Source organism: Tripterygium wilfordii, chromosome 19, assembly GCF_013401445.1.
Source record: "Tripterygium wilfordii isolate XIE 37 chromosome 19, ASM1340144v1, whole genome shotgun sequence".
NCBI lineage: Eukaryota > Viridiplantae > Streptophyta > Magnoliopsida > Celastrales > Celastraceae > Tripterygium > Tripterygium wilfordii.
In genome coordinates this window covers 14,156,611-14,294,981 of record NC_052250.1, presented here as the reverse complement: position 1 = coordinate 14,294,981, position 138,371 = coordinate 14,156,611, and the positions used below count along the sequence as shown (strand labels likewise).

General features: G+C 36.9%; 16 protein-coding genes, 2 long non-coding RNA genes and 1 other non-coding gene across 53 annotated transcripts in view; 10 read left to right on the top strand and 9 right to left on the bottom strand.

The window, feature by feature from the left end:
• LOC119985706 overlaps window positions 1–4,061 on the bottom strand; it is a 4,251-nt gene extending 190 nt beyond the window's left edge. The window contains exons 1-8 of one of the 10 annotated variants that reach the window (XR_005465125.1): window positions 3,627–4,061; window positions 3,293–3,417; window positions 2,694–2,842; window positions 1,731–2,265; window positions 1,470–1,641; window positions 599–705; window positions 359–465; window positions 1–16 (exon numbers count right to left, since the gene is read on the bottom strand). The exon at window positions 1–16 is cut by the window's left edge and continues 190 nt beyond it. Coding sequence is in view for 1 of the 10 variants with exons in the window: in XM_038830052.1 (XP_038685980.1) it covers window positions 1,727–2,362 (636 nt within the window). In the remaining 9 variants the exon portion in view is untranslated. The other 9 variants (XR_005465122.1, XR_005465127.1, XR_005465120.1 and 6 more) reach the window with 9 other exon arrangements.
• Window positions 4,062–4,717: 656 nt separating this feature from the next.
• LOC119985604 (GDSL esterase/lipase At4g10955-like) lies at window positions 4,718–7,134 on the bottom strand. Its single transcript, XM_038829893.1, has 5 exons — window positions 6,994–7,134; window positions 6,856–6,907; window positions 6,214–6,296; window positions 4,948–5,867; window positions 4,718–4,773 (listed from the first exon to the last, which is right to left on the bottom strand). The coding sequence occupies exons 3-5, from the start codon at window positions 6,276–6,278 to the stop codon at window positions 4,718–4,720; spliced, it is 1,041 nt and encodes a 346-aa protein (XP_038685821.1). The 5' UTR covers window positions 6,279–6,296; window positions 6,856–6,907; window positions 6,994–7,134.
• A 71-nt stretch (window positions 7,135–7,205) lies between these two features.
• Window positions 7,206–8,089, top strand: LOC119985708. Its single transcript, XM_038830053.1, has 2 exons — window positions 7,206–7,645; window positions 7,730–8,089. The coding sequence occupies exons 1-2, from the start codon at window positions 7,229–7,231 to the stop codon at window positions 7,847–7,849; spliced, it is 537 nt and encodes a 178-aa protein (XP_038685981.1). The 5' UTR covers window positions 7,206–7,228; the 3' UTR covers window positions 7,850–8,089.
• Window positions 8,090–18,189: 10,100 nt separating this feature from the next.
• Window positions 18,190–34,344, bottom strand: LOC119985704 (GDSL esterase/lipase At4g10955-like). 11 transcript variants are annotated; one of them, XM_038830050.1, is made up of 4 exons: window positions 34,032–34,344; window positions 33,244–33,317; window positions 32,512–33,113; window positions 32,196–32,399 (listed from the first exon to the last, which is right to left on the bottom strand). In XM_038830050.1, exons 2-4 carry the CDS (start codon window positions 33,306–33,308, stop codon window positions 32,338–32,340), a joined length of 729 nt encoding a protein of 242 aa, XP_038685978.1. In that variant the 5' UTR covers window positions 33,309–33,317; window positions 34,032–34,344; the 3' UTR covers window positions 32,196–32,337. The 11 variants fall into 11 exon arrangements, with proteins under 11 accessions (XP_038685970.1, XP_038685973.1, XP_038685977.1 ...); XM_038830042.1 differs by lacking the exons at window positions 32,196–32,399; window positions 32,512–33,113; window positions 33,244–33,317 and adding exons at window positions 18,190–19,324; window positions 19,453–19,526 and having other exon boundaries at window positions 34,032–34,340; XM_038830045.1 differs by lacking the exons at window positions 32,196–32,399; window positions 32,512–33,113; window positions 33,244–33,317 and adding exons at window positions 18,190–19,324; window positions 19,453–19,526 and having other exon boundaries at window positions 34,050–34,340.
• On the bottom strand, window positions 23,522–24,893 carry LOC119985710. Its single transcript, XR_005465130.1, has 3 exons — window positions 24,841–24,893; window positions 24,506–24,584; window positions 23,522–24,239 (listed from the first exon to the last, which is right to left on the bottom strand). It is a non-coding gene; the product is annotated as an uncharacterized LOC119985710 (long non-coding RNA).
• On the top strand, window positions 27,582–27,655 carry TRNAM-CAU. Its single transcript has one exon. It is a non-coding gene; the product is annotated as a tRNA-Met (tRNA).
• On the bottom strand, window positions 30,120–30,825 carry LOC119985709. Its single transcript, XR_005465129.1, has 2 exons — window positions 30,405–30,825; window positions 30,120–30,313 (listed from the first exon to the last, which is right to left on the bottom strand). It is a non-coding gene; the product is annotated as an uncharacterized LOC119985709 (long non-coding RNA).
• Window positions 34,345–40,020: 5,676 nt separating the features above from the next.
• LOC119985705 (protein BOBBER 1-like) lies at window positions 40,021–43,571 on the top strand. Its single transcript, XM_038830051.1, has 7 exons — window positions 40,021–40,519; window positions 41,616–41,788; window positions 41,956–42,004; window positions 42,276–42,442; window positions 42,820–42,903; window positions 43,239–43,280; window positions 43,312–43,571. The coding sequence occupies exons 1-6, from the start codon at window positions 40,135–40,137 to the stop codon at window positions 43,275–43,277; spliced, it is 897 nt and encodes a 298-aa protein (XP_038685979.1). The 5' UTR covers window positions 40,021–40,134; the 3' UTR covers window positions 43,278–43,280; window positions 43,312–43,571.
• A 5,861-nt stretch (window positions 43,572–49,432) lies between these two features.
• On the top strand, window positions 49,433–52,838 carry LOC119985747. The gene is made up of 4 exons (XM_038830124.1): window positions 49,433–49,655; window positions 51,028–51,534; window positions 52,121–52,267; window positions 52,401–52,838. Exons 1-4 carry the CDS (start codon window positions 49,551–49,553, stop codon window positions 52,494–52,496), a joined length of 855 nt encoding a protein of 284 aa, XP_038686052.1. The 5' UTR covers window positions 49,433–49,550; the 3' UTR covers window positions 52,497–52,838.
• A 1,907-nt stretch (window positions 52,839–54,745) lies between these two features.
• LOC119985343 (histone-lysine N-methyltransferase ATX4-like) lies at window positions 54,746–65,352 on the top strand. 2 transcript variants are annotated; one of them, XM_038829616.1, is made up of 23 exons: window positions 54,746–56,172; window positions 56,294–56,349; window positions 56,431–56,644; window positions 57,213–57,329; window positions 57,449–57,517; window positions 57,616–57,684; window positions 57,783–57,874; window positions 58,014–58,109; window positions 58,389–58,524; window positions 59,182–59,287; window positions 59,424–59,523; window positions 59,940–60,064; window positions 60,519–60,664; window positions 61,834–61,938; window positions 62,309–62,373; window positions 62,523–62,736; window positions 63,334–63,420; window positions 63,637–63,693; window positions 63,790–63,879; window positions 64,204–64,290; window positions 64,555–64,629; window positions 64,862–64,962; window positions 65,053–65,352. In XM_038829616.1, exons 1-23 carry the CDS (start codon window positions 55,213–55,215, stop codon window positions 65,141–65,143), a joined length of 3,258 nt encoding a protein of 1,085 aa, XP_038685544.1. In that variant the 5' UTR covers window positions 54,746–55,212; the 3' UTR covers window positions 65,144–65,352. The 2 variants fall into 2 exon arrangements, with proteins under 2 accessions (XP_038685544.1, XP_038685546.1); XM_038829618.1 differs by having other exon boundaries at window positions 54,747–56,172; window positions 58,017–58,109.
• Window positions 65,353–67,442: 2,090 nt separating this feature from the next.
• Window positions 67,443–78,037, top strand: LOC119985342 (histone-lysine N-methyltransferase ATX4-like). The gene is given in 25 exon segments (XM_038829615.1): window positions 67,443–68,880; window positions 68,989–69,044; window positions 69,126–69,339; window positions 69,941–70,057; window positions 70,178–70,217; window positions 70,220–70,245; window positions 70,344–70,412; window positions 70,511–70,602; window positions 70,741–70,833; window positions 71,161–71,296; window positions 72,010–72,115; window positions 72,251–72,350; window positions 72,620–72,744; window positions 73,114–73,259; window positions 74,464–74,568; window positions 74,830–74,894; window positions 75,045–75,258; window positions 75,347–75,433; window positions 75,666–75,722; window positions 75,811–75,900; window positions 76,226–76,312; window positions 76,631–76,705; window positions 76,907–77,007; window positions 77,124–77,277; window positions 77,418–78,037. Coding segments are annotated over 24 exon segments (3,261 nt in total). The 5' UTR covers window positions 67,443–67,911; the 3' UTR covers window positions 77,215–77,277; window positions 77,418–78,037.
• Window positions 78,038–79,367: 1,330 nt separating this feature from the next.
• On the top strand, window positions 79,368–82,055 carry LOC119985344 (metal-nicotianamine transporter YSL3-like). Its single transcript, XM_038829619.1, has 7 exons — window positions 79,368–79,740; window positions 79,851–80,023; window positions 80,164–80,261; window positions 80,362–80,496; window positions 80,603–80,792; window positions 80,919–81,039; window positions 81,127–82,055. Exons 1-7 carry the CDS (start codon window positions 79,368–79,370, stop codon window positions 82,053–82,055), a joined length of 2,019 nt encoding a protein of 672 aa, XP_038685547.1.
• An 848-nt stretch (window positions 82,056–82,903) lies between these two features.
• On the bottom strand, window positions 82,904–84,446 carry LOC119986249 (xyloglucan endotransglucosylase/hydrolase protein 2-like). The gene is made up of 4 exons (XM_038830824.1): window positions 84,237–84,446; window positions 83,851–83,951; window positions 83,543–83,733; window positions 82,904–83,399 (listed from the first exon to the last, which is right to left on the bottom strand). Exons 1-4 carry the CDS (start codon window positions 84,418–84,420, stop codon window positions 83,030–83,032), a joined length of 846 nt encoding a protein of 281 aa, XP_038686752.1. The 5' UTR covers window positions 84,421–84,446; the 3' UTR covers window positions 82,904–83,029.
• Window positions 84,447–85,942: 1,496 nt separating this feature from the next.
• LOC119985647 lies at window positions 85,943–93,470 on the bottom strand. Its single transcript, XM_038829936.1, has 5 exons — window positions 92,411–93,470; window positions 89,418–90,324; window positions 87,763–89,125; window positions 87,578–87,661; window positions 85,943–86,765 (listed from the first exon to the last, which is right to left on the bottom strand). The coding sequence occupies exons 1-5, from the start codon at window positions 92,967–92,969 to the stop codon at window positions 86,046–86,048; spliced, it is 3,633 nt and encodes a 1,210-aa protein (XP_038685864.1). The 5' UTR covers window positions 92,970–93,470; the 3' UTR covers window positions 85,943–86,045.
• A 7,018-nt stretch (window positions 93,471–100,488) lies between these two features.
• Window positions 100,489–102,752, top strand: LOC119985256 (protein phosphatase 2C 51-like). The gene is made up of 3 exons (XM_038829494.1): window positions 100,489–101,206; window positions 101,770–101,875; window positions 102,099–102,752. Exons 1-3 carry the CDS (start codon window positions 100,673–100,675, stop codon window positions 102,416–102,418), a joined length of 960 nt encoding a protein of 319 aa, XP_038685422.1. The 5' UTR covers window positions 100,489–100,672; the 3' UTR covers window positions 102,419–102,752.
• A 2,833-nt stretch (window positions 102,753–105,585) lies between these two features.
• Window positions 105,586–110,478, top strand: LOC119985900 (spermine synthase-like). Of its 7 annotated transcripts, none has more exons than XM_038830365.1 (12): window positions 105,586–105,723; window positions 105,989–106,033; window positions 106,568–106,782; window positions 106,887–106,931; window positions 107,266–107,342; window positions 107,447–107,569; window positions 108,077–108,181; window positions 108,278–108,350; window positions 108,457–108,528; window positions 108,854–109,049; window positions 109,361–109,490; window positions 110,135–110,478. In XM_038830365.1, the coding sequence occupies exons 3-12, from the start codon at window positions 106,599–106,601 to the stop codon at window positions 110,216–110,218; spliced, it is 1,089 nt and encodes a 362-aa protein (XP_038686293.1). In that variant the 5' UTR covers window positions 105,586–105,723; window positions 105,989–106,033; window positions 106,568–106,598; the 3' UTR covers window positions 110,219–110,478. The 7 variants fall into 7 exon arrangements, with proteins under 7 accessions (XP_038686293.1, XP_038686290.1, XP_038686291.1 ...); XM_038830362.1 differs by having other exon boundaries at window positions 105,989–106,464; XM_038830363.1 differs by having other exon boundaries at window positions 105,592–105,800.
• Window positions 110,479–110,541: 63 nt separating this feature from the next.
• Window positions 110,542–113,772, bottom strand: LOC119985899 (cyclic nucleotide-gated ion channel 1-like). Of its 3 annotated transcripts, none has more exons than XM_038830356.1 (7): window positions 113,619–113,772; window positions 112,981–113,425; window positions 112,652–112,849; window positions 112,288–112,568; window positions 111,935–112,046; window positions 111,589–111,825; window positions 110,542–111,378 (listed from the first exon to the last, which is right to left on the bottom strand). In XM_038830356.1, exons 1-7 carry the CDS (start codon window positions 113,624–113,626, stop codon window positions 110,677–110,679), a joined length of 1,983 nt encoding a protein of 660 aa, XP_038686284.1. In that variant the 5' UTR covers window positions 113,627–113,772; the 3' UTR covers window positions 110,542–110,676. The 3 variants fall into 3 exon arrangements, with proteins under 3 accessions (XP_038686284.1, XP_038686287.1, XP_038686285.1); XM_038830359.1 differs by having other exon boundaries at window positions 112,981–113,077; window positions 113,619–113,657; XM_038830357.1 differs by lacking the exon at window positions 113,619–113,772 and adding an exon at window positions 113,502–113,614.
• A 2,909-nt stretch (window positions 113,773–116,681) lies between these two features.
• On the bottom strand, window positions 116,682–124,491 carry LOC119984970. Of its 5 annotated transcripts, none has more exons than XM_038829103.1 (11): window positions 124,367–124,491; window positions 123,467–123,607; window positions 122,894–123,055; window positions 122,690–122,795; window positions 121,449–121,628; window positions 120,114–120,276; window positions 119,002–119,300; window positions 118,568–118,594; window positions 118,316–118,405; window positions 117,486–117,545; window positions 116,682–117,307 (listed from the first exon to the last, which is right to left on the bottom strand). In XM_038829103.1, exons 2-10 carry the CDS (start codon window positions 123,479–123,481, stop codon window positions 117,487–117,489), a joined length of 1,101 nt encoding a protein of 366 aa, XP_038685031.1. In that variant the 5' UTR covers window positions 123,482–123,607; window positions 124,367–124,491; the 3' UTR covers window positions 116,682–117,307; window position 117,486. The 5 variants fall into 5 exon arrangements, with proteins under 5 accessions (XP_038685031.1, XP_038685032.1, XP_038685033.1 ...); XM_038829104.1 differs by having other exon boundaries at window positions 124,324–124,468; XM_038829105.1 differs by lacking the exon at window positions 118,568–118,594.
• Window positions 124,492–126,413: 1,922 nt separating this feature from the next.
• On the top strand, window positions 126,414–132,266 carry LOC119985809. 3 transcript variants are annotated; one of them, XM_038830206.1, is made up of 3 exons: window positions 126,414–126,566; window positions 129,182–131,482; window positions 132,032–132,266. In XM_038830206.1, exon 2 carries the CDS (start codon window positions 129,286–129,288, stop codon window positions 131,464–131,466), a length of 2,181 nt encoding a protein of 726 aa, XP_038686134.1. In that variant the 5' UTR covers window positions 126,414–126,566; window positions 129,182–129,285; the 3' UTR covers window positions 131,467–131,482; window positions 132,032–132,266. The 3 variants fall into 3 exon arrangements, with proteins under 3 accessions (XP_038686134.1, XP_038686133.1, XP_038686136.1); XM_038830205.1 differs by lacking the exon at window positions 132,032–132,266 and having other exon boundaries at window positions 129,182–131,861; XM_038830208.1 differs by lacking the exon at window positions 132,032–132,266 and having other exon boundaries at window positions 126,422–126,566; window positions 129,144–131,861.
• Window positions 132,267–138,371: the final 6,105 nt, after the last annotated feature.

The following is a 138,371-nucleotide window of genomic DNA, read 5'->3' as shown; positions in this document are numbered from 1 at the left end:
ATCGTGGAAATTTTTCCTGCAATAAGACCTGTTAATCAAGACATGTACCACAAATAAATACTTCTAAGCCTTTTTTCATCACTGATTTTTAACTCTAGTTTTAGACACAGTCCAAATGCTTTTTCCTGCAACCATGATGCATCTTCTTTAACAGAAACAAAAATCTACGAAATGAATCGGTTCGCTTCCTAAACTTGTACAATTCTCAGATCACACCACCTTTACAAGAATCCGGTAAAAAAGTGAGCCTTTTGTTGGTTCTCGACCCTATTAGAGTACTTAATCAAAACTGCATTGTTTCAAAATTTTATAATTCATAATTCCTTGGATGCACAACAGCCTTGATTAAAGGTCTTACCAGTCGACTGATGTTAGGTGGAAAGGTCCTGCAAGGTTGAAGATTTCTCTCTCTGAGTCTGATCTGTGGCTTGATTACGTCCTCTTCCATTTATCCTCTGTTCAATTCTGTAACAATAATCAAACTGTTAAGATAAAAGGTAGATATGATAGATACCATGTGAGAATAATTTCAATATCCCTCAAGTTCTTCTGCTCCAACTTGAGAGAACAAATATCAAGAAAAGATTAAAAGACATACCATTTCCCACAAGAATCCTTAAAAACAATGTCTTCAAGTACTGCAGCTCCCAGTGTTTGATATAACTGAGTTATTGCTTCTTCCTCAATCTTTTCCTCTCCGAATTTCTTTCACAAAAGAAAACGAGACTAGAGACAGAAGCTTCACCAAACTTAATTGAAAAACATATAGCTTCTAGCAATACAAGCAAGCTCTTACCCCTTAATTTTTAGCAATCTACCTGTATGTTTAATAGTTAGAACTTTTTCTCACCATCGACAATTACAATTAAGTAGTCATAATCTATTGAAATCTATATACATGTTCGCTTTGCTTTGCATCTATGAAAAAGACAACTACCTTCAGGATGTTGACTTTGCAGAATGGTATGTATGTATGTATATAATATATGAATGAGTAGTTACAAAACTGAAAAATATGTAGAATAATTTTAGTTGTTCTTGATCAGAGAATGGAGCCATAGAGATGCAAAGCGAGCTCTCTACCATTTGAGCTACACCCCCATGGCCATGATGGTCAACTAAAAACTATAATAAAGCTCTCCCTAATCAACAATATGCAGCCTAGATATACACAAGAGAGCTTTACCTAATTATGACTAGGCATAGAGATCATAAGTAGTAATTTGCATTTCGCTTACAAATGAAGAATCTGTATTGAAATAAGCCTATCAATAAATAGAGAAATCAAGATCTAACTCGACTCTAGAGACGAAGGTGTCTACAAACAAACATTCAAAACAGTAGTCATGAAGCTGCCCAAATTTGGATCTGCAATATATACAGCAAAATAAATAAATGAGAGATTGTATATAAGCATAGAAGAGCAGAGCATGGGAGGAGATTGTATATAATCCAGATCTGAATTACACCTCCGTCCGACATTGCTGTAGTGTGGAAGAAACTTTGAGCGCAAAAAGACCATCTGCTTGTGCCGAATCCAAGAAGAGGGTCACCGTCGAGACTCGAGAGCGATTAGGAACTCCAATCAAAGAAGATTGTCACAACACAATGGCATCACAAGAGACAATTCTCGAATCTAATCTTGAACATCAAATAATTCAGAATTACATAAAATCGAGCTGAGATACAATAAATAGTAAATAGAGGACTCCCATCACAATTATGTTTACCAAGAAACTAAGTTGTTGGTGTGAACAACTGCAAAGGAACTCCAACCGAAGAAGTAGTTGTCAATGCACCTCAACTGTTGCGTCTTCAAACTGAATGCAAAATAGCGCTCTTCTACCCGAAGTATCAGTTCTTGACTATTGCCCAAGCAGCAAATGAATCTCATACATATGCAAGAAGGAAAACCAAATTCAGGTGGTAATGTAATTGCAAACTTGTGACTCAAAACCCATGTTCCCGAGTTCACATCTGTCAAAATGTGCATGTAATGCATGGAATTCTCATACCTTACACAAGATAGATCATTCCCCATGCTTATATAACCAGACCGATTATGATGTCCAAGTGGACTTCGAACCAGATGAATGCTTTCATTGTCCATGACCATAGCTATGAGCCTCATCGTCGTCAAGTTAGGTGTTTCGGTCCAGAAGATAAACTTTCCAACGGAAAATGGACCAACCTTCACTGCCGGTAACGTAGGACACTCACGTTTAAGGCTGTACTCAATGACTCTCCATGATTTATCAACGCCCACTGTATGTACAAAGAACTTAAACACATTAACACCATTATCATAATCCAAGCCAACACAAGCCAACTTGCATTTCCCTGTACGAGGAACACGTGCCATAACCCGACATCAAGGGATTGAATAAGGTTTAGAAGGCAAACTGGGAATTTCAACAGCTTTCTTTGTCACAAAGTTTGCAACATAACATCCGGAACCAGCAATATCACAAAGCAGAGACAGTCCCCCAGAACAATCCAAAACTAGTCCAGGATACTGACTGTTAGCCCACGTTTGACTTATTCTTATGACCCCATTGCTTTCCAACTCCAAGAAATGAGCACCATATGTAGATACAAATTTTTGAACCATCAGACCAAATTTTGACCGGCTTAGAAGTGTCTCAACAAAATGGGGATTATTGATTATAGATGCCCAGGAACTGCAAACATACCTCAATGAATCATAAAGGTATTGGGCAGGCAGCCATGTAAGAATGTTGAAGAAAATCGCCTCATGGAGAGTTGTTATAGTCATATTTTGCTTCATTTTCTGACAAGTAGTGATCTTAGTCACCTTCTTCTTCTTTTCCTTCCTCTTTAACTTCAGAAATAAATAAAGAGAATGGGTAAACAAACAATTGCGAACAAATGACAGAGATTTTATAAACGAAACAAGTAATATTGCTGTCAAAAAATTATATCTAAAACAAACCTTGGCAGATGTTGAGTTCCAATACACCACAGAAACGTCTAAGTAGAACCCCTTCCACCCCAATAGGATCTCCTTCACAATTAAATTCTACTATTATTCGCTCCTTTCTTTGTAAATTCAATACATCTTCAGGAGGTCTGGTCTCTTCGAAACTATTCCCCGATTCATCAGTTGAAGAAGTTTTTACAATGATGGTGTTTAACACTATGATCATAATATCAAAAGAACGCCAAAGGGATTTGAAAATCCAAAGAAAAAGTACATTTGTAAGCGATAAAATACTAAATCCGATTTCATTTTGTAAGTAGAAATATACAAGGCAATCAAAATTTCAGTTACCCACAATAGGAGGGTCCATTGATACATCTTCCCCAATGGCATTTCCACTGATACGGTCATATTGCTCAATTCCACTCTTGCGCAAACTTTTCAGCTTAATCATCATAAATTATATTGTCAGTTGTCTGTGTAAAAAATGTGTTGATGGTTAAGCATCAGTAACAATGAAAATGACATTAATATACATAGTCACCACGAAATAGAATAAATTCCCAACGCACAATCCAATATACAAAGATGAAAGAACAATCGAAAATAAGATTGCAAGATGACATGCAACAGAAACAAAGTCTCGAGGGGTTTCTGCAAAAAAAATAAATGCATTAAGGATTACCTTAAATAATAATTCCCCAAAAACTCTATGCCCAAGAGGAAGGGTTTAGCGAAATCTGCCACAAATTTCCAGAGTTCACTTAAGGGGGAGAAATGGAAGAGCCATCCAGATCAGTTAATAGATCGAACATATGGTAAATAGATTTGATCCCTCTTAAATTAATTGAAGGTGTCGCTACTGAAGCCCGATAGATCTCCTTCTAAACGAAAGGACTTGACCCGCAGTGTTGAGAGGGGTTCCCGTCCTTGTTAGCCCATCCGGTCTTCGACAAACGGATCTGTTTATAAAGTTTCTCCCTTTACCTAGCCTGCTTAGGGCTGCCTTAAGGGAGATCTCTTACTTCATACTTGAATGTCTGGCAGCTCCGAGAGCAGATAGCGAGGGGAAAAGCAGAAGGACGGAGGTAGAAATGATAATAGAGTGTTTGGATTGAGGGATTTTTGAGAGGAAAAATAGAAAGTGAAGGAAGGGAAAATATATTTATCTTAGAGTAATTGTAATGATATTATTTTGTTTGGATCAATAAATATGTATGGTGGAGTTTTGTGTTTTGTTGATGTGATTGTTTTGGTATATGTGTTTTACTGATGTGGTTGTATTGGAAGATTGTGTTTTGATATAGTTTTATTGTGGATAATATGAAGGAATGAGAATTTGTTGGCCTCTATATTGGGTGTATATGAAAAATGTATAAGAATTTGTGTTTTGTTGATGTGTTATACGACTATAAAAGGTATATACGAAGTAAAATATTATAATATTAGATTTTAGGATTTTTTAATGTTAAATTTAATCTTATAATATAACTTTCATTAAAATTAATTTTAAGTATAAATTATTAATTATTTTAAAGTATCAGGTGAAGCTGTTGCAAACCTCACAAAGTAGCTCATTGTATTGCATATTTTACACTTTCTTGTACTACCTTTTGTGTTTGGAGGTCACTTTTTGAGTCTTTGTTGCTCAAGGAAGCTGTAATGACAGACTCTGTGTCTGTTGGTTCTCAATAATTTACAGTTTTCCTTTCAAAAAAAAAAAAAGAAATTCCCCTCGTATGTGGGATTTTATTTCCAAAATAAAGACCTGGTCAATTACATAGATTGCAATCTGACATAGTGGGAGTCAGTTACCTCCTTGTAACTGATTCCTATTAAAAAGAAACAATTTAATTTAAAATAAAACATCAACATCCATTCACACGATTTCCAACAAACAAACAAAAAAAAAAAAAAACAGACTTCATGAACTAGTCCTATATCATGAACTAGTCCTATATCATATATTGAGACTATTTAGCTAAACTGGTGTAGGATTGACTGACCATGAAAGCTAGGATCCCACCACTGCTTAATTCCATGAGCACTTAGAGGATTTGGAAAATCTGCAAGATTAGTAGTCACAATTGCTGAAGGAATCAAATGCAGAGGTCCTCTGTCGTCGTTCCCAGTTGCACTTGAGAACAAACCCCTGATCGAATTCCGTGTTGCAAGTCTCCCAATTGTACGGGCTCCAATGTCATTCAATTTCTTTAGGACCTTGAAATGAGCAATATATGGACAGCAGATAAGATCGGCCCGATTCACGAATAAGTTAGGAGTCCATGAAGATAATCTAACAAAATCCTCATCTGGATTAGAAGTACCCTTCATTGCAATTGCAAGTCCAGCCTTGAGAAGACTGATTGTGAAATGAATCCCTTGCTTCAGCACATCGTTATTGATGATCCTTTCGATCCCAGCAGACAAGAAGGGTGGATTGAAGAGGTAAGTTCTAATAGGATGGCCAATTTTGACCATTTCTTTACCTGCAAGCAATGCAATAGCTGACCCCAGAGAATATCCAGTTAACCAAACATCAGTAGCTCCACCAGCTCTGGAAACTATGTTCTGGACGGCCCGCATTGCAAGCTCGAAGCGTGAGGTTTTGTGGAGATTGTTCAGCACGCAATTGAGGTCCAGCTTGAGATCACGCAACACAGTGCCCTTCTTGAGTAGTGTGCCACGAAAAGCAACTACATATTTCGGGGCATTGCAAGTGAGGGACTCAAGTTCATAAATAGCACCAAAGATGGAGTTGTCGTCTGTGTCGACTAGACTGTCAACAAGCTTGAAATTGAAGGTGGTCCACCAAGGAGAAGCTGGAAATTCATGAGGCTCAAGGCCCTTCTTGCGATTTCGCTGTTGGATTTTCACACCTTGTATAAAACTTGCAAGAATGGATCTTATATGGTCGGGATTTCCCCTGCAATAATATAACCTGTTAATCAAGGCATGTACCACAAATACTTCTAAGCCTTAATTTTTTCATCACTGATTTTTAAGGCTAGTTTTAGACACAGTCCAAATGCTTTTTTCCTGCAACCAAGATGCATCTTTTTTTTTAACAAAAATAACATCTACGAAATGATCGGCAATGCTGCCTAAATTTCTACAATTCTCAGATCACACGCAACCTTTACAAGATTCTGATGAAAAAAGTGAGACTTTCGTTGATTCTTGACCCTATTAGAGTGCTTAATAAAAACTGCATTATTTGTAATAAGTCACTGCTTTGATGCACAACAGACTTGTTTAAAGCTAGGTCTTACCAGTCGACTGATGTTAGGTGGAAAGGTCCTGAAAGGTTGAAGATTTCTCCCACGTCCTTTGCCATTTATACACTGAATCAGTTCTGCAAGTACCATAACCAAACTGTTAAGATAAACTTAGATATGATACCATGAGAGAATAATTACAATATTCCTCAAGTTCAGCTCCGACATGAGAGCACAAATATCAAGAAAAGATTAAAAGACATGCCATTTCTCGCAAGAATTCTTAAAAAAAAAATCTCTTAAAGTAATGCATAATGCAGCTCCCGGTGTTTGAAATAACCGACATATTGCTTCTTCCTCAATCTTTTCCTCTCTGAATTTCTCTCCCAAAAGAAAATGAGCCTAGAGACAGAAACTTCAACAATCACTTAATCTAAAAACATGTAGTTTCTCGCAGTCCAAGCAAACTCTTACCCCTTATTTTTTGAGCAATCTATCTTTATTTTTACTAGTTAGCATGATGGTCAACTAAAAACTATAATGAAGCTCTGATCAACTATATACAACCTGAATATATACACGAGAGCTTAAACCTTATTGAGCCTACAAAATGAAGAATCTGAATTGAAATAAGCCTATCGACAAATCAAGAAATCAAGATCTAACTCGACTTCAGAGTTCAGAGACGAAACAAACCTTATCAAAACAGTAATCGCGAAGTTCCCCAACTTTGTATCTGCACAATTTACTGCAAAAAATAAAAAACAAATCAGAGGTTGTATCATGAGCAATGAGCATAGAAGAGCAGAGCATGAGAGAAGAAGAGAGACTTACACTGATGTTCTTGTTCTGAGTGAAATTTTCTACACAGCTCGCTTGCGTTATATAGAGATGACATTATCTTGCTCACTGCGATTTGTGTATGACCATCGCCCGATTTGTGTATGACAATCACTCGATTTATAGACTCAACACATAATGCTCTCTCTCCCCGCACGCAGCCCCACGGCCAAACCTCACCTCTGTTCGTACGACATTTCATACCAGACGACTCCCTTGCCCACAATTGATGTTTTACGTGCGTTTGCCATTCGTTCTTGCTCGCTCTTTTTTGAGTTCTCGGGTTCTCCCCCGTCGTCATACTGGCATGATGGACCATGACTCCCTTTGCCCACAATTGATGTTTTTCGTGTGTTTGCCGTTCGTTCTTGCTTGCTCTTTTTTCAGTTCTCAGGTTCTCCCCGTTAGTCATACTGGTACGATGGACCATCCGGATCTCTGCAGTAGTCATACCGCCGCCCAAGGCCCAACCCAGAAACTAATTCGTTGGCTATCATTCAAATGGCTTAAAGCCCGTTTGGGCCTTTGGGGTTACTATGCAAAAGCCCCGTCCAATTCTCCAAACAATAATATGGGCCTTAATAGTGACAATTTTGAAACCTCTAAAACCCAACTTCATGTCAATACCCACGGCCCAGCCCAATATTTTGCTAAACAAAAACAAACCCATATATATAAATATTTAATTTAAATAATCCTAAAAACAATTTAAAGAAAAATAAAAGTATACCTGGTTAAACTATGGTCAACCGGGTATCCACATGTCCAAACGGGTCCAATACAGGTCGTGTACTGCCGATGGCTGTTACGGCCGGAGAACGGCTGGGAAAGGTGCTCCTCGGTCCGGTGATTCCATTGGTACCATCGGCGTGCCAAAACATGGAGGCGAGAAGCTGCGGTGGTCCGTGGCTTCCAGGGGATTTTCCGGTAGATCCCGTGGTTGTTGTCGGTCGGTGAGGGCTGATATGGGTCCCTGCTGATGTGGAGCTTCGTTTGGCATAGGTGGAGGTCGGCGACATGACCGGACGGAACAGGTCAGTTTCTGGTTTGGGCGGCATGGGTAGAGAAGAGAGGAGGGGAAGAGAGAAAAGAACATAGTTTTTTTTTTCTTTTTTTTCATTTTTACAGATTACAATGCAGAGAGAGCTAGTTTAATTGGAGAGAGAGAAATAAAATAGTTCTTTCTTTTGTTTTTTACGGATTCCAATGCAGAGATGGCTAGTTTAGTTTATATATATGTATATATATATATATATATAAATAAAATAATAATATTGTATAATAAGGTTTGACCTGATGATATGATTTTAATAATATGTGACCTTCGAAGAAGATGCATCAGCTCATTTGTTATTGAGCAATTCATTACATTGCTATTGTTGGGAAAATACAGGGAAATAGATGGTTTGAGACGTGACTTTCTTTTAGGTGATATTTGCTCCCACTACAATATTTTGTTGTTGGGTTGATAGTAAATCACCCTCAAGATATAACAAAACCTTGAAAATTTGTTATAAGCAAAACTGAAAGTTTTTCAAGGGAATTTTTTTTTATTGTGTTGTAGAGAAATAGAGATTGAAAGAAAGGCTAAAAAAAATTGTTTCTTAATATCAGTATTTATAAACAACCAAGAGACATGAAGATTCAACAGTTATAAAACTAAAAAACATGTCTCTTCATTCGAAACAATTGCTAGCAGTTATTTTGTCTGAATGAGAATTGCTAAACTGTAGTAATTTATTCAACAAACATATTTTTTGTCTTAAAGAATGGGAAAAAAAATAATTCCGAAAATTATAAAAAAATTGATATTAAATTTATGCACATGCACCAAGTGTTTGATATATATATATATTCAAATATTTGGTATTCCCTCCATTCTTTCACTTTAACATGTATTCAAGTACATAGTTGATTAAACTCCTTATAAAGTGTTTAAAATTCTCATCCATTTCCAATGTGAGACTTTGGTTTCTCTATTAATTTCAACTATCAACCATATCCAAAACAAACCTCAGCAGACACCACTGACTGGGATTAACATTCATCGGTACATTTCTTAGTAATTCGCTCTTTGACTTGCAATACACAATAACACCAAAAAACCTAAACAAATAATGATTTAAGGGTGATTTGGGGTAATTACAGCCCCTATCCCTACCGTGTCCACATATTATATCTATCTTGATGACATTTTCAAAAGAATCATAAACACGTAAAACCAAAAACAAGACTTTTGGAGGAGCTAGGGATTTTGCTTTTTGGGGGGAATTTTGTTACTTTTTGTTTAATGATTTAACCTGTTATATAAAATTATAACTTATTTTAATATATTATATTCTGATAATCTGATTACTGATTAGATTTGTGATATTATCACTTATCAGTGCATCTGTATATCATAATCATATATGATTATATTATATTATTATATGTGAAAAATTGAAAATTCCAAGTACGTATAAGGAAATTACTAAATAATTCAATATTGACAACAAGGAAATGTTTTTTACTTAGGTTTTTTTTAGTCATTTAACACATAAAACATGAACCTCTCATATAAAATCGACCGGCGACCGACTTTGTGTTTTAACGAAAAACAACAAGATTTGACCCTTTTCTTTTCGAGTCACTTACATAACTGATATTTTACATAACAATCGAGTAACTTACATAATTGATATTTCACATAACTGATATTTAGCATAGTGACTTACATAATTGATATTTTACATAACAGTCGAGTCACTTACATAATTGATAATTTACATAACTGATATTTAGCATAGCAACTTACATAACTGATATTTAACACACCGGTTTTACGGTTTGGATTACTGACACTGATCACGGCAGCCTCTTTCGTCCATCATACACTGTTTATATTGAGACTATCTAGTTAAAGTACTGGTGCAGGATTGATTGTTCTTTAAAGCTAGGATCCCACCATTGCTTAATTCCATGAGCTTTTAGAAGATTTGAGGAATCTGCAAGATTAGTAGTCAGACGTGCTGAAGGAATTAAATGTAGAGGTTCCGAGCCTTTCCCAAATGCACTTGATAACAAACCTCTCATGGAATTCTGTGTTGCAAGTCTCTCAATTCTGCCGGCTCCAATGTCATCCATTTCCAGTCTGTGCTCGAAATAAGCAATATAGGGACAGCAAATTTTATCTGCCGGATTCACATATAAGTGAGGAAACCAAGAAGATAATCTAACAAATTCCTCATCTGGACTAGCGGTACCCTTTATTGCAATTGCAAGTGCAGCTTTGAGAAAACTGCTTGTGTAGCGGAAAACTTTCTTCACCTTGTCGTTATTGATCCTTTCCATCGGGTCAGACAAGAAGGGTGGATTGAAGAGGTAAGTTTCAATAAGATAACCATTTCTGGCCATTACTTTACCTGCAAGCGATGCAATAGCTGACCCCAGAGAATATCCAGTTAACCAAACATCAGTAGCTCCACCAGCTGTGGAAACTACCTTCTGGACAGCCTTTATTGCATGCTTGAAGCATGAGGTGTTGTGGAGTCTGTTCCTGATGCACTGGATGTCCAGCTTGACATCACGAAGTACGGTTTTTGGCTTGGGTAGTGTTCCACGAAAGGCGACTACATATTTCGGGGCATTGTCAGTGGAGGATTTGAGTTCATAAATAGCACCAAAGATGGAGTTGTCGTCAATGTCGACTAGACTTTCAATAAGCTTGAAATCGAAGGAGTTCCACCAGGGAGGAGCTTGAGCTTGAGGCCCAAGGCGCTCCTTCTGGCGATCGCGTTCTAGGATTTTCACTCCTTGTACTAAGCTTGCAGCAATGGATCTTCTATGGTCGGAATTTTCCCTGCAATATATCCTGTTAATCAAGGCATTAATAAGCCTTTTTTTATCACTGCTTTTTAACTCTAGCTTTAGAAACAGTCCAAATGCTTTTTCTGCAACCATGATGGATTGGTAACGCTGCCTAAATTTCTACAACTCTCAGATCACGCAATCTTTACTATAATCTGTCGAAAAAATGATACTTTTGTTGGTTCTTGACCCTATTAGAGTACTTAATCAAAACTGCGTTATTTAGTAATCACTCACTCCTTGGATGCACAACAGCTTCTTCTTCTTGTTTTTCTTTGTTTTTTTTTTAACAAGGGTTTGGGGAGTCTTGTTTAAAAGGCTTACCAGTCGACTGATTTTATGTGGAAAGGTCCTGAACGGGTGAAGATTTCTTCCACGTCCTTTTCCATTTATCCGCTGAATCAGTTCTGCAACAATAATCATACTGTTAACAAAAACTTAGATATGATACAATGTGAAAATAATTACAATCAAGGGCGAAACTAGAGATAAGATGGAGGGGAGAAGGGTGTATCTGCTAATTTATAGGAGTGTCAAGGTCAGGGTCAACATCCTTGAAATTTTTTTTAAGACTATTTACTAAAAAGAGCCCGAGAGTTAGTTAGTATTTATATTGTCATTAAATTACATAAAAAATAAAACATAAGATGTTTAAGATAATTTTAAAAAATCAATTAAGTTGTGGTAGCGCCCCCCAATGCGTAGGCACTTTGGAATCCAAGAAAGGCTTGAGAACTCAATTCAATTGAATTGTTATTTTGGGCCTCCATGCCCAATCAACTAGGGCCCAATAACGAGAAATGTGTGATATGAGTCACCATATGGCCCGCGAATCAAAGTTCGGCCCGAGCTTAAGAGTGCGTTTGGATTGAGGGATTTGGGGGAAAGGGAAGAAAAGGGAAGGGAGAATATTTTTTCCTCTCCCATATTTAGATAGATAAAAAAAGGAATGAAATAAAATTTGTTTAATTTACTAATGTATCCTTATTTTTATATTAAAATATTATCCACAAGGGTAAAATAGGTATTTAACTTATAAATGGCTTAATTAGTAATCCATAATCCATTCCCTCCAAATGACTCCATTTTAGGGAGAAAGAATTTTAACAAAAATTTAATGAAATATTCCCTCCAATTCTCTTCAAATCCTTCCCCTTAATTTTTTACAAACTATCAAAACAAAAAAATTAGAATGAAAGTCTTTTTCTCTTCCCTTCCATTCCCTTCCTCCAAATCCCTTAATCCAAACCCATTATAAAAGGACGTCGGGCTTGGGCAATCCAGGAAGACTTACTATACGGGTTTGGGCCTGAGTTTTTTGGTCTGGCCTGGCACGAAACCCTAAGTAATTGTACAATACCTAAAATACATATTTACATGAATCTTTATCTTCTTATAAATTAAAATATTATATACTTTACTTAATTGCTTATCGGTGTTCCTATCTCCGCAAGTCTCTCACTAATACACACGAACAAGGCCCGTGGAGAGACAGATTGTGGTTTAAATGTTTCAATGTTTGCTAATGTTGTGTCGTTTGATCCCAGCAGTCATGGTAAATGAACTTAATAAGCTAGGTTATTCGAGCTTATAAGCTAAACTAATGTGAAAGTGTTTGACAGAGTTTATTTTGAAGCTTATAAGTGTCAAAATAAGTTCTAGCAGACAGGTAGATTAAAAGAAAAAAAAGGTTATATGTTACAAAAAAAAAAAAAAAAAAACTTGAAAAAAAGAAAAGATGATTCATCTGAGCATCGGTTTTGCCGGTTTTAACGCAGAGAGCGTATGCATGCAAAAGCTTACGGATCAACAGTGACTGGTTCTGGATTTGCGATTGCTCAACGACTGCACTGAATTACTGAAGAGAGAGATCAGAATGATGAACGAGAAGAGAAATAGAGAGAAGCTGAGGGGTGAATGGGAGTGGGTCAGGTATATATATAAAACAGCCTGTACTGATATAAATTTAAAAAACAAAAGAAAAGAAAAAGCTAATGTGGGTTGGCCAATTATTTTAATGCTATGACCTTTCCACCCACATCCCCGGTTGAATTTATCGGCCGCAAAATCTGTTGTCTGTGGAGTTGTCAATCTCTTTATCCATGTTTTCTTTACCCATAATGATTCATCATTCTTCATAAACAAATACATTCAAATAATAATAATAACAGCAAAAACAATATGGTCAATGTATTACCTGTACATCATTCACCATCTTTTCTTTGCAAGTCCAATGCATCATGACTTTGTAAAAAACACTATGATGCAAAAGATCACACTAGGGTATGTCAAGAATCCCCCAAATGTCAGAAATTTAATTTAATTTTATTCATTTTCTCTCATGCAAAAGATCACACTAGGTATATCGTGAAGCTTGACATCGATATTGTCGGCCGGGAAAGCTTCGACGGTCAAGTCAGTCAACGGTTGGATAATTTATAATGAGAGAAGTTAAAGGCTATTTCAGATATAGAGAGATATACCAAGTAGTTTAGAGAGTAGATGAGGAGGCAACCTCATGTATTTATAGTGCTTGGAGTCATGTGATCAACATGTGCAAACGGTACGGATTAGGCCTTGGGCTTTGATTGAGTCCAAGGTTTTGTAGAGGAGCTTCCTGGCATGGAATATCTCTGAGAACAAACCACATGGAGTTGGGAAGTTTTGAGTTCAATTCTCACTGAGAGCAATATCCTTATGACCACGCGTTGATTTTTGGTCCAATTTATTATGTTGTCATGTGAAAAATTTATGTGTGCACAAGCTTGACCTCTCGAATTTAGGCCTATATTGAATATCCAAATAACAAATTTGTATGATGTGTCTGCCAAAACAAAAAATGTATATATTATCCATATAATAGTGTAAAAAGGTGTAATATGTCGTTTGAAGACACACAATAATTAATTTAAAAAAGAAAAAAGAAAAAATTTGTTCCAAGGATTTTGTTTCATGCACTCATTGGAGAGAGATTTTTTTTAATAGTAAAAAAAAAAAAAGTCTCTCTCCAATTACTTAGTATGGAAGAATTAACTAATTAAGCGACCCAAAATTAAATTTAATATTCAGTTGAAAAATATAATTCTCATTCCATGACAAAATTAACATAGGAGCAGTCCCACTAAGAAATGGAAGAGCAATTTCTGTCACCAGCCGCCACGCAATATGCTGTCTTGCAGCAAAAAAAGATTCCAATCTCTGTATATCAATCTCACACTCAAATTCTAATTATGTAATACCCACTTTAAAAAAAAATTAGATTATAATCCAAGCCCCCACAACACAACCTAATAAGATTCCAAGCACAACACGAACGGACGAACCACACACGATCTTTGACTTCCTCTTTAACTTCAGAAATAAATAAAGAGAACGTGCATGTAGACAAACAATGATGGTGTTATATGATCGTAAAATCAAAAGAACGCCAAAGGGATTTGAATATTCTCTGACGTGATTGCAAGATGACATGTGGCAAGGGTGTGTGGATGAGATTACATAAATATTCACTGACGTGAGAATGACCAAGAACAAAGAAGGGGTTGATAGGGAAAGTAGAGACTTGAATAAACGGCCAAAAAAAACTCTTTTAACTTTCCTGAACAAACCAAATTCAGTGTTCAATGGTCACCATTTACCACTACTATAAATTATAGAAAGATATTTATTTACGCATTTTACGCCTATCAAAATGACACAGAAAATTATGAACATGCAACGCATATAACGAAAGTCTGGACTCTGGAGTGCTTCCACTAACAATAAGGCTGCCTTTACTTTCTTCGACACGGATCTGTTTTATAGACTTTCTTCCTAAATGTGAAATATTAAATATTTGACTTTAAGTGGGCCCTATGTAGGACAATTATTGGTACGATTACTGTTACCAAACACTGACTATCATTATCATATCGATCCTTTCAGTAACTAAAAAAATACTACCATTATCGTTACCAGAAGTGTCGGTATACCGATAGTCGGTAATGATAAGACGATAATTGAGAAATTTACCAATGAATATAACATGTTTTAGGAAAAATGTGCCAATTCTAAATACAATAAAACCTGTTTATCAATTCTATCAAATCCACATCCACTTAATTCCACATATATAATTATATATGATAATCCACATCCACATTACATATAATCCACTTTCAGATAAATATAAATAAAACATCACAATAAATAAATTGTTATAATGGATCTCAAAGTCTACGTAATGCTAAAGAAACTCAACAAAAGAAAGTAATCAACAATGCAGCACCGTGAGTCCATAACCACCACCAAGTCCTAGCTTGAGAATCTTCCAGTGAAGATTCTTCTTCTTTTGACTGCTTAAAGAGAAACAGAGAAGGCTTGTGCAGTGTCCACTACTCCCTGTAGCCACAATTGATAAGTCATAAGTTGTTGTATGGGACACTTACATGCATTTAATATTAGTGTATTAAATTAGATGTTAAATTAAATCTTTAAACTATCATGGTTGTTGAAAAGGTTTAGTTTGCAATGGCCAGTGATCATTAGCTGTAAATTTCTTCCCACTAAGTTAAAGCAGTTCAATCAGCATAATGACATTAACCTAGATCCAGTGATCATTACTCATTAGCTGTGAATTGAACTCAAAGAGGCATGCACTCACATATTGCTATCATAGGCCCAGTATGTGAATAAAAAGCAAATAAGAAGAGTTATAAATAGGGAAAAAGGTAGTTCAAAAGCAAAGTCTACACAAGGCATATAAAGTTATAAACAGTTCAAAATAGGCACTTATAAAGCTTGTGGATTTGATGGCTGTGAAGCCGAAATAGTTCGTTCGGAAGGTAGAGCTTGTGCATTCATACCTATGCAAACAAGTGAACAATGCAAATAAATATTAACAATTCACATAACTATTACATATTAACAATTCAACTAAAATAAAAGTGCAAGAGTTGCTTATTTTTTTCAAATTCTTCAAGTTCCTTGTACAAAGAAATTTCCTCGTCCGTTGGCTCTTTATAGAAATTAAATTCATTCGCTCTAAATCAATCACTAGTACACACCAATGCCTCTATCATCTTTGAGGTCAATGAAGCTCTAAAAGGATCCACAATCCTCCTACCCAAGCTAAAAGCATTTTCACTAGCCACTATTGAACTTGAGATTGAGAATATATCCTTGGCAACCTTTGAAAGAATAGGATATCATGATTGATTCAACTTCCACCAAGTCAAGAGATCGAAAGAGTCACCATCAAGCTTTTCACAAAGATATGAAATGTATTTATCCACTTCATTTGCAATCTCTGCAACTTCCATTTGCTCTCTTTTTATTTTTAGTTTCATCTCAACATGAGAAAACCCACTTGATTGGGAACTTGAATTTGTATTGACTCGAGTGGTGGTGCCCGTAGTGGTGGAAGATTGATCTTGACCACTAGCCCCTTTGTATACATCATATAATTGTAGCAAGCACTTTTTGATGTTATCAACACTCTTTTTATTGTAGCAATATCCTTCCCCCTGTCTTCAAAGGAAATTTGTATTAATTAAAGCTTATATCTAGGATTTAGAACATGGGTTACATATATCATCTTGTTAATACTCTCAAAATTTCCCCAATACTTATTCAATTTTACCTTCATTCACATCCCCCCACTTTGCAACACCGGATCACTATCATCATCAATTTTCATATTAATATCAATCAACAAGTCCGACACTATCACAAAGATTAAGTGAAAAGTGCAACATTTAGTTGCACTAAGTGACAATGTAGCATCATAAAACTTCTTCAAAAAATGAACGAAGGCCTTTGCCTTCTCCCAATCCTCCTTACATGGTGGCCCCACCCTCTTTGATCCATCCTTATCTTTCTCATTAAAATAACAAAAGAAATAAGCATTTTCTTCCACCATTCTAGCAAACACTTTCTTGTACTTCAAGACACTTTCTCTGAATTGAAATAAGCCTATCGATCAACAAACAAAGAAATCAAGATCTAAATCGACTTCAGAGAGGAGGGCGTCTACAACCAAATATTCAAAACAGTAATCATGGTGAAGCTGCCCAAATTTGGATCTGCAATATACACAGCAAAAAAAATAAAAATAAATGAGAGATTGAACATAAGCATAGAATAGCAGAGCATGGAAAAGAAGAGAGACTCAACACCGATGTTCTTGTTCTGAATCGCAGCTCCGTCCGCCATTGCTGCAGCGTGGAAGAAGCTTTGAGGGCAAAAAGACTGTCTGCTTGTGCCGAATCCGAAGAGAGAGGCATCCGAAGGGTCACCGTCGATAGCGATTAGGGGATTGAGCGATCAGAGGAAGTGATGCCGGGAAGGTCCGCCGACGAATGAATTAGCCCAGCCCATGAGATTACCAAATGGGCTGTAAGGGCCCAATGGATCACAAAGTCATCAAACTAATGGGCTCCCAAAATGGAGATTGTAAGACTCAAGTCATAGACCTATGAGTTAGATGACAAATTTTTTTTTTTTTTTGAGGAGCTCAAGGTGACTACATGAGAATTTTTTTATTATTATTATTATTTTTGTAGGAAGATCTCGATAGGTCTGATTGTTCATCAGAATGACCTTCCTTTAATATTTTTACAAAATTAATGAGACGAAATGTTATGGACACCCCTTGTGAATGTGGTCATTTCTACATGTATCACATCATTTTGAATTTGTAAGAATCGGACCCCTGTGCTTTGGTTTAGTATCATGATTGGTCCCTCCATCTATTAAATGTCATTTGACTAACCATGAATGATAAAACGATTTCGTTTAAAATTAATAAAATTGAAAAACCCAAATAAAACATTATTCACTCAAATCTCCTAAAATTGTATCTTCCTTCCATACAATGAGGTAAATAGATGCACCCTGTGGCTCTCTTTTTTTGTTATCTACGTTTTGGATTTGTCACTCATTTTTGCTTTGCGTTAGTTGCAGGGACAAGCAATTATGCGGGTGTACATTCTGGCTTTTTATTATTGATAGTATTTTTTTTTATACAAAACGACATCATTTCACTTTGGCTTTTGTTTTTAAAAAAATCTCAAAACGGAACCATTTTGGTGTCCGTTAGTCCATGACGGTCAGCTGAACAGAGGGACCAGTCCTAACATGAAATTGATGCACAGAGACCCACACACTATTGCAAATCTCGTTTGAAATACGTCAAAAGCACGCTCAACATCTTTTCGGCTCGATTCTTACAACGTTTTGAAATGTCTAGTCTTATTTCCATTTGCGTCCATGTCAAACACGGACGTCGAAGGGCTGTTGTAGTTAGCTATAGCAAGTTTGGGCGTCAATTTTTTAAAAGAAAACAAAAAAATTATTAGCGTGTAGTATTCACTTAACAATCAAAATATAAATATAGTCTTAACATATCATTGGATTCTTCAAAACCATCAATATACAAATACAGTTTTTTAAAATAAAAATAAATTTATCCAAGGCTGTGTAATAAAACTATATAGCGTGGGCAGCCCCCTTTCATCCATCAAACACCGTTTATATTGAGACTATCATCTAGGTAAACTGGTACCGGATTGACTGTCCTTTAAAGCTAGGATCCCACCATTGCTCAATTCCATGAGGTCTTTTAAAATTTGGGGAATTTTCAAGATTAGTAGTCACAATTGCTGAAGGAATCAAATGCAGATGTTCTCTATCGTCCTTCCCAAATGCAGTTGATAACAAAGCTGTCATGGAATTCTGTGTTGCAAGTCTCTCAAATCTGCCGGCTCCAATGCCATCCATTTTCATTCTGTGCTCGAAATAATCAATATAGGGACAACAAATATAATCGTCCGCATTCACGAATAAGTGAGGAAACCAAGAAGATAATCTAACAAATTCCTCATCTGGATTACAAGTACCCTTTATTGTAATTGCAAGTCCAGCCCTGAGAAAACTGCTTGTGTAGCGAATCACTTTCTTCAACTTGTCGTTATTGATCCTTTCCATCGGCTCAGACAAGAAGGGTGGACTGAAGAGGTAAGTTTCAATACGATGGCCATTTCTGGCCATTTCTTTACCTGCAAGCAATGCAATAGCTGACCCCAGAGAATATCCAGTTAACCAAACATCAGTAGCTGATCCACCAGCTTTCAAAATTATGTTGTGGACAGCCTGCATTGCAAGCTCGAAGCGTGAGGTGTTGTGCAGTCTGTTCTTGATGCACTTGGCGTCCAGCTTGAGATCACACCTTATGGTGTCCAGCTTGAGTAGTGTGCCACGAAACGCGACTACATATTGAGGGGCATTGTGAGTGAAGGACTTGAGTTCATAAATAGCACCACAGATGGAATTGTCTTCAATGTCGACTAGACGGTCAATAAGCTGGAAATTGAAGAAGTCCCACCAAGGAGGAGCTTCAGCTTGAGGCCCATCGCGCTTCTTCTGGCGATCGCGTTCTAGGACTTTCACTCCTTGTATTAAGCTTGCAGCAATGGATCTTCTATGGTCAGGATTATCCCTGCAATAATATAACATGTTAATCAAGCAATCTCTACAAGAATCTGGTGAAAAAAAAGAGACTTTTGTTGGTTCTCAACCCTATTAGAGGACATAACTTCAGCCTTGTCTAAAGCTAGATATTATTACCAGTCTGGCGATTTTAGGTGGAAAGGTCCTGAACGGCTGAAGATTTCTCTCACGTCCTTTTCCATTTATCAGCTCTGCAACAATAACCAAACAATTAAGGTAAACTTTGATATATCATGTGAGAATAATTACAATTAGTGGCGAAACCAAAGAGATAAAGATTTTGGGGGGCTTGGTTAGCTGTGAATCCTGATAATTTATAGGAGGGGCCAAAGATTATCTACTGAAAAGTGACCGGGATCGGGAGTAAATAAATATTTACATTAAATTAAATTACACATCAAAAATTAAAATAGAAAATGTTCATGATAAGGAAAAAATTCAATTAAGTTATGCTAGATAATTTTTAAATGATCTATCGTGTATGAGGGTAACTTCGCTTGCCCTTGCAGCCGATACTAGGATCGAATGAAGGAAGAGGGTTGTGGTAGGTTGATAACTAGCGTAAAACTTTGTCAAACACATTAACATGAGTCTAAATAAGAATATCATTGGAGTGGATTTCCAACGATGTTCTCATAGACTCGTGTAACCGACCCCAAACTTTTGAGATAAACGCTCAGATGATGATGATAATGAACGCGCATGAGGGTGTATCAATTAATAATTATAATTTCTATATTAATCATACATATTATATACTAGGTATTAGAAGATATAAATATTTTTGATAATATATGTGTAAAAGGAAATTTTCAAAAATTCAAGAAGCTAATAGCTAATGAGGAGGAATCCATGTATTTTTTAAAAAATATATATATAATTTATATCATATTATCCTAACCATGAGTGGGAGCGATACCAAAGGGATCTGGAAAACGAACACCAACCACCTTTTCTGTTGTATTCGCAGAGCTTTCTTTGTGGATTCCGGGGAGGTTGAGTGTCAAAAAGCACTCAACCCAACCAACGAACAGCAATTAGAACCGTTATCGCGACTAACGGCCTCTACCTCCCATCTTCGCCATCGTCAACTCCACCGTCCTCCACCGTTGAGAGATCGAAAGCGAGAGAACTTCACTTAATGAGAGAGAGAGAGCTACGAACGGAGAAAAAGAGGGAAGGAGGGGATTGTATATATGGAGAGAGGGAGGGAGAGTACAAGAAAAGAAGCCTGACCTAGTCAAGTAGTCAACATTGCGCGTATGAATTTTAATTTTCTTTATGTAAGAAAATCACTTGCAGTTGCAGTTGTAGTGTCAGGCCCACAAACAATTACCCCGTAGAAGACTTGGAGGCTGACATGGAGTTGATGGATGTGATCATATTTGTTAAATCAATTGCGTATCCAAGCGTCTCCCGTCATTTGTAAAAAGAAGTAAACTTTTTTTTTCTTCTTTTTTTTTGATTTTTGAAAAGGTCAGATGACCTAGATGAATTCATTAGCCCAAATCTGGGCAGCCGAACTGGAGGCCTAAACAAGGCATTCATGCCACCAACAGGTGGATTACAAATCAAAAATTAAGCAACTTATTCAAAGGTAAGCAAATTGCAATAAAGCAAACCAACAAAACCTTTAGTAACTAGAATTTCGCTAGTGATTAACGTCAGGCACACACCTCAACTTCTCTGCCATAACTATTGTCTGAACTTCATTTGGGGCTTCTTCAATCCATACTCTCAAATTGCAACAATTAATGCATTGAAACGACGACACTTTTCATGACCGGGTGTTGGGGTCATAAGTGGCGGCGCTGGAGTGGGACGACACAGTCGCCTAGGGTTTCAAATTTTTGAAAAAAATATTAATTTTTTATTAAATCAAACACAAAAAATAAATTAAAAACTAATAATTCTCTACATATTTTAACTAAAAAACCAATAAAAGAAAACTTTTTGATTTTAAAATAAATAAAAAGGAAAACACGACCCTTTTTTCTAGAACTCGTTCGGGACCCTGTAAACTCAGATACGTCACTAGGATCATTGAAAGTACTGGCAGAGAGATGGGAAAGAATAAAGTGGGTTTATATAATAAATAGGATGGGTGTTTTTAGAAAAACCCATTTTTTTTAATCCAAAGCAATTAATTTATATACTTCGCAAATTTTGTTTGGCTGAATCTATTTCTTTAATATTGTATACTCAGTTTAGTTTGTTTAGATTATTTGTTATAATAGTTGCTTTTTGTCTTGTCTCATTCTTTTATAGGTGCTACATGAAAAAACCCATATTAGTATTTATTTTGAGATTGATTGTAAGCCAATGACATACGTGGTTACTTCAAGAACATAGAATATATATATATATAAATTCTGAAGTGAGGATCCCTCACTTTATTTAAAATGAGTGATCCATTTAAATTGGATTATCAGCAATTTCCACAATTTGTTTTGAAAAATGAGTGTCATAGTGAAGAATTCTATGTTCTCGCATTAATTGAACGTGGGTCCAAGTAGTGTCTTTTCAAACACCTAGTTGACGGGTCTCTTGCGTCACCCAAGAATTAGAGTGGCTAATTATGTGAAATTGGAACGTCATGGAAAAGTTTATTTCAAAAAAAACGTTGGAAAACATGATTATGTGTTTTCCTTTTAGATTATGGTGTTGTTTGAGAGTGCTGTGAGGTGCGGTATGATGTTGTGAGTTATAAAACTGTGATGTTGTGAGGTGAGTTAGAACGCAAAAAGCTGTTTGACGCATCATTTTTAAAATTGCGGTGCTGTGAGATGCGTTTGGCGTATCTAAATTACGGTTATATTAGACGACTAATAATATTAATATAAAATCACTTAAGGTTTACATTGTACATTAATCTAAAATCAAATAATTGACCTAATTTGATTACGTAGGACAATTCAACATATATTATAAGTGTTTGGGAGTATGGTGAGGTGCTGTGAGGTAAAAAGTTGTGGTGCTGTGAGGTGAGTTAGAACGCAAAAGCTGTTTGACGTGTCACAAAAAACTGTGATGCAGTGAGGTTTGTTGCAACTGAACACAGTTGCAACACACTGCGAAACAACACCGTCATGGGTTTAATATTTTATTGTTTGGTTTGAATTAAAAAAAATGGAATGATTGGCAGAATAGACATCCCATAATGTTGGAGAAAAAAGAGATGCAGGAATTAGAAAAATAGTTTGTCACCAAAAAAGTTGGTCTTCCTTTCAAGATAACCAATTCGTGATTTGTGTTTTGTGTATTATTATGAAAGTAAGACCAAAAGCAACAAGCAATATAATAAATTTAGTTATGATAACTGGAACCAAAATTAGAAAAAGAAAACTGCAAACATGGATATATAAACAACAGCCTCGAATAACTCTCGGCTACCAAATTGAGCAAATTTATTTAATTTTCTTTAAATGCAATATATATAACAATATTATACATTATTTGTTGGTAATGTATATTTGTTTAACGATGTAATCTGTTATATAAAATTATTATATAATATTATATTATTATATGTGAAAATTGAAGTGTATATAATGAAGTTACAAAATAATTCAATATTTACGTACAACAGGTCAATATTTTTCACTTAGGTTTTTTTAGTCATTTAACCGATCCACAACTGTACATAAATTTGCACAGATAAAGGAAATGACAAGGATATATATACGTTGACTATATATATGTGTGTGTGTATGTATGTATGAAATTCCCCTCGTATGTGGGATTTTATTTCCAAAATAAAGACCTGGTCAATTACATATATTGCAATCTGACATAGTGGGAGTCAGTTACCTCCTTGTTACTGATTCCTATTAAAAAGAAACAATTTAATTTAAAATAAAACATCAACATCCATTCACACGATTTCCAACAAATAAAAAAAAAAAAAAAAAAAAAACAAACTTCATAAACTAGTCCTATATCATATATTGAGACTATTTAGCTAAACTGGTGCAGGATTGTCTGACCATGAAAGCTAGGATCCCACCACTGCTTAATTCCATGAGCTTTTATAGGATTTGGAAAATCTGCAAGATTAGTAGTCACAATTGCTGAAGGAATCAAATGCAGAGGTTCTCTATTGTCCTTCCCAGTTGCACTTGAGAACAAACCCCTGATCGAATTCTGTGTTGCAAAGTCTCCCAATTGTACGGGCTCCAAAGTCATTCAATTTCTTTAGGACCTCGAAATAAGCAATATATGAACAGCAGATAAGATCGGCCTGATTCACGAATAAGTTAGGAGTCCACGAAGATAATCTAACAAATTCCTCGTCTGGATTAGAAGTACCCTTCTTTGCAATTGCAAGTCCATCCTTGAGAAAACTGCTTGTGAAATGAATCCCTTGCTTCAGCATATCGTTATTGATGATCCTTTCGATCCCAGCAGACAAGAAGGGTGGATTGAAGAGGTAAGCTTCAATAGGATGGTCAATTTTGACCATTTCTTTACCTGCAAGCAATGCAATAGCTGACCCCAGAGAATATCCAGTTAACCAGACATTATTAGCTCCATGTTCAGAAACTGTGCTCTTGACGGTCTGCATTGCAAGCTCGAAGCGTGAGGTTTAGTGGAGATTGTTCAGCACGCACTTGAGGTCCAGCTCTAGATCACGCAACGCAGTGCCCTTCTTGAGTAGTGTGCCACGAAAAGCAACTACATATTTCGGGGCATTGCAAGTGAGGGACTGGAGTTCATAAATAGCACCAAAGATGGAGTTGTCGTCTGGGTCGACTAGACTGTCAACAAGCTTGAAATTGAAGGTGGTCCACCAAGGAGGAGCTTGAAATTGAGGCTCAAGGCGCTTCTTCTTGCGATCGCGTTGTTGGATTTTCACACCCTGTATTAAGCTTGCAAGAATGGATCTTATATGGTCGGGATTTCCCCTGCAATAATATAACCAAATGCTTCTTTCCTGCAACCATGATGCATCTTTCTTTTTTTTTAACAAAAATAACATCTACGAAATGATCGGCAATGCTGCCTAAATTTCTACAATTCTCAGATCACACGCAACCTTTACAAGATTCAGATGAAAAAAGTGAGACTTTCGTTGATTCTTGACCCTATTAGAGTGCTTAATAAAAACTGCATTTTTTGTAATAAGTCACTGCTTTGATGCACAACAGACTTGTCTAAAGCTAGGTCTTACCAGTCCACTGATTTTAGGTGCAAAGGTCCTGAACGGTTGAAGATCTCACGTCCTTTGCCATTTATACACTGAATCACTTCTGCAAGTACCATAACCAAACTGTTAAGATAAACTTAGATATGATACCATGTGAGAATAATTACAATATTCCTCAAGTTCAGCTCCGACATGAGAGCACAAAAATCAAGAAAAGAGAAACCAAGATATGATCATGGGAAATTTGATCAAGAAAAGATAAATCTCTTGGGGAATTTGATCGCAAGATATGAGAATGACCGAGAAGAGAAACCAAAGGAAGAAATATAAGGTTCTGAATCCAGAGGAGTTACACGTACCTACCGCGTTGAAAGGGAAATTAATGGGCTAATTCTTGGCTTTGTCAGTTCTCCGAGAAATCTCTGTTGGAAAAAATGATGGTCATATTAATTGAAAACTCAATAATATTTATTAAATTAAATTTATGGGTAATTAATCATTCTTATAAGGACAATAAATTGAATCAATTAATGTCACCAAGTCAATTTTTGGTTGAATGTAAAAAGACTCTAAAGTGACCATGATAAACATGGTGAACAAAGTGCAATAAGTTTGTGTGTGAATATCACATTGGAAAAATACAATGTGAATGTGGTGTTTATAAGCTCAAGCTTTGAAGTAAGACTTTGGGCCTAAGGGCATCCAAGCTTTTGTAAGTGGGAGAGGCTTCTCATTATGGGCTTTGATTAACACACACGCCGCCACCCGGTCGGTTAGGCTCGATTCCTTTCCGTCACGAGTGGTGGGCTTGTATTAGGCCCTAAACCATATCTTAAATTTTTTGCGCTTTGTTACAAGCTCAACCTGACGCAGTGCGAAAGCTAGAACACTTGAATTCGTTTACGACGAAATCAAGACACTTGGAATCCACCAAGAACAATTGAGAAAACCTCAAGTAATTTTTATTAATAAAACTGAATGTATTGAATTGTAACAATTACAAACGTTTATGAGACTATTTATAGACTGACAAAACAATCAAACTCTAATTGAACTCCTAATTAAACTAGAATTGGAAAATTGGAAACATAAAACGTATAAGAAACTTAATTAACTCTGTTGGACTCTAAAACGATGCCATTTCGATCTTCTTCTAATTCTAAACTTTAGGTCTTTAAAATCAGTCCTCGGAAACATATTATAATAAGGAAACACACAAGGGGATCAACAGTTACGGACGGTCAAAGTTGGAAACTGAAACTTTAAATTCCAAAAAACAGTAACTTCAATTCCGATTTCGATTTGGATTCCTTTGAACATGTTCCAACTTCTCAAGGAACTCTTCCGTAGACCGTTCTACGTCATTCCCCTCCACTTGGAAAGAACTCGACCCTGAGTTATAATTTGACTAAAAAGAGTTGTCTTCACCATGACACTCAAAGAGAGTTGACCTTTTGAAGTCTTCGTGTCCATTGGTTGAATTTGTATTCTTCCATCCCAAAGAAACAAGTATTTCGAATAATACAGTTTGTTTAATGTACTCATGAACTCAACAAATTCCATAAAATTTAGACGACCCAAATTCGTAGTTCTCAACATCAACTCCTTGACAATATCTAATATTGAGGAGCTAATAATGAAATTAGAATCCTCAACCCCAATAAAATCAACAAGTTGCATCTCACACTTTGTTGCCAAATTTATAGAATTTTGGGATTCGTGAATAATTTGGTCTTTAATTGAATCTGCATCTTCTATCACAATAATTTTGTCATTATGGTGCAAAAGTTCGTCTCTAACTTCTTCTTCGATCAAAACTTGACTTGTGAATTCTTCTTTTACTCTCGATAACCTCAACCTGCATTATATTCTTTGAACAATTTTCCAACTCTTTCTTTGTAAAATCACTAGAACATGTATGCTCCTCGGGCTCTTGTGAGATTTGATTAGTTTCAATTCGTTTGGCTAATTGAGAATTTTCTGAATTTTCCTCATACAATATCCCACTTTCATCCAACTTCAAATCATCATCACTAATTGGATAATGTTGTTGGTGTCTACGATAATTTTTCTCAATAAGCTTGCCTCGGCCATCAGGGAGATCTTGTGCCACATCACGAGCATCTACCCTTGCTGCCTGTTGATTATGGCCAGCGTTGACTCTCAATTCGTCAAGCATACGCAGAACTTCGACCATCTGTTCTGTCATATGTTGTCTATGCTCATCAAACGTAGTCTATAGATCATATATCCCTCGACCAGCATCGTTGGGATTTCGATTCCGTTCTGTGATAGACATATCCGACAGGAAAATAACCTGCTCCGATACCACCTGACACTGTGCGGAAGCTAGAACACTTGAATTCGTTCACGACGAAATCAAGACACTTGGAATCCACCAAGAACAATTGAGAAAACCTCAAGTAATTTTTATTAATAAAACTGAATGTATTGAATTGCATCAATTACAAACGTTTATGAGACTATTTATAGACTGACAAAACAATCAAACTCTAATTGAACTCCTAATTAAACTAGAATTGGAAAATTGGAAACATAAAACGTATAGGAAACTTAATTAACTCTGTTGGACTCTAAGACGATGCCATTTCGATCTTCTTCCAAATCTAAACTTTAGGTCTTCAAAATCAGTCCTCGGAAACATATGATAATAAGGAAACACACAAGGGAATCAAACGTTACGGACGGTCAAAGTTGGAAACTGAAACTTTAAATTCCAAAAAACAGCAACTTCAACTCCGATTTTGATTTGGATTCCTTTGAACATGTTCCAACTTCTCAAGGAACTCTTCCGTAGACCGTTCTACGTTACAAACCCATAGAAGAGCAAGCCCATTAACCCAAATAGAATGAACTGTACAGAAGACTTATTATGAAAGATCCCACTGAATTGAATTGGGTCCATGAATCTAAGAAATAGTGAGAATTCTTGATCTCTCTCAATATCTCTCTCAATTCGAAAATCCAGGATTGGAATTGATGTCCTTTCATTGATTCCTCCTAAATTGCATTGATTTATCTGCCGGATTTCATTTCAATTGGAATTTGGTTATTCACCATGTACGAGGATCCCCGCTAAGCATCCATGGCTGAATGGTTAAAGCGCCCAACTCATAATTGGCGAATTCGTAGGTTCAATTCCTACTGGATGCACGCCAATGGGACCCTCCAATAAGTCTCTTGGAATTGGCTCTGTATCAATGGAATCTCATCCATACATAACGAATTGGCGTGGTATATTCATATCATAACATATGAACAGTAAGAACTAGCATTCTTATTCAGACTAGAACTCATAGGGAAGAAAAGAGAAGACTTATTATACTCTTGAACTGGTCTATACAATTGCAACAACACTTGTTGATGGGATGTTATCATCTCAATTTGCTCAAAAATCAGTGATGAATCATATAAATCTTCTAACAATTTCCAAAGAGAATGTAAAGTCATATTAAGCTAAAAAAAAAAGCAAAGAAAAGACATTCATCAACAATCTGGCACACTTCCATCATCATCATCATCATCTATATCTTGCTCCATCGCTTTACTTTGTTCATTTGTTGAACTAATAGTTGTCCCATCTACACCTCTCCTCAGCCAATTTAAATCCTCTTATTCTGTATGGAGCGATTCATCCAATATAGAAAAAACATAAGACTCATTATTTGTATGCCCACCCAAGTCACCACTGGAGGACTCATCTCTCATATCAAAAAGTGGCTCTGGGTTTTATTGGCAAAGGAATAAACCACTCTAAGTCTCTAGGATCTTTGACAAAACCACTTGTTGAGCTTGAGATGCAAATATAAATGGTTCATCACTTAAACGTTCTCCTGTATGTATCATATGAGACAATTTAATCAATTTGAACCCTAATGAATCATTCTTCACTCCTCCACCTTAGGTCACATCAACCCAATCACATTGAAAGAGAATTACTCTAAACTTGTCATAGTAGTTAGTTCAACTATGTTAATCAATGAACCATAATATATAACATCACCCAGCACATGGCCTGAGTCACTAGTACTTGCATACCTTTGTGTTTTTGCCACAACCATAACTCCACTATTTTGGGTAGTCATATTCATCTCATACTCCTTAGTTCGAAATCTATAACCATTATTCATATCAACGGCTTTGAAACTCCTTGCAATATGATTTGGACCCCGACCAAGTGCATTAATATCACGAGAATAACTATCAGAATCCTTAACCTATGACATGAAAATCATAATTCAAGTTAAGATTGCATACTAATGAAAACAGGGGTTTAAAAATCTAAAAAAATAATCTTATCTTATCACTAAACTATTCATGAAAGCTTTCACTGTGTAACTTATCTATCTCATGTTGAGTTAGACGCCTTCGCCTATTAGTTCCCTTGATCATACTGATATGTTCTTTGAACACGCAAAATAATAGATAAATTCTGCTCCATTATTTTGTATAAAAATATGCATAGACACTGATATTGTTACTTACTTTCTGAAAGCTTCTACTTCTTGGCAATCACAGTTAAAAAGCACATAACGATGTGTTTGGATCCACATTTTTTCATCCATCAAGAAACCTTGGAAATTTGTCAGGAAAGAATCCAAAGTCAGGACGAAAGTTAAAATCTGTCTGATCGGGAAGAGTATACATTGAAGCACCGTATAAATCTTTGAAAGCAACTCTTGGCATATACCATTCCTAAAGAAAGATAGCTCACTTCCCGCATATAAGTCAGCCAATTACAATCATAAACCATTAATAATAAACGACTTATAGTTGTCCAATACAAAGTTTAGTAGGATTTTAATAACAGCCATTGCAATGCATAAGTACCTACTGTGATTTGGGTATATATGAATGTATATTTGTATGTATGTATGCATTATGATGGAGCACTTCAATAACATGTACACGTAACGCATGAAGAGGATGATGAAGTATGAACCTTTAGATGTCTTGTGACTTTAAAAATGGTGAGAACAATACATGTGCCGGAGAGCTTTAATTTATCGAACTTATGGTTCAAGATAAAGCTTACAGATATAGAAAGAATATAAGTACACTTCAGACAAATTGCCATGCAGAATTCCATACACTCATTTTCTTACTTCGATGGGGTCCATGAGGCTATCTATTTTCATTTGCAAGCAAGGTTTCTGTGCTAGTTGTGTGTGTGACCTTTTAACAGTCTCTGAGCAACAGAAAGGTACCACATTATTTCACGGCTCTTGAAAACTCCAAGGTCTCTGTAAAGAAAAATGAAGATAAGGATGAACCCACGTATGAACTTGTGATGGGTGAGTCTATGATTGGTGACTGATAGGCCATGAGCAACATAACTTGGAACGGACAGTCTCCAATAAGTTTCTCACCTGTGTCTTGGAGACCACTGTCGTCAGTGGCAAAAATGAGAATCAAGATCAACAACACAATCTGACTTTGCAGAATAGTATGTATATATATATATATAATTGTTCTTGATCAGAGAATGGAGCCATGGAGATGCAAAGCAAGCGCACTACCATTTGAGCTCCACCCCCATAGCCATGATGGTCAACTAAAAACTATAATAAAGCTCGCTCTAATCAACAATATACAGCCTAGATATATACAAGAGAGCTTTACCTAATTATAATTAGGCATAGAGATCATAAGTAGTAATGTGCATTTCGCTTACAAATGAAGAATCTGAATTGAAATAAGCCTATCGATCAACAAACAAAGAAATCAAGATCTAAATCGACTTCAGAGACGAGGGCGTCTACAACCAAATATTCAAAACAGTAGTCATGGTGAAGCTGCCCAAATTTGGATCTGCAATATACACAGCAAAAAAAATAAAAATAAATGAGAGATTGTACATAAGCATAGAATAGCAGAGCATGGAAAAGAAGAGAGACTCAACACCGATGTTCTTGTCCTGAATCGCAGCTCCGTCAGCCATTGCTGCAGCGTGGAAGAAGCTTTGAGGGCAAAAAGACTGTCTGCTTGTGCCGAATCCAAGAAAAGAGGCATCCGAAGGGTCACCGTCGATAGCGATTAGGGGATTGAGCAATCAGAGGAAGTGATGACGGGAAGGTCCGCCGACGAATGAATTAGCCCAGCCCATGAGATTACCAAATGGGCTGTAAGGGCCCAATGGATCACAAGGTCATCAAACTAATGGGCTCCCAAAATGGAGATTGTAAGACTCAAGTCATAGACCTATGAGTTAGATGACATTTTTTTTTTTTTTGAGGAGCTCAAGGCGACTACATGAGAATTTTATTATTATTATTATTATTCTTGTAGGAAGATCTCGATAGGTCTGATTGTTCATCAGAATGACCTTCCTTTAATATTTTTACAAAATTAATGAGGCGAAATGTTATGGACACCCCTTGTGAATGTGGTCATTTCTACATGTATCACATCATTTTGAATTTGTAAGAATCGGACCCCTGTGCTTTGGTTTAGTATCATGATTGGTCCCTCCATCTATTAAATGTCATTTGACTAACCGTGAATGATAAAACGATTTCGTTTAAAATTAATAAAATTGAAAAACCCATATAAAACATTATTCACTCAAATCTCCTAAAATTGTATCTTCCTTCCATACAATGAGGTAAATAGATGCACCCTGTGGCTCTCTTTTTTTGTTATCTACGTTTTGGATTTGTCACTCGTTTTTGCTTTGCATTAGTTGCAGGGACAACATTAGCGCAATTATGCGGGTGCACCTTCTGGCCTTTTATTATTGATAGTATTTTTTTTTACGCAAAACGACATCATTTCACTTTGGCTTTTGTTTTAAAAAAAATATCAAAACGAAGCCATTTTGGTGTCCATTAGTTAATAACGATCATCGGGAGTCGTAACATGAAATCGATGCACAGGGGCCCACACACTATTGCAAATCTCGCTTGAAACACGTCAAAAACACACTCAACATCTTTTTGGCCCGATTCTTACGTCGTTTTGAAATGTTTAGTCTTATTTGTCTGTGGCATAGGGATTGTCTTCCCTAAAAGTTGTCCACGACTGATGATGGTTACACCATCATCAGTTGCAATAACACCTGTTCATGGGATGATGGTTACACCATTAAGGGTCAGTTGCAACAGCCCAAGATATGGGTTGGTTGCAAGCCAGAAAAATCGGTGATGGTTACTGTTTTTTTTTTCGTGGTTGTTGGTTGCACATCCTCCTATATAAGAATGACTTGCAACAAGCTCAAACGCACGAAATTATTCGTCTGTGGCATAGGGATTGTCTTCACAAAAAGTTGTCCACGACTGATGAAAGTACTCTTAGGCATATCCCATTGGATTTCTTGTTGGGACTAACCAGTGTCATTAAATAGAGGCCCAACAATAGAGGAAAATTTCCATTTGCCTACATGTCAAATACGGACGTCGAAGGACTGTTGTAGTCGGCTGTAGCAAGTTTGGGCGTCAATTTTTTAAAAGGAAACAAAAAAAATTATTAGTGTGTAGTATTCACTTAGCGATCAAAATACAAATATAGTCTTAATATATCATTGAATTCTTAAAAACCATCAATATACAAATACAGTTTTTTAAAATTAAAAATAAATTTATTCAAGGCTGTGTAATAAAACTATATAGCGTGGGCAGCCCCCTTTCATCCATCAAACACCGTTTATATTGAGACTATCATCTAGGTAAACTGGTGCCGGATTGACTGTCCTTTAAAGTTAGGATCCCACCATTCCTCAATTCCATGAGGTCTTTTAAAATTTGGGGAATTTTCAAGATTTCTAGTCACATTTGCTGAAGGAATTAAATGCAGAGGTTTGGAGCCCTTCCCAAATGCACTTGATAACAAAAAACCTGTCACGGAATTCTGTGTTGCAAGTCTCTCAATTCTGCCGGCTCCAATGTCATCCATTTTCGTTCTGTGCTCGAAATAATCAATATAGGGACAACAGATAAGATCGGCCTGATTCACGAATAAGTGAGGAAACCAAGAAGATAATCTAACAAATTCCTCATATGGATTACAAGTACCCATTATTGTAATTGCAAGTCCAGCCTTGAGAAAACTTCTTGTGTAGCGAACCACTTTCTTCAGCTTGTCGTTAATATGGAAGATCCTGTCAATGATCGTAGCAGACAAGAAGGGTGGATTGAAGAGGTAAGTTTCAATAGGATGGCCAATTTTGACCATTTCTTTACCTGCAAGCAATGCAATTGCTGACCCCAGAGAATATCCAGTTAACCAGACATTATTAGCTCCATGTTTGAAAACCATGTCCTTGACAGCTTGCATCGCAACCTCGAAGCGTGAGGTGTTGTGCAGTCTGTTCTTGATGCACTTGGCATCCAGCTTGAGATCACACCTTATGGTGTCCAGCTTGAGTAGTGTGCCACGAAAGGCAACTACATATTGCGGGGCATTCTTAGTGAAGGACTTGAGTTCATAAACAGCACCAAAGATGGAATTGTCGTCAATGTCGACTAGACGGTCAATAAGCTTGAACTTGAAGAAGTTCCACCAAGGAGGAGCTTCAGCTTGAGGCCCATGGCGCTTCTTCTGGCGATCGCGTTCTAGGACTTTCACTCCTTGTACTAAGCTGGCAGCAATGGATCTTCTATGGTCAGGATCATCCCTGCAATAATATAACATGTTAATCAAGCAATCTTTACAAGAATCTGGTGAAAAAAAAAAAGAGAGACTTTTGTTGGTTCTCGACCCTATTAGAGTACTTAATTTCAGCCTTGTTTAAAGCTAGGTATTACCAGTCGACTGATGTTAGGTGGCAAGGTCCTGAACGGCTGAAGATTTCTCTCACTCCCTTTTCCATTTATCAGTTCTGCAACAATAACCAAACAATTAAGATAAACTTTGATATATCATGTGAGAATAATTGCAATTAATGGCGAAACCAAAGAGATAAGATTTTTGGGGCCTTGGTTAGCTGTGGATCCTGATAATTTATAGAAGCGGCCCAAGTTTGACAGGATGTTGCCCCTGAATTTTTTTAGTAAGTAAATATTTAGATTGTCATTAGATTATACATCAAAAATTAAAACATAAAATGCTCAAGATAAGAAAAAAAAATCAGTTAAGTTATGTTGGACAATTTTTAAATGATCTATCGTGTATGAGGGTAACTAAGCAGTCTCCGCCTGCACTTACAAACGGTACTAGGCCCGGATGAAGGAAGAGGGTTGTGATAGGTTGACAACTAGCATAAAACTTTGTCAAACATATTAACATGAGTCTAAATAAGAATATTGTTAGAGTGGATTTCCGATGATGTTCTCATAGACTCGTGTAACCGACTCCAAACTTTTGAGATAAAGACTCAGATGACAATGATAATGAACGTGTTTGAGGGGGTATCAATTAATAATCATAATTTCTATATTAATCATACATATTATATACTAGTTATTAGAAGATATAAATATTTTTGATAATATATATGTGTAAAAGGAAATTTTGAAAAATTCAAGAAGCTTGTAAGTAGAAATACATGTTTTTTTTAAAAAAATATATATAATTTATATCATATTTTCCTAACCATGAGTGGGAGTGATACCAAAGGGATCTGGAAAACGAACACCAACCGCCTTTTCTGTTGTATTCGCAGAGCTTTCTTTGTGGATTCCGGTGAGGTTGAGTGTCAGAAAACACTCAACCCAACCAACGAACAGTAATTAGAACCGTTATCGCGACAAACGGCCTCTACCTCCCATCTTCGCCATCGTCAACTCCACCGTCCTCCACCGTTGAGAGATCGAAAGCGAGAGAACTTCACTTAATGAGAGAGAGAGAGCTACGAAAGGAGAAAAAGAGAGAGGGAGGGGATTATATAGAGAGAGGGAGGGAGAGTACAAGAAAAGAAGGTTGCCCTAGTCAAGTAGTAATTTAATAATTTTACTTTCTTTATGTAAGAAAATCACTTGCAGTTGCAGTTGTAGTGTCAAGCCCACAAACAATTACCCGTAGAAGACTTGGAGGCTGACATGGATTGATGGATGTGATCACATTTGTTAAATCAATTGCGTATCCAAGCGTCTCTCTTCATTTGTTAAAAGAAAAAGTAGTTAACGTTGACTGCAATCATGAATGGATTGAAACGACAGCACTTTTTATGTCCGGGTGTTGGGTCATAAGTGGCGGCCCTGGGTGGGGCGACCAGGGTTTAATTTTTTGGGAAAAATATTAATTTAAACATAAAAAATAATTAAAAACTAGTATTTCTCTTCATAAAACACGGTCCCTTTTCTAGAGCTCGTTCGGGGTCCTTGTAGACTCAGCTATGTCACTGGGGTCATTGACAATACGAGCAGAGAGATAGAAAAGAATAAAGTGGGTTTATATAGTAAATAGGATGGGTGTTTTTAGAAAAACCTTTTTTTTAATCCAAAGCAATTAATTTATATACTTCTCGGATTTTGTTTGGCTGAATCTATATCTTTAATATTGTATACTCAGTTTAGTTTGTTTAGATTATTTGTTATAATAGTTGTTTTTTGTCTTGTCTCATTCTTTTATAGGGGCTACATGAAAAACCCATATTAGTATTTATTTTGATATTGATTGTAAGCCAATGACATACGTGGTTACTTCAAGAACATAGAATATATATATATATTATAAATAAAAGTTGGATTATCAGCAATTTCTACAATTTGCTTTGAAAAATGCGTGTCATAGCGAAGAATTCTATGTTCTCGCATTAATTGAACGTGGGTCCAAGTAGTGTCTTTTCAAACACCTAGGTCCTTTTTGGGAGTGTTGTCAACTATTGTGAGGTGTTGTGCGATGTTGGAACGCAAAAAACTGTTTGACGCATCACTTTTAAAACTGTGGTGCGATGCTGTGAGATGCGTTTGGCCTATCTAAATTACGGTTATAGTAGATGACTAATAATATTAATATAAAATCACTTAACGTTTACATTGTACATTAATCTAAAATGAAATAATTGACCTAATTTGATTACGTAGGACAATTCAACATATATTATAAGCCTTTGGGAGTGCTGTAGTGTGGTGAGGTGCTCTGAGGTAAAAAGCTGTGGTGTTGTGAGGTGAGTTGGAATGCAAAAGATGTTTGACGTGTCACAAAAAACTGTGGTGCTGTGAGGTGCGGTGCATCTGAACACAGTTGAAACACACTGCCAAACATATACCTAGTTGACAGGTCTATTGCGTCACCCAAGAATTAGAGTGGCTAATTATGTGAAATTGGACTTTAGTGACTAATTATGTGATATTAGGTGTCCGTTTGGGTGTGCTGTGAACTGCTGTGCGGTATTGTGAGGTCTAAAACTGTGGTGTTGTGAGGTCAAAACTGTTGTGCTGTGAGGTTAGTTCAAATGCGAAGTTGTTTGGCGCATCACTTTTAAAATTGTGGTGTGGTGATGTGAGGTGTGTTTGACGTATATAAATTAAGATTATATTAGATAACTAATAATATTAATATAAAATCACTTAACGTTTACATTGTACATTAATCTAAAATAAAATAATTGACCTAATTTGATTACGTGAGACAATTCAACATATATTGTACCCGTTTGGGAGTGCTGTGAAGTGAGGTGAGGTATTGCGAGGTAAAAAATTATGGTATTGTGAGGTGAGTTCTGCTGACAAAAAGTGTTTGGCGTGTCACAAAAAACTGTGGTGCTGTGAGGTGAGGTACACCTAAACGCAGTACAAACACACTGTCAAACATGTACTAGGATTTGCGTAATAGCGTGGCTATGTGATATCGTCACCCCAAGAATTAGAGTGGGTAATTATGTGAAAATGGACTAGAGTGGGTAATTATGTTGATATTAGGATTTGCGTGGTTATGTGATATCGGAGTGGCAAAGCATTGTCCAATCTGGATGAGCTAATTTGTTCGATCTAGATTGAACTAAGTTTGGACGTTATATGTCCGAAATCTGAGTCTAAATACAGAGTTTTTGTTCCATTTAAAACCTGGTCCGAATCCAAACATAGAAATCTTATCTTGTTTACTTGTCCGGATCCTAACTCAGATTGGATTATTTTTTGGTTTACTTGTCTGAATTTAAATCAATTTAGGTTTGGTCAATTAAGTATATCCAAAATCCAATTAGCGTTACGGGCCTGAACGGTTGAAGATTTCTCTCACGTCCTTTCCCATTTATCCGCTGAATCAGTTCTGCAACAATAACCAAACTGTTAAGATAAACTTAGATATGGTTGAGGAGTGGAAGAGGAAATGAAGTCGCATACAGAGAATGCATGCAAAAGCTTACAGAAACTGTGACAGAGCGAGAGAGCTTAAGTTAGTGTGAGAGAGAGACTTTGAACGGTGAAGTAGAGAGAAATAGAGAGAAGACTGTTGTAAATCCACACCCTCATACACACCAACAATATTCCACACCCCCATACACACCAATAATATTGTCCGCTTGTAAATCCACACCCTCATACACACCAACAATATTCCACACCCCCATACACACCAACAATATTGTCCGCTTTGGGTTGTCCGGTTCTCATGGATACATCGAGCCCACACGGCTTTGTTTCTCCTTAGTTCCAAGGAGGTGGGTTAGGCCCAACCCACCCAAGCCTAGGAAAAAGCCTTGTTAGTGATAAGAGGTGGGCTTAGCACTTATAAAGAGCATAGTCACCACATCTTTAACCGATGTGGGACTTTTACAAAGTCAAGAGCTGGATAGAGGAGGGGAACGTGAACTGGGCACTATTGGATCCAGTACTGGTACCCACACGAAATGAACAATAGTCATATGAGCCATTCGTTTCTTTAGGCAGCCATCCAAATTAATGCTACTGACGATCGATGCTTGACCCAATCACCTACGTTTTGCTTGACCAGAGCCAGCTGCAGCTACGTATTTAGCGACCCTAATCTCATAATCATGTTTAATTTCCAAGAAATTAAGTTGTTGTTGGTGGTGTGAACACCCACACCACATAGGACCACAATCCGAAGTAGTTGTTGTCGACTGTTGCGTCTTCAAAATCAAGGCAAAATAGGTATTTCCTGCACTAATACTTGGGGCCCAAAGTATTACTTCGTGACAATTGCCCAAGCAGCAAATGTATTAAAAGACGGTGACAATCCCATGTGGAATGATCAAAAACAATGTCTATCATGTGAGGTATTATTATGGAGAGATAAGGAGATGACTTGGAGGGATAAGGTGTTATTACCTCACATGATTAATTCAAGCGATCGTATGGAGAGATAAGGTGATTATCAGTTTGTTGAAATGTATTGAATAATGAGTTGGCTCAAGTAAGACTTGCTCAAAGAACAAGACTGGTCCCGTGCTATCATCATCAACTAATGAAGACTGGTAGACTTGTTCTTATCATGATCAACAAACACATGTGTTCATCCATGGGAAGATTATTACCACCGTAGGTTATGAACAAATATTATCACTGTTGATAAGAATAAAGTCTTGTAAAAGTACTAAGTGGTTGAGGCTCTTGTCGTATAAGTAAGCTTGTGTTTAACGTGTAAGACTTAACAAAAGAAGCATCAATAAAGTTCTCTTGGCATTATTTCATATCAGTGTTTGAATTTTATCTGTATTGACAATTCAAACGAAGCTAATTCTATGCTAAATGGAGAATCGAATTGGTTGTTTGTTTATCAACTAAAATGAAACATATATGAAATTAAACAATTAACTAAGCAATTAACAAGTGACCTAAGCAAACAATCAATCGGACAAATTCCAAATAATTAATTCAAGAGTTCAAAATCACCTATCCAATTCCACTCCTTTGATTCATTAATCTTAAAACCGTAACCTCCAAAAACGAGGCAAAAACCTAAATCCTACTCTTTTATACTCTCTAAGACCTCTATGCCGTTTTTCTAACAAGCTTTTGTCGTGAAAGTACACGTAACATAATGGGATTATCATAATACCATCTATTCATTAGGCCAAACAAAAATACATGTAAAAAGTAAAAACTTGATTCAATTAGGTTCATACAAGGTCAAAATGTATGAATTCAGGAGACTCTGAGCTCAATTCCCATTAAGAACAATATTCATGCTATCACGCGCTGAGTTTTTAACCTTATTTATCCTGTCGTCAAGTGTGAAACTTCTGTGCATGCCGACCTGATAAGAAAGAGAATAGTTTCATACTCCCAATCGGGAGCAATCAGATGCCCACTTTGGAGTTACCATATATGGACTATGGAGTAGAGTTAGATCAGCTTAAATGGATTGGGTTATTATTTGGGCTCTTTTAGGTTTGTAAATTGACAGGCCCATAAGCCCAAATGAATGAAAAGGTTTACTGTGGGACGTTGTTGGCCCATTAGAAGCAGATTGGTATTTGAAGGTCTAGAGAACCGACGCGACGCCTCCTGTAAAATTCGTTATCCAGCTGTCTCTCTCTGGGTTTCTCCTCTGTGTGTGGTGTTCTGTATCCGACTTCTCTTGTCTGGTGACTCGGAAGGAAAGAAAAAAAAGTAAAAAACCTGATGAGTATTTCCACTGAGTTGAATTGGTTGTGGATATTTGGCTGAATGAGCTCCCATCCATGCCTTTATTAGGTACTGTCTCCCCACTTTTCGCTTAAAGAACGATACTTGTTTGTGAAAATGCCTAGCTCTACTGTTGCATTGCTGAATTTGTGGTTCTTTGTTGCTTACACTTCATTTTGTTTGGGCAGATATTCAGCCTGCTTTGCATAAACATCTGGGTCTGCTCGGGAATCAATCTCTGATTCACGCTGGGGATGCCAAATTTTGAACCAAGAGACCAAATTTTGACTGGCGTAGAAGTGTCTCAACAAATTGGGGATTACTGATTATAGAACCCCAAGAACTGCAACAGATACCTCAATGAATCATAAAGGTATTGGGCAGGCAGCCTCGTAACATAAGAATGTTGAAGAAAATCGCCTCAGGGAGAGTTGGTATATTAGTGATCTTAGTCACCTTTATCTTCTTTTCGTAGCCAGCATTAATATTTGACTTCCTCTTTAACTTCAGAAATAAATAAAGACAATGCGTAAACAAATTAACAATTTATGATCAAATGACTGAGATTTTATAAACGAAACGAGTAATAGATCGAGATAGTTGCTGTCAAAAAATTAAATCCAAAACAAACTTTGGCAGATGTTGAGTTCCAATACTTGACAAGAGGACACCACTGACTGGGATTAAAATTCTTGGGTACATTCTATTTCTTAGTAATTCTCTGTTTGTTGCCTTCAATTTACTTTTCCACGCCCTCCAGATTTTTTTAGAACGAGTTGAGATGATTGATGTTTTCTTTAGATTATATTGATTTTTGTGACTATTTATTGCAGTTAAAAAAACTTACTGAAATATATATAGATAATAAGTGGATTCGATTTGGTGATTTAAATTTAATAGACTAAGAATGCCAATAGTTGATTGAAAATGATAACAATTCATCTAAATTATTAAAAATTTAAAAAGCTAACATGTAATTACATGACAACTCAGGGAGTTTTTAGTAAATCAAGGGACTGTTCGAGTCTATAGAAATAATAGAATACTCTATTGAGATGCTGCAGTTTCCACATACATCATACGAACCCTCGTTTTACTGAGCGAGCACCTTCAGACCGATCCAACTCACCGAGTCAACGACCCTCGTTGAGTTTAGTGTTTACTATGGCGATAATTTCCGATATCGAAGAAGAACAAAACGATCAAAGGCCGTCCGCCTCCTCCTCCTCTTCCTCGTCGTTGGAGCCGAAGGAGTTTAGCGCGACATTGGATCCTGCCAACCCTATAGGGTTCGTGGAGAAGGCTGTCGAGTTCCTAGCGAAAGAGAGTGACTTCCTGGGAAAGGATTCGTCGGAGAGGGAGATTGCCTCAGTCGTGAAGGCAGCCAAGGAGAAGGTAGCGAAGAGGAAGAAGGCGGAGGAAGAAACGAGGAAGGCGGCGGAGAAGAAGCTCAAGGAGGAGCAAGTTAAGGAAGAGAAGAAGGTGGAAATCAAGGGGAAACCAATGGAAGTGGACGAGGATAAGGCGGAAGAGAAGAGTGGCAAGAGAGGTAATTCAAATTTTTGTTCTTTTTGGTCTATTATTTGTTGATTATCGTTTTAGTTGAGTTGTTTGTTTGATTCTTTGTTTTCTTGCTTTGAAATCGAGGGAAAGAAATGGAATTAAATTTAGAGTTCTTGAACGAGGGAGTTCGTATTGTTTTGATCTGTTTAGTACTGGGAGCGTTTTAGGTTTATGTTACTGATTTTCCCGGTGCGAGAGAGATGGAATTCAAAAGGGGAATTTGATTCTTTTTGAGTATTAAAGTATGAGACAATCATGAAATGAAGAAGTTTTGTACAAGGTTACCTCCTTGATGCTCTTTCCTCCTTGATAATCATTTTGACGTGTGTTGATTTGGAATTAGATTACTGCTTCTAGAATTGTGTTCTAGAGTAACCGAAAGTCGTTAGAATGAGAGGATTGCAATTGTGAGAAAAATACTCTTTTTGGTTCATAGGTTTACTTATCCACCCAGCTGGATTGAATATTGTGTGCTATCTCCGTAGCTGAAAAATCGATTCATTTTCTTATGAAATAATTTGAAAGCCTTTGACACACTAGTTTCAATCGTATTTCTGTCTGTGTTCTTTGGTTTCTTTTGTCCTGCTTCCTATTTCTGTGCCATTTATGTTGTGATTTACTTTTCTGTTGCTGTATTTTTCAAGTTAGAAATAAAGTTTTATTATGGAGCTAAGACACATTTATAATTAAGAAAAATTCCAATTACCACCTGAAATCAGGGTTGTATGAGGAATTAGGCATTCTTGTTTTATAACTTCTTTTGCCCTTGTGATTAATTGGATGATGCGAGATATTTCATACAAGTCTGTCGGCAGCAGGGGAGCTATTTTCCATGTTCATTAATCCTAGAGATCTAATTATCTAAATCTTGCTTATATGGGTCCTATGTCTTGCATTTGATAGTAACGTGCCAAAGAGTTCACATGTTTCTATGTGACGGTTTAATGCTGTGTCGATTCTTTTGATTTCTCATGTCTTCTGTTTATTATGGTCAATTTTATTTGCAACCTTGCATCGGATTTGGTCGTTGTGATGAACCAACATTATAACCTTTGATTCCCTGCATGTGGTCACTTGGACAGTTCCAAACAAGGGCAATGGCCTTGATCTGGAGAAATATTCCTGGACACAGACCTTGCAAGAGGTTAATGTACAAGTACCAGTTCCCAGTGGAACTAAATCTAGGCTCGTTGTGTGTGATATGAAAAAGAATCATCTAAAAGTGGGTCTCAAGGGTCAGCCTCCAATAATTGATGTAAGTTTTTTTTTCCTCATATGCTTGTTCAATTTTGGAGTATAACTTATTTTGCAGTTTACATATTTGAATGTATACTTTACATTGCGATATATTGATTTCTCATTTCTATATTATAGCTATTTGAACCTTTTCTGACTCTTATATTGTGTGCCTCCAAATTACAGGGGCCACTTTTTGAGTCTATCAAGATTGATGATTCTTACTGGAGCCTAGGTATGTATTATGAGCACATCCACACTCGTGTTGGCATAATATACATGCAATTGTTTCTGTCTTGTCGAACAGACTTTCAATAATCCTGATAGGCTAAAACAGTTGGGAGGTTCATCCGCAATCCCTAAAAATAATGTTTTAAATCAAGTGATTAGAACAATGAACAATCATTTGAAGGCTTTAGGTCTATTCTCTCTGTTGTTAAGTGCGCTTAACCTAAATGATAGGTTGCTAATCATATCGTAATTGGTAAATCCATACTGTTTTGTAGAGGACCAGAATACAATCTCCGTCTACTTGACCAAGCACAACCAGATGGAATGGTGGAAATCTCTGGTTAAGGGAGATCCTGAGGTTGATACTCAGAAAGTTGAACCTGAGAACAGCAAGTTATCTGACTTGGATCCAGAGACGCGACAGACTGTTGAGAAGATGATGGTAATCTATTGGAACCTTTTTGTTTTATTAAAAAAGAAAGGAAAAGAGATTTCCTTTTTTGTAGTTTTTTTCAATAAAATGGGGTAGTCTTTCCCTAGCTTGTTTACCCTCTCTGTCTCAGACTCATGGCCATCGGGGTCTTTGGTTTCTGTATAGTATTTGTATATGTGATTTTGTTTCATGTTCATCCATGACAGCTTATTGTGGTTTTTATTCATGTAATCTCTACATTATATTTTCAAATTATTTTAATCTTGGGTATGTGGAAAATATTATTGGGAATGTGATTCTATTAGTGGTATTCTTAAAATCAGCAGAGATATCCCGATGCCATTAAAGTGTTAACTGAGACTATAATTCATTGATTTCTTATACAGTTTGATCAGAGGCAGAAGTCTATGGGACTCCCAACCAGTGAAGAGATGCAGAAACAGGATATTCTGAAGAAGTTTATGGCTGAGGTGAGTTGAATTCATATTCTTGAAGGATGCAATTTCAAAATAATTATGAGCCAGTTGTCTTAAGCGCTTCTATTACGTAATTTGAATCTGAACGTTCGGGGTTGATGATATATGAGAGTGATAAAATATTAACTTTTACATGCTTGTGAACGTTATAATATTTGTCAGTAAGAATATTTTTGTTTGAATTAAAAGATAAGTTATTACATAATCCTATAATGAACTATCGAATTTAAAATATATATTTGGCCTCAATGTACATCCTTTTACCATGGAATTGCTGATTTCCTGCTGCTCCGTGAGGAGGCTAATAGTTTGTGTTTGATTTCTTGCAGCATCCAGAGATGGACTTCTCAAGGGCAAAGCTATCATAAGCTGGAATAATTGATGGATGATACAAGGAGGAAGGGTTCTTGGGGTCAAGTCTTGTCGAGTGAAAAACTTTTTGAACTTGGCTTCTGAGAAGCCATGGATGCAAATTTGTTTATATGCAGTCAAATTAGAAAGGTTTTTGGATGAACTGATTTCTTAGACTCGAGTCTTGTGGATCTTGGCCCTGTATGGTGTTTGCTATATTTTGGTTGTCACATACTGTGATTTCACCAAAACTCAGTTCCTTCTATCTTGATATGCATTTCTGTGACTAATCCAGCTGTTTCTTAACTGAAGAGTCGAGCTTTCATCGATGCCTGTTGTTAGCCACCCTCTTATGCATCGACTGTAAAGGCTAGGTTAAAGAGGCCTCTTCCTGGAACCTAGGTGTAGAGAGGTGATGCTGTGTAATGTTATCAACTTTGCCATTTGCCCACTTGGGGGTGTGTAGACTTTTGGTCTACAATCAATTTGTAAGGTCTTCGACAATCATACAAGATCACATTAGTTAGACTGAAATTCTGATGGGCTTTGTTGTAGACGACTACACAAGCTCTTGTGGGTCTTTTGGGCATAGTTTAAGACTCTTATGGGTCTTTTCAGAGTTGGGTTTTACACTCTTGTAGGTCTAGTTATCGATTTATTCGGGTTTAGGGTTTACTAAACTCGACTTAGACTCTCATGGGTGTAGTATTTGTCGATTGGACTCTTGTGGGACGGTTATTGGGTGGAAGATAGGCAGATGACATTTTCTACAGGTTTTGCTATAGTGAAAGAGGGTATTTCCATTTCCCACAGTGAGACCTATAATGGTGGTGCGTGGACAAGTCTTGAGAATGAAGACAAAATGAGACCCGTCACTTCAGAGATGTTCATGTAATGCAATAAACAAAGTCACACCCGCCGGAAAGAAGCCATGCCTCACACTGCCCTTTCCATGAAAAGGTATTGGGTCTCTCCTGGGACACCACCACTGCCAAATAAATTGTCCTATTCTGGGGAGGTTCGCTTAGTTTGGGCAACAGGTTAAACCATAAAATTAAGATCCCGTTCCATATCACAAGTGCTGGATTTTGTTATCTTCTAATTAATGACATTGCCTTCAACAAGAGTGCGGACTCACTTTTGTCAACGTCATAGAGTTAGAAGCCACTCTCATGACACCTAACCCAGAATCATGATTGAGTAGGCGGAGTCACAAGTCTCTACAATGTCAAGAGTTTAGTGGTATTAGGTTAGTTATCGAGTGGTGATGGGGCTAAATTTCTTATCCCACATCGCTAACAACGAGTGTTTTTCATGTGTTTTACTATGGACCGGTGAGTGGTGATTGATCTAGGAATATAAAATCGTGCCAATTAGTATGGACTAATGCGAAACACGGTATGTAACACCCCCTCTTTCTTTTTCAGGATTCACACAAACACAAGAGACTAGGGTTGTTCAAAATAAATTGACAAAATTAAATTGATTGGTCGGTTTTTTCTAAAAAAAGTTTACACATTTCTCCATTAAATATCAAACTCAAAAAAAATCGACAAAACCGAATGTTTCATTGATTTAATTTATTTCAAAAAAATTGCAAAAAAAAAAATTGACTGAAACCGAGCGCGAACACCCCAGAAGAGAGAACTAAATGTAGTATACAAATACATAGTCATTGTTGAGGGGGCATAAAAATCCAAAATCGGCACGAGGTTTTGGCCGAAATGAGGATGGAAGAGTACAAGAGGGCCCCATGTATAGTTGCATTATTTATGTGCCAATTTCCATTCACACTTCTTGTCTTGTACAACAAGACAAACAAAACCCACTATCAGACAACCCGCTACAGCTGTTTTCTCTTAGGCCCCCAAATCATCCCATCCCTTTCTTTCCCTCCCATGAAAAAGCCAAATTCCCTTTGTAATTACTTTGCACTAATCAAAATGTTATGGAACTCTCTCAATTGAATTCATTTTTTTTGGTAATTGTTCCTTAAAACATTATTACTATTTGAATTTGAACTAGATTTTTCATTAGCAGACAAATAAAGTGGGGAGGATGCAAATGACACTTAATTTTGTTGTTAGGAAAGTAAAAGAATGTTTAGATGCAAAACTTGAATGCAAAGAATGGCTAGATTCACTTCACTTAATTCCTCCATTAATTAGCATTTGCTTTTTTTTTTCATATTCCATAAGTCAAAATTGATACCATATATCTTTTGTCTTCATTTGGAAATTGGTCACAAAAAACCCATTTATTATCTCTAACAACAATTATTATTCTTATTAGACATTAACAAAATTTATGAGATTTTATCAAATTAATTGTGTTGGAACTTTTGCATCCCTAGCTAGCTCATCAAACAGATAGATTCTTTTTCTTTTTTTTTTTTGGCTTATTCGTCTGCAATAAAAGGAATATAATGGCAACCCACATAATAATAATAATAATTGGCCCATCACTATTTTTCATTGTCTGATTCATGTATTCTTTTAGCCATAAATAAAAGAAAGAATATAGGTTCTTGTCTGCTAGAATCCACCAGGAAATTGCAGCTGCCAGATGTCTTAACAATATTGCACCACCTGTGATCAAATCATTGGCTATAAAATCATTCGTATTGTGCAATTGGAGAAAATAAAAAGTTTTTTTTTGGGTACAAAAATTTATGTGTTTTTTACCCAATGAGGAAATTTTAAGGTTTAGTGTACTTGTCTGTAATGTGTACATTCCTCTCTACTCTTTATGTACAAAATGGATAAGCATATACTCTTCTGTACTCTTCTCCTCATTTTTTTTTTCTTTTTTTGTTTTTTTGTTTTCTCTTTTTAAAAGTTCAATGGTTGAAATTCTCTTTTTATTACAACTTTGTTTTTTGTCAAATGCTTTACAACCCAACTCCATATTCATTACTTATTCCTCTCCCATGTAAGCATCCACAATGGGTACTCTTTAGAGTGCTTGAAATAATACTTTCTTTATAAATTTAGTGTTATATGTCTACAATGTACATTCTGACACTCCAAAACATATGAAAAATTTATAGCTACTCTATGTTTGGAGTGCCTCTTGATTCATGAATAGTGAAGAGAGGATATAAAAAGAATGAGAGAAGTGATGAAAAATAAGAGAGATATGATGGAAAATAAGAGAACGAAGAGGGAGAAAAAGAATATGGAGTGTTGGCTCAAGTGTGTCCATTATAGGTGTATTAGAATGTAACACTTGTTAAATTGATAGTTGATGTATTTGGAGTGTGGGGACAAATGTACTTACTGTGGATGCTCAAACATTGTAAAATCGAAAGAAATTTGACCTTGATATTAATTATTAGTTTGCTTATTCTTGTGAATTCTTTGGTGGGTTTTACTATTTGTATAGTTAATCACTTTCAAAAAAATTGTTCCATCCCAGTCTACTTGTTCTTAATTTCAAACTAATCACCACTAGCACTTGTCTTATTCTTATATAGTCACAATAACAATGACAACAAGTTTATTATTCATTTTTCAACTCATCACTTTATTAATTCACTATGCACATATAATATAAGATAATACATGACAACCTCTCGTCTAATGATAGAGTTGTAATTAGGTGCAACCTGAAGATCATAATCGTCTAATGATAGAGTTGTAATTAGGTGCAACCTGAAGATCATAATTCAATTTTTAAAAACAATATCTTTACATATTATGTGGGCATAAGATTTGTGTACGATTCACTTACATGTTCCCAACTCCGTACACCGTGAGAATCTTATACACCAGTATTACTTACCATATAATATAAAATAATATAAAAGTTCTCTTATGAGGACCTTAGCGAGTTAATAATTTGCAGACTACATTTTTTAAGTGTCATGAAAAATGAATTGTTCAAAAAATAATTGAGTCCGCATAAGAGAACCATTGTATGCGTGTATATATATTTAGTAGAGGATGTCAATATCTTTTAAGGGATTTTATGTTAATATCCGATGAGTTTACTTAATGCGCACCACAAATTAGTAGTAGCGGGTCCCACCATGGAAAATAGTAAAGTTCTAGTTGCACTTAAGATACTAATGATATAATTTGTCTCCATTTGATTTTTCTTATAAATGGAAGGCTTGTTATAGTTTTGGCTATGTAGTTTGTGAAAAGGACGAAAGTTAAGTTGATAAATACTTTAAACAATTATTTGTTTAAGACCAAATTGCAATGCGGAGTAACTGGCCTTGCCAACATTGAAAGGAATTTGTGAATATTTTGATCGATCAAATTGGAACACAGAATCTATCTATCTTTCTTTACAGCTAATAAAATACACACACAAACAATTCTTTTTTTCACAATTTTTTATTCCTGCCTTTGACGTTGAAGTCTAAAATACACCCATATTGTTAACATATATAAATAATTCCAATTCCTTTTTTTTTAGAAAGGCCCACAGGTCACACACGTTAAACCATGTCCGAGGGGCATGAAGGTCACCACAGCGGATGGAAAACTACCCAAATCCCAAACTCCCTGGTGAGAATAAAACTCTGGACCTCAAGGTCATGGGCAGACAACCTGACCAACCAAGCTACCTCCTATTCTCAAATAATTTCGATTCCTAATCATCAATAATGCGTTTTCTTAGAGGACAACATTCCGTAATAACTCCGCAATTAAACTGTTTATGCGAGAGCACTATTGGGATGAGTGACCTCTCGAGAAGGCAAAATCGTGTGGACCCGATGCATCCATATGAACCGAACAACCCAAAATACACAATATTATTGATGCTATATGAGTTGAAAATTCTAATATATATATATATATAATCAAATTAAAACTAAGCAACATCATCAAACCCACTAGAACTTGTGTCCAAGATCCAAAAAGTATTTGTAAAATAGTAATGATGTTGAGATCCCACAACTTGCCTTAAAAAAGCGGCTAATTGCATATTGCAAATCAAAAGAAGATCAATATATATTTTTCCTTCTAATATTGACCAAGACAAGAATCTAATCCTATATCTATAATACTATGTGTAGAATATATTGTTGATATATTTCCTCTAAAGAGTACTAGCCACACACCTTCATTACTATGTTTTAAGTTATAGGATTAGGGTGGTTGAATACTAATTAGTGTTTTGAACATAACTAGACAAAATATAGTTGCTAATTATGTGATATTGAGATTTGGGTGGTTATGGGTCTCAAAAGATGGTAAAATGTGAAATTATTGCATGCCATATATGGTATTCCTTATCCTGACAATGACAGACACTGCAGGCCAAACTATTTAATTAGATTCTTTGAAATTTAACCCAACTTCAACCAATTAACAGTGAGTTGGTGGTATATTAGTTAGGGCTTTAATTAGTCTTGTTTATAAGGTAAAAAAAAAGAGATTGGCTAATTTGATATAATTTATTTTTCATTAAGGCTTGATAAATATCAACATATGCATCATTGATATTAAGATGAACAGTAATTATCGGTTTTAGAGTTCAGTCAAAGGCATAAATTTCCAGGGTTTCCGTGGTTTGATCCTCAATGGAATCTATCTCCGTTTAGGTTTATGTTGGATGTCGGGTGTCGACCCAACTTATCTGTTGACAGGTTATGCTTATGGCTTGTTAGACCCAGTCTATAATTGTCGGTTAAATTTTTTTAGAAAAATCAATGAAATACTGCAAAAATACAAAAATGTTGTTGCTATCATGAGATGCTAAATCACGCGCACCGAGAGCGCGTGGGCCCATGACAGACTGACATTGGGATAGACTGACTGACAGACAGAGTGATGAGCACTGTCCAGCCCACAAAAATACACAGAATTTGGCTTTGAGTGCATTTCATTTCACCTTCTCAAATTGCACAATAAAATAATATCCCCTAAAAATCTTCATATTATTTATTTATATAAATATAATATAATCACAACTTGCAGATTTAATAATAAAAAGATATATATTAAAAGTGCATGATAGCAGACACAGAGACAGACCTAAATATACAATGATGTCGTTTTACTCCTTGTCCTTATTAACCAGCACCTAATTTTCATTTATTACACATTTTCTCCTCTATTTTATTTTTTTCAACTAATTTTGGTTTTTTTTTTCAAATATTTAATTGTTGGGTTCCTCTGATTATTATATATATTGACTCTCTCTCACACACTTCCTCTCTCATTCTCTGCAATTTTCATTGCTCTGCTTTTAGTGTGTGTGTTCTTGCTATACTCTGTTTTGGAGGAAGAGAGTGTTTGAGTTCCCAAAAACAGAGTGTCTCTGTTTTCAGAAGAATGTACGCGGAGACGGGGCTGTTCTTCCCTTTTCTTCAAAATTTTTCTCCGGAAAATCATCAGCTTGATGAGTACTGTAAATCCCAGAAGCCCAATGCTTCATTGGTACACTCTCTTTACCTGATTTCTGGTGCTTGGTGTGTTTATGATGTAATCGCTTTCTATTTTTCTCTTTGGGGTATTTGATTTGGTATTTATTGATGATTTGATTCAAGGTTTTGTTGCTTTTGCAAGATTGCCTGGTTTTCTTTTTGTTTTTTTTTGCCCTCATTTGATTTCTGTTTGGTTGCTTAGAAAATGGGGCGAAAGAGAACGAAAACAATCTGATTTTCAACATCAAGTTACACTGTTGTTAGTGTTTTCATTCAATTGTTTAGGGTTTATCGAATTTAAAAATTAAATTTTTTTCCATTGTACTACTCTTCTCGACTGGTTCCTCAGAACCCTAAAATGTTCAGACTTATGGGTTTTACGTTTTATGCTGTTCGGAGGGAAGGGGGTTTTCACTTTCCTGAAAAATGAGGACTTCAATTTGTTTTTCTTTTCCTCTGTCAACACTTTTTTAGCAGCCAAACGGGGCACAAGTGGAAACAATTGGATTTCTCATCCCTTTACATGCTGGATCTAGGGAAGAAAAAAAAAAAGAAGATAACCAAAGAAAGAGTTTATAAATAGGAAAATGATTCAGAGTCATAAGAATCGTGTTCTTCAAGCTCTCTTCCACTTTAACTTAATATAACTGATGTGGAGCTAGTTGTTGGGTTCTATGCTTTTTCAACCCACTTACAGTAGACCAATTTAAACAAGAAAAAAGTGGAAGCTAGATTTATATAGAAAGCTAAATCTAGCCTTTTCATTGGCATTAACAATTATCCCATAGATTTTGTTTGGTTGTGTATGCTATATTTGGAAAAGAAGGTGGTGGAATAGATCGTACGCTTGATAAGAACTAAGAAGTGGCTGTTTTGATGCTTTGCTTTTTTCTTTCTTGCCAAAAGTGGGTGATTTTCTTTGAGGCAAGGCTACCATCTTTGAATTATGTGGCATCTTGACATGTAAAGAAGATTTTATTTTGTAATTGGGTTGTGATTTTTTTGTTGTTTGGACGTACTTTTAGCTCAAAACTTCTTGATCTCCTTACTTTCTTGCTAGTTCAGTTCTTTTAAGCTAAATTTATGCGGGATTTCTTTTTCTTACCTTTGTTTGCTATTGATTTATTTTGGCCATGGTTGGATCTAGGCTTGCAAACTAATGTAAATTATTTAGGCCGCACTGGTTGGCTATGATTTGGTGCTATCCCTAGACATCAGACATTCTCACTGGGGTTCTTATGATTGCTTCTTATGGCCTTGGATTCTATGCATGTTATCAAATTTTAGCACTTCATGTAACTGACTCCTTGTCCTTTGTGCACTATGATGTAAATATTAGTGGTTGTAATATATCTTGCATGTTTTCCTTCTATTCTTTAATGTAGGGCAACCTGATTCAGACCTCTACCATATCAGAATATGATCTGGGGGGAGAAGGGGATCTTTTCAAGGCTCCAGAACCAATCATTGAAGAACCTATTATTGGTTTTGATCCCATGACAGCGGCCATTTCAATGATTTCCTGTGGAGAGGATGTCGTCCACTCACAAGGACTCAAGGTTGCAGATATTGAATCAATTCAAAGTGATCAGCTTCTGAATGATGTGTTCTATGGGTGCAGCAATGATCTCATGGCAAAAGCAGCTATAGAAACACCGCTCTCTGAGGTTCTGGATATCAAGATTCCTATTGATAATACCAGTGAGAACCAAATTCAAGAGAACAATTCGCTTCCTGATTTGCCATTTCAGAAAAGCATCAGCTCAAGTTGTTTAACCTCAATGGAGTGGGTGCAAGGTGCCGCTGTGAAGCCTAGTTTTCTGGATTTCCCTGGAATGGATTTTGGAGAAGTTTTTGGGATGCGAAGAGCATTTAGCGAAGGAGACATAAAGGTCTAGCTTGCTTACTTCGCTTTGCTTTCAAATTAATATCATTCTATAATTATGCTCTGCATATCTAAGTTTCCGTAGCTTGGAGCCTTCTTACATGCTGGAGGTTCTTTGTGCTGACTTCACCTCTTCCGTAACCCAGCCCTTGGTTACTTGCTTCACAGTTTGGTGGCATAATAGTGTCAACACATATGCTTTTCATTTAATATTTCTGCTAATTTTTAAACACAATTTCTAGTAATACCGCTAAATCATAATTAAGAGCTTCAAGTAACTGCCTCGATTTAAAGGAAGTTTTTAATAATAAATGAAGGTATCTTCTATCTTGTCCGAAAGAGGAGGCATTTATAGCCAGCTAGATGGATGCTGCTTGCTTTCGGTCTCTTCACTCACTCTCTTTCTCATCCTTGAAAGGAACTGGGTGACTTATTTATGTTACCACCAAACTGTGGCAACACATTCCTATTCAAAGAAGCTTTAAGCATGTATTGGCTATGTAACAAAGTTAACTTACTGAGAAATCTTTAGCTGTTTCTGGCCATTTCCACAGAAGGGGGTGGGGTCATTGATTCTGAATTTTTCATGACAGACCCTTGGTAATGGTAACGTGAGCCTCATCCACTCTCCTATTGAGCAGCCCATAACTATTGGCAGCTGCACTGCCGAGGACCGGAGGGAAAAGCTTTCGAGGTACCGGAACAAGAAGACAAAGAGGAACTTTGGCAGAAAAATCAAGGTAACAGTTATATATATATAATTTGGCAACAGCGTCTTCTTCCCTTCACAGCTAGTCATCCATAAACCATATTTTGTGCTTTGGTTTCTTACCTTCGTATAACTTATACATGACATTTCTTGTATTCTTTCAGTATGCTTGCAGGAAAGCTCTTGCAGACAGTCAACCAAGGATCCGAGGAAGGTTTGCTAAGACTGAAGACTCTTCTGACATTTTCAAGAGGCAGTAGCTACTAACTAATTAAGTCAAGAGGAAATGTAGTAAACAAAAATCATGCAAGATCCCAAGTGGTATAAACCTCGCCCGACAAGATGATGTTAGACTGTGTAAACAGGTAATGCTGAATAGAGTCTGAAATGGCCTAGTAGAGTTGTATATAGGTTTGTTGAATAAGGAACAGCGAGCAAGCGAGCAAGCATTGTTGATAAGTCAGTTTATGAAATGGCCGTGTCGTCGGTCTCCAATTGGTGCTTCCATGAGTTAATGATATGATCAGCTAATGTTCAGTGGTTCATAGCTTGTTGAGTTATTGTGATTCTATAAGATGGGTTATTTGGTTCATTTTTCTGGAGACAAATCTGGTTTCTCTTCCCTTACAGAGCCACCGCAACTTGTTCTTGCAACAAATATTGGAGCAGCAGTGTATGGGTAATCAAACAGTAAACGAAAGCCCTCTACCTATCACTGGGCTATAAGTGAAAGCCCAAATCGTTAACTGTTAGGCTAGGAACCACGAAGGAAGATTTACTATTTTACTGGATGGATACAGTGGGCCACTATGTCGCTTGGCCTTTTATTGCTCCAGGAAAGATGGAATTGGGTCCAAGAGAGTCTGAACTAGGCTGAAAAAAAGATTTTGATTGTGCATGTAACGGGCCTCTCTTTTCTTTAGGCGGCATAACAAAAAACAGCATGCATGAAAGGCCTACTTGTTACCTGACTGGGCTATAGCTGAAAGCCTAAATTGTTGAAATTTGGGCCAGGGAGGAGCAAATTTGGAGTTTCTGAATCGGGGCCTTTTGTTGTCCTAGGAATGTACGGATTAGGCCCATTCCAAGAGAGTTTGCATGAGGCTGAAGCAAGGTGTTGACTGCACATGGGCCACCTATCACCATACTGCACAATAACCTATCACCATACTGCACAATCAATGAGTGTCACACACGCGGAGATGTTTTTGGGATCTTTATTTTGTTTGTCCGAGCAGTTTTTGCCTCTAGGAATGCAGGGGTTGTCCCGAGAACTGACGAAAGATGGTGGCCCCCGTGGGTTATTGATCCATATGGGGGCTTTCTTTTCTTGAAGCGGCCCAAAAAACCTTCCTACTAGATCTAGATTGGTGGATTAAAAAGTGGTTATAAACTCCATTTTTCAACCCCAATGAATGATTCAATGATGGAACATGCTCGTACCACAAACGCAGAAAGCCTTAAATGAGAAAACTCCAGACCATCGCTAGTTCGCTACAGTTGAGGTACCGAAGTCCACGGCGGGCGGATCAATACACAACTACAAGTCCATGACATCCCTCTTCTTTAACTCGATCTGTTGCAGATTTTCAAATTATTAACAATAATACGTCAAAATCCAATTTCATTCTACAATTTTGTATTGGAACATCAATTAAGCCCAATCGTGTTGCGCTTCTTTACCAGAGCCAGCCAGCTACGTATGTATTAACAGGGGTAGAAGGAGTCTTTGGCAGCTGCAGTTAATAATAATAAAAATATATACTGTAGTATGATAAATAAAACTAACCGAAAACTCAACTAAAACGCAGAACAAGAAGTCAACAAGACAACAACCAAACCTACGACCCATCACCCATCCAATCAAGTTGGTCCAAGTCTCTCAGAAATCCATGGAAAAAGAAGAAGAAGAAGGTCATTCCGAATAAACAACCTACGTATTCATACTCACTAATAACTGAATTACCCAACATACCCCCCCTTCAAAATGGTGGGAGCAAGTTCTGCCCTTAGTTTAAAAAGTCACGAGGACGACCGGAAGAAAAACCACCTCCCACCGCCCATCAACATGGTGGCGCCAATTCTATTTCCGGTGAATTTACCACTCATCTAAAACCCCCTACATTACCAATTCAATTCCCTCTACCACAAAATTTTGTCTCCCTAACAATAAAAGAACGTGATGGCACTTCTAGTTGCAGAGAGTTTCATATCTTAACATTCCAAACACATCAATGCAAAACTAACTAGTAACTACTATAGTGAACCAGAAAATTTAAGTTCCAACACCAACACCAACACCAACACCAACACCAATACCATGAAAATGATCAATCAATGAACAACAACGTAGAAATACTCCAACTAAAGAAATCCTTCTAAGAGGAGGAAAAAGGTTCGCTGACACGTACGTACGGCGCAAGTTAGCCCCGGCACTCTTCAGGATCCCCTCACAAGATACACCACGCAGACCCCCCCCCCCTCTCTCATCCTCCCTCCCTCCCTCCCTCCCTGTTTCTCTCTCTACAAAAAAAATAAATATTCAGAAAAATAATCCCACCGATTTTGGTTATCCATATTTATTTATTTAATTAATTCTTAATGCAATGCAGCAGTTAGAGAGAGAGAGAGAAAGAGAGAGAGAGAGAAAGAGCTTCCTTGTCCAAATAGAATTCGATACAGATCTCTGTTTCGTTGGACTCCTCGACCCCCCCTCACAAATTCGATTTCTTTCATTCAAATTTTCCTCAGTATCTCTTCTGTTGATCAATTCTCTCTTTCTCTCTTGTTTCCAACCCGTGTTTGTCTACTGACAAAGAGACAGCAAGAATTCTGTCTCTGTTGTTGCTTGTGATTTTGATTGGGATTTGGTGCTAATTAGGGTTTATGGATGGTTTGGGGATTGGGAGTTTGATGCAAAATTGAGGAGTATTTTGACTTCTTTTCCTCTTTCTGGATTGTTTAGTTTTCGAGAGGATGATAATTAAGAGGAAGTTGAAATCCAAAATGCCGACTCTCAAACGTTGCAAAATCAGCGGCTCGGCGGCTGACGACGAAGATAGCTCCGCGTCTAGGAAGAAGCGTAAGGTTAATGGCTATTATCCTCTTAACCTGCTAGGAGAGGTCGCTGCGGGGATCATTCCAATCGGTCTCCACGGAATTCTTGCCGCCCGCGCTGGTCTGGCAGCGGAGAAGGGTGGTTTCACTGCGTCATGGTGCAATGAAGTGCCGAGCTCACCTGGTGAGGTTGAGTCGAAATCCAACGGTCGTGATTCTTCCAGAGCAGCCAGAATGAATAAGAAGGCGGAGGTTTCGCGGCCACCACTGGTGAGGACCTCGAGGGGACGTGTTCAGGTACTCCCTTCACGATTCAATGACTCTGTAATTGAGAATTGGAGGAAAGAGAGCAAGACTAATGTGCGCGACGATGCTGTTGATGACGATGCTGAATGTAGAAACGATAAATTCAGCTTTAAAACACCAAAACTAAGTAGCATAAATGTTAAAGCTAGGCGGAATGGCGAGAGAATTGGAAATAAGCATCTTAAGTATTCCACATTGTGTGAGGAAGAGGAAGAAGAGGAATTGGGGTTCAGGAATTTTAATTCAAACAAGTATGCTAGTTCACGTAGTACATTAAAAACCCTAGATGAGCAACCACCAGAAGATGAAAAGGGCCCTGTTATAGAGATTGAGGAGGAGCAAGTTGCTTTGAGTAACAAGGAGAAGAGTAGGGAAAGGAAAGATGGGCTGTATGGCCCAGAGGATTTTTATTCTGGTGATATAGTGTGGGCAAAGTCTGGGAAAAAGTATCCTTTTTGGCCTTCAATTGTGATAGATCCAATGACACAGGCACCGGAGCTGGTCTTGAGGTCTTGTATACCCGAGGCAGCTTGTGTAATGTTTCTTGGACACTCTGGCAATGAAAATGAAAGGGTATGGATTTGTGCATTACTTAAACTGTATACAAACTATATACATCTTCAATTTAGTACTCTTAATCATCTTTGGGGTGTTTGGTAAATTCATTGCAATGGTGTATAAAATCATTGGGCAGGATTATGCTTGGGTCAAAAGAGGGATGATATTTCCGTTCATAGACTTTGTGGACAGGTGTGTAGATGTTTTTGGTTGTGTAGGACTAGAATTTTCAAAGATTTCTCTATGATTATGTTGGGTGTTTATGTGAATTAGGTTCCAGGAGCAGCCTCAATTGAGTGGCTCCAAACCTGGTGATCTCCAGGTTGCAGTAGAGGAGGCATTTCTTGCAGAACAGGGCATTGTGGAGAAGTTGTTACAGGATATTAATATTGCTGCAGGGAATCCAACTTATATTGACTCTACTGTTAGATGGGTTCCAGAAGCTAATGGTTCAAACCAGGATCAAGACCTATACTTTCCCAATCAGGCAAGTTGATTTGGAGTATTTTGTAAATTGCAAAGATGCATCTGCAGCCTTAAAACTTTGTGTTGACATTTGATGGATTTTCTTTTAAACAAGTTGACGATAATAGGGCGCAGTTCCCTTCTTCTTCTTCTTTTCTTTTTACATTTTCGTAAAGAAGCGCAAAGTCACTAAATCGAGAAAGTTACAATAATGTGTATTTCTAGGATCAAACTTGTTTATTATTATAGTTGATGTGATCTGCAATGAGGTTACACGAAATGTATTTAGTATTTACTACTTGGTCAGTTATTTTATTTTGCTATAATCCTGTCCAGAAATCTTCTGTACAATTGAAATTATTGTTGTGGAATAGTGGCAACCTGGTAAGATAAATTCCCGCACAATTGAAATTAATATTTCCTATGCCTTAGCTGATGTGAGCTTTCCTTCGTAAGAGGGCTGAAATAATGTAAACACAACGTTTGGTTTTTTTGTTTCCTCTCTCTCCCAATTTTCTGTTTTCTTCTGCAGCAATGGGGAAGTGAAGGTTTCCCTTTCCATATATAACAAGTTTAGTCCTCCTGTGCAGGATGCGAAAAGTAAAGACACACGGCCCTGTGAAGGCTGTGGCATGAGCCTTCCTTTGCAAAAGAAAACAAAGGCTTTAACTCCTGCAAGCCAGTTCTTCTGTAAAACATGTGCTAGGGTTTGTACCCGTTTTCCTTGTTTTTGGGTGTTTTGGTTAATGTTTTATCTGCCAACTTTATAGTTATATTTATGCATGTTTTGTGTACTTTCTTACAATGTCATTAACTTCAAATACAGTTGACAAAATCAAAACACTTTTGTGGCGTTTGCAAGAAGGTTTGGAATCATTCCGACAGTGGAAGCTGGGTAAGCTTTCCTGCTAGCTGGAATAGATTATGATTATTTCTTGTGGCTGTGATGGTTATTTATAATTAATTTTGTGGTTGAATATCCATATTTATCAGGTACGCTGTGATGGTTGTAAAGTTTGGGTCCATGCAGAATGCGACAAAATCTCCAGCAACCGCTTTAAGGTTCTATCATCTGAACATGTCACTCTAATTGACTTGCATAGTACTAGTATAAATGTTGTTTTCAGGTTTCGCTGACTAATGTTCTATTTTATTTGAAGGATCTGGAGGCTACTGATTATTATTGCCCCAGTTGCAAAGCAAATTTCAATTTTGAGCTGTCAGATTCTGAGAAACCACAGTCAAAAGCCAAGTAACTTTTTTCTTTTTGAAAAAAATGCATGATCATCTTTACCTTAGGATTATTTTTTATATCTGTCATGTTTCTTGATCTTGTACTTGACAATCCCAAAATAATGGGTGCATGTTTAATGATTTTAGAGTTTTTGTAACAGATTGAACAATACTAGTGGCCAAATGGTGCTGCCTAACAAAGTTACTGTTGTGTGCTCTGGCGTTGAAGGCTTATATTTTCCGAGCCTTCACTTGTAAGCAATACAAACTTCACATATGCATATAATATTGTAATATTGTTCTTTGATCATGTTAACTTGAAAATTTTAATTTAAATCCTCCTATATGTTTTTCAATAACAAAGAAACTTTAATTTCAGATTTAGTTCATATCATTTAATTGCTTACATGTCTTTCTTTGTTGGTTAGTCTAATTTAATTGGGTCGATTTCTGTTTCCTGCCTTGCTTGTAAAGCATTTTTGTATTTGATATCCGAAAGCTTTCCTTGAGTTGAGACATATTTTTCTGTTCAGAGTTGTATGCAAGTGTGGGTACTGTGGATTGGAAAAGCAAGCACTTAGTGAATGGGAACGACATACAGGCTCCAAAATGAGAAATTGGAGGACCAGCATTCGGGTTAAAGGTTCCATGCAACCACTAGAGCAATGGGTTTGTGCAACAGTTGATTTTCTGCTCATCATTTAATTTTCAATACTGCTCATCACTCTTCAGGCTTTATTTCTCTTCATATTTTGTTAGGTTTGCTTCTTGGATTAATAATTTAAAGATTAAAATGTGAAATTTTATGCTCATATTTATTGTTTGGGCTTAGGACCCTTTCTTACTAGCAGAGTTAAAATTAAGTCTTTGATTCTATTATTTCTAATACAATATTTGCTCACATTATTATGCACCTTTAAATTATGTGGTAAAAGCTCATTGAATGTTCAGCAGATAGCATAACTCCTATTGTAGGGTTGTCTAATTATATAAGTCATGTGTGACACACTGACACCTTATAAATTTGATTGGGCATCCCTTTTTAATCCCTATTGCATTGATATATATTAAATCCCATTGATTTGTCTTGTTATTTTTGTTTAAATCTTTAGTTTGTATGAGAAACGTATTTCTTATTCATTATAAAGTTTAATTGAGAGGGTTGGCTGGCATTTTATAATTGCTAAAGGAATATTCTATCCTCTCCCTTTTCTTCTTGGCATATCTTGTTCATTTTTGGTCAAATACTGGATTTAGTTCCGTTTGATTCATTTTTTTTGTGTCGCTGCATTCTAACCTTTAGGTAATCTCTGTCTCTCTTCGCAGATGCTGCAGTTGGCAGAATATCATGAAAATGCCCTTGTTTCTAGCAAACCTCCGAAACGACCATCTGTAAAGGAGCGAAAGCAGAAGTTGCTTAAATTTTTGCAAGGTATATTCTCTTTCTTATAAGTAACTTAAAAATTAATGTTTCTTTAAATGCAAAGCAATGCGATTTGTTGAATGTGTTCTTTGCTGCACCATGCTAATTCTTCTGACGGCACCAACTCTATTTTTCATTGCGACAGAAAAGTATGAACCAGTTTATGCTAAATGGACAACTGAACGATGTGCTGTTTGTAGATGGGTTGAAGACTGGGACTACAACAAAATAATTATCTGCAACAGGTGTTTGGATAGTCTTCTATGTCTTAGTATTTAATATTAATTTAGATCAAGTCAGGACCAATTATAGTGTCCACCTGTAGAAACGTCTGGGGAAGGCGCAAAATTGTCCTTTTGGAAGGTGCCAAAAATTGGACAATTTTGCACCATCTAAGCTTTGTGCTTAGTCTTAAAACAGACGATGTTTTTGATGTATTAAGTAGCCCAGTTGTTAGAGTACCAAAAGTTCCATTACAATCCAGCTATTCACATCCTTACATTATCGTTTAATTCAGTCGATGTGTGCAGTTCTTTTTGTTGAATACATTATTGCAGTACATATGCCCTTCTATCATAGTTAGAACTTTTCCCCCTTGTATCTGAACTTTTTGTTATTACGTTGACAAAGGTGCATATTGACTGTTTCTAATCTATGTCAGATGTCAAATAGCTGTTCATCAAGAATGCTACGGGGCAAGAAATGTAAAGGATTTTACTTCATGGGTTTGCAAAGCATGTGAAACACCTAATGTCAAAAGGGAGTGTTGCCTTTGTCCAGTAAAAGGCATGTTTTCTGGGCACTCAAATTTCATCAGAAACCAATTGTTTACTCGTCTACGTGGAGTCATTTACATTTTTTTCTATTGAAGTAGAAGAAGTTCTCTCTAAAAGATTGTTCCCCCCTCTTTTTTAAAAAAAAAAAAAACCCTTTTTACTGCTATTTTCATTTATATCAGCGTCAAACGTTTTTCCTGTCTCTTTTGATCTGAGCCTCTATATGTAAATTTACTAAAATATATCGCTAGAGTTTCCTCCCCATATATCTAATCACAGTTTTGCTCCCCATCTTTATAGAATTCATTCAGGAGTTTTGTGGATATTATTCAAAGTCTAAGCATCGTTAATGGATAGTTCTACTGTGCAAACATTATTCATTAAACTGGTTTACATATTTATGTTGCAGAATCCATTGATCTAAACAACTTTCTCTTTTTTTTTTTTTTTTCCTCCTTTGATAGGCGGTGCTCTGAAACCAACTGACATTGAAACATTGTGGATTCATGTCACATGCGCTTGGTTTCGTCCGGAAGTTTGTTTTGCGAGTGATGAAAAGATGGAACCTGCTGTTGGGATCTTGAGTATTCCATCAAACTCTTTTGTTAAGGTGCGATGATTGTTCTAGTCATCACTGCAGTGTGGCTTTCCTGTTTAAAAATATTTGTCTCCCTTCTGGATAAAAGAAAATGATCTATCACCAGCTTCTTGTGAACTGTTTCTTTTGTTCATAACGTAGTTCATAGTATGAATATTTACGTTTCTGCTTTCAATGTGACTCTGTTTATAGTTTTTTTTTTCTTTTTTTTTTCCTTCCCTTTCTCAGAGTTCCTGGATGCTTTTAATATTTGAATTGAGTTTTTAACTGCATGTTCTCATACATACTTTCTGTTTATGGCTTTCTTTCCGGCAATTTTTAGTAAATTTCACACAATGAGGAGAACTAATTGTTCCATTAAATTGCGCACATGAAAATGCAAGATGGCTTGTAAATGGCATCTGAGAAACCTTTATTGGGCTCTACTAGTCTACTTGAAAACACTGCTCTTTATAGGTGGGCTGATTTCCTTTGCAACTTAGCAGTCCAGCAAAATCACTCTGTGTTATATGTTCCTCCTATGATGTAGCTTTTAAACTACTGCTATAGATTTTAACTAGGATTGAGCAAAACCAGAAACTCTAACCCCCAAATCAGCCCCAATAAACCCTAGGGCTAAAATTCCCAATTCCTAGGTGTGAAATTGGAACAGAATTCTCGGACTTCTGAATTGAACAAGATCACCATGAGTCTCTCAAGTAGAGTCGGATAAACTCACTTTCCCCTCTTAGCCTCTCAACGAGCATGTATAAGTTTCTCACTGTATGTGTAAGGAATCTCTCCAACTGCATCTTTGCATAAAAAGCTCTCTTCCTTTATTTCTGAGGCGAGCAAGCCTTTAAATAGAAGTTTACAACAATTGGTTTAAAGAAACATTAAAATTAAAAAGCTCCCATGACTTTTAAAAAACAAATTAAAAAGAAAAAAATTAATAGTCTTCCTGCATCATCCTATATTGTCTAAGTAGAATGTTTAAGTAGCAGAAATGACAGGGGAAAGATACAGAAGCTAAGTGTGAAAACCTGCTTAGAATGGATTGTTATGCAACTGGGCATGTCAAGTTCTATTCTGAATATATTTATAGTTTTCTTATGTTTGATTCGCGCGGATTTAATTGGTTTCAAGTGCATGAAATATCTAGCTGTTGAAATCTAACTGTGCTGCATTTTGGTGAGTTACAGATCTGCGTTATTTGTAAACAAATTCATGGCTCATGCACCCAGTGTTGCAAGTGTTCCACTTATTACCATGCAATGTGTGCTTCAAGAGCTGGCTACCGCATGGAGGTAAGCTACTAAATGCTGTTTGTTTGTGGTGACTGGAAATGAAAATATCAATGCAGTTTCCCTTTTTCTACATATATATTTATATACACATATGTTAAGATTTGTTACTTTTGCTATTCAACTTTTATAAGTTAACGTGTTGGGTTGGGTCATTTCACATCATTTATACATATTCTAACAATGTGAAATGCCCCAACCCAACAAGTTAACTTATTGGGTTGAATGACAAAGTAACTAATATTAACAATACATATTTTTCTCTGTTGGTGTTCTATAATTTTTGTGCTATGTTTAAGTGAGAATTAATTCCCTGGTGCTTGGACAGTGCTCTCTGCTAGTGTGATTGCATTTTGTGTTGTTTAATTTTCAGTTACACTGCCTGGAAAAAAATGGTAGACAGATCACAAAAATGGTCTCCTATTGTGCTTATCACAGGTATGGAGTCTCCGTTAGGCAGTTCCACACCCTCTCAATTTCTCGCTCTCTCTTCCCATTTGGGCCTTAACACTTTTAATTTCGTTCGACTTTATAATTTTGGCATCTCTATTCTGGTTTATATTTTCATGGTTTTTCTTTTGTTGCAGGGCTCCAAATCCAGATACAGTTTTGATCATACAGACTCCTTTAGGGGTTTTCTCTGCTAAAATCCTTGTTCAAAATAAAAAGAAGACTGGTTCAAGGCTAATTTCATCAAAAAGGGGGAAACTTGGAGAAGTGCCAGCAGTAGAGATGACAGAAGATGATCCATACTCTGCTGCAAGGTGTAGGGTTTTCAAAAGAGTGAACAATAACAAGAAGGTACTCTACATGACAGTTCAATTATGTATGCCTGTTTTAGTGCACTTCATAAATCATATCATTCTTTCTTTGGGGTTGGTCAATAGTACCTTTCTAGACCAAAAGAGCATTAGTTGGAGTGAAGCAGCTTTGGTTGCAAGATTTTCTTACCTTTTAATAATCACCTTTTCCATTTGCTGCTACTTTTATGCACCTATTTAGGATAACTTATTATCTAGTGCTCATCAAAAATGTTGATCACCTAGGATATTATAGTAATTTTCTTGGAGGAAGAGAAAATTTGTAACTGGCACCAAGAAGGAACGGTGCAAGAAAAGAGACCAAAATCACAAGTCAGTTAGGCTGATACAAGTAAAAAAATTAATGCTAGAGCGCCAGAATTTTGCAGTAGATAGCCTATTGAGCTGGTGGTTTTATCCATTTGATTCATGCTTTTGATTTTCTCTCGTGTTTGTTAGACTTATTTTGCTTTAAAAGAATTTGTATTCAAGAATATGTTTTAAGATTCCTTTCTAATTTTAGACGGGGTCACAGAGGGTATTGTTATCCTAGTCAATTATGCCACAACTTTATCTGCTTTGTTTTTCCATTTTCCAGAGAACAGAAGAAGGAGCTATTGCACACCGAGTGATGAGACCTTGCCATCATCCTCTAAGCACAATACAAAGCTTGAACGCATTCCGAGTAATTTTTTTTTTGTATTTTCTTTTGCAGTTCTCTTCTTTGATAAATTATATATTGATTTAGTTATACCAAATGGGGATTTGAACCTGTGAACCACTTTACCATCAGGCCGCACCCCCAGTTGTTTTTTGTCCCCTACGTATACCTCTTTTTATCAGGGGATTGATAAAAATTAACTCTGTGATGACATGTTTGTTTGTAATTTTTTCTGAACAGGAAGTAGAGGAACCCAAAGTCTTTTCTTCTTTCAGGGAACGGCTTCACCACTTACAGGTAAATTTTCTTTCTATCTTCTTCTCTGTCATTTCTAAGTTCTTACTGTCTCGATTAGCCTTTCTTACGATATTGGGCATATTGAAATGACTCCAGCAAACAGAGAATGATCGAGTTTGCTTTGGTAGATCGGGAATACATGGATGGGGCCTCTTTGCGCGCATAAACATTCAAGAAGGAGAAATGGTGTGTTATTGTCATTAAAAGCTTTTAACATGATTCTCATTTGGACAGAAATTTTGACTTTGAATGTTGTATGTGGTAATACAAACTCATTTTTATTGCATTTGGCACGATGATTTTCACCATCTTACGGACAAATCATTGTTATTGATGTTCAGCATCATTCTGTATAACTAATATGTGTGGAGTTTCTGCTTTTGTATTTAGATGTCAAATAGGCTGTTTCTTGGTGCATAAGAGCTTGTCCTGTTTTGGACTGCATATTGCTCTCTCTTGATTGGACGTACATTCTATTAATTGGGGTAACAGGAATGTCTCTATCTTCAGGTCCTCGAATATCGAGGTGAACAGGTCAGACGAAGTGTAGCTGATCTAAGGGAGGCACGTTACCGAGCTGAAGGAAAAGATTGCTATGTGAGTTGATTTTTTACTTGCTTCTTCATAGAATGTTTAGTTAAATAGGAAGTTTTCTTGGTGTTTAAAATAATTAGTTGATCATTCTAGTCCAGATCACTGAAGGGTTTGTAATTATCTAAGTTTTCCCTTACAGTTGGACTGATCCCCCGCCCCCTTTTTTTTTGTATTTGGTGGACCCTTGTTAAATTTTCTCTTGTTTGTTATGCCTTTCCTTGTTTTGTATTTAAGAACTAAACTTTGTTCTGAAATTTTATTTTGCAGCTGTTTAAGATAAGTGAAGAAGTGGTGGTAGATGCCACTGATAAAGGAAACATAGCACGGTTAATCAACCATTCGGTAAATCACTAGTTCCTTATGCCTACAACATGTTGCATTTTAGCTACATAAATTTTGGTTATTATTATTTTGAATTGCTTGCTGTTGAACTCTCCTAAGTTGATATTGAACTAGGGTCACAGGAATTGCAAAAGATATATTTTTTTCCATATTTGTTGCCAACTTGTTATGCAATTGACTTTACCTTTATGTTGTTATGCATATTAATCTTAATCATTCGTGTGTTATACAGTGTATGCCCAACTGTTATGCGAGGATCATGAGTGTGGGTGATGATGAAAGTCGGATCGTACTTATTGCCAAGACTAATGTATCTGCTGGTGACGAGCTAACGTATCTATCTCGCTCTTTTCTTTTCATACGATCATTCATTGGTTTTTTAGTAACTGAAATTCTAATGCTTTTTTGGGTTGCCTGCGGCAGGTATGATTACTTGTTTGATCCTGATGAGCCTGAGGAATTCAAAGTCCCATGTTTATGTAGAGCTCCAAACTGTCGAAAGTTCATGAATTAGGATACACACAGCGCACAGTGATTGTTTCTCCACAAGGAGCACTAACACGGTAACACCTATAACCTGCAGGATCTCACAATCAGCATACTAAATTTGTAGTTTTTTTGTTAGAAGGGAGTGTACTAACATCTATCTCATCTTTTTTGACCGTTTTTCAAGCCTAATAAAAGTTATTATATTGCCTGATGTTTTGGTCCCGGGCATTTGTGCAAATTTGTTGACACAATTCCATCCTCCCATAAATGAAGCTAACCCTTTCATGTATAGCTGGAGTGCTGCTTCCAAAAGGACTCCGTATGAATCGTTTTGATGCAATCAGCTGTAAACAATTATGGCCTTATATTCTGAATTCTACTCTAGTGTTTAATTCTGAATCTGGAGTTTGAAATGGCTTGTAAAGTTGTTTGTATATAGGTTTGTTGAATAAGAAACAGGGAGCAAGCAAGCAAGCATTGTTGACAAGTCAGATTATGAAATGGCTGTCGTCGGTCTAATTGGTGCTTCCATTAGTAAATGATATGATCAGCAAATGTTGAGTCGTTCATAGCTTGTTTAATTATTATTTTTATTCTCTATAAAATGGGTTGCTTTGTTTGGTTCTTTTTTTTTCCGGAGACAATTCTGGTTTCTCTTCCCGTACAGAGTCAGTCGGTGGCTCACTGCAACTTGTTCTTTGCGACAGATATTCGAGAAGCAGTGTGTGGGTGTCTAAGTCTTGCTAATTTTCTATTTTTTTTTATTGATTCATGAGACTTGGTATGTATGGGAATCCAGTGGAAGCTATGTATGTTTCGAGCATAACAATCCAACTCAAGATGAATGGATTCGACTTCAGCTCTAACAAGAAAGTGTTATTCTGTATGAGTTTGGCAGTGTGTTGTAACTGTGTTCAGTTGCAACACACCTCACAGCACCATAGTTTTTTGTGACACGCCAAAAAACTTTTACGTTCCAACTCACCTCACAGCACCACAGCTTTTTACCTCACAGCACCTCACCGCAGCACCTCACAGCACTCCCAAACGCTTACAATATATGTTTAATTATTCTACGTAATCAAATTAGGTCAATTATTTTATTTTAGATTAATGTACAATATAAACCTTAAGTGATTTTATATTAATATTATTAGTCATCTAATATAACCGTAATTTAGATCATCGTCAAACGCACCTCACAGCACCGCACTACAGTTTTAAAAGTGATGCGTCAAACAGTTTTTTGCGTTCCAACTCACCTCACAGCACCACAATTTTATAAGTCACAACATCACACCTCACAGCACCTCACAGCATTCCCAAACAAGCCCAGATCTGTTAGTGGATTATTCTACCCGTCAGTGGACTGGGCTATATCTGAAAGCCAAAATCGTTAACTGTTCGGCTAGGAAGGAAGAAATCTGGTTAGTAACTTACAGTGGGAGTGTGGGACTCTGAAGCCGGGCCTTTTATTGCTCCAGCTCCAGGAAAGCTGGGATTAGGCCCAAGAGAAATCTGTCTGACTGTCTCTGATCATACTTAGCGCCGGTTCGAAATCTCGCAGAAACCCATGGAAGAAGGTCATTCGAAATCCAGTCAACTTATCTTTTTCAAAAAAAAAAATTTTAAATCCGATTTTAAATTAACTATAAAGATCATAGAGACAGTCACCAATAATTGAATTACCGTACATACCCCTTGAAAATGGTGGGAGCAACTTCTTCCCTTAGTTTTAAAAGGTCACGAAGACGACCGGCAGAAAAACCACCTCCCACCGCCCGTCAACATGGTGGCGTCACTTCTATTTCCGGTGAATTTACCACTCATCTAAACCCCTACATTAAAAAAAAAAGAAAAAAAAAACTACTTGCTCCATAAATTCAAACAAGAAAAACATTGTCTTACCAATTTGAGTTTGTAAGGTCAAGTAATAGCTCCTCATCCTCATCCTCTCCGATTCAACCCCTCAACACTTGCCTCCACCACAATTTTGTCTCCTAACTATAAAACAACGTCATAATGGCACTTCTAGTTGCAGAGAAGAGAGTTGAGTTGAGTTTCGTAGCTCAGCATTCAAAACACATTTATGCAAAACTAACTATAATAACGAATTTTGAGTTCCAACTATGGTGGTACCGTTCTAGAATACATTTACCAAATTCACGAAAAATGATGAACCAACGAACAACAGACAAAATCCTTCTAAGAGGAGGAAATCAAAAGGTTCGTTTAAAAAGATAACACGTTAGCTTCGACACTCTTCAGAATCCCCTCACGAGATGATACAACACCACCCACGCCGACCCCTTCTCTCTCTCTCTCTCTCATGCTTCCTCCCTCCCTCCCTGTTTCTCTCTCTACAAAAAAAATAAATATTCAATCCATTTTTTATTTATTTAATTTCTTATGTCATTCACTCGTATCATATGCAATGCAGCAGTTAGATAGAGAGAGAAAGAGTAAGAGAGAGAAAGAGCTTCGTTGTCCAAATAGAATTCGGTACAGATCTCTGCTTCGTTGGACTCTTCGAACCCCCCTCACAAATTCCATCTCTTTCAATCAAATTTACCTCAGTATCTCCTTCTGTTTATCAATCATCTCTTTTTATCTTCTTCCCGACCTGTGTTTGTTTACTGAGCAAGGAATTTTGCCTCTGTTGTTGCTTCTGATTTTGATTGAAATTTGGTGATAGTTAGGGTTTATGGATGGTTTGGGGATTGAGAGTTTGATGCAAAATTCAGGAGGATTTTGACTTCGGTTCCTTTCTCGGATTGCTTAGTTTTCGAGAGGATGATTATTAAGAGGAAGTTGAAATCCCAAATGCCGACTCTTAAACGTTGCAAAGTCAGCGGCTCGGCGGCTGACGACGAAGATAGCTCCGCGGCTAGGAAGAAGCGTAAGGTTAATGGCTATTATCCTCTTAACCTGCTAGGAGAGGTCGCCGCGGGGATCATTCCAATCGGTCTCCACGGAATTCTTTCCGCCCGCGCTGGTCAGGCAGCGGAGAAGGGTGGTTACACTGCGTCTTGGTGTACTGAAGTGTCCTGCTCACCTGGTGAGGTTGAGTCGAAATCTAAGGGCCGTGATTCGTCCAGAGCAACCAGAATGAATAAGAAGGCGGAGGTTTCGCGGCCACCACTGGTGAGGACCTCGAGGGGCCGCGTTCAGGTACTTCCTTCACGGTTCAAAGACTCTGTAATTGAGAATTGGAAGAAAGAGAGCAAGACTAACGTGCGTGACGATGCTGTTGATGACGATACTGAATGTGGAAACGATAAATTCAGCTTCAAAACACCAAAACTCAGTAGCATGAATGTTAAAGCTAAGCGGAATGGCGAGAGAATTGGAAATAAGCATCTTAAGTATTCCACATTGCGTGAGGAAGAGGAAGAGGAAGAAGAGGAATTAGGTTTCAGGAATTTTAATTCAAAGAAGTATGCTAGTTCACGTAGTACATTAACATCGCTAAATGAGCAACTGCCAGAAGATGAGAAGGGCCCGGTTATAGAGATTGAGGAGGAGGAGCAAATTGCTTTGAGTAACAGGGAGAAGAGTGGCGAAAGGAAAGATGGGCTGTATGGCCCAGAGGATTTTTATTCTGGTGACTTAGTGTGGGCAAAGTGTGGAAAAAAGTATCCTTTTTGGCCTTCAATTGTGATTGATCCAATGACACAGGCACCGGAGCTGGTCTTGAGGTCTTGTATACCTGAGGCAGCTTGTGTAATGTTTCTTGGGCACTTTGGAAATGAAAATGAAAGGGTATGGATTTGTGCATTACTTAAAGAATATACATCTCCAATAGTTCTACTAATCATCTTTGGGGTGTTTGGTAAATTAATTACCATGGTGTATAAAATCATTGGGCAGGATTACGCTTGGGTCAAAAGAGGGATGATATTTCCGTTCATAGACTTCGTGGACAGGTGTGTAGTTGTTTTTGGCTGTGTAGGACTAGATCTTTCAAAGATGTCTATGTGCTTATGTTGGGTATTTATGTGAATTAGGTTCCAGGAACAGCCTCAATTGAGTGGCTCCAAACCTGGTGATCTCCAGCATGCAGTAGAGGAGGCATTTCTGGCAGAACAGGGCATTGTGGAGAAGTTGTTACATGTTATTAATATTGCTGCAGGGAACCCAACGTATGTTGACTCTGCTGTTAGATGGGTTCCAGAAGCTAGTGGTTCAAACCAGGATCAAGACCTATACTTTCCCAATCAGGCAAGTTGATTTGGAGTATTTTCTATTATTTAACTGCAAAGATGCATCAGCAGCCTTAAAACTTTGTCTTGACATTTGACGAATTTTCTTTTAAACAAGTTGATGATAGTAGGGCACAGTTCCCTTCTTTTTTTCTTTTTCTTTTTCTTTTGTTTGCATTTTCGTAAAGAAGTGCAAAGTGACTAAATCAAGAAAGTTACGATCATGTGTATTTCTACATCATTCTTTATTATTATAGTTGTTGTGATCTGCAATAAGGCTAAGGAATTGGTTGACTTCCACACGAAATGTATTTAATACTTGGTCAGTTATATTATTTTGTGTAATCCTGTTAAGAAATCCACTGGACAATTGAAATTATTATTGTGGGCAATGGTGCAACCTGTTAAGATAAATTCTCTCACAATTGAAATTTAATGTTTCCTCTGCCTTAGCTGATGTGAGCTTTCCTTGGTAAGGGAGCTGAAATAACGTAAACACAACGTTTGGTTTCTTTTCTCTCCCAATTTTAAGTTTTCTTCTGCAGCAATCGGAGGTGAGGGTTTCCCTTTACATATAACCTTCAAAATCTTTAGATAACAAGTTTAGTCCTTCCGTGCAGGATGTGAAAAGTAAAGACACGCGGCCCTGTGAAGGCTGTGGCATGAGCCTTCCTTTGCAAAAGAAAACAAAGGCTTCAACTCCTGCGAACCAGTTCTTCTGTAAAACATGTGCTAGGGTTTGTACCCATTTTCCTTGTTTCAGGTGTTTGGTTCAAGTTTTATCTGCCAACTTTATAGTTAATATGTTTTTGCATGTATTGTTTACTTTATGACAATGTCATGAACTTCAAATATAGTTGACAAAATCAAAACACTTCTGTGGCATTTGCAAGAAGGTTTGGAACATTCCGACAGTGGAAGCTGGGTAAGCTTTCCTGCTAGCTGGAATAGATTATGATTATTTCCTGTGGCTGTGATGGTTATTTGTAATTAAGTTTGTGGTTGGATGTCCATATTTATCAGGTACGTTGTGATGGTTGTAAAGTTTGGGTCCATGCAGAATGCGACAAAATCTCCAGCAACCGCTTTAAGGTTCCATTAGCTGAACGTCTCCCTCTAATTGACTTGCATAATAATGGTATAAATGTTGATTTCAGGTTTCTCTGACTTCTGTTCTATTTTCTTTTAAGGACCTGGAGGCTACTGATTATTATTGTCCCAGTTGCAAAGCAAAATTCAATTTTGAGCTGTCAGATTCTGAGAAACCACATTCGAAAGCCAAGTAAGTTTTTTTTAATTGTGTGATGATCTTTACCTTATGATTATTTTTATTCCTGTTTTGTTTCTTGATCTTGAGCATGTAAGTGACAATCCAAAAATAATGGGTGCATGTTTAATGATTTTATAGTCTTTGTTACAGATTAAACAACACTAATGGCAAATTGGTGCTGCCGAACAAAGTTACTGTTGTGTGCTCTGGCGTTGAAGGCGTATATTTTTCGAGCCTCCACTTGTAAGTAAGGAGTACAAACTTCACATGCACTGATTTCATTGTTTATCATGTGGGAGACAATATTGTAATATCATTCTTTGATTGTGTTAAGTTTGAAATTTTAATTTAATTCCTCATATGTCTTTCTATAAATATACAAGGAAATTTTCATTTCAGAATTTTGTTCACATTGTTTAATTGCTTACATGTATTTCTTTGTTTTCTTTCTCGGTTGGTCTAATTTAATCGGGTGGATTTCTGTTTCCTGCCTTGATTTACTTGGTAAAGTATTTCTGTATTTGGTATCCGAAAGCTTTCCTTGAGTTCATTCATATATTTTCTGTTCAGAGTTGTATGCAAGTGTGGGTACTGTGGTCCGGAAAAGCAAGCACTTAGTGAATGGGAACGACATACAGGCTCCAAAATGAGAAATTGGAGGACCAGTGTTCGGGTGAAAGGTTCCATGCAACCTCTAGAACAATGGGTTTGTACAACAGTTGATTAGTCTGTTCATCATTTAGTTTTCAACATTGCTCATCACTCTTAAAGCTTAATTTCTCTTCATATTTTGTTAGGTTTGCTTCTTGGATTAATAATTAACAGATTAAAACATGAGATTTTATGCTCATCTTTATTATTCGGGCTTAGGACCATTTCTTACTAGCAACATTAAAACTTAAATCTTTGATTCAAAATATTATTTCTAATACAATATTTGCTCACATTATTGAGCACCTTTAAGTTATGTGGTAAAAGTTTAAAACTCACTGAACTTTCTACGGATAGCATAAATCCTATTGTAGTGTTGTCTAATTATATAAGTCATGTGGTGTGACACCTCATAATTTGATAGATCATCTCTTTTTCCCCCTTATTGCATTGATTTATTTTAAATCCCATTGATTCTCTCGTTATTTTTGTTTAAATACGTGGTCTGTATGAATGCTCTTTTTGTCTGCAGTGTTTTCATTTGTATCAGACAATTTGCATGGAGAAACATATTTCTTATTCATTCATAAAGTTTAATTGAGAGGGTTGGCTGACATTTTATGATTGTAAAATGAGCATTCTATCCTCTCCCTTTTCTTGTTGGCATCTCTTGTTCGTATTGATCAAATGCTGGATTGAGTTCCATTTGCTTCATTTTTTGTGTTGCTGCATTCTAACCTTTTAGGTAATCTCTGTCTGGCTTCGCAGATGCTGCAGTTGGCAGAATATCATGAAAATGCCCTTGTTTCTAGCAAACCTCCGAAACGACCTTCTGTGAAGGAGCGAAAGCAGAAGTTGCTTAAATTTTTGCAAGGTATATTCTCTTTCTTAGAAGTTACTTAAAAATTGATGTTTATCTAAATGCGCAGCAATGCAATTTGTTGAATGTTATCTTTGCCACGCCATGTTAATTCTTCTGACCGAACCTACACTATTTTTATCATGACAGAAAAGTATGAACCAGTTTATGCTAAATGGACCACGGAACGATGTGCTGTTTGTAGATGGGTTGTTGACTGGGACTACAACAAAATAATTATCTGCAACAGGTGTTTGGATATTCTTCTGTGTCTCAATATTTAATAGTAATTTAGATCAAGTCAGGACCAATTTAGCACACACCTAATGAGACCAATGAGTTTTTCCCTTGCATTATCCTTTTATTCAGTTGATTTTGTGCGGTTTTTTTTTTGTTGTTGAATGCATGATTGCTAGTACATATGCCATTCTATCATAGTTAGAACTTCTCCCCTTGTATCTGATCCTTTTGTTATTATGTTGACAAAGGTGCTTATTGGCTGTTTCTAATCTATGTCAGATGTCAAATAGCTGTTCATCAAGAATGCTACGGGGCAAGAAATGTAAAGGATTTTACTTCATGGGTTTGCAAAGCATGTGAAACACCTGATGTCAAAAGGGAGTGTTGCCTTTGTCCAGTAAAAGGCATGTTTTCTGGGCACTCAAATTTCATTAAATCAGTTTTACTCATCTTCATAAAACCCTTTTTACTGCTATTTTGATTTATATCTGCGTTTCAAGTTATTCCTTTCTCTTTGGATATGAGCCCTCTAAATGCATATTTGCTAAAAAATATATCACTAGAGTTTCCTCCCCACATATCTAATCACAGTTTTCCTCCCCATTTTTATAGAATTCATTTCAAGATTTTTGTGTATATTATTCAGATTCTAAGTATCAGTAATGGATAGTTCTACTGTGCAAACAGTCTTCATTAAACTGGTTTACATATTTATGTTGCAGAGACCATTGATCTAAACTTCTCTCTCTTTTCTTTTTTACCTCCTTGGATAGGTGGTGCTCTGAAACCAACTGACATTGAAACATTGTGGATTCATGTTACATGCGCTTGGTTTCGACCGGAAGTTTGTTTTGCGAATGATGAAAAGATGGAACCTGCTGTTGGGATCTTGAGTATTCCATCAAACTCTTTTGTTAAGGTAGGGTGCTTGTTCTAGTCATCACTGCAGTGCAGCTTTCCAGTTTAAAAGCAAACAATCTATCACCTGCTTCTTGTGAACTGTTTCTTTTGTTTATAACAAGGTTCATAGCATGAATTTTTGTCTTTCTCAGAGTTCCTGGATGCTTCTAATATTTGAATTTAATTTTTGACTGTATGTTTCTGATATTTAACTGCATGTTTCTCATACATACTTTATGTTTACGGCTTTCCCTTTATGGCATTTTTTAGTAACTTTCACATAATGAGGAAAACTAATTGTTATTTCCGTCCCACTAACTGCTCCCTTAAATTGCGCACATGAAAAAATGCAAGATGGCCCGTAAATGGCATCTGAGAAACCTTTATTGGGCTCAACTTGAAAACACTGCTCTTTATAGGCCAGCTGATTTCCTTTGCAAGTAGCTGGCCCAGCTAAATCATTCTGTGTTATATGTTTCTCCTATAATGTAGTTTTTAAACTATGGATGTAGATTGTAACTAGGATTGAGCAAAACCAGAAACTATAACCCTCCAAATCAGCCCCACTTCAAGAAACCTTGGGGCTAAAATTATCGATTCCTAGGCTTGAAATTGGAACAAAATTCTTTGAACTTCTGAGTTCTGATTGAACAAGATCACCCTGAATCTCTCGGTTAGGGTCGGATAAATTCATCTTCTCTTCTCAACCTCTCACTGAGCGTGTATCAGTCTTTCACTGAACGTGTAAGATTCTCTCATATTTCATCTTTGCATAAAAAACTTTTCCCTTAAATCCGAGGCAAGCCTTTAAATAGAGGTTTACAACCGTTGGTTTTAGGAAACATTAGGATTCCTAAATCTGACTGACCTAGACAAACATAATGACTTTTTAAAAAAACACTAACTAAAAGGAAACCTTATCCACAAAGGATTCCTTGATTTTTAAAAAAAAAATTTAAAAGAAAAACAAAATTAATGGTCTTCCTGCATCATCCTATATTGTATAAGTGGAATGTATAAGTAACAGAAATGACGGGGGAAAGATACAGAAGTTAAATGTGAAAACCTGCTTAGAATGAATTTATGCAACTGGAGATGTCAAGTTCTATTCTGAATATATTTATAGTTTTCTTATATTTGATTCATGTGGATTTAATTGTTTTCAATTGCATGAAATATCTAGCTGTTGGAGTCTAACTGCGCTGTGTTTTGGTGAGCTCCAGATCTGCGTTATTTGCAAACAAATTCATGGCTCGTGCACTCAATGTTGCAAGTGTTCCACTTATTACCATGCAATGTGTGCTTCAAGAGCTGGCTACCGCATGGAGGTGAGCTACTAATTGCTATTTGTTTGTGGTGATCGTTGCTTAAAACTATTGTAGCTTAGACATACAATAGAATTATATGTAACTGGAAATGAAAATATCAATACAGTTTCCCTTTTTCAGGGGGTGTATATATATATATATATATATTTTTTTTTTTTTCTCCTGTCGGTACTCTACAATTTTTGTGTGCTGTTTTAAGTGACGCACTTAATTTCCTGTTGCTAGTGTGTCGTTACATTTTTGTGTGCGTCTAATTTGCAGTTACACAGCCTGGAAAAAAATGGTAGACAGATCACAAAAATGGTCTCCTATTGTGCTTATCACAGGTACTTGAGTCCCTGTTATGGAGTTCCACAGCCCCCACTTTCTCGCTTTCTCTCCCCATTTGGGCCTCGACACTTTTAATTCCCTTTGACTTTATACGTTCGGCATCTCTGACTCTGGTTTACATTTTCATGGTTTTCTTTTTGCTGCAGGGCTCCAAATCCAGATACAGTTTTGATCATACAGACTCCTTTAGGGGTTTTCTCTGCTAAAACCCTTGTTCAAAATAAAAAGAAGGCTGGTTCGAGGCTAATTTCATCAAAAATAGGGAAACTTGGAGAAGTGCCAACAGTAGAGATGACAGAGGATGACCCATACTCTGCTGCAAGGTGTAGGGTTTTCAAAAAAGTGAACAATAACAAGAAGGTGCTCTACATGACAGTTCAATTATGTAGGGGTCACATAGTAGTCAATTAAACCACAACTTTATCTGCTCTGTTTTTCCATTTTCTAGAGAACAGAAGAAGAAGCTATTGCACATCGAGTGACAAGACCTTGCCATCATCCTCTAAGCACAATACAAAGCTTGAACGTATTCCGAGTAAGTTTGTCCTATTTTCTTTTCACTTTTCTTCTTTGATAAATTATATATGGATTTGGGTATTACCGGATGGGGATTTGAACCTGTGAACCACTTTAGGCCAGGCCACACTCGCAGTTGTTGTTGTTGTTGTTTTTTTTCCCCCCTGCTTATACCTCTTTTTATTAGGGGATCGATAAAATTAACCATGATGACATGCTTTTTAAAAAAAAAAAAAAATTTTGCTAAACAGGTGGTAGAGGAACCCAAAATCTTTTCTTCTTTCAGGGAACGACTTCACCACTTACAGGTATATTTCTTCATATACTCTCCTCTGTCATTTTTAACAGTCTCGATTAATCTTTCTTACGGTCTTGGGCATATTGAAATGACTCCAGCAAACTGAGAATGATCGAGTTTGCTTTGGTAGATCGGGAATACATGGATGGGGCCTTTTTGCTCGCATAAACATTCAAGAAGGAGAAATGGTGTGTTATTGTTATTAGAAGTTTTGAACATGATCCTCATTTAGGAATGAAATTTTGATTTTGAATGTCATATGCGGTAGTACAAACTTTTTTTAATGCATTTGGCACGATGATTTTCACCATCTTCAGACTAATCCTTGATATTGATGTTCAGATTCATTTTGTATACCTGAGGAGTTTCTGCTTTTGTATTTAGATGTCAAATAGGCTGTTTCTTGGTGTGTGGTCTTTATAAGAGCTTGTCCTGTTTTGGGCTACATATTGCTCCCTCTTGATTGGACATACATTCTATTATTTGGGGTAACAAGAATGTCTTTATCTTTAGGTCCTTGAATATCGAGGAGAACAGGTCAGACGAAGTGTAGCTGATCTAAGGGAGGCACGTTACCGAGCTGAAGGAAAAGATTGCTATGTAAGTTGATTTTTACCTGCTGCTTCATAGAATGTTTATAATATGAAGTTTTCTTGGTTGTAAAAAGAAAAGAAAAAGTTGATCATGCTAGTACAGATCACTGAAGTGTTTGTAATTATCTAACTTTTCCCTTACAGTTGGACTGATCCCCTTTTTTTGTATCTGGTGGACCCCTTGCCTCCATTGTTTCCCTTGTGAAGCTATTTACCATCTCTTATTTAAAAGATAATGCAATTGTTAAATTTTCTCTTGTTTGTTATGCCTTTTCTTGTTGTGTATTTAAGAACTAAAATTTGTTCTGAAAATTTTATTTTGCAGCTGTTTAAGATAAGTGAAGAAGTGGTGGTAGATGCCACTGATAAAGGAAACATAGCGCGGTTAATCAACCATTCGGTAAGTCACTAGTTGCTTATGCCTACAACCTGGTGCATTTTAGCGACACAAATTTTGATTTAAACTCGAAAGAGTTGTCATCTCAGTCAAGTAGTTGCTTTTTTATTATTATTATTATTATTTGTAATTGCTAGTTGTTGAACTCTCCTAAAGTTGTTAATTGTTATGTATATTAATCTTAATCATCCGTGTGTTATACAGTGTATGCCCAATTGTTATGCAAGGATCATGAGTGTGGGTGATGATGAAAGTCGGATCGTACTTATCGCCAAGACTATTGTATCTGCTGGTGACGAGCTAACGTATCTCTCTCTCTCTCTCTCTCTCTCTCTCTCTCTGGGTCTTTCTTTTCATACGATCATTCATTGGTTTTTAGTAACTGAACTTCTAATGCATTTTTTTGGATTGCCTGCGGCAGGTATGATTACTTGTTTGATCCTGATGAGCCTGAGGAATTCAAAGTCCCGTGTTTATGTAGAGCTCCAAACTGTCGAAAATTCATGAATTAGGATACACACAGCGCACAGTGATATTGTTTCTCCACAAGGAGCACTAACACCTATTACCTGCAGGTTCTCACAATCAACTTACTAAATTTGTAAATTTTTGTTAGAAGGGAGTGTACTAACATCCATCTCATATTTTGTTTTGTTTCGACTGTTTTCAAGCCTAATAAAAGTTTATAATATTGCCAGATGTTTTTGGTTCTCAGGCATTTGGGCAAATTTGTTGACACAATTTAATCCTCCAATAAATGAAAGCCAACCCTTTCGATCATAGCTGGAGACCTGCTTTCAAAAGGACTCCGAATGAATAGAGGTGTAAAGTGGGCTGGCCTAGCCCGGAACAGTCCACAGGCGGCCCGCGAGGTTCAAGGGTTTGTGAAGAAAAGTGTGGTGACCATGATGGAGGTCTTTATTCCTTCCGACAAGTTGGATTAGACTATGTATAGATTCGGCATAGCTCATAAGCCCAACAATAATATGATATTGTCTGCTCTCGATCGAAATCCTCATGGATTTGTTCCTCCAAGCCCAACATCCTTGCTTAGACACTCTGCTTCTTCGTCAGCTCCATATGGCAATACATGTTTGCTTAGAGTATTTCTAGGAGACTACAACTCTTCCAGTAGTAATGACAAATTCACTTTTGTATTTTGAATCTTTAGCATTGGATATACAATTGGCATCACTATACCCTTCAAGTACATATTTTAAGGTGTATCTCAAATATCTGAGAACTCTTATAATAGCTTTCTAGTGATCCTTTCCAGGATTACTTGTATACCTACCAGTAACTCTTGAATATTCTATTTGAGATATCACGTTACCAGTAACTCTTGAATATTCTATTTGTTTAGATGTAAATTTACATCAAGCAGTGTCTTGGTCATACTGGTATCATTCTTATCTAATTTCTCAAGAATATTTTCAACATAATAATCTTGAGACAATATTAAGTTATTGTAACATCACATTTGCCACACGCATGTCTTTCATGTCAAACCTATCAGAAAACATTCCCTTGGTAGGCTTGATGACCTCAATATTGTTGGCTCAGCATATTGTACGTCTATGTATAGATATACAATGACATATTCTTTATCTGTGCTTTTCACATAAACACATTTATCACATTCGTTTATGTTAAAGATTTATATCATCACATTATCAATTTATCATGAAATTGTTTTGGTCCTTGTTTTAAACCATATGATGATTTAACATCCTTTCTTTATATTATCTTCTTCTATTAATTTCAGTGCGAAAAGTAGAAATTGGACCGTACAAAAGCTAAAGTATTCTCAATCCTTGAGAAGGATTCATCTCTTTTTTGGGAGGAAAGGAAAATTCCTCTTATGGAAGGAATTTAACATTTTTTGGAATTTTAGGTTTCGAGAATTCATCTCATTTTGGAAGGAAATGAAATTTTCTCTTTTTATAAAAATTCAACTTTCTTTGGAATTCTAAATTTGAAGAATTCATCTCTTTTTGGAAAGAAATGCAAATGAGGAATTTTAAAAATTCATCTCTTTTTGGGAGGAAATGAAAATTTCTCATTTGGAAGAACAGTTTTTTTGGAATTCTAGATTTCAAAATTTTCACCAACCAAACATATGAGTCATTGACAAAAGGAAAACTAGCAACGAAATATAGGAATTATGAACAAAAGGAAAACTCTTATTTCTAGAAAGTTAGATTTCACAAACCAAAAGACATATAATGATGAACATTGAGTGCCTTATTGGACTTGGTTGACAGAATGGATTCAAACTATATATATATATATATATATATATATATTTTGGACAGGCCTCATGCTTCCACGTAAGCAACAAATCCTTGGTGCTTAAGAACACATGTGGCCCAACATGTGTTCTAACTTCAAATGTGTGTAGCTTTTAATTTATTTGTTACTGCAGAGTAGTACATGCATCATGCATGCAGCCGTGAACGGAAATGGTGGAGTGTTGATCACATTTCATCAAAGATGGCCTGTGTTCCCTGCTAAGATTGAGCAAAGCAAAGAGATTGAGATGGAAAGCATCGAGATCGAACAAAAACAAATGGGTGACATTGGGATGGTAAGCATGGAAATAGCAGAAATGGTTGAGACTGAAATGGGAATAACCGTGGAGATGGAACAAATCAACGAGATTGAGATGGAAAGCATGGAGATGGAACAAATGAGCGAGATTGAGAGAGTTGAGGGAGAGGAACTGGAAAGAACAAGAGAGGAGGAATCACAGGATCATGTGGAGAGAATTCCTCCATGGACTAAACAGATAACAATCAGAGGACTCATTGCCAGCTTAGTTATTGGCGTCATGTATAGTGTGGCGGTAATGAAATTGAATCTCACAACCGGGGTACTCCCCAATCTCAATGTCTCTGTTGCTTTATTGGCCTTTGTTTTCATCCGGACATGGACTAATTTGCTCCAAAAAGCTGGGTTTGTAACGACTTCCTTCACTCCACAAGAGAACACCATCATTCACACTTGTGCAGTGACTTGTTATAGCATTGCTATTGGAGGTTGGTTGGATATCTATCTATTATTTGCACATATAGTGTTTGTTTGTTTGTCTGTTTTTGTCACAGATTCAACTACTGTATATCTTAATCTATCAAATTTGGGATTGCAGGAGGATTTGGGTCTTATCTGTTGGGTTTAAACATGAAGACATATGTGCAAGCAGGGGTCAATACAGAGGGGAATAATCCTTGGAGCACCAAAGAACCTGAGATTGGTTGGATGACGGGATTCCTATTCGTGACTAGTTTTGTGGGGTTGCTGGCATTAGTTCCTCTTCGAAAGGTATATTTCTCTGCATTTGATCTTCTTCCATGTATGACAGATTGATTATAAAAGTTAAGAGTTGTTAATGAGTGTTTGGGTTTGGATGCAATAGAAATCTTGGATTGTAGATATCTGATCATGAATTTTCATCTTCCCAGCTCATGATAATTGACTACAAGTTAACTTATCCGAGCGGAACTGCCACTGCACTTCTTATTAATGGCTTCCATCATCCCAAAGGAGACAAGATTGCTAAGTAAAACATATTCTCCTTTGATTAAGCTCTTGAAAATGGAACACTTACTAGGATGCTCAAGAATAACAAAACTCACACAAAGTTGTGATTAATCTTACAGGAAGCAGGTCTTTGGATTCGCGAGATCCTTTTCGTTTAGTTTTCTTTGGGCTTTTTTTCGATGGCTCTATTCCGGTGGAGATCAATGTGGATTTGCTCAATTTCCTACATTTGGATTAAAAGCTTGGAAAAATTCGTACGTGATATTCATCTTCCCGTTACTTATTAAAGCCTACTAATTAAATGGCGATCCTTCCTTCCTTCCACAAGTATTGACTAAAGAAAGTGAATTGTACGTGTAGGTTTTACTTTGATTTTAGCATGTTATATGTCGGAGCTGGAATGATTTGTTCTCATCTTGTGAATTTGTCCTTGCTTCTTGGAGCCGTGCTCTCCTGGGGAATAATGTGGCCATCGATTCACGGACGTAAGGGAGCATGGTTTCCAGTAAACCTTCCAGAAACCAGCATGAAAAGTCTAAGTGGATACAAAGTCAGTGAATATGAAATTATATGTATCTAGTCTTTTAGAACTGAATCCATCATTTGTTGGCATTGAGGGCGTTATCAGAATAGATTGATGCATGCTAAATTATTTCTTACCTTGTGGGCACTGCAGGTTTTTGTCTCTATTGCTCTGATCCTAGGTGACGGGCTCTACAATTTTCTCAAGATACTATTTTTTACCGCCAAAAACATTCGTGAAAGAGTCAGAAGAATCCATGCCAGAGTGATACGAAGTGGGCATTGCCCATACGCTGCTATCATCTTACCATGAAATGTCACTAATGTTTTTTTTTTTTTTTTTTTTGCTAAATTGCTTGCAGCTTCAGAGAGAGATAATCTAAATCTGGCTGTAGATGATCTGAAGCGCAATGAATTATTCACAAGAGAGAGTATTCCATTGTGGGTAGCATGTGCAGGGTACATGATCTTCTCCGTCATCTCCATTATCGTCATCCCTTTTATGTTCCCTGCATTGAAATGGTACTTCGTCCTCGTTGCCTACATTCTTGCACCTTCTCTTAGCTTCTGCAATGCTTATGGCGCTGGTCTAACAGGCATGAACATGGCCTATGATTACGGAAAAGTAGCACTCTTTGTTCTTGCTGCAATATCTGAAAAAGAAAATGGAGTAGTTGCAGGACTTGTGGGCTGTGGTATAATTAAATCGATCATTTCAATCTCTTCCGATTCGATGCATGATATGAAGATTGGCCATCTCACTCTCACTTCTCCTCGATCAATGATTCTTAGCAAAGCCATTGGGACAGTTATGGGTTGCGTGGTTGCTCCGCTTACGTTCTTCCTCTTCTACAAAGCGTTCAATGTGGGCGATGGAGAATACAAGGCGCCATATGCCATTCTCTATAGAAACATGGCAATTCTTGGGGTGGAAGGCTTCTCCACCCTGCCTCAGCATTGCTTGTACCTCTGCTATGGATTTTTCGCATTTGCCATGACAGTGAACTTGATAAGAGACATGTCTCCTAAAAATATTGGAAAATGGGTTCCGCTTCCAATGGTCATGGCTATGCCATTTCTGATTGGGGCTTACTATACGATTGATATGTGCATTGGGAGCGTGATTGTATTTGCATGGCACAAGATAAACAGGACAAAGGCTGAACTAATGGTTCCTGCAGTGGCTCCAGGCTTGATATGTGGAGATTTATTATGGATACTCCCTTCGTTGATTCTTGCTTTGGCCAAGGTTCGCCCTCCGATATGCATGAGCTTCTTGGCTTCCAAGTAGAAGAGAGATGGGTGGATTCAAGTATTAACTAATTTAAATAATCTATTAAATTATCTAACATGGATGAGTTAGAATTGTTTAGGTTGAGCCACATCACTAGTCTTCATTACCATGTGATTTGATGTTTAATTTTAATTAATCAATTAAGTATTATTTACATTTAAAGTTTCAATTAATTACAACATTTCAACCTAGGAGAATTTTCAAAAAAACATTTATAATCAATAGTCCATACAAACATAAGCCCAATAATTAGTTTGTGTTTTGTATATATTTTTGTTTTTGGGATGGTTTTAAGCCAAATTTAATTAATGAAATAAAAATATAGAAAATGAAAGAAAAAAAACACACATATTTTTCGATTTAATCATCTGTTCTTTAAAAAAAATAGCAATTTGTTCTTATATTCAAGTTGTGCAATAACTCCAGACAAAAAAAAAAGAAAAAAAAAGAGATGTGCGATAACTTATCTTTATTTCTATGTGTCTCTTAAATTGTTCATGATCAAAGATTTCCAAATAACAATAATTGCTAGCTAAAAGATTATTCTCCATGGTTGGTGAGTTTGTGTGTACTTGGGATTGGGACTTGGAGGTGTGTATTAGGGATTAAAAAAATTGATTTAAAACCCTTTAGTTAGTTTCTCACATTTCATCTTTGGTGGCCTTGGCTGGGTTTCGTTTCAAGATTTAATCGGCCCTTGTAGTTTGCAGGTATTGTATATAATCCGTAAATTTATCATTGGGATAGAATCCGATGAACCGATAAACTGTGGTCCCCTCATCACCCAAAAAAAAGAACGAAAAATAATAGTGCCAAGAGCTAATAGCATAGACAGGCTATTATGAACAACAATCTCAATTCAACTATGCTTATTTATTAATACTTCATCCCAGTATCAGGATTGGCCTTATTACTTCCTTACTAAAATAATCATATACAGAAGCTTTAAATTGAACTATTAGTTAACTGCCTTAGCATTCTGGCAGCGGCGTGGGGTTGTTTGCGCAATAATCATAGAACATGTATGTCTTCCTGACATGTTCATATGATGATTGTTGCTGAGGATTCAGTTCCCAATGTTTCTCGCCATTCCACCAAAACTTGGACGAATGACAATGTTGGGTGTTGGTGTTGTCCTGTAATGGGCAGGCATGAATGGGACTCAATTCTTTGTAGTATGCATTGAAGGGTGCTTGAGACCAATCAATCGGCTTTCCTCCAGAAGCCCAGCCATCTCCATGCCATAAGCTTGCATCTATGTACATTGGCTGTGTTGGATATTCTGCTCCAAGGATTGTCTTGTTCTTGTAAACTCTGATTGGAACATGGTCCACGAACAGTCTAAAAAATCAACAAGTCAATTCGGTGACGCACACAAAGTGTTCGATGAAAATCCGCAATCAGAAACAACAACAAAAACAAAGTGTTCGATGAAAGTCCGCAGTGAGAAAGAGAGGGGGATTTGGGGTTAATTAATTGCTTACGCTATTTGGTGCTGATTCCAGAGAAGACTGTAAGAATGAAAATCTTTTGTTGGGTCAAACCAGAGATGAAACTGTTGCTCACGGCCTCCTCCATCATTTATAAAGATGTTTGTGCTTAATGTGTATGGTGTTGTCTCGTTGCCCAAGAACTCGAAGTCGACCTCATCGTGGATGTTTGAATGGGAAATTAACTATGCATCATCAATAATAAAATAATCGTCACTCATCATATGAGTGTCAAGTGTGTGTGTGTATAGCTACATATAATATTATTGGAATTGCACGAAGAGGGAAAGAAAAAAACTTACATAGAAGGTGGTAACAGCTCCTATGGAATTCTTTTCTGGTAATTTTATTTTCATCTGGAAATACCCGGATCCGTACATCGTCTTGGATTCAATTCCAGCCCCTAAATTGATTAATTAAATAATCACCATAATAAAAGTTTGAATTAGATGCTAGTTTATATCATATGTTCAATAAAATTATTCGTAAAAAAATTAGATAAACTCATGAAAGTTATTATTCTCAATTAAAAAAATATACAAATAAATCATCTACATAAATAGATGTATAAAAGTGTATATTTGTTTTCAGTTTTTAACATTAATTAATGTTACACTAAATATCGATTAATAAAATTGCACCATAAACCCTAGATTGATACAGATGATGAAGAAGCAAAAGCACTGACCAGAACTTGGGTCCAATGTGAGACGAACTTCTTTTTCTTGATTGAGAAGTTGAACATGATCAGACCCCCACAACACCTTATAGTTTTCATTAAAGCTAACTTCTCCTTCTTTGGCTGCATCTGCATGTCGCCATGCAAGAAACATACAGACCAGAAGAAAACCTAGAACACAGTAAGAATCCATGTCAGGAAAATAAAAAGTCTGCTATGCTTAATAATAATACTTAGGTATTGAGCAACAAGTAGTATGTATGTATGTATATATATAGTTTTACATGTAAAGATGTTAGGTTTCCCTAATGCCAACTAACGGGTAATGAATTGGCAGATTATCCAATTGAGGAAAGTTTTCTTAGCTGTATATATATATATACATATATAGGAAATATTAGTTGTCATAATGTATTGAGTGATGACAATTATTGATTAAGAGGAGATCCTTAATTGTTATTCACTGCCTTAAATATGGAAGAATTCTCTGTAATGTGGGTTTGATATATAAAGAAAAACTTGATTGTTAATTAAAGTACCGAGATCTCAATTTCCTTATTTTCATTGGCAAGAAAATATTTTCTGAAAGTCGGCTAGCTTATGCTCACAACTCACAAGTCGGGCCTTTTTGGTGCCGCAGTGGAACGGGCTACAAGCCCAACTAATGGGCCCATATGGTAAGATGAAGTTCAAAATAGCTCGGCCCAGTCAGATGATCTGAGACGAGTAGTTGTCGTTTGTGGAGCTTTTTGTTGCCGCAGGCCTGCTGAAATCGGCTACAAGCCAACAAACGGGCCCATGATGGTAAGACTAAGCTGAATAGCCCGGCCCAACCAAATAGTTTAGTTAGTAGTTTTTTTGTTTATTGTTATTATTTATCCGTATAAATTGACTTGCTTATCATTTCGTGAGATAAAAAATTTACATTCACATAGACGTAATAACCTGAGTTTAGGTCATATCAAACTTACTAAAGGGCAAGTGTGCATCGTTCTTGGTTAAAAAAAAGTGACATGAGTAGAGTATAGACAAATTTCTGATCGTTTGAGTCATTAATTTATCTTTTGAGTGCTTGATAAAATATAACCTCTTTATTATTTTCAATTTTATTTTTAAATAAAATTGAGATGAATTATTTGATTTTGAATTTACCCCACTACCGTTCATTACCCATTTAACATATATAATCGAATAAATTTTTAAGTAAAAAATAATATCTTCATTACAAGGCTAAATTTTTGTACTCTTCTTGCGAAGAGTACAAAAAATGACCTCAGCGATGAAATTAATACAACACATCATCACATAATTCAATCTGGTGATCCATCTCTCATCCTCATTTTATTCACCTCTTTTAACACTAATTTTAACAATCAACGACCTTTGAGGGGGAAAAAAAGAACAAAAGAAAGAAAAGAAAAAGGAGAGAAGGTGGCAAAACCAAATCACAGAAAACCAAGACTCATCCCCACCACCCAAAGAAAATAAAACAGGAAAAAAAAAATCAATAAACAGACCAAAGCAAAGCAAAGCAAAGCAAAAGGTGTTGAAACAAAAATGTAGGAAAAAAAAGCCACGGTTAAAATTTTCAGTAAAATGTACACAGCAACAAGAACAAACATGCAACAATGTTGAGGCACAAAGGATGAATCAAAATGAAGAAAACTTGATGGCCCAAAGTGGAGCCCTTTTCTTTTTTCTTTTTTCTTTTTTCTTTTTTTTTTTATTTCATTAACTAAAATGACAAGGCAACAAAAGAAAGGAAAAGCATAAATAACTAAACCAAAAGCACAAGAGAGCACAGATATAGAAATTGTTTCAATGTGTACTTTCAGGTGAATGATGTATCCGACTTAAAATTACGGACTCATTTGATCCAGGCAACAATGACCCAGATTCCTTAGGGGAACCTTCCGGAAGAAATAAAGGTAAAGGGCCACGCACTGCATCACCAGAAGCTTCCCCTTTGATCACCTCCTTATTTCCTTTGCTATCAGTGACCAAAAGGGGGGCAGCACATGATGCATCATCAGAAGTCGTGCTTATTAAATCACCTCTAGCATCTTCCCTGTCTGCTTGCTCAGAAGTTATCTCATCCACTCCTTCCCCACTTAAATTTTGCACGGGCTCCACAGGACTTCCATCGTCCGACACTTCCAACTTGTTAGGGGTAGGTGTCACCTGATCCAGCACCACCCGACTAGGAGTTGAAGCTGGCTCCTCCAGCTTATCCTCAGCGGACACTGCAGCAGCTTCTGCTTTCTCTTGATTAGGAACTTCCAGTATTGCCGAATCATACATAGGAACCGACTCTTCCAACTCATCCTCAGGGACAGCAGTTGCAACAGTTTCGGCTTTCTCCTGCATAGCAGTATCTAAAATTGAGTTTGGCTCCTCCACCCTCTCAGCATTGCAAACATTAACTGGTTCCTCCACTTTTCCCAGATTGGAAGCTGATATAATATCTAATTCTCCACTACAAACATTTTCCAAGGCTCTCACTTTTACCCTCTGCTTCTTGTAGAGGTCCATGGCTCTCTGCAAGCAAGTAATATAGTCAATCATCAGCATCAACAATCAGCAGTTCAAATGAAATGTCAAAAATTCCCACGACAAAAAATGCTACTGACACAAGCACCACTTCCTCCATCATTTTTTCAATCAGCATAAAATAAACCTAAGCAGAAAGGACAGAAAAATCCGGTAAGTCGAACAAACTTTTCAGGGAAAATATGACCCACTTCAATACAAGGGGCCAAAATTCACAATTTGAACAGATGATCCCTTCAACTGCCACTTGGTTCTACTAATTGAGAAAATATCAGTGCCCGTAGTTCTCATATATATCATTTGGTCCAACTACAGATAAACACAACTCATTTCCATTCATGAATAACAATCCCGCATGGCATTCAACTAAAGAATTACGGCTTCAAAAGGAAGAAGAGATATCAGGGTCATATCAAGCAGTATAAAACATCAAGTAAAATCTTACAATTAAGAAAGACATCACCCTTTGGTTCCGCATGACACTATCATACCATCTTCTTTCAGTTTGCCAAAAAAAAAAAAACTTTTCGAAGCTCTGTCATATACAATCGAGTGGCAATCAGTAGTTCAATATTATATGATTAGGGAGCACTACTAAATTAATATTCACAAGATTCTCAATCATCTCCAAGCCTTTCAAATAACTGCAACTGATGACAGATGATTCAAATGCATGCTTGAAAACTACTCAAAATACTTGGTCTCGCAGTCCTCAACACAAGCAATTGAAAAAATGTAATCCCACAAGATCAATATAAAATATTCATCTTGGTAAAATAAATTAGCATTTTTATCATTACCTGATAAACAGAATCATCTGCCGCAGGCAAAAGTTTCAATCCCAAAAAGCTACTGGAACTTTTGGATATTGCCCGTCCACCATCCTGCATTATTGGCAACAATTTTAACAAAAAGCACAGGAAAAAGTCGATAAACCAAATAATGAGAGAACAAGTAAAAGTGAAACAAGGCTGAGAATAACGACCTTCAAACTGACGAGCATATTAGTATCTCTGTCAGCCATCCCATTCTGTTCTATATTCAATAGGTTCATACACTGGCCATACAACTCTGGATCAGTAAGTTCTGTTGAAATGTCAATTTTGGAAAGGTAAGCACGGAAAAACTGAGTAACACCATCCTCCTTGGATGTTTTAGTAGGATCAGACGATTTCTCGTGGGTAACTTTTGGTGAGGATTTAGGCATCTCTTTAGAAGGAGAAGCGACAACAGAAGCCGTTTCAATAAGTTTTACTGTCCCGTGATTATTTTCATATTGTGATTTCTGACCCACCTGTCCAGTATGAACATCATCCACCATTGACTGCATTGGAAGGTCCTCTTTCTGGGACATCAAGGGCAAATCCGTACTCACATCACTGTTCTGCTCCATCCAAGCATCCCCACTGGAATCCCACCCTCGACCATTCACATGATGCCTATTCTGCTCCCAGTCAGGGCCCCCATACATGTTTGGTTCATCCCTGTATACACCATTACTTCCGTCCCAACCATGCAAATGAGGTGGCGCAGAGCCATCCATCATATTCTGCCATCCAAGTGGGCGCAAATTACCAGTAAAGCGATCAGCATCAGGAAAAGGATAAGGAATATCTGAAGGGTTAATGTCCATAGAGGGTCTGACCCCAAACATAGGTGGGGAGGAAAACTGTGGCATCATTGTTTGAAAACCTCCATGAGGAGGCCCATGTTGGAATGAAATAAAGCCATTTGGAACCTGAGAAGACCAATTTGGGGGACCCCTCCAAGCATTTCCCAGCACTCTTGACAAATTAGGATCACTATTCCTTCTGTAACGGGCACCAACTCGAGTATCTTCTTCAAGTGAACCCAAAAAAGGGCTGCCAACTCCTCCCCTGAAAGTAATTGGTGGGGTTGCAAAAGAAGAAGAGATGCCCTGACCGGTTCTGCTATATAATGATGAATCTGCATGAGGAGACCCATCTGCCAAAGGAAAATCACGACCAAATCTGTCATCAGCTACAGAGCTGTCTCTTGCACCCATGGAAGCACTGCTCCTCCGCCCTGATTCTTCTATGTCAAGACTTCGCCTAGTGCCTGTTCTGCTCATGTGTTTACGCTCAAGACTCGTTGATGAAGGTGACCTATCCACCAAGCCGATGGGTGATGCTTTGGAACTAGAAGGCCTCTCCGCTGAGAACTCTCCCATGTACCCATCATCTGGTTTCATAGGTTTTTCAGAGGATCTGTACTTAGAAGCTCTCTCTGATGATCCAGAAAAACCAGTCGCATGTCGTGAAGAATTTGCTCTGGACCTCTGTTCTGTCCCACCATCTCTATACTTTGAATCCTCAGATTTAAAATGCCTAAAACAGATCCAATGTTTATTATTATATGGCAGGTTTAAGCTGTTCATTATCATACGAAGGTCTAAAAACTTGAGCAGATTTTCCCATTACGTGCTTACAGAATCTAACAGTTTTATCAATAAATCCTACCCAATTTTATCTTACACGTGGCATATCAGAGAACAAGACATCCTCAAGCCCCATAGCAGGAAAGGTCTTGAAAGTTAAACATGCTATACAACAGAATAAACACCCAACCACCACCCCCCCCCCCCCCCCCCCAAGACCAACAACAAGATAAGATGAATACCTGTTCCCATCTGGCCCTCCATGTGAACTTGAACTGGGGGAACTTCTCCTCCTGCTGCCACCTGTGGTCTCCTGATGGGCTTGACGTGGTTGAGACCTTCCCCTGTCAGCATCTGGTTCAACTCTGCCACTGCTTAAAGATTTCTTTTCTGCATCATGATAGGGAGCTCTGAGACTTCTAGATTTATTATCATTGTAATCATCAGGATCATCTGGAGATCTCTTTTTGCCCCGGCTATCTTTGTATCTGGCACTTCGGTCATCAAGATGGGATCCATCATGATCAACATCTCGATCACATTCACGATCTCGATCCCTGTCCCAATCCCAGTCACGGTCACGGTCACGGTCACACTCATGGTCACGATCTCGATCTCGTTCACGGTCATGATTGCGAACTCGGTCGCGACCACGGTCTCGGGCATGACCGCGGTCACGGTCTCGGTCACCTTCACGTTCATGGTAGTTGTTATGATCAAGATCATAATCCCTGCCAAGATAATCACGATCATCGTCATGTTCCCTGTTACGATCTGTCTGTTGAGCCTTAACTTTCTTTTGTCTAGCTTCTGTAGTATCTTTCCCATCCCTCAAGTACTTTTCATTTGACCTACTGTGAACATGATCTCTTGTAATATTCTCATCTCTTTGCTTCTCATCTCGATGTCTGTTATCCTTGTCCATGTCATCTCGGTATTTATCTTTGTATCTTTCATCCTTATGCTTTTCATCCTTTAATCTCCCGTCCTTGGTAATATCATCCTTAGAAGATTGGCGTCTGCCATTGACATCTCCAACATCATCCCGATGCTTGTCCCCATCTCCAGAACCATCTCTCTTTCTCTTAATTCGCCTCTCAAACTGGTTCTCCAATTCAGGACTTTGCAACTGATCCTGTGCAAATGAATCTGCACAAATGCAACCGAAGTATAAGAAGTTACAGCTTGAGGAGGGAAAAAGACAAAAAAAAACCAAAGGTCACACAACTGAACATATTCTGGCAAATTGATATCGCTTGCCAGTTCGAAGGCTAGAGAACCAATTATCTATGAAGGTAAATACCAGCATTAATAGAGAAGTTTTCAAGCTGAATTGAGAAATACATTTAAAGTTCAAAAAGACATTTATAGATCCTACAAAAATGCACGAGTAATTATCAAACATGTTTTAATGATTAATCATCTCTTAGCAAACACACCACACCCATCGCCCAAGAAGATCCTCTGTCACCCTTGGAATGATTTCTAAGGTATTGAAAATTGTTAGAATTTTTTTTTTTTGAATTGGAAAATTGCTAGAATATATATAAATATGTGAAATAACCCAACCCAACAAATTAACTCATTGGATTGAACCGCAAAATAACTAATCTTAACATGCTCCTATACCATGTTTAGGATTAATTACTTTGTCATTCAACTCAATAAGTTAACTTGTAGGGTTGGGGCATTTCAGATTTTTTATATTATTCTAACAGTAAGTAATCTCTCTATCACTCATTAGTCATTACCACACTCTCACACACGTGAATCTTATCCTCATTTTCAAAATCTTTACTACGTACCAACTAGACAACTAATGCTAGGATAATATATTATAATGCAATAAAGTGAAACATAAATAGTCATTGTCCAAGAGTTGGATAAACACACAGCTCCTATTCAAAGAAAAGAAATTTAAATACCTAAAGTGGGGAGGATCAAGTACTCACTTACTATCAAGCCAACGAGATAACAGATTCAGATACCATCACTTACATCCATAATATGCATTACATTAAATGCAGCTAGTTCTATCATCTCCCTAGTATAAAAAAGTTTAAGGGAAAGAGAGAGCAAAGAACTACACTCCTTCACCACCTTATTGTCAAGCCTTTGTCCCAAACAATCTGGGAAAATCCATATTAAAAATAAGTTGGGAATCATTACAGTAATCTTTTAGAGCTCATACCCTTTCTTAGTACTTCCTTCCCCGCCTTTTTGGTCTTATCTACTCGTTTTAGGAACTCCTTGAACCTTCTCAATTCTTTACACTCCCACACCACTATCCTTAAGTTATCAATGTCCCAACTATAATCCTCCCCCCAATAATCAAAACTACAGGCAAAATACACTATCAACACAATGGAGTCACACTCTAATCTACATGACTCAAAAGTGCATTCTTTTGTGAGGTTAAGAACAAAGCAATCGCATAATCATACTTCAATTAGTTGCCTAATAACAGATATGGGTATATGCAGCATACAACACAGCTCATGGGTTTGTATTGGATAAAAATAAGTCGAAATCTCATTGTCTTTCCAATCAACATACACCTAGTTTCTTAAGTGTCCGATGTGAGATAAAATCACAAGGAAATTTCCCAATTACTGGTATATTACTTGCGATGGAAGCTTTGGAATTGTGGTTTTGTGTGCAAGTCGGTTTTCTGTTTGTAGCCCATCAGCTTGTAGATTCACAGGTGGATGGGGTAATAGAAGGCAGATTTTTGGTGAAGCAGAGACACAAGAGAAATCAAGAGGAAGTATTTTTCTCATGAAGGGTATCCTACATCATCCCTTGCAAGGGTTTTGTAACAGACTTCTTGGATGCTTTCATACCGAAAAATGGGTCACCAACTACAGTGAGTGCGCGACATTGTACAGTTGATTGCTATGGTTGCCCAAGCAAATAGACCTTAGTGCCAAATTCTTTCCCTTGCTTGTAATTGGGTGAACTTTCTTTACATTCTCTGATAAGATAAGCTTATATACACGTTTGTGTGGGGTTAATGCCTTATAACCTCGATGACAGTTGAATCTGTGTTTGAGATTTCCATTAACTAGTTAAATCTACTAGTAGCAGTGGGTGTACACTGCAACAGTCACACATTCATATACTGACAAAGATTAAGCTAACAGTACCATAATTTGTTGTAGAAACTAAATTTAACACCAATCAATATTGAGAGATAAGACCGTTAGGAAACGAACAAATCAATAGGTTACCTTACCAGTTTTTTCAGCAACTTGCTTTGTCACGCTATGGTGATCTTCACCATCAACCACCCGCTCACTCTTCCCTTCTTTTCCTTTCCCTTCCCTGTCCTTCTCCCTCTCCCCATCCTTTCCACTCGATCCCCGATGTTTCCCTTCAATCTTTCCACTACTCTTCTTCCCAGACTCCTCAACATCACCGAAGACTCCGACACTTTCATCCCTCCTCTTAGTACTCCTTAATTCACTCGAAGCCTTAGACTTCTTCTCCCCTCGGTCATCCTGGCCCCCACCATTCCACCTGTCGTTCGCGCTGCCATCTAGTCTCTCCTTACGCCGCTTCGAAGAAGTATATTCCTCCGAATACTCCGCGTTACCAGACCCAAAAGACTCCTTGTTTTCCTTCGAATCAAGCTTTCGCTTCTCACCAGAGGCCAACTCTTTCGAGGCCTTGACACTACTCTCTCTCGTCAAGTCCTTCCGATCCTTCACGCCTGAATCTCTCTCGGAATCCGAGAAATCCCTTGCATCCCTCGAACTGTGCTTACTCGATTTGTTCCGAGAACTGCGAGGCATCGCCGATAAATAACCAAAAAATCCTAGTCGCAAAGTCCCAAAGAGTTTCGAATACTCAATAAAGATCGAAAGCCCCGAAATCTCAAATCAGCGACCGAAATTGAAAACTCAAAAACCCTAATCCCAAAATTTATACTCAAAATTGAAACCCTAATAGCAAATAATTAACGATATCCCCAGGCCACCCATCCCGGATAGTATCTTAACAAACCCTAAATGTAGAAGAACGGTCGCCGGAACTGGCAAGAGCAGATCGCAGGGAGAGAACAGTAATTCCCGAGATTGTAATCGCCAAAATTAAGGAAATTACGAGAGAACCAAATAGGTACTAGTGGATGCTGATGGGGGTCGCCTGAGGATAAATGTGGAAAAGCGAGTAACGTTGAAGAGGATTGAAACAACAGGCGCTTGTGTGTGTGTGTGTCCGCGTAAAAGAGAGGGATTCACATGTGTTTGTTCATCGGCGTTAATGAGGCACGAAGACGACTTCGGAGATAAACTGATGTTACGTGACGATCTTACCCCTTAGACTTTGGCATTTTAACGATGGAATTTTAACGGAGTGTCCTCGTGCGCTTCAACTTGCAACTCCTTTCAGACTCTCCGGTATAACCTTTTTTTTTCCAGCCACCTGCATATTGTCACGCATTTTCCCAGGTGTTAAAAAAATAGTATAAAACCGGATGATTGGTCAATTATTTTTAAAAATTTAAACTTAGAGTCGACTGAAAAAACCCGAAAAAATTGTCAATAATTCATTGATTTATTGATTGATTAAATTTATGTCAAAAAAATCGATCGTTTACACTCTAGGTCCAACTTACTATATTGTTTGGTGGAAAACTTATATGCACATGAGTTGTCACTTATTTTGAAAATTCAAGAATTCCATCATAAGTTTTACACCCATATTCATGATTATAGGAGTTTATGTTTGATAACTTAGTTAATGATCAGATGATGGAGAACTTAAAAAAATATTATGATTCGATAAATTCCATTGGGCAATGCTCTCTATTATTTTAGGAAATTATTCACGTTTTTTTTTTTTTGGTCGACCTTGGCAAGTGGCAATCGCATGCTTGTAGCCCGAGTTGTAACATGGTCCAGCCCAAATTATTGGGCCTCTGATATCTCTTCTCTAGCTTGCTGTTTCAAGCTGGGACTTGGGCCATGGCCCATGTTCGTATTGAGTTAAGCTCGGGTCTCTTAGATGGTCACATCGGACACTGCATAAAGAACCTCACAGTAGAGGCCTAGAGGGACCATCGTCAACGGTCCACCTACGGTTTGCACATGACTTATCTACTTTAATAAATTTCCCACAACGGACATGATTCATGACAGGATTGATGCATCAGGTCAGGTAACTTGGGGGTGCACCCCGGTAGCCCTTGAGCAAATAGAAAGTATGGAAAGCCCATATGCGTAAAGATAAGTTTATGTTTATCAATATTCCTTAAATCAATCCTTGGCGTTGCAGATCGGTATGTCTTCTTGTTATAAATGTTGCCCTCCTTGTCTTCATATTCTTCTTCAAGTTCAAGCCTCCACTTGTTCACACCATGTCGTTCTTTTATCCTCTTCCACAACTCTTTTGCTTCCTGCAAGATTTTAAGGTTTTTAGTGCCACCATGGTCGCCACTGCAAAAGTAATAGTGATACTACCATCATATCCTCCAAGCACATATAAAAATAGTTCGCATTCACAAATTACAGGCATAAATCTACCACATAAAACTGAACGTTACTGTTTAAATCCACAGATGGGGATTTCCAGCATTTTCTAAGAACAAAACAAATAGAAACCAAGTAAACTCTTCATAGACCAGCAGATCATACTATCTAGACTAATGAAGGCACTTCAAATATTTTGGATATTATCCATCTATAACATCTATATGTTTCATTTTGTGGCAGAAATCTCAAACCTTGCCCAAACCAACACTCGAGTATAAAACCATTATCAGCCTAAGTATAAAAATTCCACCATCTAGAGAAGTTCTAGTATCATGCAAACAATAAATTTTTCACCATCTCCACATTTAGTGTAATCCATTATCTATTGAATAAACAAGGGCATAAGGGGCTCACCTCGATTGACGTGATTTCATTGAAGTTCATAGTATTTGGAATACCAAGACAACGCATCCCATGCTGGTGGCGCCATTCCTTGAAATGACGCTCAAAAGCCCTCCGGCTCCAGTAGCTGCAGTTCCCACATATCTCACACTTGAACTCCTAAGAAATTTGGAAAGAATTGCAATTTTGTGAGCCATAAGAAAGCCTATATATTACACAAAGCATGTCCAAATAAAGCCTAGATATAATGTTGTTTCATATCAAACCAACATATGCACCATAATATTAGAAATGTGACAGGAAACAAAGCAATTTCATAAATGCCCAACTCTAAACTCATTGCAGGTTGGCCGCCAAAAATATGCCTATAATAACTTCAACTCACAGGATCACATATTTGCCCCCAAAAGGTATCCATGCAACGTGAGGAATACCCAAATCATGTTTCAGGTTTTCGCAACTAGTATATATCAATGCAACTCCACGTACAGATAATAATCTACATAAAAAGCACTGGTAATGATACTGATGGAAATATAGAATGTCGCTGACGACTGAGGGAATGGATTAATTCACAGGGTACACAATTTGGTTCAGCAGCAGGAACCTGGCCAAGACCATGAAGCTTATACAGCCAATACGGTATAGGCTTCCCATCCCAACCCATTGGCAATTTGAGGGGATTATATATTTGCTGATCTTCATCATCACTTTCAGAGTCAGCCTGTGTATCTTCCTGCAACGTAAAATTAAATCCACACAACCATGATCATCAAAAACCACACAACATAAAAGATAGATTTCATTTACATAACATCAATAAGCCTGCTATTTCACATTGGCTAGTGCACATATGTGAAGTGCATGCTGAATATTTCATGCGATACATAAAACAAAATTTGTAAACATATATGAATAAGAAGCTCAATATTTATAGGTTTAATGATCACCAACTAGCAGAGTTAACAATTACAAAACATCAAACACAGCAAAAGAGAATAACATCCTCAATAAGAATGCTATAGCTTATGGACTTTTGAAGAAGGGAGCATTCGAGGAGACACATACATAAAATAGCCGACGAAAGTATGAAACGCTAGCTAGATTGTCAGCTTCAACATTACTAGTCAACAAATTTCACACCATGTGAAAGTACCAGGAAAGAGAAGAGGACATTTTGATTGAAAGCTCAATCATAAAGTATCCAGCTGATATTAGGGTCATAATGCTATGTTTCAACTTTCAAGGAGTACAAAAGGAATTTTAATAGGCATCAGCATATTAGAGATTATTCTGATGAAATGGGATGGTGGAATTAGTCTCATAAGGTTATATTAGGCAGAAAAGGGCGAGCAAAGACTCATTGATAAGATTGAACTGTTTTGACCTTGGTACGTGTTATATACTAGAACCGCCGAACCTCCTCAAAATTCGAAATTAGTGCCGACCTTTGTTTCTAGGCTTTTGTCTCCGTTTGTTCTTTGTAAATGTTTCTTTAGGCTTCACCTTATTCATGGCTTCTAATGAAGTTTCATTTTCATTTGATTCAAAGAAAGAAAGAAAGAAAAGGAAGCTTCCTTTTGCTTTTGCAGCTTTTAAGGTTACTTGAACGACTTTCCACTTCTAGCACCTGGGGATCTAATCCAACTTGAGTTTGGATCGTTCTATATATACCAATTGCACTTATGTTAGTTTCTATACAAGCACGCTAACTAGAAAATTGACAGTGCACATACACAGTCTATTATCTGATTTACATGGAAAATTAAAAGGCAAACTCAAAAACCTCCTCACGCTCTGCTTCTATTTCATCAAATGTCATAGCCTGCTTCTTCACAACATTTTCTTTTGTCCTTTCGATCGTCTGCACAAGAGCACAGTAATCAGACATACAATGTCTAAAAACTGAAAGAATGCTTGGATATATGCACCCCGGTCTAGATGACCATCAAAGGTGCAAATGCAAGGTACACAGCATCTTGCCAATACATGTCAATGTAAATTTATAGATCCCGGAACATCAAGGAAATATCATCCTGACCTCATTCAGCAAGTCACATAATTTTCTCACTTTGGTCTCTGTCAATGAAATTTCCGCTGTGTTGTCTGCTTCTCTTGGAGCTGCTACGTTCCCATTTTGTTTTGAACTGCGTGAAACCTTTGAAAAGTGTTTCTTGTCCAACTGTTCAAGAGGAGAGTGCTGCACAAAAATGAAAGAACACATCAAAATAAGGATCACATACAATACTAACCATAGAACTTACCAATATATTCTTTTCTTATATGGTCTCAAATGAGGCTACCCCCCATAAAACAGCAGCACCGCCAAAACAAGGATTCAAATTCTTTATCTTGGTGTGACATAGTAAATCTTAACTACTGAAATTCTATAGAAAAGTTCTGTATCCTTAATGGTTTACAATGCCTTTCAACTGATGACACAACTAGCATATGTAGTAAAAATTACTGCAAACTTAAACAGCATTGTGTTTATGTAAACATACGAATTAAACTTCTTTTTGTATGTACTTCTACTGAGGAGCACCAGCATAAGAACAAGTTTACTACCAAAATTCATGCATCATCTATGAAGCGAGAAAGCTGGCTACTTCCCTCAATAGAACTACAAAACACAATCGCATTTCAGAGTGTTTATTCTTTGTTTTCTTAATTTTTCTAGGGGTTGGGTCTAATACTAGGCAAAAGAACCCATGAACTATACCTTTGTGAGACAAAAGCCTCTCTGCACGCTGCTGAACAGTTCCACCAGTCTTCAATCCTAATCTGGCCAAAGCCTGCCAAGCAAAAATATAATGTCGAACCAAAAATTTGGTAAAATTAAAAGCTTTAAAAATATGCTCTACAACACAAAAGTGTGCTATTTGAATACAAACGTGATGATGAGGGTATCTTCTCCAAAGTTTTAATCCGGACCAGTTTTAAACCGGATAAAATATTTGTATTTAAACTCAGATTTCGAACATGTAACTTACGTCTAAATTTGATTTAATTCGAATCGAATAAATTTATCATCCTAACCAAATAAAATTTTGACACCCCTAATCATGAGACTCTTGTCCATCATTGCTACTTTGATGGTCAGATCATGCTAAATGTCAAGGCCGAGGGGAGATCAGCCCACTACTATTGCAGGCCGTCCAACAAGAGAATCTTACCCAAGATAATATTAAAATATACAGAGTTGTATGAGATGAACAAGATAACAATTTATAAAAGGGAAATGATAACGGGTCCCTTAATGCACTAGATGTTGTATATATAAATCTTATAATAAAACAAAGTTGAAATGTCAAGTTAAGACTATAATATATAATATATTTATACATGTATTATATGTTTGAATTTTAATAACATTTTGTAGTGAAAACACTTATTTAATACAAATAGTCCAATCAAGCATATATAACACAAAGATTTTATATTGAAATAAATACACAAATTGGTGCATCTTTAATCACAAATAGATTAAATATTAACAAAATGAAACTAACTAGTTGAAGAATTATAATCGGATGAGCTGATGTGTAGATGTTGAACAACAAATAAACAGCAACCGAACAGGAAGGAAGAACGAGGTACAGTATGCACCGAATCTACTTAAAGTGAATTTGCCCATGCCACGCAGTGTTCAGTAACTCCGGACAATCACCTCCCAAGATACAATGCCAATTCACCACCTTGTTAGCGACACTCCAAAACAGGTGGTTCAAAACGAACCAAGTAAGAACAACACTTTCAGACTAGATGACAGAAGAGAATTTTGGAAGAGTTACAACAGGGGAGAAGCAGAAGAATTTTGTGGCAACAGAGAAGATGATTTTTCGTGTGTCTCTGAAATGAAGTTGCAGGTTTTTTTATATAGGAGCTGGAGCAACCAATTGCCCAGAAAAATCAAAGAGTGGTTGTTGATTTTTCTGGCACACGTCTTGACCAGGAATTGCTTAGAAAAATCAGAGATTAGATGACAGAAGAGAATGATCCATTTAGTATTTCTCTGATCACAGGGGCTTGACAAAGAATGAACAAGACCGTCGACGGCCATTCACCTTGATGCTCGGTTGAATACCCTTTATAAAAAAAAAAAAAAGCTTTCTTAATTTCATGGACATGAGATAGATGTTCATTATCTCTTAGTACTATCATCCATAGAGCATAGTTTTTAAACCTATATCATATCGGCGGTTCATCGGTTGAATTGCGAATCATGAAGACCGACGGTATGATACGATTAAAATACTGTTTAAGCAATTGAATCGTGTAAACAAAAGATATACCGTCAAACCGTCAAAATACCATGAACCGTGCATATCGTAAAAAAAAACTGGTAGGTTTTTTTAAGTGTGGGAAAATACAATTTTGGGTATGATTTTTATGCATATATGACATGTCTACTTTAGTCATTTAAATTCAAAACAAAATTACTTTCATCTCATCTCAATTTCTTTCACAATTTAGCATTTTCACGGATGTTCACTTCAGCAATTCATCTCATTTTCTTCACGATTTTGCATTTAAGGCTAAATAATTTGTTCTTCAATCTTCAAAAGCAAAATGGCGTCATCAGAATCGTCGGAATCTTCGGCTTGAGTACGGGTAAAGGCAAGCACTAGACTGAAATATTGATCTATACTGGTGGCTGGCTCCAGAAATCGTCTACTCACTCCTGACATCGTGAGTTCTACAATTTAATTTTTTTTTTTTTTTTGAAGGATTTGCCACACGAGAGTTCTACAACTCTGAGGTAGCTTTTTTTCCGTAGGCCAGAGGAAAGCGCTGTCAATATGTGTAATGATGTCTTAAATTCAATCTCGTCTTTAGTAAATTGTTCTTATAATACAAATTTTCACAAGTCTGCCCCACCTGCAAGGAAATTGTGTCTATATATACTTATGTTTATATCATAACCATATGTAAATATATATTATTTTATTATATATTATAAATCAGCGGTTTAACTTTAAACGTGTGTAGACTAAAACCTCAAACCTTTAAATACGGTTTTAAGAAACTATACTATCATCCAATCAGGTGCTCGCAGGTGACCCTAATCATATATTACCACAACAATCTCTCTCTTCAAAGACGAAATATCGGTTCGGTGACACACTGTACGAGGTCGGAGCCCGACACGCGACTTGGGATGACTCGACACCTGTTCTACGCCCCCTAAAAAAGCAGCAGGGAAAAAGAGACTCGTTGAAAAAAAAAGACACTTTAACAGCACGAGACGCCACGTAAACATGACTTCTGGAAACAAGAGATTATATGTGGGCCCAACGGATCACTATCCAGCTAGATCGTGGTGACAAGTGTCCTAAACTATATCTAGCCGTCCACGAATCCGCTGGAAAATCCAAGTTAGCGGCATACATAGGCCCATGTGGCACTAAAGAAGTGGACTGAAGAAATCCGACGGCCACCGTTTGCTGTTTTTTAAGATCACGGGTGCTCTTCTTTTTCCACTTTAACAGCTTCCTGCCTTCCTTTTCAAGCAGTGATTGATCAAAGATTGAAATTACAATCCCCTCCGACTAGTTCTTTCCGGCTTATGACGTCAGAGACCGGTGCAATGGCAAGCCACCGTTAATTCTCGTAGGAGGATGATGAAGATCCGGCGACTCAAGAACACATGTCAAACGAAGGCGCAAATTACAACCGCCGAAGGCGGGAGTGAGAGCTTGAATAAGGAGGAGAGAAAAAACAAAGTCGTTTTGACTCCACGCTTCACAAGAATCGCGTACGGGTCGGTGTCAGTGATCGGTAGGAGGAGGGAGATGGAGGATACGGTGAGAGTGGAGCTAGGGTTCGCGAGCAAAGGAGATGAGAAGTACGACTATTTCGGAGTGTACGATGGGCACGGCGGAGCAAGGGTAGCGGAGGCGTGCCGGGACAGGATGCACGAGGTGCTGTTGGAGGAAATAATGGCGGGAAAGGAAGGTGAAGTTGATTGGGAGAGGGTGTTGGAGGACAGCTTTGTGAGAATGGATGAGGAGGTGGTGAGTGATGAAATGATCGGGTCCACGGCTGTGGTGGCGGTGGTGGGGAAGGAGGAGGTTGTAGTGGCGAATTGTGGCGACTCTAGAGCTGTGATTTCAAGGGGTGGTGCTGCTGTGGCTTTGTCTTATGATCATAAGGTACCTTTTAGAACTTCTTGGTATTAAAAATGAGTACTTTTGCTGAGTTTTGCTCATTCTTGTAACAACTTGTATTGAAACTTTCATTTCATAAGCCTTTGTTGGACTCTTTTAAAATGTTTCTTCTTCATTTGGCTCTCTCCGTGGAGATCGACAATTTCCTAGATCAGTTATGTTAGAGATGCTAGAAGTTAATATCACAGTTATCCTAATTGTTAAGTTGTACGTACATGATTTCATCATGTGGCAGATGTAGAGCTCACGAATTCACTTCCATCTTGTGCGTCCAATTCTACCGCTAGAATAACTAAACTATCAACTATTGAAATTTTTATCATTTTTGTTCCTAGATTTTAAGATAGTTGGTAACTAATATGGGATTAATGGCAAGAAAAGGATGAACTTCAAATTTATTTGCTTGTGTTTTTGACTATAGTCTCCCTGTCAAAGTAAGTCATTTACTTTTTATGAATTAGCGGCCCTAATGGATTAGCTTCTGAGTTGTGTATATCTACAGTAGCGTAAGTTCTAAATCAATATTGTTGATACCCTTGTGTGCAAAGCCTGACAGACCCGACGAGTTGGACAGAATTGAAGCTAATGGTGGAAGGGTCATAAACTGGAACGGATACCGTGTATTAGGTGTTCTTGCCACTTCCAGATCCATAGGTATGTAGTAAATAACTTATTGTCCTTCGTATCAGAGTCGCGTTTGATAAACATAAGACCATTATTGAGTTTAGAGCTGGCCCGGCATATTGAACTGGGAATTCCCGGTTAAAAAAGAAAGATAATAGGCTGCTTTCTGCTTTTATATATGCTTTCCATTGGTTAATTGATCGATTCCACGAGGTTGGGATTGTTCTCGTTGAGTTTTACATTTGTGATGCAGGTGATCAATACTTGAAACCATATGTGATATCTAAACCAGAAGTCACAGTGAGCAAGCGAACTAGAGAAGATGAATTTCTCATACTAGCAAGTGATGGCCTGTGGGATATCATCTCAAACAAAGTAGCGTGCCAGGTCGTGAGAAGATGCCTCAGCGGTCAGATGAGGAGGAAATCTGGGGATGTTACGAAGGAAGGTCGCGCAGCCGAGGCAGCTGCGGTGTTGATAGAGCTAGCAATGGCTAGAGGTGGCAGAGATAACATCAGTGTCATAGTAGTTGAGCTAAAAGAGCCGAGAGATTTTCCCTCTTACTATACGTAGTAATTGGTGAGTAATCATAATTTGTAGTCAGATGCTAGAATCTGATTGTCAATTTTTTTTCTTTTAAGATCAGGAAGCTCATGAAGGTTTCAGATATTATCCAGATGCTCATTTTGATTGTTGATAAGGGAGAACTTTTAAGGTTAAATTATCATCAAAGCTTTTAATCTTTCAATGATGATAGAGATCCTAAGAGTTCGTATCCTAGTTATCTATGCTTTTAAGTTGTATGCATGATTTTATGTTAATCGGACATGTGGAGAGTCCACGAATTCAGTTAGATGCTGTGCATAACTCGGGATATTTGGAATACTAAACTGTTGGATTTTTGTCATTTTCGTTAATCTTTATCCTCACAATCAACGTAGCTTTGCTTGATCAACTTTGGGCTTGTATTTGGGCGTACACTTACGAAATGAGAGAAACTAAATGGGCCCTCGAAGCATTAGCGAGGTGAATTGTATGGGCCATATGGGCCCATCTTGATCATGACTTCAAAAGATGCTTCCACATCCAATTAAAATCAAAAGACCCCTTTTGATATGAACCAGCAATAAATTACTTCGATATATGGGCCCTGGAAACATTAGTGAGGTGAACGTATGGGCCCTGGGAGCATTAGTGAGGTGAATTGTATGGGCCCTGTAGGCCCATCTTGATCATGACTTCAAAATATGCTTCCACATGCAATTTATATCAAAAGACCCCTTTTGATATGAACCAATATATATAAAATGGCTTATTACTATCTCGTGTGTGTGGTTGGTTTTCGAAAAAATATATATAAAAATGGCTTCAAATCAACTTTGATGCCGTATTGATAGGTAAGAAAAGTATTTCTACATTTAAATACATGTACATATATGTTTATATATAATTATCGATCATTCATTTATCTTTAGAAGGACATAATGAGATTCTCTCTTAAGAACAATAAAATAATAAGATGCAATAATGCTAAGCCTTCCACGTGTGAGTGACTTAATTAGCACGAATAATTGGTCTACATGTTCTATGCTCTATATAAGTGAAAGGTACAATCTTTGGCGACTTTAGTACAATGATTACATAAGAAACCCTACAATTAGGTTAGTCAAAAGTTCAATTTTTTAGTTGCCATAAAAATTGGTACTTAAAAAATGAAGTGAAATTGAAGGAAAATGTTAAAAAAAAGAAGATAGAGCACATGTTGATCAAATATAAACAAAAATTATCACCCACCTAGGTGATAGAATGATGGTGAATTTCTTTGAGGCTAAATTAAAAGGATTCAACAAGTTTTGAGTTCGATTCCCACTATTTAGTAATATATTTGTGAACACGTTTTTAGTTTTGACCCAACTTACACCGTCGTCATGTGGAAAACTTTAATGTGTGGCGATTGGGGTTCCAAGTAGACCCATATAAGATGTCCGAAGGATAAACTTATATGGTATCATTATCGTTCAAAAAAAACAAAAATCATTACCTAAAATATTAAAACGTAACAACTCATTAATATGAAAATATAAACACCTAATAAAACGGTTATTACAAATATATTTATTACAACTCATTAATGAAAATATAAACACCTAATAAAATGGTTATTATTTAATATAGCAATTAATAAATGGCGTTTTCATGAAATACTATTGATGGAGGAGAGTTGCAAGTAAAATAGAATTTGGGGAGAAGAATCGAGAAGACTTATGAAGTTTCTGTCATATAAGTAACTAGTTGCATGCCCGCGCTTCGCGCAGCACATATCTTGATTGGAAAATAGAGATATATGAAAAATTTTCGATCTTTTGTTAACATGAAGAGTAGTAGAGCTTTAATTGTAGAAAATAGAGATGATTGTAAGATCAAGATAAAATATGTACAATACCTTTTTTAAATTTGCTAAGAAATTTTTTTTCTAATAGGGTGTAAGAAATTTGATGCATAAGGAATAAGTATGCTAAGAGTTTATCAATTCTTATTTGCTTCGCTGGTATTTACGAAGTGTTTTAGGTCACCAAAGACATGTTTATGAAACAATATTGTAAGGTTAGTATAACATTCTCTACAAAGTGACATTCAATATCGAGAAGTACAATGTAGCATAAATAGTATTTTTGAAATTATATTTTTAGAATAAGATTTTTGAATTTATATTTTTGAAATGTTATGTATGACTGGTAGATTTATGCCCATAATCACTTTAACCTTCAACAACTCATTGAATTCTACCATACTTTCCTATCACCACTTACATGTTCCAATACCAAATGGGCTGAATTTACTTACACATTATAACAATATAGCATGAGAAAAGCCTCTCATGTTGTGTATGTTGCAATCCAAACAGACTACTAAACCTGACCAAACTCTAAACATGCACAATACATCAACTAAATACTACAAAAACACACAAAATACGTAAAAAAACACACAAAAATAATGATAAAAACACACAAAAATTCTCACAAAATGATGGTAATTAATGCACATAATTAATTGAGTAAATACTACAAAGGAATTAATTGAGTAAACATATAAAATGTTTTCAAACTAAATACTACAAAGGAATTTTATTAATTGAGTAATATCAAAAGACTCTCATAATTAGCAATACATGGCCCTAGTGAAACCGAAACAACATCAAACCACTCCCATGAAACATTAAATTCTCATACTATTCAATATGATTTTAAAATTATTTGAATATTATTAACCGTATGTAGTTATGGGTCTTAAAGTTTTTCAATATATTTTAATTTTTTCTTTTGTCTGTTACATTTTGTTTTTTTGAATTAATTTTCATCACTCAAGTTGTCAATCATTCCCTTTTATCATGTTTGATTAGAATGTGTAGGCTTTTTTGTAGAGGCATCCACGTGGCACCAAGAATTAAGGAGAAGCCTTGTGGATCATCAGTTATAAATATATAAATTGATGATTGATTGATGATGATGTTTGATGAGGATTTTGGATGCCAAATATGATGTATGACTAAAGGCAAATGTGGTATAGGGCTAACGACTATTATTCATAATAATTCATGGGCCTTTCGATTCTTCTGTCTAATAAATAGCATTTTCATGGAATGCTATTAAGGAAGGAGAGTTACGATCAACTTTATTTGTAATTGAAAGTCAAATTTATACATCATAGTGCTTTATTTATTTATTTTTATTGCACAAAAATTTTTGTAGAACCGTCTGTGACTCTCTGTATAGTGTATACACGTTTTAATGGTGGCCAACACGAGCACACAGAGGAGATAACTAAAGAAGGAAGAAATTTGGAGAGACTCGCATATGTCGTCTTTCCCGCTCTCGGTCTGCACCGACATACCAATCAAACAATTTTCTCTGCTTGGCGAGATTTCTGTTCATTAATGTCTACGATTCTCCCTGTGTGTGTTTACTTAGATATCTTTGACTTGGAGGCTTTGTTTAATCTATCTATATATATATATATATATATATATAATCACTGTATCTCTATAAGTTCGGACTGTAATGAGATTTTATCTTGTCTGTTGTTGATTGATTTGTTTCCTTTTTTTTATTATTTGTTGATTCATCATTTATGGAAGTGTAGGGGTATTGCTGGGAATGGGCTCTGTCCCCATTGCATTTTCTGAAAGTAAAGTAGTAAACCCTAGCTTCTGTTTGGTTTCCCGGAAATTTTTTTAGGTTTTTGTCGGTAGTCCAATTTTAGATTCCGTGATTTATTGTACGTTATCATCTCAGTCTTTTACGAAGTTAAATAATCGCAAACGAAATGTTGATCATTATTTCAGTTAATTTTTCTTGTTTCCATGAAAGTGAATAAGTGACCACTGCGGAAACTTTTGATATGATTTGGTTTCCTTGATTTACTTTTGTGGACTACCGTGTGGATTATTTTCCTTAATCATTTCCTCTCTTACAAACTCTGTTATTTATATTACTTTGGAGAAGATTCGTTTGCCCATTCTTTTTTTTTTTAAAAGACGGAACTTCCCTTTTGATGATGAGTTTTGCTCAGAATTTAATCTTTTGCCCCGGGAATTGTAAATTATAGAGTTCTTTATGGTAATCCTTTTCTATTTCTGGCAGTCCATTGTTTTTTCCCCCACTATATTATTAGTTTATAGGGGATTGTTGATTAGTAAGACTTGCTTTTTTGGAACTCCAGAGGCTGGAGCCGGAGAAGAAGAAGATAGTCTATGGAGGGCGGCGCAGAAAGAGGTTTGGAATGCCAGAAGATTATGGATGGGAATGTGAATCACGGTAATGGTTTAGAGAAGGCCATCCCTTCATGCTGCTTAAAGGCTAGGGTTTTAGACCCTGAGCTTGAGGCAAAATGCCATTCTGCTGTTGTTTCCGGGTGGTTCTCAGAATCTGGCTCTGGTGACTATCCTTTTTATCCTAATAATTTGTAGATGTGGAAAGTTTTTGACTGATATAAATAGGGTGACACTATTGACCTCCACTGTTTTTTGCTTTGCTAACAGGTAACGGTAATAAATGGATTTACTTCAACAATCCTATGTGGCCTGGTATGATTTTCTCATGGATTCTTCGGGATGTCTCTACTGCTTGATCTTTTCTATCTTCGTGTTTCTTGAACTTGTGTCATTCCGTGATCTTTATTATTGAAGTTTTGGGGGAAATATATTTACGGAAGTGGTGATCTCATATGAACTAAAGTAACATTAAATTGGACCTTTGGTTTTCTTTATAAAGACCAAAACTAACGGCAGGTTTTTGGTTTATGGCGCTCACCTTTCCTGAAGCTTCTTTGCCTTTTCCCTTTTATATCTAGTGGTTTCACTCTGTTTCTACTTCTATATGTTTATGGCTGATTACTTTTTTCTTTGGGTTTATTTGTAGGAGAGGCTCATTCAATTAGAGTAGACAAAGTATTGTACAAGGGAAAATCAGAATACCAAGAAATCTTGGTTTTTGAGGTATGACAATTGTAAACTACACACTTGGTGGTTATCTTGAGACTGGCTTACCTAAAAATATATCTTATTTATGTTCTATTGATGCCAAACTCTTTCATGTGCAGTCATCAACATATGGGAAAGTGCTTGTGCTAGATGGCATCGTTCAGTTGACTGAGAAAGATGAATGTGCCTACCAGGAGATGATAGCTCATCTTCCTCTTTGCTCAATTCCATCACCAAAATCTGTAATTTGCACTCTCTCTGTTTCTTTACCCTTCAAATTGCTTCTCATATAATAGTTGCTTCTCACAAATAATTATAGAGACAGATTTAGTTGAACTTGAAGAAAATGAAAGACAAAATAACAAGAAGAAAGAATGAAAATTAGTTTATCAAGTACATAGAATTGATTCTCTTTAATATATGTGTAAATGCATGTACTTCTATTTCAGTTTTGGTTGCTGAAACTGTGGTTATATTATATAAGTACTTTGTGATTATTGCGGTATCCTGCACTAGTTTGTTATGTGTAGCATATCTAGTTTTGTTGATATTGAAGTTCAGTTGTTTTCTTTAAATTCTTAATTGATTATAAGCTGCTTAAATGAAATTTAGTATAGTCCAGTCAAAAAGTGATTTTGCCATTGTCCCATGAAGTTAGATCTATTTTTTTTCACTTAGAAAGTTGTCCCGGATGATTCATTTGCTTCAGGCTTATATCATACCGATTCTCATCCAAATACATGAAGCAGGTTCTGGTTGTAGGTGGTGGTGATGGTGGGGTTCTTAGAGAGATATCTCGTCATAGCTCTGTGGAAGTTATTGATATATGCGAGATAGATGATATGGTTATTGAGGTAAGTGTTGAACTATGGTAATCCTTTGTTCAGTTCCCAGCTAATTCTCTCCCCTTTTGCAATATTGATTGACATACTTTAGTTCTGTTATTTTAGGTGTCTAAGAAATATTTTCCAGAGTTGGCTGTTGGATTTGAGGACCCTCGTGTACGGCTTCATGTTGGTGATGGTATGCTTGTTTGGCATTAAACAAATTAATTTTCCTTTATCTTCCTAACTTCAATATTTGCTCTTGATAGAATATGGCTGATTTTCTCATTTCATGATCCTTACAGCTGTTGAATTTCTAACACATGCACCCGAAGGAAAGTATGATGCAATTATTATTGATTCTTCAGACCCTGTAGGTATGTTGTGGTACTTGATCTTTTGTGATTTGCTTGCTTTGTGTTAAGATGTATCAATATATTCGAAGTATATATTTGTGGCGTTTTTGTTCTTGAAGTGGAATCACTCTTAATATACGTGGTCTTGATAATATATCAGCATAGTTCCCTTGTGTTCCTTGAATGTCCCTTTTGATCCGATTCTCTTAGCAGTTATGTATTGGAAACATCAGCTCTCTCTCTCTCTCTCTCTTTTGAATTAATTTCTTTTCATTTTTGAATTAATTTCTTTTCATGCTTGACCTGTTCAAAACTTTCACCTTATGTGGCATTTCCGCTTATTTAGGTCCTGCTCAAGAGCTTGTAGAGAAGCCATTCTTTGAGACCACAGCAAAAGCACTAAGGCCAGGCGGCGTTGTCTGTAGCATGGCAGAAAGTATGTGGCTCCATACGCATCTTATTCAAGATATACTCTCTATTTGCCGTGAAACATTCAAAGGCTCTGTTCATTACGCATGGACAAGTGTCCCTACTTATCCAAGGTAATAATCTCCTCTAGCAATAACGTTCCCTATCTCAATGCAATGGTGCTCTAATGACTATGAGACTTCAGGCGCCTACTTTCCTAAATCTTTTCTGATTGAAAATTTAAATTGATGAAAATAAGCATTGCAAACTACTTCTTGATGATCTCAATTTGTGAGCCCATCGTTTGCATGTCCTAACAGTGCAATTTGCTTGGACTTTTTATCATACAATGTTCTATGGTGTACTGGTTGATGTTTAGAGTTGCTCAAGTCTTACTTACTACAGTGTTTGATTGTTAACCTGTGTGGTTCTCCTTAACATGCAGTGGTGTGATTGGTTTTATACTTTGCTCAACTGAGGGTCCCCCTGTTGATTTTATTAATCCCATCAATCCTATTGAAAAGTTAGAAGGAGCTGCTAAACATAAACGAGAGCTGAGGTTCTACAATTCAGATGTAAGATCTTTCTTTTCCATCGACTTTTATTGTTTTATTTTTTTTCTTCACATTTTTGAATGTGTACAAGTGTCTTGTCCTAAGTTGCTAAAAAGTCTTATAGCATGTACGATTATTATCTTAGACCTTTCAGGAATTGAATGTAACCAAGAAAAGAAATAACTGATGGATAAAAAAATCAATACCATATTACAAAAGCAGAGTGTTCATACAGAGTTGCATATTTGTTTTTGTTGGAGAGAGTGAGAATGACACATGGCCTGCACTTTCCTCCCATCCATTCTAACTTGGCCTTTGCTAATCAAATGCCCAAGGCCTGTCGGGCAAAGTCACGCTTTTACATCTTTACATATAGCTTGTGCTCCCTTAACCGAGTGGTTCACCTGCGCCTTGGCTTAACTAACATTTCTAATCCATCCAAATGAGTCATTTTTATTTTTTAGTGTTCAGTTATTTGCTAGCTTTCAGTATTCGATAGCCTTCCAGATTGTGCTAGATTTGGAACTTGGAATGGAATCGAACTATGGTGCATTTCTATTGGGAGATTCAATATATACTGTTACTTACGAATCCCTGTAACCTTAAAAATAAGGCTACTGTAACAGATTAGCTTCTTTCTCTGAAGCTTGTGTTGTATTTTGCAGATGCATTCAGCTGCCTTTGCCTTGCCCTCATTTCTGAAGAGGGAGGTCAGCTTCCTTCGTGATTATCCAACTGTGGCTCATTGAATCGTGTTCTCTCACTCGGTTTCTTCTGGCTACTGGCTTTCATATAAGTGGATTTTCCTCCCACATGATACGAAAACTAGCTTTAGGTTGGTACTGTCGTATTTAGGTGTAGTTGAAGCCATGAACTCTGCCTTTGAGACCTCAGTGACAAACTTATTTTAGAATGTATTATCTGGCGTTGTGTCGGAGGTTTCTTTCATTTGATCATCTGTTGATAATTCTTCATTTCTTCTTGTCAAAGCACTCTCTCGGTTTCATGCTGGGCTTTACTTTTCTTATTGGTTTGCTATTAGTATGCGGTTGTGGTCATTTGATGAAGTGGGTAGTTGAAACATGTTTGAGCATTCATCAGAATAGTTTGAAGGTTTCTCTACTCGTAACAGGTCTCTCTGCTCTCATCTTCCTCCAGGAGGATTTGGAGGTGGAGATACCTTTCATCATTTGTTCACTCAGCCTACCTATTGTTCATCATAACTGAAATCTGGCGCTGGTGGCTTCTGCAGCAACGTATGTTGTATCATCTGTGCCTTCCAACCGCGTGTAGCACGAAGTGCATTGGCTGCAAATCGCGAGGCATAAATAGCGGTATTCAGACTTATAGACTTCCCACATGCTTGGGTTGATGGATCTTTTAGAGACTTTCCACATGCTTGGGTTGATGGATCTTGCAACCTATTCTCCTCCTCTTCTAGGTGTTTCCTTTTACGATAAGCGTGCCAGGCTGCTTGTATGAAACAAGATGCCCAGGTCCTCCATTGCCAGGAGTAAAATCTGAATACATGGTGGAGACGTTTATCGCTGAGCCACTGAAACTGAGTAGCAACAAACTTCAGGTCTTCTGCCTTGAGAGTGAAAGCTTTGACTTCTGTAATGGTTCGGACGTTTCTGGTTGAGATGGGGAGTCTTGAAGTGGAGTGAGGCTCTAAAGCCCAAGTGAGAAGTTCTTCACCACAGAAGTCACCACCTCCGAGAAATGCAGAGTTATAGAAGCCATCCCTATCACCATTGGTCGCAATTGCCCTGCCTTGCATGATGAAGAGCATCTCAGTGACTGCTTCTCCCTCCCGAAATACGTAGCTTTCCTCTGTGTAAATAACTGCCTTGAGACGGTCGCACAATGCTTCCAACGATGGTTTGTCCATTTTCTCAAATATAGGCACCTTCAAATGCAACCAGAGAAGAGAAAAAAAAAAAAAAAAACTAATTTCAACTGCTATACCAAAAACTGAAATATTTCTCGGAGTTACCACCTACCTGTGACTTCGTAGTCATAGTTTTCAATCCCCTTGAAATATTTCAACTGCTATACCAAAAATTAACTGAAGCTGATAGGAAGAATTGTTAAATTTATTCAAAGAAAATGAAGTTACCATTTTGATTAATTTCAAATGGAGTTCACTCTTTATCCTCTTCCTGAGGTCCTCGGGAAGATTAACAAGGAATTTATCCATATCATCTCCTATACTTTCCAGCCAATTATAGCGCAGGTATCTCCGAACCCGGGATTTCAGATGTTCAGGGACCATTTTGAATGGCATCCAATGTTCCATCTCTTGAGCTTGCCGTCTCATTTCTTCTTTTCTCGCACTTCGAGCCTGCAGGGTTGCCTGTTTCACAAGTACACACACATACATACAATTGTTTTTAGAATCAGTCTCATAGCAAAACATAATGAAATCCAGTATTTTCAGGGTAACAGTTCAATCTAGTACAAACCTGCAGGTTTCCAAGGAGAATTAAAAACAAAAGCAATCCTAACGTGATAATGGAAATTGCAAATACGTTTTCCCAGACATGGGTGCTTGTTTGGAGGTTTTGACCAAAGCAGCTGCAAAAAAGGACGGACCCAACCAGCCATAAGAAATCAGATCATAATCTCACTGGTTATAACATTATTAAGTAATCAATCTAGCCGATGATCATATGAAAAGGAATTTATAAAACAGACCAATGCAATATTCAAGCTTTACGAGTGCAATATTAAAAGTATCATCATGTGAGGTACTCTGAGCATGAATATATACCACCAGCGATAAAAGAATAAGGATGATATCAGTACTTGAGCAAACCTCAAGCTTAGCAGACCCCAATGGAGACAATACAACAACTTCTTTGGAAAATCTCTAGTCTCCACAATACGAGACTCAAGAGCATCACTGAACATTCCAAAGTCAAAGAACTCTGTCTTGTGTGCATCTCTAGGGCAAAAATCATTTAGAAATGTAAGGTCTCCAATATTATTGTCCTTGCAGCGAAACAAGTTGAGACACCCAACTTGGTTTTCACAGGCTTCATGCCAGCATTGCGTCAATCTTTCTATGGAGAGAAAGTACCATAGGCCTCCCATTCCCTAAAATAAAGATCACATATTGAAGCGCAAGAATGCCTGAATCATTGCAAATTCACACTGACAATTGTAAAATGTAACTTTACATTGATAGCTAGCATGAGGAGAAATGGACTGAACAGAGCTCTGGCCTTTGCAGGTTCACCAAAAGAACCTGAAGTCGCAAAACTGTATGTTCTGAGAACCCTTGGCACATACTGGCAAAGGACAACAGATCTCAACAAGTAGATTGCTTTCAAAAACCTCGATCCCCTCATCGTTGGGACAATGATCAGAAGAACCACCTAGAAAGTCCGTAATAACTCAAATTAAGCCGAAACCAATCCATGTTAGACTAATAATTAAGAAACAGACATATACATATATATATATATATATATATATATATAAGTGGTTGAGACCAGGAGTTCATTACCTGCGGAAGGGGAAAAGCAGATAGAAAGTCAAGTGGTAAGGCACGCAGCAAGTATTTACTTGCTATTTCCCAGAGATGCTCAACCAATTCACCTTCTTTATACATCATATAACAGGGAGCAAAAAAGTCATGGTGAAGTCGAATAACGATGAAAAACGCATAGAAGAGGTCTACCAGTGAACGGAAAACAATCACTATGGTCTCCAACTTTTTGTCCATACTAATGCACTTCTTGCTATCATTCTTGACCACAGGAATATAAAAGAAGAGAGGATCCAGTAATGACACTGCAAGGGCTAATAACACTATGAATATCTTAACCCATTTATAAAGAAAGGTTTTTCTTTCTCTTTCTCTTTCTCTTTCTTCCTCTGAATCTCCTCCATCTTCCTCTATTTCATAGCTTACATTTGAGGTTCCCATCTCTTCATCTTTCACAGTATGCCTAAATTAATCACAAGTATGAAGGTCAAGTAGTATAGAATTTCACAAAAAAAACAATAAAATACAGAATACATCACCCTCTCCACTGCAGAATCTTAGCATCTTAATTTACCAGTAGAAGACCAAACTTTCCCTATCAAATGTATCTGGAACATGATCATAGCAACAATTAATAGTTGTGGATAGAAACTAACCGCCTCATATTGAAGCCTCAAGCTGCCTGCAAGTTGAAACTTTGTTCTTCCAAGGACAAAACTTAGAGACGACTTGAGAAGAACAACTGAGAAATCAGAAGTGTGTAGCACACCAACCAAGAAGTCGAGTCTTTTTTTTTCATTTTTTTTTTCAAATGGGGCAAGAAGTTGTTGTGGCCGAAAATCGTCTTGGCCCACTTGTCGGTCAACACCCAATTCAGTCGGTCAACATAACCAAAATGGACCCAAGTTGGGCAAGATCGTAGGCGTCCAAAAGCCCACAAGCGGCTCATACTCGAGCGTCCGAAACCAAGTTGATCAACGCCCAATTCGGTCAACGCCAGAGTTGATCGACGACCAAGCAGATCAACGATATGGACAGATGGCGTGCATTGGTCAAGCCCGCCTCATGTATCAATCATTCAACTCAACTCCATTGCATATCGTGTTCATGCATACATACAATTCATACCATGTTTATCGTATGATCAAGTCATACCGAGGCAACGGCTATCTCAGACCGTTGTTTGACTTAGCCTCAATAAGATAAATACGACCTCTGAACCAAGCACGCCAAGTCAGTTGACATGCAACATTGAGCCGCCTGATCTTTGTACGATCTCATCCTTGACCAACCAAAACAAGCCACGCGTTCTGACACCCGACACCACCTTCCCACGATTATCCGTATTATGTACTCCATGTCAGTCTTGGTCGGTAAGTAACCCCACTATAAAAGACCCTCTCCTCCTCAAGAGCGGGGGGCAATTTTGGAGACTCAGACCCATTGCTCTCTCACTTTCTTCAACCTTAAGCTCATTCACAACTCCTTGCATCTTGCATCCACCATTTTCATACCAACATTCATACTTTACGATTCTTATATCTTTGATTTGACCAACCTGATTTCGATTGAATGACTTGGGCGTCGGAGAATCTTTGGCAAGTACCCCACTAGTGCCCAAGTTCTTCGATATTAACTTTGCTTTGTTTCTCAGGATCCCGCTGTAGAAGGCCTCCATATAAATTACATTGACTATTCAACAATTGTAGATTAGGGCATCTATAGAAGTCAATTCACAGACAAACATAAAAGCTTTGTAGTAGGTAAGTCTCGTGCTTTTAAATTTGCACAGAGGTGCATTCCTTTAATCTCTCGTTGACTATCGCCTCCCCATTCCATTCATGAACCATATATGTGCCAGTTTCGGTGATTAAAATATCAGTGATACGGTGTTGGTTACAACAATAACTATTGATGCAAGTTGAAGGAGAGGCAAGGGAGGGGAGAGAGATAAAGGGTAGAGTCAACCTGTTAAACAGTGGTGGGGTTTTGACGTAGGGCAGAGAAAGGCGGAGGGAGGTCATTCTTGACTTCTTGTGGGGGAGGGTATTTTTACAGGTGAAGAACAATAGGTCATTATCTGGCTCTGCTGGCTTCTGCAGCAGCATAGGTGGTATCCTCTCCGGCACCCTCGACTTCCGAGAGCTATTACGCCTTATAGCACGAAGTGCATTAGCAGCAAACCGTGATGCATAAATAGTGGTACCCAAACTCGGGGAATTTCCACCTGAATTGGCTAATGCATCTTGCAACCTATTCTCCTCTTACTGAAGAGACTCTTCGAGTTTTCTTTTACTAAAACAGCGGCATGCAGCTTGTATGAAACAATCTGCCCAGGACCTCCACTGCTGTGAGTAGAATCGGAATGTGTGGCGGAGCTGTTTACTGTGCAGGCGCCGAATTGAGGAGCAACAAACTTCAAGTCTTCTGCATTCAGAGCAAAAGCTACAACTTCTGTAAGGGTTCGGACAGTTCTGGTTGAGATGGGGAGGTTTGAAGAGGAGTGGGGATCTAGAGCCTCAGTGAGAAGTTCTTCACATATGTCGCCCTTTTGGACATCTCATATGGGCCTAAATTCGGGATCGTCGGCATGTATGCATAAAAATTTCTCACCTGATCATACATCAAAATTTATATCTGACGATAGAGTAAGTGAATCCAATATGCAATATTGGCCACAAGAGTATTGTCACTCGTGATAGTCAAACCATGCATCTCCCGAGTCTATACAATTTGACATTAGATATATTGATTCTCTTCTTTATTCTTTTTTTTATAACCGAAGAACTACCCAACTCAACATACCCCTTGAACAATTAAGTGAGCATAATCTTTGGATTGATTGATAAGCCAATTGCCAACAGGGTAAATCTTGCGATAAGGCCTAATGCACCTGCTAGTTAAGTCGGATCGGAAGATATTGATTCTCATGGTTCGATAACAATGATAGTGAGTAATGAGATATGAGATGGGATGAGTGTTGGCAACACAAGTCAAACACTTAGTCAGAAAGTCAAATCTAATGGTGTATATTAGGGGTGACAAAAAGTATTGAATATGACCAAGTAAATGTTACGTGTTTACGAAATATTTATATGTTCGGGTCCTAAATCTGGAATGAAATTCGGATATATTTAATTGATTAAACTCATATTGATTTAAATCCGGATAATAAGCTAATCTAGGTTAGGATCTTGACAAATAAATTGGATAAGATTTATGTGTTTGGATCCAGTTTTAAATCGGACAAAACTTTTGTGTTTGGACCCATATTTCAGACCCATAACTAATGTCCAAACTTGATTTAATCCGGATCGGACAAATTCAATCATTCGGACCGAACAAATTCGATAGTTCAAACTGAATAAAATTTTACCACCCCTAGACTATGCGGCCCTTTCTACTCTTTTTTTCTATCTCTACTGTAGGTTATATTGCAGGGTCACAACTTGCAGGATTTGTTAATTGTTTATCTCATACTCATTCAATAATAGAAAATTTTGAATCCCAACCCTGAAAAATTAGGTCCGTTTGATATCATTTCTAAAAATTATGAAAACAAAAATAAAAAAATAGAAAACATAGAATGAATGCAGTTTGTATTTCTTGATTCCTAATTTTTTTCAAATAGTTTCCATACTGGAAAATGACAATAAATTTTGTCTATAATACCATTAGTCCAGATTAAGGTAAAATCCCTTTATTGTGCACAGTAAACAAAAGCAAAATCAACATAGTAGTCAGAGTCTCATATCTGATTCATCACGACTTCAATGATATAAATAGTAGCACTTCAAACAAGTAAAAAATGTTTTGACTTGAAGAATTTAGTTAATACAAGCAATTCAAAAAAAATATATGAAGCCCAGCACATTTCATATGATTGCCTTAATTGCCGTCGAGAAGATCCTCGAGCCAGAGAACCAGATTCAAGAATAGTGCTTCCATATTTTCCAGTGTCCACCATACACCAGCTCATGTAGCTCAAGTGGCAAGAAATGGTCAATACTTGTCCTTGCGGGGAAAGTTTGAAGTCCTTATTTTATCTTCCAGTCACATGGTCCTGTCTTGCAAGACCAAAAAAAAACTATTTCATGCATGAAACCAGACATCTGGTACTGAAGATGTAGGCCAATCTGCTTATATGCAACATTGTTCCGCGACTCAGTCTCATCGGCTTGTGCAATGTTAAGCCAGCAAGTTCCGTCTTCTAATGAGGAAGGAAGACCAGAAAAGTTCACGTCAATATAGACTTCCGCGAGTAGGAGATTATTGCAGAGAACCAGAATCTGGTCACTCAACTGTCATCAACTTGAATCAAAGGGTGGAAAGGAAACCAGAATGCCTGAAACCAAAATACAACTCAAAATAGAAACCAAACAAGCAGTCGAGCAGTATATAATATTTCATACTTAACATTTATACACGTATCTCTGTTGCTCACAAAGTCAGCTATTCTTAAAATACTTTGGACTATCACTCACACGCATCCCAACTGCCAGTGACTGAAGGCAAGGCCTCACCTTAACGTTTCTCCTGCGGATAAGTGGCTGGGCGAGTACTTGAATTGACAATAAATGTATCTGAAAACAATAAAAATGTTACATTGTGAACTTATTTGCATGAGTAAACAAGAGCAACTCCTCTTCAAAAATTGGAAAGGGGCTTTAGAAGGGTAATAAAATTATAAAAAAATGCATTTTCCTTTTCAACTTGCCGTTGAAACCTGTATAGTTCTCCAATTGGTACCTTAAATTTAGATTCTAATTGAAAGTTTCTGTCGCATATATTCGTACACTCACAATCTTTACTAATCTTGAAAATATAGTAGCACCTTTTGAATACAGAAAGACAATTGAAAGGTATGGTGATAAGACAAAAGGTCAGCACGATTAATCTGCAAGACTGCAACAAGGATAGGCCACTTCTTCCCATGGTGCAATCTGAACTTAAGGTGTGTAGATTAGCTCTGGGAACAATGCTCCAGATGGACCTCATGAGCAAAAGGCCAGGGTCAAGGAGCAGCATGCTTTATCCCTGCCAACCCTTCCACTACACTGACGTTTCAGATAAGAGTAATGAACTCTAAATATGAGCTAATTAGTTTATTTTGAAATGAAAATCAACTTTTTGTTGGAGGATACCGAGGGTGACTCTTATCAAGAATACAGAGCTTGATAGATTTAACAATCAACAGTCTTTCTTTTCTATGGCAATTAGCTAATTCTTGAATCAATCATAATAAATGAAAACCAAACGTTTGCTCAGAGTATGTGCGTATTAAAATGTAAAATTATCACTGTGTTCAGCTTAACAATCTAGACATCAAGCATAAAGAGTCAATTCTACATACCTACATCAGTATGCACCCCTGAGTTAAGTAGAACATCTGGGCCAGCTTGCAGAAAGGGGGACTGTGTATAATTTCCCAACTCAGCTTTATCTGGAAAATGCAGAGGCATGAGATGGTAGTTTATATGCCAAATGATAAGGAAAAAAAGCAACAATGGAGCTGTGTCATTTAAGGGATGTCGGCAGCATAGAAGAACATTGCAAAATCTGCCGTACCTTACTTTAAATAGTTATGATCCAATTGCCATATTACCTTTTACACATGCTTTTGTAATAGAACCTACATTCAATAAATCCAGCTTATGGGCAATTATTATAAGAATACCTAAACGAAAAGCAGGAATGGATTAAGGTGAGAGTGCGAGACGATATTTCCTCCAGTTGATGCATTCTTGTATTCTGTACTCTCAAAGGAAAAGGGAAACCAAAAACCAAAAGAAGCACCAGCATTCTCTCATATCACACTTTGGACATATGCACCAACAGGTGGTGATAGATGAACAAGAAAAGCACCAACCAACAAATTCTAAGAATATTTTAGAAGCACATCAGGGGCATAACTCTTCTGGAATTTAGATATTTCAATTTACACTCACAGTTGACCTGTTGCATCGTTTTTTTCTGTCGTTTTTTTGGTTTGCGTAGTGAAAGCTATCCATAGTACCACAATTGGAAGTTATGTTGTACCTCCCACATTTGAGACGACTGCAGTCAAATCTGAGAAACTAGAAGTCCAAGGAACTTGAGATGCAGGATTATGAAACTCCAGTTGATTTCCAGTTTGATCATCAGGCAGTGACCATTGGCTACCAAGCCCCTGAAATAGATACTGAGACTCCATAGCTGATGCGTCCGAACTCAAATCCGATGAAAATTGAAAATGGCCACCAGAAGCTACTGATACAGGATTCATTGCAATATCTGAATTGACACCGCCAGTGGGTAACGGGGGTAATGTATCGGCTGCAATTCTGTCCATCATCATCCTTGAACAAAGGGCAAAGTTGTGAGATTCTAGCTATAGCCTACATAAACCTATGTGATTTCACTTCTTGCTCATGGCAATCTATGAGTTCATTCTATTGAGGGGAAAGAACATTATATAAAAATGCTAACAAACAAATAACTTGGCATGCACCTACAATCAGAGAGAGTGTGATATTCAAAGAACAGAGATTACGTGAGAATTAAGAAACAAGGCAAGCTTAAATGCCAGCATGGATGCATGATCTGCTGTTGTATATATAGAATTGTAATCTTCTTCGTATACTTAGAAGAAGATAAGTAGCTGTAATATTGTTTTCATACTTGGGAGCTTTGTTGTCACTGTAGCTAATAGGGTTCAATAGCAATGCAATTTCGTTAAACAGACCAATCACAAAGAGGATATCAAAAAGTGAGGTACACCCAATCTAGAACATGATGTCAGCAGTCCCAAGTCTCTTAAACATGGAGAGGAGGTGGAAGTGGTCGTGACAATCCATCATGCGTATTTAAATGCAGGTGTCTGAATTTTATGGACATCTACGATATTCTTAGAGTTCCAATGTGGTGATATGTGAAATCAAGGCAAGCAATAACAAGCGAGATAAAAAGAACAATAGTTATTATCTATTCACAAAGAACCAAGGAGTTCTTGGCCTAGTGGTAGCCTGCTTTTTATGACTCGAACTAAGCTAAGATCTCATGTTCGAGTCCCCTCTCACACTACTACTACTAATAATAATAATAATAATAAAAGAACATAACCTATCAAAAACAATTCACAAAGAAAGAATTAACTTAAAACAAACTCTCACCGGTTGACAGATTTTATTTGTATAGGACAGAAATTGGTCCAATCAGAAACTCCATTTATCATGTGACATCCAGAACCACTGCCTAAAGAGTCAATCTGGGGATGAACTGGTGGTTGAATCAGAGGCTGCTGCAGAGTGGGGTATCTCATATGTAGACGGTTAACTGCACTACAGGAAAGAAAAATCCACTAAATTAAGACGATACTAATGAAAATAGGACTCCTACTGTACTCTTCAAGCTCAGGAAATGACATGATTATTGCGAGTCCACCACAGTAAAATATATGGGTTCCAATAGAGCAAATATACAACAAGAGGAAATACATTTCAAATAGCGAGTAATAGTATCAAGTGCACAGGTAAAGTCCAACAAAAGATATAGCAGCAACAGTGGATAGAGATAATGAAGACTTCAAAAGTGGTCTTCAAAGAAAGTCTCAATTTAACTCAGAGATGCGAATGTGAAAAGAGTATGGTGAATGATTCATCATCATCATGTACGCTCGTCCGAAGACAGTTTGGGGTTGGGAACTGTACACTGAACAATTAATACCCTCAAAAGGCTCCATTCAAAAGCTCTTCTTTTTGTTTGATGGAAACCAAAAAAAAAGGTTGATAGGAGGTTATATAATGACTTCAAGAAAATCTAATGAAAACAACTTCAAATCAATCTGAAATTTGCGAATTAAGAAAATCATGGATAGAGTTTCATATGAAAGAAGTGCCTCCTTAGTACATAGTTTGGCTACCACTGGTAGTGTATATGCTGCGCCAAAAAGATTATCTTGGAAGTTGGTTAGCATGCAGCCAATGTTACTGAGACCTTGCTGTAATTGTAAAAGCATGTAAAGAGTTTTACACCATTAAAGCAATTATGTATATTCTCTATTATTCCTCTCACAAACAAAGTGAAACAAAACACATAACGGACATGCATCTAACCTTAGTGGTACGTCTTCAAAGACCTGGGTTCAAATAGTCTTTGGACTAGCCTATTGTTGTCTAGAGTTGCTTATGCCAAATATTAGCGTCAAAATTTAATAGCCAGGTCTCATTTGGGGTGCACATTATAAAATGCTCTGAATGCATATGAGTGTGAACTTGGGTATCTATATGCATGCAGGCCACATATACATGCACGCATGCATTTCTCTTGTACATGTCTAACATAAGGAAATAAATGATCTACACACATGCCTTTTTTATAGGGTGCATGCATATATCTAATGGAATTCAATGATTACGTAGTGCAATGTCACTTTTCCAACCAGTATGTTTGAAGTTTGAACCTTGTGCTTTGATGTAAATCTAAAATGCTAAAACGCTAAAACTTACCAGGCAAGTCATAAATCCTATTTTGCATGGAAGCCAGTGGCACCATTGGAGATGCGCACTCCATCAACTGGTATTGATGCTCCAGTAATTGATTGAACACAATGATTTGTCTCTTCAACTTTAGCCTAACATGGTAGGCTTCAAAAAAGTTGGGATTTTTTTCTTCCAAATAAGCCAATACTTAGAAACACAAAAAGATAGATATTAGTATTACCAGACCTTGTCATGAAATGCAAACAACATATGCAACACAGACATCTATAAACATTTGATGTCAATGATAGAGTACAACAATCTAAAAGGTCTTTCTTAAATCCAAGTGCTCAAGGATCCCCATAAAGGAGCATATAAAATAGTGGCAGTAACCATGTGGTTGGATCTTGTGCATTAGCAAGAATTTCTAAAAAAATTTCCCCCGAGTAGGAATTTCTAAATATTGAGAGGTAAGAAGGGAAAAGAGCCACCAGATAAAGAACAATGGTTTAATCCACAAAATCATACAATGTACACTATTACACAGAAAAGAAATGATAAGCACAAGAAATCTTGATCACTTGATGATCTTCTCTTTGTCATATATTATACATCCTAACGTAGGGATATGTCTGGTGATCAGGTTTATTAGCTTTTAATCAACATATATGACATCACCTTACAAGTTCATACACTAGCAGAAACACCACTCTCTGAGAAGAATACCCACATCTCTAGGAGAAATTAAAAGATACCTATAGTGATGTGATGCACTTAAGCGTGTGAGAAAGAGAGACAGCAAATCAATAAGAAGGATAATCAGAGAGCAAGAATAAGCTAGAAGAATAGCATAAACACACAAACTCGATCCCAAAACTAAGGAGAGAAGATGGCTTCTGTTGCAAGCAAGTGGCTATAATTTGTCAATAATCTTCAAAACTAACTATTACAATTTACAACTTGGAACGATCCTTTTAAAGCAAATTAGTGTTGCCCTAGAAAGTTTAAATCTGATCCGTCCATCTAAATAATCTAAACAGTCAAATAAATGCCAAAATAAACAAAAGAAAAGTAAATACTGCTAAAGCAGCAAAAACAGAACACGTGAATAGCACCATGAACAGTATTGCTACAGTAAATTAAGTAATTAACCCTAAAACTTAAAGAAATACTAGAAAATAAAACACACATATGTCAAAAATAAATCTTCCTAAAAATATTTTTTCCATCTAATTTTGGGTTGCATCAGGATAAATACAGAAACTTACCCCCACTTGTAACCCCAGGCTCAATTTTGGCTCGACACTGGAGTGTATTTATTATCTCATCTCTATTCATATAGAGCTGCAGACACCTTTCGATCAAATTCTTTACCTATAGAAGTCATTTCACATAGGAAAAGAAACAAATAAATTAGGCAACTCCCATCTGATTAAACAACAATAGAATGCAAATGTATTAAATGCCCCTACTAGTTCAATTTCTGCAAGTGGAACTCTCCTGGGCTTGTTGTTTGAAGTAGAAGCAGGAGCAGCATTGACTGGTGGAATATCTGGTGTGTTATTTTGCTGGTCACCAGATGGCCCCAATGATGACTGTGTTGAGAAGTGTATATCTTTCGCAGCTCGTGAATCCTGTGAAAATTGCCTTAAATTGGTGACTTAACCCAAAAAAAAAGGAGATGCAGCACTTCTACAACAACTCAGCTGGAATCAATTAAAAAGCTTTCAGATAGCCATTTGGTAAGGTAATCTGTTTGGCATTGGCCAGTTGCTTTCAATGAGTTTTTTTAAAAAAATTGACCAATTAGGCGGAGGGGGGTCCTTCAGAAGAGATAACAATCGACATAGTTACATTCTATTCAACAATGGCAGGTTGTATCGATGTGAGTGAGTCAAATTCAACCTCTGACAATAGAAAGACACTTGAGAGTCTCTAAAAACAGCATTCGTTCATAGTGTAAATGACCCACCATAACTATAGCTTATGTAACCATGACTTAAACTCTACTTCCAAAGGAAATAAAACAACTGATAAATTAATACCTGAGAAACCTTCATGTCAATTTAATGCATGAGCAGTTGAGCACCTGTATTCCCTGTTTGGATTCTAGACCTTCCACACTGCTCCAATAATGTATGATTCAGAAGGGGCCAAAGTAGTTATCAGTTTTAAGCTTACAAGGCCTGCAATAATCAGTTTCAGGCTGGATGTCATAATCAAACAAAGGCAACTTAACAAACATCATGCTCAGAACAATTGACGCTGGAAAGATTGATGACAGTCGCATTGTAAGTTTGTAACACAGTAACAGTAGTTAAAGAAACGACCCCATATTCACTGAGCATGATTCATTTTAGAGATGAGTAGTAGTAATTAGAAATCCTTGTTTACCTGGGGAAAGACTAGAATCTAAATTTAATAGAACATAGCTATGTAGATAGCAACACACAGACAATGGTAAATGAAACAAATCACAGTGTATCTCCTGACAAACTGTTTTGCCTCAGTAAACAAACAAACAAAGTAAACATCACGGAATAAAAGATATAAAAACATTGAACTCAGTTCATCCTCTTTCACCGCATGGTATTTCGAAAATGCAGTTCCCAGCATAGTGATAGAAGAAACAATACAAAAAACATTAAAGTAACATATAAGCGAACTACAAATTGTACCACTCGTTCTCCTCTGCACTAGTTTGGTTACCGAGAAAATCCAAGAGAAAAGGCAAAGAAAGAGAGAATACAATCGCAATCTTGATTACAATTTTGGTTACGCCGTTTCATAGTGATCTCCAACTTAGGAAACAAACTTCAAATTCTTTCATCTTCCCGTATTCTCTATGCAACCAAACACCAAACACATCAAAAATACGAAGAACAAAGAAAAATAAACTTACACTATAGAATTGCGAAGTTACAAAAGAAAGGATTCTGGATTACCGCGAAATGAAAACCAGGTCTCGATGGCTTCCTAGGTTTATACTGACAGTGAAGAAGCTCGTTGGCTCCGGACTTTTGAACCGTTACGCAGTTTACAGCCCCTCTTCGTCGGGACTTTGTCTTTGTGCCGTGGACAATTAGCTTGTCTTGGTATTTGGGCCGCGTTTACTCGTTCTTGGGCTGAGACGCTTTGGGTGAGAATCGAAACCAACCCGGCCCGGCCCACTTGAAAGGGTATAATGATAATATATAATAAAAAAAGAAAAATTGTAAGGTGATATTACTTTTTCTCAACGGAAGCGCTACATATCCCTAACAAATTCAGCCATCACATGTAATTAGACAACGTAATCCCTAAATTCAATGTAATTAGACAACGTAATAACGAAATTCAATGTAATTAGATAATATAATACCGTTATGGCCAGTTATGGAAGAAATTGTTAGGGATATATATAATTTTCATTTGCCTAATTTAACACATTTGAATTATTTTTTATTTTTTCTTAGAAAATCATAATATTATTACTTGTTAGACATCATTGATCTCATAAATTATAATATCTCCTCCTTTGAATTGAAAGTTTGATTCTTCAAATCAAATATAAAAATATGACCATAACAAGAATTTTTAATTAATTCTTCCACAAATGATAGCATAGTGGTTTTGGACCCAGAGAAGGAGAATGAATGGAATTGAAAGTCCGAAGTCTTGAAACTCCTTGACGTCTTTTCCACTCATACAAAAGGCTGGAGTATTTGAAACGACCAACAATTAACAAGGAGAGGTTTTGTTGTTCCATATTGTAACATCTAGGGTTTGACACCTCATTGAACATGCATGCACTCATAGTCCATCCATTTAGGTCATAGCAGGAAATATCAAGAATCAAAACACTCCCTATGTCAAAACAATCTCCATAAATATAACTAATAATAAGAGGGATCAAAAACTATCTAAGATATGTTAAAGTGAAGGTGGGCTGCATAGCAAACTTGTATTGTGTAGTTCTCGTTCTTTTGGTAATCGAGAATGAGAATGACACCATAAGAGTTTGCCTTTTGAAATATTCAATATGTCTCTAAATTCGGGTCGTAGGCCTGATAAGTTGAAGCTTTTCACTTAATGATAGGGTAAGTAAGATTAAAATTGAACGCTTGGTCATAATATTATTGTTTTCAGTGGGAATCGAGCTCAGGATCTCCTGAATCCATATGGTTTGACTCATAGAATGTTATCGATTACTAAAAGAAGAAAGAAAGTGAAGGTTGGCTACAATTCAACGAGCTTATACAAATATATTGGGTGGTTCAATTACAAATCTATTGTGTGATTAACTTTAAAAATATGTATTTTGTCATACTATTGAACATAATATATATTTTGATAAATGTTTTTTCATGCATGAGGTGAAAAAAAAATAAAAACAATTAAATGTGAAAAATGATATACCTTAATAAATTCAGGAGCATTACGTATCCCTAACAAATAAACCATAATCAGTCATAACATGTAATTGGATAACGTAATAATAAAATTCAATGTAATTAGACAACGTAATAACGAAATTCATGTAATTAAATAACCTAATACTGTTATGACCGATTATGGAATATATTTTTAGGGATATATAGAGTTTTCGTAATAGATTATAGATTATAGAAATTATTTTGAAAAAATGTGCCCCTAATAGAAGAATTTCTATAGATTTCATTCCACCATAGTTTTTCAGCATCTGTATTTGGTTGTGTATATTCCCATTTAGTATCATGGTTAATATTTAACCAGAGTTCTTTAACTATAGTCAATATTTAACTTTAGTTAATATTTGACCATGGTTAAGTAACCAGGTGCACCGCCCCCAATCCGCCATTGTAAAAGGTATACAAAACCATTTGCTTGTGTATATTCCCATCTAGTACCATGGTTAATATTTAACTAGAGTTCTTTAACTATAGTCAATATTTAACTATAGTTCGTATTTGACCATGGTTAAGTAACCATTTGCATCGCCCCCAATCCCCCATTATAAAAAGTGTACAAAACCACATTGCTTTTCCCCATGTTTACGGGTTATATTTTGGTAATTCTGTTCAGATTATCAGGTCCCTCTTGACAGAGATGGGCCATTGTACATGGTGATTCGCTGGCGCCTCAGATTCTTGTTTCTTCATACCAAGAGACTCGACTTTGAATTTGGTAAGACTCAGCTGCCTACTTTTGTAATTTGTGGTTTTCATATACAGAAAAGCATTATGCCTCTCGCTGAGAATTGTCTTCGCTGTTTGTGAAGATTGCTGTGTTTAGGGTTTTAGTTTGAAGTGGGTAACAATACTCAAAAACGAAGAAAATTGACCGTTGTTGGCTGTTTGAATTATGTTTCACTGTAGATCCAAGCAAAAATCGCCGTTTGATTTCGATTTTCTAGAATTTAATGCGACGTTTTCTGAAATTTATTTCGAGGTTGGTTGAATTTTGAGCCCCACGAGTTTGGTTTCTTCAATTGGTTTATATTCTGCGGGTTCAATGTGTTTAGTTATTGTGTTTAACTTGTTTTAAGAAGTAAATAATGCTGAAAACAGGAAGTCGATTACTATGTAGCTTTTTGCATATTGGCTATGGACCTATGGTTATCCTCGAGTGACTGCACTCATAATTATTTGTGTTTACTTTGAATTCTCCTACAAGCGAGCATATGGCCCAATGGGTTCAATTCATGGAAACAACCTTTCATCATATTATGTGGGGTAAGGTTTGCATACACACTGCCCTTCCCCGATCCTGCATACTGCAGAATCCTTATGCACGGCCACACGGGAATTGTTTTAAAAAAATACTATGAATCTCTTGTGTCTTGTTGAAGATCGACCACATCTGTGAAAATTCGATTGAATTAGATAATATATCATTTGTCTTGCAGAAAATAAATCATATAAAAGCGGAATGAAAGTTTAGTTGCAATAGTATTAGCCTCACAGAATAACACGGGAGTGTTGCATGGGGCTACGTTCTTTTTTCTGTTGATATGTCGAGTTGTGGAGATATGTTACCGTTTTGAAGATTCTGAAATTTGATGTATTGGACTGCTTGAATTTACATATCACATCTCTCATAAAGGAGACTGTAATCCTTGGATCTCAGAAAGCTTTAACATAGTAAATGTGGGGACTTTTTTTTTTTTGAATGGAAAAAGATTTTATTCAAGCACCAAGGGGGCGCAACCCACAAATGTGGGGACTTGGAGTCTTCAAAGATCACGCTAACGAGACTATTATTGTTTCAATGACAAACATTATTTGTATTGAGTGTTCCGAGAACTTTATTGAAAAAATGAAAAATAAAATAAAATTGGTGGTTAGAGTAAAGTTATTCACTCATAGGGATTTCGGGTCGGAAAGAAGATTATGTGAATTAGGTTATTTTTATTTTGATTATTGAATTGGCGCTGTTCATATTAGATAGCCAATGCCACATTAAATCTTGTTTTCTTCACTTGTTCCGCAACCAAACACACTTACTATGTCAAATTGTCAATCAATGAGAAAATCTGGCTCTCCTTAACTACGTGCTATTGTCGACTAGTTGAGGAGAGCAATGAGTCATTTTCTTGAAGACATAAAAGTGACATAATATTTCTTCTCGTATTGAAATTTTATTACCGTGAATTATTTAATACCCCAAGAATAAGTTTACATTTTTAGTTCCATCTTCTGGAGGATGATTTAAAGATTACCTCCCATGCACACACATCTATATTTGTATTATGTAATATACTATAATTATGTACAAAGATATTTGTCCCACTCGCCCACGTGTTTATTACATGTATTAATTTGTCTGTCAGGAGATGAAATTCAGAGAATCCCTGCATGCATTCAATACTTCTCCATTGAGTCTCTCTTTGGCCTTGATCATTGTATTTTGGTTGCCTTGATAAAGTGTTGATGCTACGACATTTCTCACCTTGTTGCTTAATCATTGTAAATATGATTACGAATTACTGTATCGGGATGAACATCCCAAGTACGCAAACAAAATAAAATGCCTTGAACAAAATATTTGGGGTTATCTACATATCTCTGAATGTCGTGTGTTTGTACACCCATATGGATATATCTTTGTGCATGCAACTGCATAAAATAAAAAGGCAAAGCTATGGATCATTATTCTAACCTTGATCTAGTGAAGAAATGAAATTCAGCTGTGCAGTTTCTACATACTGGCCTGCATATGTCTGCATGTGTGTATAAGGCAAAACATAAACTTTTGTAGTGAGGTGGAAGTGATTACAGTATAATCTGTTGGGAATCATATCGCCATGTCTTTTCATTTTTTATTCTTCTATATCCTAATTAAATTAATGCACTACTGCTTTTGTTTAATATTTTTGTTGTTCAAAAAGAAATTTTGGACTTTATGTTTTGTAAAACAGTGATTTTTTTGTTAATGGATGGCATCGAATATGAATGATTTTGAAGTAAATGAAGAATCGGGAGTCCAATTTGATAGATTTAAAAATTTTCTAATAATATGAGATTACGTTTACAGTTGATTTATGTTGCAGTATGAATGCTTTGTTGTTCTTAGTAAGTTGATTGCTCTACTGCTTTTAACATCACATGTTTGAAAGATTGGATTCTTTATGTTGTTGATTGTTATACTGTTTCAAGTTAAAGGATCTCACTTTTTGTTATATTGTTGATTGATGGTGTCTTTTCTTTTATTTCATAAATGGCTTTCTCATTAGATGTTTTCAATCCTTTTTCTTTGGATTAGGTATGAAACTGATTGAGTCACAACTTCTTTGCTTCTAGTTTGAAAGAGCCCAGGCTGTGGAATCAGAAAAGTTTTGGTGAAATTTGACCATTATTTATACGGAGCAGTGAGAAAGAAATATATCACAGTGCATTGGTGAATCATGGAGTGCAATAAAGATGAGGCATTAAGGGCAAAAGATATTGCTGAGAGAAAGTTTATGGAAAAAGACTTCAGTGGTGCCAAAAAATTTGCTTTGAAGGCTCAAAACTTGTATTCTGGTCTTGAGGGTTTATCCCACATGTTGACCATACTTGATGTGCATATATCTGCAGAGAAGAGAATATGTGGGGAAGTTGATTGGTACGCCATACTTGGAGTGACTCCCTGGGCCGATGATGAGACAATCAGGAAGCAATACCGAAAACTAGCTCTCCTGCTTCACCCTGATAAGAACAAGTCTGTAGGTGCGGATGGGGCATTTAAATTAGTTTCAGAGGCGTGGAGTCTGTTATCAGATGGGACTAAGAGAGCGGCATACAACCTGAAGCTTACTCCAAAAGTATTTCAAACTACTGTTCCTACCCAGAGTGGGGTTCCATCAGCACCACCGAGAGCAAATGGTTTCCATAAGTTTACCAAGGGGACTTCACGAAGAAAGACTCATAACAACAACATCCAGGCAGGTCCCACCACAGCCCCGGCTCCTCGTAAAAGAACTGATACTTTTTGGACCATGTGTAACCGGTGCAGGACACAGTATGAGTATCTCAGGGTTTATTTAAATCACACTCTTTTATGCCCTAGCTGTAATAAAGCATTTTTTGCTACAGAGAAGGATCCGCCTCCAAATGTTAACAAGTCAGCAAATTGGTCTCCCCACCAGCAGCATCAGAATTCACGCCACCATCCAACGAACAGTAACCAATTTAATGTAGGAAGAAACTCTGATGCTGCTCAAAATTTGGGACCTGGGGAGTGGGGTCTTTTCTCCCGAATCGCAGGTGTTGGTGGTGCTAGTGCTTCCCCTTCGACTACTGCTCAAGCTGCGAGTGTAGTTCAACAGGCGCATGAGAAACTGAAGCATGACGGGGCATGGGCAGCTGCAGAATCAGAGAGTTGTCATGTCTTGAAGAGGATGGCTGATTCTGTTGTTAGTACAGAGGGACCCTCGAAAAATAGGAGAGGAGATAATTATGGTGGTGACATGAGGAATCAAACTGTAATGGGATTTGGCATGGGACCTGCAGTTGAATCTAGGATGGGTAGTTTTGGAGCACAAAGCGCTCAATCTTTTTTTGGGATTGGTAATAAGCACAATAGTGAGAGGGAGTTATCGTTAGTTGATCAACGAAAGATCCTGGTGGGGAAGGCCCTGAATGCTATTCATCGAAAAGTTGGAGGATGGAATTTAGAAACTGAAATCAAGGCCGTTGAGAAGGCAAAAGAGAAAAACACTAAGAAACAGAAAGGTGTATTAAATGGTGATGTCCATGATGTCAGTCAGTCTAGGGTCGCCAATTATGGATACCAGAAGTCTTTACATGGCTTTTCTGCTCAAGATTCCGAAGAAGAGGCACATATCTCAATAGTTGTACCAGATCCTGATTTTCACAATTTTGATTCGGATAGAACTGAAAGTTCATTTGGTGAGGATCAGATCTGGGCTGCGTATGATGACAATGATGGGATGCCTCGTTACTATGTTAGAATTCGCAAGGTTATCTCCTTGAAGCCATTTAGGATGCAGATCAGTTTCCTAAATTCCAAAAGCAACAGTGAATTTGGCCCACTAGAGTGGGTAGTTTCTGGTTTCCCCAAAACATGTGGGGTTTTCAGGATGGGCAAAATTGAAATTAGTGAAACGCTGAACTCTTTCTCGCACAAGGTATCGTGGAAAAAGGGCACACGCGGAACCATTGACATCTACCCCACGAAGGGGGATATTTGGGCTTTGTATAGAAACTGGTCTCCCGACTGGAATGAGCATACTCCTGATGAAGTGGTACATAAGTATGATATGGTGGAAGTTCTCGATGAGTATGACGAGGAAGAAGGCGTTTCTGTGGCTCCTCTTGTTAAGGTCCCTGATTTCAAGACAGTTTTCCAGAAGCATATGGACCCCAAGGAAGTTAGGCGGATTCCAAAACAGGAGATGTTTCGCTTCTCTCATCAGGTACCCAGTTACTTGCTTACAGGTAAAGAAGCTAATAATGCACCAAAGGGTTATTGGGAGTTAGACCCAGCAGCTACCCCTTTGGAACTTCTTCAGGTAATTACGGACACCAGTGAGGCACCACTTGGGGAGACTGAGAAAGTGGTGAGTGACAATGGGACTGCCTGAAGACGGAGCTGAACAGGTGAGTTGTTGTTGCAAGTCCGCCGAACCTTGTAGTAGTTGTTTCCTGGGTCCCCGGGAGGATCCATGAGTGATCCAAGTTGCTTTTCTTTAGTATTTAGCTTCCTCAGACAGTAAAAACTTCATCAGGGGTAAGATATATAGCGGGAGGAAAACAAATAACAAAAAAAAAACCATAGAAAACCTCATGCATGAAAATGCATAGCCTTACAAAGTGCCTGTTTTCTGTTCCTTTTTTTTTTTTGGATTAGTTGTTTTTATTGTTAAACATATTATTAGCGCGAGAGAAACTCGAACTTTACACCTGTTCAAACCGAAGGTGTATGTTTATTGTTGAAAGTGTTATCTTTAATTACAGTCTGCAACATTTGCAGTCGCAATGCTTCTTTCTGGTCCTGTGGGCATTCGGCAATTAGGGATGGGAGAATGTTGATTTGTATTGCTTGCTTGCCCTATTCTTTATGCCATGCCGTTTGTTGGTCCTTAAGCAGATTGACCTTGATGATGCTTTGGTAACCATTCTCCTTTCTTTTTTCCTTTTTGGGTGCAGATTTTCATATCAGAAAATGGCTCGAATTTCATAATGATCACATTTCTTTGGTGATTGTTGTGATTGGAATTGTTATTGTGGTGCATGTTATTTTCATTGATACTAGTATTGCAAAAACCACAGTGTTACGGTTTCCAATGTTTTCTTGTTAAGATGAACGTACACGATTTCATGTGGGATATGTGGGCTTATGATTTCACATAGATCATATGTGTCCATCTGCAGCATTTGGGATGATTGTGACAAATAAACTCTGGATTCTTAGCATTTTTGTTCTAAAAAATCCCTCTTAAAATCATACCAAACATTGTGATGATAGTGAAGATTCAAGTTATTTCTCAGTCACCAACGAGCGATGGTTCGGTTGAATTAGGCATATGTGTGTTTAAAATTCAATTTCAATGAAAAACAAATTTCGCACGTATTTAACAAAAAAGAAAAAAGAGAGTGAGTTATCTCTCAGTCTAGCCTAACCGCCTAACCACCAATTACTCAGTTACTCGTGCAATGCAGATCGTATATGGATTGTGCAAGTAAACTACAAAGCAACCATAACGGACAGTCAGCCCATGCACGTGCATACCCGTCAAGTATGACGGTATGAGTTGCCAGATTATATCTATCGATTGGGCCTCGGTGCTTCAAGCCTCCAAGAACCCATTGGGCAGAAATGTAATGACGCCTGAGGTGGGCTGTCCTATGGATGAGACCCACTGGGTGTAAGCTAAGCCCATCTGCCAGTCTTACAAGTGACGGGCCTAACAGTAAACTCAAATTAATTGCTTTCAACTTTCAAGTAAACACAAGATCTCTTTCTTTCTTGCTAAGCAAGCAAAGACGAGATCTTAAAAACAATGAATCAACGATCATACTCTGTTGGACTAGAACCAACTACTATGCATGGAATATAATTATTGAAAAAAAAATTATTCATTAGGAGCATTTATATGTATTTATTTTTACATAATCTACAAATATATATTGATATTTATACTATTTATTTATAGCTTTTAAATTTTAATATTGGATTTACTGCATCTTTTTTGTTTTTTTTTCCCATTCCTATTTTGAGGAACGAGTTTTTCTTTTCTTTTCTTTTTATATTTTCTTTATTGCGCTTTGATGTTAATATTATATTATATATATTTGTTTGGAAGGAAATCGGGGTATACTTTTTTTGTTCCACCGGCATATTACCTTTTACACTATTATAAGGAGAATATTCATAACAACTACACTAATATTCCACATCGGACTAGGATATCTCAGCTAGGTGGTATATATATATATAATTAAAATCTTAACACCTCTCACACAATGACAATTATGACGTGATTTCTAAGTCTAAGTATCAATAGCAACAATCCACATGACCCATAATCGACAATATTCTTGATATGTTTGAACTTTGATTTTTAACACTAATTATGATTTACTTGACCAAAAAAGACAAAGTGAAACAACAATTTGTGCACAATATATACCTTAGCAACTCTATAATTCTTTGCATATTATCCCCACCTTTACTTTGAAAAAGGTATAGTGAAGGGTTGAAGACTTGGGGGTTTTGTTGGTCCAATTCTTGCTTTCCCATTAAAAGACATTTCAACGTATTGTAAAGTCTTCAAGACCCCAACAAACTAGGCTTTTTGATTCACAATGTTCTAGATTCCTAATTAACCCAGTCAATGTTAAATACTAGTCATTGTCATCGAATGAGAAATATATTTTTCAACTGAATATTATTAATTGGACCAATCAAATTTTATTTTTGGTCATGTAATTCTTGCCATAATAAGTCTCTCTCTCTCTCTCCAATGAATGCATAAAACAAATTACTTAAAACAGATTTTGTCATTTTTTAAAAAAAATAATTTAATTACTGCGTGTCTTCGCTGGAGAAAATGAGACTGCAGAGTTGTCAGTCAGCATGAGACGAAGAATCTTAAGAAACTAATTTTGTATTTTTATTATTAATTTAATGCATTTGGCAACAAGACCATGCAAAACTATAAAGAAATAAAACGTACATACAAGGAAGTTTCATGGGTAATTGTGTCCTATTCATTACATAAATACCCTTCTCATTCTATTTTCAACCGGAAACGACATCGTACAAATTTATTATTTAAATATCCGATATGAATCTAAACATGACTTGTCACGGTCCCTTGCACAAATTTTTTTCATTTCACTACAAGATAAGTTTGGCCAAAACCCTTCTCTCTCATCTCTCTTTTGTCATTCACCCCTCAACCGGATGGTTAAGACGTATACTTGACTTGGTGATATTCAAGTTCGAATTCCCCACCCCCGCTATTACTTATAAAAAAAGGGAATATATACATTTATTTATAATCATTAATTATAAACATTTGCTCCCTCTAACACGACCCTACTTCTAGGGGTGTTGGTACTAGATGTGGTGGGTACCAGCACATTAAACAAGTGTTGTTATATTAAGTATAATTATAATTTGGCTCTATTAAAGAAAAACCCACCAAATCTTGCCTACACTACATATTATAGTATTATTGTCCATTTAATTTGCCAAATCCGCGTGGATTTTGATGTATTTAGGATTTAATTATTAGCTTCTGTTAATTAATTAGTATGAAATTCATGACTCTGCTTGTCTTTTTTCTTTTATTTTCTTCCATTTTAAAGAATTGTTTGAAAATAAATATCATATCCAATCTCTTCTTTATTATTAATGCATATTGTTTTTGTTAATTTGGCCCACAAATTTATTTTTTCACATTAAAATTGGCAATTGGTCCCTCATTTTATACAATATCACGTTACAGTTTTTGAGTTCAGATATTTTACAATATAGTGCATTCATGATAATTGCACTGGTTCTACCCCCAATCCAAAAAAGATATTACGTAGGTTAAACTCTTTTTTTTTTCTAAAAATAAACTTATAGCGTATATCCTCTTTGTTTGATCGTGTATTAACAGTTATAAACGGTTACCTTAAGTCAAATGATCGTATCATCTTACAGAATCCAACAAATATAAATCTTACTTTTTTCCGATCCGACAAAGATAATAAATGTTTTAAAATCTTACGATTGATTTATAACAATTAATATATCTCTTGTTTTTTTTTATAGGTAAACAAGATGTGAGATTCAATTTGAGTATCACCAAAACGAGTATATAACTTATCCACCTCCGATTGAGGGGTTGTTGGCAACAATTAATACATATATCACATAGAATATAAATATGTTTTGATTCAATTAGAATTTAACAATCAACACCCACGCGTGCAAAAGATTTTAATTGTCAAAATTTACAAATCAAACTGTATTTTTTTTGAAATTTTCGTTAGTATTGACATTGTGTCCATGTAATATGATGATCTCTCATTAGATTTTACTAGTTTTGTGGCCTCTTTGCAATTATTCAAACATTGGTGGACGTAAAAGAAATTATGAGACCATGACACACACCTGCCATTATATACTCCCCACGGGTCTCAAATGGTAATTCCGCTTTCCTTCTTCAAACCAATTCAAAATCTTCTGGCGTTTAAATGCCAGCTCCCAAAATCCCTAAACCCCTTCTTCCTCTCCCTCCCTCTCTATATATATCACCCCCTCCCCTTCACTCTCCCCTCCTTCTCTCTCTCTCGTTCACCGTTCGGAGCTCTCTCTCAGTCTCCCCCGCCCCTCTCTCTTTGTCCGTCAGCTAGCGCAGTGGCAGGGTAATCGAGAATCCACAACCAGTACGTCGCCGTTTCCGTGGCTGAATTCGGTAAGCTTTTGCATGCATTCTCTGCGTATCGTTCTCGGCTTCTCGCTCTAAAAAATGCCGTTTTTTTTGGTCTTCGTTTAGTGTTTTTGATTGATTTTCGTTGTGTGAATCGATCGCCTCGTTGTTGTCACCGGAAACTGTTCGATCGGGTGGACTGTTATTTTATTTCCCTATTTATTTGATTCTTTTTGCGTGGGGAATTACATCGGCTGCGATAAAACCGGCAAAACCGGTGCTCAGATGAATAATCTCTCCCTTTTTTTTTTTTGGGAAGTTTTTATAATATATATAACCTTTCCCGGCGCAACTTACAAAGAAAGCTCTGCGAATAACAAAAAAAGCGGTTGGTGTTCGTTTTCCAGATCACTCCCTCTCACAGTTAAGATTTTCGCGCGTGAATACCACGCTCTTACCGACAACTTTGGCGATTCGGCTAGGGCCGCTCGGCGAATGAAATCATTTCCTCACGCGCTGCGGAGCGTTTGGTTTTTCTTTTACAGTTTTCTCTGTTGGGGAATTGTTGGTACTAGATTTCCACACGTGTCTCGTGTCGGTCTCCACACGTTCTCACTTATGGGCCCCAGTTGACTGGGCCGGGAGGGCCCAAAAGACCAATTCAATTTGAGTTCTCAAGTCGTTCTTGTCCAAATATTTAACTGTCCGGTTGCCATCATTCCGACACGTTACATTGCTTGGATTATGTTGGACACTTGTACGGTCAGATGTCTATGGGTCCCCTGACAAGTCTCTTTTTTATTTGTTTTGTCAGTTTTTAGTTGATGTGATTTCTTTAATAATTAAAGAAAAAACAAAGTTAACTTTTCATTTGGAAATAAGGTTAAGGGCATGTTCTGATGTGAGTTGTTTGTTGACAGCATGTACTTTAGTTAACTTTTGCCAACTTATTGGGTCCCTGTTATTTTTTTTCCTGGTTTTAATAATTTGTTGACAGTTTTTTTCTTGGCTTTTTTGGGGGTAGAGTAATTAATATCATGCCTTACTAGTTGGGATTATAAATACTCAAGTTGTATATTGATTTATTTGCTAATTTATTAGTTGTCATTCAGCAGACTTACGTATTCCAGTATTTTTTATCCTAAATATCATAAATATTGAAATTAACGTACATGATCATGTGAGACCCATGATTTCACATGGATCATGTGCGTTAATCATTTGAGATAGCTGTGACAAAAACTATTGAGATTCTTAGCGTTTCCGTTTTGACTAATTAGAATTGGAGTGTTTTGTCGTTGGTATTATATACTTCGTAAAACATAGTTTTGTACAATGATATATAGGTTGACATGTTGAGAGATGCATCCAATCATTTAAACCATATTTCAAATTTTCAATAGATTATAAACCCAAATAATGCACCTTGTCAAATAAAGTAGTGATCCTTCATGCGTGCTTGAGACCCTAGATTATTTTTTTATTACTAGAATTATTGTTGTTGTTGTTATTAATTATTATATGAGACATGTATGTTTTGAGACCATAAAACTAATAATATATCAGACTGATTGGTTGATATATATATTAATCTTGGTATGTATCTAACATGTATGATTAAGTTAATCCACAAGTCATTAGCAGCCCCGTGAAAAGGGTCGATGATTTATCATTATAGTAATGTGAGACTCTTTTGTGGCAGTTAAAGGTAGTTTCATTAGACCTAGGACTTGGACATTTTTGGTTCCATGCATCATGTCGGATTTCAAGGCTACTTTTCTTAAAGAAATTGCGTGTGGACGTGTCCTTTTACAGTAGCCAGACCTTTTTGGTACTGACACGCCAGACTTTGGTCTTTTGTTTCTCTAAACAATGGCTTTTCACTTCACACTTTCGGTTTAAAAAGTCAAGGGTCGTTTTCTTTGTTTCTCTATGAGCCAAAAGAAAAAAAAATGTTATTAATATATATATACAGCCATACATGAATTGTCTAAAGTTATACATGTTTTCACCATTGATTTAAAATACGTGAAACCCAAAGCATTGAACCCCGCATATCATCTCACTCATCTACACCCTAAAAAAATACCCTTCTTTTAGACTATTCCTTTAAATTTGTATATGAGAATTCATATATATATTGTGAAGATATTTTTTCTCAGTTAAGATATTGTGCGCTAAGTATTGTCTGAGTCATCCCGCATAATGTTTATTTCAAGATAATATTCTATCTCTCTCACTCGAACTCATGACCTACTAAATCACTTAGTGCACAATAATTTTAAGTGGGGAAAAAAATAGTCCCCTTACATATATATATATATATTATAACAGGTTTCAACTTTCAACTATGTGGGTGTTGGAGATGAAATGAAAATAACGTTTTGTCTTGCTAGTTTTGTTTGGTGGGGGAATCATGGATATTATTATACAAGTAGTTATAAACACTAGTTATCAATGTCCATGTCAAGGCTGAATCGGATGGTGGGAACCCTACTAAACAACAAGCTTATCGAATTTTAGCCATGTAAAGTCCAGTCATCAAATATTAGTTTTTTCTATACTTAATTTGTTCCCCCTTGTTTCCATGTACTTGTACTGGCAATATAATATGTTTCTGG

Coding starts and splice junctions, on each gene's coding strand:
- LOC119985604 (XM_038829893.1), bottom strand. CDS start 6,278: ATGGCAAAGGACGTGGGAGAAATCTTCAACCTTTCAGGACCTTTCCAC. Junction 5,868..6,213: donor CACCTAACATCAGTCGACTG/GTAAGACCTAGC, acceptor ATATTATTGCAG/GGGAAATCCCGACCATATAA. Junction 4,774..4,947: donor GTGGGATCCTAGCTTTCATG/GTCAGTCAATCC, acceptor TCTTTTTAATAG/GAATCAGTTACAAGGAGGTA.
- LOC119985708 (XM_038830053.1), top strand. CDS start 7,229: ATGTTTTACGTGCGTTTGCCATTCGTTCTTGCTCGCTCTTTTTTGAGT. Junction 7,646..7,729: donor CCCACGGCCCAGCCCAATAT/TTTGCTAAACAA, acceptor ATAAAAGTATAC/CTGGTTAAACTATGGTCAAC.
- LOC119985704 (XM_038830041.1), bottom strand. CDS start 33,308: ATGGAAAAGGGAGTGAGAGAAATCTTCAGCCGTTCAGGACCTTGCCAC. Junction 33,114..33,243: donor CACCTAACATCAGTCGACTG/GTAATACCTAGC, acceptor ATATTATTGCAG/GGATGATCCTGACCATAGAA.
- LOC119985705 (XM_038830051.1), top strand. CDS start 40,135: ATGGCGATAATTTCCGATATCGAAGAAGAACAAAACGATCAAAGGCCG. Junction 42,005..42,275: donor TGATTCTTACTGGAGCCTAG/GTATGTATTATG, acceptor ACTGTTTTGTAG/AGGACCAGAATACAATCTCC. Junction 42,443..42,819: donor AGACTGTTGAGAAGATGATG/GTAATCTATTGG, acceptor TTTCTTATACAG/TTTGATCAGAGGCAGAAGTC.
- LOC119985747 (XM_038830124.1), top strand. CDS start 49,551: ATGTACGCGGAGACGGGGCTGTTCTTCCCTTTTCTTCAAAATTTTTCT. Junction 49,656..51,027: donor AGAAGCCCAATGCTTCATTG/GTACACTCTCTT, acceptor TCTTTAATGTAG/GGCAACCTGATTCAGACCTC. Junction 52,268..52,400: donor ACTTTGGCAGAAAAATCAAG/GTAACAGTTATA, acceptor GTATTCTTTCAG/TATGCTTGCAGGAAAGCTCT.
- LOC119985343 (XM_038829616.1), top strand. CDS start 55,213: ATGATAATTAAGAGGAAGTTGAAATCCAAAATGCCGACTCTCAAACGT. Junction 58,110..58,388: donor TATTTTCCGAGCCTTCACTT/GTAAGCAATACA, acceptor TTTTCTGTTCAG/AGTTGTATGCAAGTGTGGGT. Junction 62,374..62,522: donor TCCTATTGTGCTTATCACAG/GTATGGAGTCTC, acceptor CTTTTGTTGCAG/GGCTCCAAATCCAGATACAG.
- LOC119985344 (XM_038829619.1), top strand. CDS start 79,368: ATGGAAAGCATGGAGATGGAACAAATGAGCGAGATTGAGAGAGTTGAG. Junction 80,262..80,361: donor AAAGGAGACAAGATTGCTAA/GTAAAACATATT, acceptor TTAATCTTACAG/GAAGCAGGTCTTTGGATTCG. Junction 81,040..81,126: donor CCATGCCAGAGTGATACGAA/GTGGGCATTGCC, acceptor AATTGCTTGCAG/CTTCAGAGAGAGATAATCTA.
- LOC119986249 (XM_038830824.1), bottom strand. CDS start 84,420: ATGGATTCTTACTGTGTTCTAGGTTTTCTTCTGGTCTGTATGTTTCTT. Junction 83,734..83,850: donor GAGCTGTTACCACCTTCTAT/GTAAGTTTTTTT, acceptor GATGATGCATAG/TTAATTTCCCATTCAAACAT. Junction 83,400..83,542: donor TGGAATCAGCACCAAATAGC/GTAAGCAATTAA, acceptor TTGATTTTTTAG/ACTGTTCGTGGACCATGTTC.
- LOC119985647 (XM_038829936.1), bottom strand. CDS start 92,969: ATGCCTCGCAGTTCTCGGAACAAATCGAGTAAGCACAGTTCGAGGGAT. Junction 90,325..92,410: donor GCAAGTTGCTGAAAAAACTG/GTAAGGTAACCT, acceptor GCATTTGTGCAG/ATTCATTTGCACAGGATCAG. Junction 89,126..89,417: donor GGAGGGCCAGATGGGAACAG/GTATTCATCTTA, acceptor GATCTGTTTTAG/GCATTTTAAATCTGAGGATT.
- LOC119985256 (XM_038829494.1), top strand. CDS start 100,673: ATGATGAAGATCCGGCGACTCAAGAACACATGTCAAACGAAGGCGCAA. Junction 101,207..101,769: donor CTTTGTCTTATGATCATAAG/GTACCTTTTAGA, acceptor TTGTGTGCAAAG/CCTGACAGACCCGACGAGTT. Junction 101,876..102,098: donor TGCCACTTCCAGATCCATAG/GTATGTAGTAAA, acceptor TTTGTGATGCAG/GTGATCAATACTTGAAACCA.
- LOC119985900 (XM_038830365.1), top strand. CDS start 106,599: ATGGAGGGCGGCGCAGAAAGAGGTTTGGAATGCCAGAAGATTATGGAT. Junction 107,343..107,446: donor AAGAAATCTTGGTTTTTGAG/GTATGACAATTG, acceptor TTTCATGTGCAG/TCATCAACATATGGGAAAGT. Junction 109,050..109,360: donor AGTGTCCCTACTTATCCAAG/GTAATAATCTCC, acceptor CTTAACATGCAG/TGGTGTGATTGGTTTTATAC.
- LOC119985899 (XM_038830356.1), bottom strand. Junction 112,569..112,651: donor TCCTCATGCTAGCTATCAAT/GTAAAGTTACAT, acceptor TCTTTATTTTAG/GGAATGGGAGGCCTATGGTA. Junction 111,379..111,588: donor ATTTGAAATTAATCAAAATG/GTAACTTCATTT, acceptor TTGCATTTGAAG/GTGCCTATATTTGAGAAAAT.
- LOC119984970 (XM_038829103.1), bottom strand. Junction 122,796..122,893: donor CACTTGCAGAAATTGAACTA/GTAGGGGCATTT, acceptor TGACTTCTATAG/GTAAAGAATTTGATCGAAAG. Junction 119,301..120,113: donor CAAATAAAATCTGTCAACCG/GTGAGAGTTTGT, acceptor CCTTTGTTCAAG/GATGATGATGGACAGAATTG.
- LOC119985809 (XM_038830206.1), top strand. CDS start 129,286: ATGGAGTGCAATAAAGATGAGGCATTAAGGGCAAAAGATATTGCTGAG.